This window comes from Peromyscus californicus, unplaced genomic scaffold (genome assembly GCF_007827085.1).
Source record: "Peromyscus californicus insignis strain IS unplaced genomic scaffold, ASM782708v3 Scaffold_10__1_contigs__length_136768540, whole genome shotgun sequence".
NCBI classification, from domain to species: Eukaryota; Metazoa; Chordata; class Mammalia; order Rodentia; family Cricetidae; genus Peromyscus; species Peromyscus californicus.
In genome coordinates this window covers 46,304,948-46,449,126 of record NW_026294391.1, presented here as the reverse complement: position 1 = coordinate 46,449,126, position 144,179 = coordinate 46,304,948, and the positions used below count along the sequence as shown (strand labels likewise).

Below are 144,179 nucleotides of genomic sequence, written 5' to 3'. Positions count from 1 at the left end.
CTCCTTCTATGAGGCTACAATTACCCTGATTCCTAAACCAAACAAGGATACAACAAAGAAAGAGAACTACAGACCGATCTCCCTCATGAACATTGATGCAAAAATACTCAATAAAATACTGGCAAACAGACTCCAAAAACACATCAAAACAATTATCCACCATGATCAAGTAGGATTCATTCCAGGGATGCAAGGGTGGTTCAACATACGAAAGTCCATCAATGTAATACACCATATAAACAAACTCAAAGAAAAAAACCACATGATCATCTCACTGGATGCAGAAAAGGCATTTGACAAAATCCAACACCCCTTCATGATAAAGGTCTTGGAGCGATCAGGAATACCGGGAACATACCTAAATATAAAAAAGGCAATTTACAGCAAGCCAACAGCCAACATCAAATTAAATGGAGAGAAACTCAAAGCAATTCCACTAAAATCAGGAACGAGGCAAGGCTGTCCGCTCTCCCCATACTTATTCAATATAGTACTTGAAGTTCTAGCCAGAGCAATAAGACAACATAAGGAGATTAAGGGGATACAAATTGGAAAGGAAGAAGTCAAGCTTTCCCTATTTGCAGATGACATGATAGTATACTTGAGTGACCCCAAAGATTCCACCGAGGAACTGATACACCTTATAAACACCTTCAGCAACATAGCAGGATACAAGATCAACTCAAAAAAATCAGTAGCCCTCCTATATACAATGGACAAAGAAGCGAAGAAGGAAATCAGAGATACATCACCCTTTACTATAGCCACAAATGACATAAAATACCTTGGGGTAACACTAACCAAGCAAGTGAAGGACCTATATGACAAGAACTTTAAGTCCCTGAAAAAAGAAATTGAAGAAGATGTCAGAAAATGGAAAGATCTCCCATGCTCATGGATAGGCAGGACTAACATAGTAAAAATGGCAATCTTACCAAAAGCAATCTACAGATTCAATGCAATCCCCATCAAAATACCAACACAATTCTTCACAGACCTGGAAAGAATAATACTCAACTTCATATGGAAAAAAAAAAAACCCAGGATAGCCAAAGGAATCCTGTACAATAACACAACCTCTGGAGGCATCACGATCCCTGATTTCAAGCTCTACTATAGAGCTACAGTAATAAAAACAGCTTGGTACTGGCATAAAAACTGACATGTGGACCAATGGAATGGAATTGAAGACCCTGACATTAATCCGCACACCTATGAACATATAATTTTTGACAAAGAAGCCAAAAGTGCACAATGGAAAAAAGAAAGCATCTTCAACAAATGGTGCTGGCATAACTGGATATCAACATGTAGAAGGTTGCAAATAGATCCATATCTATCACTGTGCACAAAACTTAAGTCCAAGTTGATCAAGGACCTCAACATAAATCCAGCTACTCTGAACCTGCTAGAAGAGAAAGTAGGAAGTAGTCTTGAATGCATTGGCATAGGAGATCACTTCCTAAATATAACACCAGTAGCACGGACTCTGAGAGAAACAATCAATCAATGGGACCTCTTAAAACTGAGACGCTTTTGTAGAGCAAAGGATACAGTCAACAAGGCAAAGCGACAGCCTACAGAATGGGAAATATCTTCACCAACCCCACATCTGACAGAGGACTGATATCCAGAATATATAAGGAACTCAAGAAATTAGACATCAAAATGCCCAACAGTCCAATTAAGAAATGGGCTATAGAACTAAACAGAGAATTCTCAACAGAGGAAACTCAAATGGCTGAAAGACATTTAAGGAATTGCTCAATCCCTAATCATCAGGGAAATGCAAATCAAAACAACTCTGAGATACCACCTTACGCCTGTCAGAGTAGCTAAGATCAAAAACACTGAAGACACCTTATGCTGGAGAGGATGTGGAGCTAGGGGAACTCTCCTCCACTGCTGGTGGGAATGCAAGCTTGTACAACCACTTTGGAAATCAATATGGCGCTTGCTTAGAAAATTGGGAATCAATCTCCCCCAAGATCCAGCTATAACACTCTTGGGCATATACCCAAGGAATGCTCAACCACACCGTAAGAGCACTTGTTCATCTATGTTCATATCAGCATTGTTTGTAATAGCCAGAACATGGAAACAACCTAGATGCCCTTCAACTGAAGAATGGATAAACAAAATGTGGTACATATACACAATGGAATACTACTCAGCAGAGAAAAACAATGACATCATGAGGTTTGTAGACAAATGGATGGATCTAGAAAAAATCATCCTGAGTGAGGTAACCCAGACTCAGAAAGACAAACATGGTATGTACTCACTCATAGCAGGATATTAGACATGAAACAAGGATGACTTGTCTGCTACTCACATCACCAGGGAGGCTACCTGGAAAACGGGACCCCAAGAAAGACATGGGGATCGCCCAATGACAGAGAAGTGGAATGAGATCTACGTGAACAGCCTGGACATGAGTGGGGGTAGTGAAAGGCGAGGGTCAAGGGAAAGAGAGCTTGGGGGAGCAGGAGATCCCAGCTGGATCAACAACAGAGAGGGAGAACAAGGAATAGGAGACCATGGTAAATGAAGACCACATGAGAATAGGAAGAAGCAAAGTGCTAGAGGGGCCCACAGAAATCCACAAAGATACCCACACAACAGACTGCTGGCAATGGTCGAGAGACAGCCCGAACTGACCTACTCTGGTGATGGGATGGCCAAACACCCTAATTGTCGTGCTAGAAACCTCATCCAACTACTGAGGGATCTGGATGCAGAGATCCATGACTAGGCCCTGGGTGGATCTCTGGGAGTCCAATTAGCGAGAATGAGGAGGGTTTATATGAGCGAGAATTGTTGAGACCAAGGTTGGATAAAGCACAGGGACAAATAGCCAAATGAATGGAAACACATGAACTATGAACCAATGGCTGAGGGGTCCCCACTGGATCATGCCCTCTGAATGGGTGAGACAGTTGATTGGCTTGATCTGTTTGGGAGGCATCCAGGCAGTGGGACCGGGTCCTGTGCTCATTGCATGAATTGGCTGTTTGAAACCTGGGGCCTATGCAGGATTGCTTGGCTCGGCCTTGGAGGAGGGGACTGGACCTACCTGGACTGAGTCTACCAGGTTGATCTCAGTCTGTGGGGAAGGCTTTGCCCTGGAGGAGATGGGAATGGGGGGAGCCTGGGGGGAAGGTGAGGGGGACGGGAGGGGGGAGAACAAGGGAATCCGTGGCTGATACGTAGAACTGAATTGTATTGCAAAATAAAAAAAAACAAAAACAAAAACAAATTCACGGTTTTGGCAGTATGCCAAGAAGAGACATTTGTAAATGTCATTTGACTAAATTCATTTTTCCAATTGAATATTTTTCTTTTCTGCATATACAAACTATTTCCTCCACAGAGTTAGAAGCTATAATCTTTACAGAGTGACAAATTACATATGAAGAAATAATTATCTTTTTCCTTTCAATTACAGTCAATAATCTGTTTTATACTCCAGATGGATATGGTCTAGTCTTTAGGAGTAAATTAATGTTTTGAGTTATTTTCTTGGTGGTTTCCTGAAAGATTAATATTATCACCATAATTTGAAACAATCTAATTGAGATTAATACACATTTAATTGCAACAATCAGGGGAAATTTTGCTCTGATATAGTTCTCTCTCTTTGTGCTTTTGCTGTCGTGCAATTATATCTTTGTCCTTTATTTTCTTTATCATATTTATATTATCCATTACAGGTTTTACAGATTATAAACCCATCAGCACCATTTAATAAGGACTTTACACAATTATTATTTTTAATAGTAATGAGAAAGATTGCAAAGAAAAATTTATTCCCTAAATATGACATTCTTTCCTTGTGCCTTTTATTTCTTTGTGTGGGTTCAAGCTACTGTCCAGCTTTTTCTTTTTTTCATTCAACTCTGAAGACTGCCTCTAGTATTTACTGAAATGTAGTTAAATCAGTGATGAGTTCTCAGTTTGTGTTTGTTTTGGAAATTTTCATCATTTTTTTTTTATTATTTTTCAAACCCCTTTGTCAATTATAGGAACCTTTATTGACAGATATTCATTTTTCCCCTCAGTCAGTACTTTAATATCACTGCCTTCTGTTCTTTATGGCTTCTAAGATTTTTGGCAAGGTATGATACAATTTAAAAGGAATGGCATATGAGGAAACCATTGCTCTAGGTGGGAAACAGTCCTAAATGCTAATGGATTCACAGTGATGTGACTATCTTCAAAAGTAATTCTTAGAAACGGAAGTCTAAGGTGAAATAAAAGGGTATTTCTATTGGTATTCAACTCTAGCTAAATAACATGGAGACTATTTCCAGAAGATGAAATATTTTTAAGATTTTATTTTTACTTTTGAAAATGTGTGTGTGTGTGTGTGTGTGTGTGTGTGTGTGTGTGTGTGTGTGTGTATGTGTGTGTGTGTGTGTGTGTGTGTGTTGAGTTCATGTGACAATGGAATTTAAAAGAATGTGTCAAATCCCCTGGAGCTGCAGTTAGAGGAAGTTGTGAGTTATCTGATATCTAGTTAGGAAGGCTAGGAGTTTTAGGCCAGTCTCTGCTACATAGAAAATTCAAGGATAGCCTGAGTTACATGAGTCTATTTCTTAAAATGAAAGGAAAGAAAAAAATCATTTTCAAAACATCTTCTTTTCTTATTAACATTTTACAAATTACTTGACCTTTGGAAAGGAAACTGATATAAAATATTAAATGGAGATGAGAAAACAAAAGATTTGAGGTCAGTGGTTACTAAGGGAGACTAAAGGAATGTTTCCTAATGAGTTCAAATAAAACGATTTTATATTTTATAAGCAGGTTTGCTATCTTCGCTTTTCTATGAGTTCCCTCAATGTTATAAGGCTGATACTATTTTTAAATTGTATGTATCACTTATTGCTGTGCTTGACATTGCAGACATTCAATATTATTCTTTGATCATAAAGTGTCTCACAGGAATAAGGGATGAAACAATGTTTTTACTCAAACAAACAGATTATTTTTACTCTGGCAATTATTTTGAGACCCTAGGAGGCACTCAGCGCTTGATGATGAATGCAAATTCCTGCAGGACTTAACATTGGTGAGTCACCACACAATTAAATTCAGATCATGGTGGGAAAGGAAATCAAAGGGATACATAATACTCAGCTTTACAAATGAAATTTTGACAAAACAAAATAGGCAAAATTTTGAAGAGAAGATGTAGAAGTCAATAGCCCACAGGAAACCACTAGACTATTACAAAACCATCTTATTGAAAAGCAGATATAAATATAATTTGAAAGCATCACAGCCAGCCACTCAAGAGCATTTCCTGGATCTTTTATCTCCTCCTCTAGTTCTGGTTACTCTGGATTTAGCTGTTAGTACTTTTCTTGGATGAAGTATAAAATGATAAACAAATATTTTTTACTATATTCAGGTGTTAGCTTGGACAGTTAACGTACCACACTGGTGTGTTTTTTCTGACTTTCTAGTTAAATATTTATTCATCCACTTGGCTCTGTGTTCAGTGTTAGAAATTTGGTAAAAACAAGCAAATACTTATCTCTATAATTTTCTGTTTTCAAGAAATACTTTGCTGAAAGATACAGCACAATAATAAATTTTCAAAGCAATTGCTAAAATAAGTATTTCAAGGCATTGAGTGAATAAATTATCATATAGTAATCTGAATTATTATATATCCATATATATTTATAAATTAAAGATCAGGGAATAAAGCTATATATAGTATTTAATGTTATATTATAATTATATCAATATAATAGTTATTTTATTTATGAATTATAAAAATATTTTAGATGACCATTTCATAGGTATACACGTACATGAAACATCATGAATAATATTCATTACTATGCTAACAGGATTCTTCAGAATTGGTACAGTTTTTGCTAACTTCTTACCTCTTATGCAGATGGACTTTTTAAACAATAAGCATGCATTATTATGTGTAGTAAAATTTCTGTCATAAAAGTTATGCAGATAGCATCAACTTGTGCTTGTCTTTAGAGAAATGGTGGCACCACTTCTTTCTAGATGTGATTTTATCTCTGTCTCATTTCCTCATGTTAACTCTAATATGTGATAAAATATTCCATCTAATACATATTCAATGGTACCTGAAAATGACTAGGTGCTGGGGCCTGTGAGATGGTGCAGTAGCTAAAGATGCTTCTGCATCTTTAGAAGTGATAGCCTGAGTTTTATCCTTGGCACCAACATGGTAGAAGAAGAAAACTGGCTCATGTGAATCATCCTTTGACCTTCAAAGACAAGCTTGATGTATGTGAATGTGCGCACACACACACACACACACACACACACACACACACACACACACAGTGTACTTTTGTAAATAAGATAGGATATTTAATATAATCTGTTGACAAAGAAGATGGGAGAGTGATAAAGATGAATCAATTTAAAGTTCCTCTTGACCACAGAGTCTCACAGTCATTGAAGCAATGCAGGAGACAAAAAGGAACTGCATCTTCAGTCTATTGATACAGTTTCAACATTTACTCTGCTCAGACTTCTCACTGAGTTTACAAATCAGTTTTCTTTAGATATAATTCCACCAAAAGCTCTTTCATATAGCCGAGGCCTGACAGTGTACTTGTTTTGTTGGCTTTGTTTTCTTTTTTGTGGCCTTTCAGTTTCACCTCTTTGTATTTATACGTTTGCTCTCTTTTCATGTTGCATTCTAAACTATTATGTCATTCATCTATTTCTTTTTTTTTCCATTTAAATCCAGCTACCCTTTCTATTTCTCTAGAGCCCAAATTACAAGTGCCTTATTTGCCTAATTTTCTTAAATTCAAATGTTTGGTAAAAGAAAATAGATGTCTTAAATAAGAAAGCCTCAAAGTTAATGTCCTAGGGAAATCATTTATTTAGAGGTGATTGTATCTGAGAGGGATTTTGATAGTGAAAGTAAACAAAAGGGAAAGCTGGGATTGAGACTTTGAATTGAAGACCAGGAAAGGCATAAGTAGTTCAGTGTAGTTGGAAGTTGACCTGAAATAAATTGGAAAGTTATATGAAGTGAAGCATGGGAAATCAATAAGTTCAGATTTGTATGTGAAATTATTAGAGCTCTATTAATATGGCTTAGGCAGGAATCAGGGCCTGTTGATATATGCACTGGGGATAAAAAGCAGTAAGATCATGATTCTGAGGTTTGTAATACCATACCTAGTCTTTTGTAAATTATTAAAGTTTTCTTTTATCTAGCCCCAAATAATATGATCAGTCAAGTATATTTTATCTCAGCATAACACTTATCTGTCCCATAATGAGTAAATGAAAACTATATTTTCACCAAAACAATTCAGCAATTCAGAATTAGAGTTTTGATCCAATACTAGAAGCTAGAATTAAGAAACATAATACAGTCTATATAATCCAATGTTTGTATTTTCTTTAAATCAAAAAACAATGTGAATAATGAACTAATTTCTTGTAGGACAATCTATCTTCTGACTCAATGTCAAGTGTTCTAAAGCACACAATAGGAATTTGTAAAATGAGTTTTATCAAATGGCAGGATTCACTACCTCACCTGCACTTAGCTCACTTTTGCTAGTTATACCTGGCACACAATCCATCCTATAACATTTAACAGACTCTGATTTTAAGAGCAATTTATAGTATTAAGTCAGTGGTTTCCAACATTCCTAATGCTGTGACCCATTAATATAGTTCTTCATGTTGTGGTGACCACCAACCATGAAATTATTTTTGTTGTTATTTCATAACTGTAATTTTGCCACTGTTATGAATCATAATTTAAACATAGTTGGAGATAAAGGTTTTTCCAAGGGGTCACAAGCCACAGGTTGAGAAATTGTGTATTGTTTTCCGAAGGCAAGTCTTAATCTCTAAACCTGTTTTCCAGGATCTGGGTATCCAGGGAACCCCACCTGGATCAACAAACCTTTATCATGAAGATGCGGTTAATCCTGAACATGGTGCCTCTCACTTAAAAACAAGGATGTTTCCAGATGTAAGCAGGTCAAAATTAGCATTAGGAACAAACAAGAACCAATTGAACTTCTTTTTAAAAAAGAAAACAAAAAAAAAACCTTTGGGAAAGTGAAAAATAAGCAAATTTCAATCTATTAGAAAATGGGGTACAGATCTAAAGAGAAAATTCTCAAAATGCAAAACTCAAATGTCTGAGAAGCACATAAAGCAATATGCAACATCTTTAGTCATCAGGTGTAGAAGTAAGTGTCTTATTAAATAAGAAACACAGAGCCAATGTAAAGATAAAAGCCCAAGAGGTCAGAGCTAAGAGCCTTACCCTTCCTGCTTCAGTGATCCTCTTCAGCCAAGAGAGAGCTACGTCCTGTGTGTTTGTCTTTATATAGACTTTCTGTTCTGCCTTCTCATTGGTTGTAAACCCAACCACATGACCTCGTCACTGCTTGTCTGTACAGACCTCCAGGTCTTCTATGGTTGGTATTGAGATTAAAGGCATGTGTCTCCAATGCTGGCTCTATCCTTGACCACACAGAGATCTACCTAGCTCTGCCTACCAAGTACTGGGATTAAAGGCTTGCACCATGAACGCCCAGCTCTGCTATGGCTTGCTATTAGCTCTGACCCCCAGGCAACTTTATTTATTAACATACAAATAAAATTACATTTCAGTACAAATAAAATATCACCATAATCAGGGAAATGAAAAGTAAAACTACTTTGAGATTTCATCTTACACCCCTCAGAATACCTAAGAGCAATGAAAAAATTGACAGCTCATGCTGGCAAGAACATGGAGTAAGAGGAGCACTTATCCATTCCTGGTGGGAGTGCAAATTCATACAAGCATTATGGAAATCAGTATCGCAGCTCCCCGGGAATCTGGAAATAGATCTACCTCAAGATCCAGCTCTATCATTCTTGAACATATACCCAAAGTTCCAACTACAGGAACATTTGCTCAACTATCTTTATTGGTGCTCTACTAGTAATAGCCAGAATTTGAAAACAAACTAGCTGTCCCTAAAAAGAAGTATGCATAAAGAAAATGTGGTACATATATACAATGGAATATTACTCAAATGTTTAAAAATGAAATCATGAAATTCACAGGAATTTAAAAAAATCATTTCAAAGCGGGGTAACCCCGTAGTAATCTTTCTTGTCAGACTGTCTTTGGACCACCAGTCCACAAATAATGACCCAGAGACTTACTAATTATGAAATCTTGGTCTGTCCCCAACTAGCTTTTATAACAGATTAACCTGCTTCTATTAATCTACATTCTGCCACAAGGTATGGTGATATTTTATTTGTACTGAAATGTGATTTTATTTGTATGTTAAGAACTAAAGTTGCCTGGGGGTCAGAGCTAATGACAAACCATAGCAGAAGCTGGGCAGTGGTGGCGCATGCCTTTAATCCCAGCACTTGAGAGGCAGAGCTAGGAGGATCTCTGTGTGTTCAAGGATACAGCCAGCATGGAGACACAGACCTTTAATCTCAATACCAACCATAGAAGATCTGGAGGTCTGCACAGACAAGCAGTGTCGAGGAGGTCATGTGGTTGGGTTTACAACCAATGAGAAGGCAGAACAGAAAGTCAATAAATGGACAAACACACAGGAAGTAGGTCTCTTGCTGAGAGGAAAGACAGCAGCGGCAGTAGGGTAAGAAAGGGTTTTTAGCTCTTAGCTACTGTTCTGACCTCTTGGGCTTTTAACTCTGCAATTGGCTCTGTGTTTCTTATTTAATAAGACGGTTACATCTACAACAAGGCTCAGTTACCTCCTTTTACTATGGCAAATCTGACTGGCTCAAAGTCTGCCGGTGAAATCACACACCTAGATTCCTTTTCCCAGTTTCTCTTTCTGCGTCCACAAGTCCCACCTATTTTCCCCTGTCTAGCTATTGGCCATTTAGCTCTTTATTAAACCAATCAGAAAGCACCTTAGGCAGAGACACATCTTTACAGTGTGAGCAAATATTCTGCAACAAAACCCAGACCTCAAAATACAAAAATGGTATGTATTCTTTTATGTGTGGATTTAGCTGTTAAATCATTGCAAGCTAAAGTCTTTATAACCACAGAGGTTAGGTAGAGAGTGAGGGACAGTGGTTGGGAATAGATCACTCTAGGAAGGGAAAATAGAATGGATGGTTATTGATAAAGGGGGTGGTATGGTACTAAAACTAAAGGATCAAATGGAATGGGAGGGAAGATGGGGTAAGAGAGGAAATACAGGAGGGGAATGCTAAAACTGAAGGCAAGTTTAGGAGTCATAAGGAAACATAATACAGTAGAAGTTTTCTAAAATGAACACACATATGAAGGTAATCTAAATGAAACCACCAAATAGCAGGAAGGACAGAGTCCTGAATATCTCTCATCATCAGATGAAACTTCCAGTACTAGGAATGAATTACATCTAACAGAGTTGTTTGCCCAAAGCTCCAATACAAACCCCTAAATAACCAAGGCTATTGCCAAAGCTATTGGTTGCTCTCTGAAATCTGATGGTAAGGTCATATTGCTGAAGATAACACTTACACAAGACAATACCTAAATGCAGACAAGTCAAGATGGTACATAGCTACAGCTTGCACCCCTACAGACTAGTGCTCATAGTACTGGAAGGTACTCTGCATTCTACCAAGCTATGCAGAAGAGGGGACAGAAAAAGTGTAAGAACCAGATTGGACGGAGGGCACTAAGGAAACAAAACCTTCTAAACACAGAAAGTCCTAAGGAGAAAGATAAATACTAACCAAAATACAACCCTTCACTCCACAATGGTGACCCACCTGCAAGATATGCTGGTGCAATAGTGGAACAAAACTTGTGGAAGTTACCAATCAATACCTGATTTGATTTAAAGTCCACTCCATGGGATGCAACGCATACCAACACTGATTGTGTGACCAAGAACCTGAAACTTGATAGCCCAGGGACCAATGGGGGAACCAAATACTACAATTCTGCTAAGGAATATGAAAATAAAATGAATCCTAATGACATGTTATACTTATAAATCAGTGTCTTGCTCAGTCATCTTCAGAGATTTAAAGCTTCCTCATGTAGCAGATAAGAACAAATAAAGAGATACACAGACAGAAAATACAGAGAGTGAGAGATGTTGGGACACATCCTAAATGGAAAATTTCATCAAATCCCTCCCCTCATGGGTCAGGAGGCTCTTCAGAAGAGGATGCAGAAAAAATAGAAGCCAAATGGAAAAGAGTAAACCAAGGGAACAAAGCCTTTTAAACACAGAAAGTCCTACACATGTATGAACTCACAGATACTACAGCTCGGCCTACATGGGTCTGCACCAGATGGGGACCTAGAACAGAAAGGAGAAGAGGACACACGTCCTCATCCTTAACCCAGAAGCAATCTCCAATTGAAAACCACTTGCAAACTACCCAGCAGTAGATGGCCAACAGAAAACCAACTCAATGGCATCTTTGGAGGTTCTTTGACTCATAATGTTGAGCCAGGGTATTCTTTCTTTCCTGCTTTTCCCTACTTTATAGATTCTTTGCATGTATGTTATGACTTTTTTAAAAATGGGAGTCCTGTGTATACAAACATATGTATCTCTCTGTCTATATGTGTTTTTTGTACTTTTTTGGTTTTTTTTCTGGCTTTTTTGGGTCATATTCTGATTGAATTGTTTTAGTTTCATCTTAACTTATTTTACTTTTATTCCTTATATGCCTATTTGATTACTAAGAGACAGAAAGGGAGTTTATCTGTATGGAATGGGAAGTGGGGAGGAAGTGAAAGGAGTATAGGGAAGAAAACCATAATCAGTATATATTATATGAAAAAATATATTTTCCATAAAAGAAAAGAGAAAAATAGATCAATATTTTAGGGGTAATTTTTAATATTTTTCTTTAGAATTTCTTTTTTTCTAAATTATTTATTTATTTATTGAAAATAGATTCTTCACTCATACAATACATCCTGACCACAGTGTCTGCTCCCTCTACTCTTCCTTTACTCACCTTCCCTCTCCCCCAGATCCACACCCCTCTATTTCCTCTTCAGAAAAGAGCAGGCCTCCAAGAGATGACAGCCTTGTACAGACCCATGCAGGCCCCGTGCCAGTGCCTTCAGTCTCTGTGAGTTCTGCTTAGTTGATTCAGTGGGCCGTATTTTCCTGATGTCACCCACCCCAAGAGGGGATGTTTAGAATTTCCATGCATTTAAACAAGCTGCCTAGTATCCATGAGTACAAAGTAGAATAATGTTGGATAATTTTGTTTATTAGGATCAAATTAAATACAATGTAAAGTGGACAAAATTGTATTTCTTGAGTAATACTTTCTGTTAAATTATATATTTTGTTTTTCTTGGTGATTACTTATATTTTAAATAAATTTGAACTTAAGATAAAACAAAAACAAGCACTTCAGAATTAGACAAAGCAAACAAAGAGCCCAAGAAAAATCACAAGATATAGATATAGACAATAGACACAGAAAGCCACTTGTTTACATACTCAGGAATCCCATAAAAATAAAAACACTAAACTGGAAGCCATAATATATGCTTAAACAGCCTGGTACAGACCATGCAGGCACTATGCTTGCTTTCTCAGTCTCTCTGAGTTCATATGAGCTTTGATCATGTTGATTTAGAAGGCTTTATTTTCTTGGTGTCTTCCATCCCCTCTACTGACAAATACACTCTTCCTGCCTTCTCTTCTGAGAAGAGAGTACCCTCAAGGGAGTGCTTTGATGGAGACATTCCATTTAGGGATGAATAATCCAAGGTCTCTCATTCACTGGATAATATCTGCTGTGTGTCTCTGTATGTGTTTCCATCTCTTGTAGGAGGAAACTTCTCTGATGAAGGCCAATCATAGCATTAATCTATAAGTTTAGCAGAATGTCTTTAGGAGTCATTTTATTACTACATTGTTTTTTTTTTTCTTTGTTTGTCTTAGAATAGTAGTATTTCATTTTAAACTAGGTCCCAGGGATATCTAGTTTCCGGTTCTTGGTCATCCTAGCAGTGTTGGATGTGGGTTCTATCTTGTGGAGTTGGCCTTAAGTCAAATTAGATATTAGTTGGTTACTCCCACAAGAATTTCTTGTAGGTAGGACATATTGTGATCAAAAGCTTTGTGGCTGGGTTGGTGTTTACATTTTTCTTTGGTATCTCAGAGTCCCTTCCTGTACCAAAGACACTAGAGCAAAATGTTGACGGCTGTGTAGACACCAGCTTGGCTTCTCTATGTTCAGTGAGTTGTGTAGATGTTGTCTTCAGCAATGGGACTTTTTGTCAGTTTGTGGAGAGCAAACCATAGTCTTGACAATAGCCTGGGATGTTCTGGGATTCCCATGGGACATCATTGGCCAACAACTCAATTAGATATAAATTAATCCCAATACTGGAAGTTTAATTTGGTTACAAGAGATATCCAGTTGAGGCTCTATCTCCTCCATTTGGTGATTTCATTTAGTTCACTATATATATTTACTTTAAGAAGTTTCTACTGTATTATATTTCTATACTACCACTTAAATGATCCTTAATTTTTGTTTTCTTTCCCCATATTCCATCCCTTGCCCCACTTTTCACTCTACTACCACACTTGATCTTCCCATTCTAGAACCCCATCAGTTAATAATTATCCATTCTATTTATCTTTCCTAATCTGATCTATCCCACCGAAATATTTACTCTATACAAAATCTCTCTGCTTCTATGGATTGTAGTTTAGCTATCGTTCACTTAACAGCTAATATCAACCTATAATTGAGTATATATCATATTTGTCTTTCAGGGTCTGGGATGCATGATGTTGAATGATATTTTCTAGCTCCATCAATTTACCTCCAAATTTCATGATTTCATTTGTCTAACACCTAAATAATACCCCATTGTGTAAATATACCACATTTTCTTTATCCATTCTTCTATTGAGAGACGTCTAGGTTGTTTCCAGTTTCTTGCTATTATTAATTGAACAGCAATGATCAAATGTTGAACAAGTGTCTATGTGATAGGATGAAGTGTCCTTTGTGTATATGCCCTGTAGCTTGAGTTTTCCTGCCTGGCCCAGGGTCAGGGCAAATCTCTCTCACCTGCCAGTCCCACAGCCACTCAGACCCAACCAAGTAAACACAGAGACTTATATTGATTACAAACTGTATGGCCATGGCAGGCTTCTTGCTAACTGTTCTTACAGCTTAAATTAATCCATTTCCATTAATCTATACCTTGCCATGTGGCTCGTGGCTTACCGGCATCTTCACATGCTGTTTGTCATCATGGCAGCTGGCAGTGTCTCTCTGACTCAGCCTTCCACTTCCCAGCTTTATTCTCCTCCTTGTCCCTCCTACACTTCCTGCCTAGCCAATGGCCAATCAGTGTTTTATTTATTGACTAATTAGCAACACATTTGCCATACAGAACATCCCACAGCACTTCCCCCCCCCTTTTTTTTTCAAAAAGGAAGGTTTTAACCTTAACAAAGTAAAATTACATATAATTTGGGAATTTGGGCGTAGCTTCTCTTACTACTTCCTGCTGGAGGGGGGCGCTGTATCTTATGGGGAAACAAAGAAAATTTTAGGATTATGGAATAGTCCATGAGGCTGTATCGTCTGAGCCAGATGCCTTCAAACAGTTCTGGATGTTGGATCATCTGGGCCATGGTGTCATCGGAGACCTTTCAGGGGGTCTTGGCTGGTCAAACCTGATGTGTCTTAATCTGGAACAAATCCATAGCCTCTAGCTTTCTGTGGGACCAAAAGCAGAGTCTCCTTTCCAAAGCAACATATCCTTATATTCAAATTTTGAAGTCAAGGTACCTTTAAAATATACATTTTGGCATAACTCAACAGCTTTTACAATCAAATGTTTTTCTGCAGTTAAAAGTCCCAAAGACAACACAATGCAGATTCTCTGTGTAATATCCATTTTTACGTGGCTTATTTTTTATACTACCTTTATTGTCTCTTTAAAGACTTTATTTTTTAAAACTATGTATTTGTTTCTATAACTCTATATATCATCTTTTTTTGTCTCTTTCAAGCCTACGTATCTTTTACACACATTGTAAACTATTACATCTGAATCTGTCTTATTGTGAATCTATTGCCTTAAACTGCAGCAGCTGTGGCTGCTGGCTCCACCCACCTCAGCTTCCCAACATGGCCGTGGTACTTTACCACCAGCTCTGGGAGCTATCGTAGGTCTATGCTTTTATCCAAGCAGCGTGTAGCCCAGAAACCTCTTTTTTTTGTTTTGTACTAGCAAAGTCTAAATCCACCATGCAGCTTAATGTTCCACTTGCAGAGGCCTCATTCCCGCCATACTGCAGGTCGAGCGCTCACGCTAGGAACCCACATGTAGCTCAAACTGGCAGCTGCCGCTCATTTGAGAGAGACAATTAGGAACTGTTTTTAGCTCCGTTTTAGAATCTTTTTTCTCAGGTTTTAGGTGGAAACTCTTGCCACCACGTTGGACGCCATTTGTAGCTTGAGTTTTCCTGCCTGGCCCAGGGTCAGGGCAAATCTCTCTCACCTGCCAATCCCACAGTCGCTCAGACCCAACCAAGTAAACACAGAGACTAATATTGATTACAAACTGTATGGCCATGGCAGGCTTCTTGCTAACTGTTCTTACAGCTTAAATTAATCCATTTCCATTAATCTATACCTTGCCATGTGGCTCGTGGCTTACCGGCATCTTCACATGCTGTTTGTCATCATGGTGGCTGGCAGTGTCTCTCTGACTCAGCCTTCCACTTCTCAGCTTTATTCTCCCCCTTGTCCCACCTACACTTCCTGCCTAACCAATGGCCAATCAGTGTTTTATTTATTGACTAATTAGCAACACATTTGCCATACAGAACATCCCACAGCAATGCCCAGTAGTGGTATAGCTACATTATGAGGTAGATTTATTCCCATCTTCCTGAGGAACTGCCACACTGATTTCCATAGTGGCATATATGAGTTTGCACTCCCACTATCAATGGATTAGTGGTCCCTCTACTCCACATGCTCTCAAGCATGAATTATCACTTGCTTTACTGGGTTTAGCCATTCTGAAATGTGTAAGATGAAATCCCAAAGTAGTTTTGATTTTTCTTTCCCTGAGGACTAAGGAAATAAAACAGTTCTTTAAGTGCTTCTCAGCCATTAGAGCTTCTTCTTTTTCTATTAAGATTTTTTTTATTCACTTTACATACCAATCACAGATCTTCCTCTTCCCTCCTCCTGCCCTTCCAGCATTCCCCACAACACACCCCCATTCCCTCTTACAAGAAAGTAAACCTTCCCATGGGGAGTCAGCAGAGCCTGGTACATTGAGTAGAGGTAGGTCCAAGGCCCTCCCCCTGCCTCAAGTCTGTTCTAGGTGTCCCACCATTGGTAGTGGACTTCAAAAAGCCAGCTCATGCACCAGGAATGGATCCTGATCCTACTGCCAAGGGGCCCCTTAAGCAGATGAAGCTACGCAATTGTCAATTGTCTCACTTATGCAGAGGGCCTAGTCCAGTCCCATGGAGGCTCCACAGGTGTTGGTCTAACTTGCATGAGTTCCCACTAGTTTGGTTTGGTTGTCTCTGTAGGTTTCCCTATCATGATCTTCATGCCCCTTGCTCAGAGAATCCCTCTTCTCTCTCTTCGAATGGACTCTTGGAACTCTGCCTGGTGTTTGGCTGTGGATCTCTGCATCTGCTTCCATCAGTTACTAGAGAAAAAAAGCTTCTTCTTTTGAGAATTCTGTTTCTATCTGTACCACATTTAAAGAGTGCATGGTTTTGTGATATATAGGTTCTTGGAGTTCTTTATATATTTTGAATATTAGGCCTCTGGATGTGTAGTATGTGAAAATATGTTAGGTCTTTATGTTGTTTAGGTTTCAGGGTAACTGTAGCCTGATAAAATGAGTTGGGCAAGGCTCCTTCTGTTTCTTTTTTGTAGAATGATTTGAGGAGTATTGGTGTTAACTCTTCTTTGACAGTCTAGTAGAATTCTATGCTAAAACCATCTGGTCATGGGTTTTTTTGTTTGTTTGGGAGGCTTCTAATTACTATTTCTATTTCATTAGGGATTATAGGCCTGACTAAATTGCTTATTTTATCATGATTTACCTTTGGTAAGTCAATTGTATTGAGAAAATCATCCATTTCTTTTGGGTTCTCTAATTTGGTAGAGTACAAGTTTGTAAACTATCTCTTTATGATTTCCTGGATTTCCTCAATGTCTGTTATGTCTTCTTTTGTCATTTCTGGTTCTGTTAACTTGGATCTTCTCTCTCTGCCTTTTAGTTAGTGTTGATAAGGATTTGTGAAGCTTACTGATTTTCCCATAGAACCAACTCTTGATTCATTGATTCTTTGTAATATTTTTTTGGTTTGAATTTAATTGATTTCTTCACTGAGTTTGATTATTTCTTGGCATTCTACTCCATTTGAGTGTCTTATTCAAGTGTGCTGTTAAATTGCTAGTATGGGATCTTTCCAATATTTTGTGGAGGCAAGTAGTACTACAACTTGCCTCTTAAAGCAGCCTTCTTAAAGCAGCTTTCATTGTGTCCCTTATGTTTAAGTATATTGTATCTTCTGTGAGTTCAAGGCCAGCCTGGACTACAGCGTGAGTTCCAGGAAAGGTGCAAAGCAACACAGAGAAACCCTGTCTCGAAAAAACAAACAAACAAAAAAGTATATTGTATCTTCATTTCCATTTGATTCTAGGAAGTTTTTAACTTCTTTCTTAATCTCTATATTGACCATTTTTTCTTTCGGTAGAGAGTTGTTCAGTTTTCATGAGTTTGTAAGCTTTCTGTTGTTGCTGTTGTTTTTGATATACAGTTCTACTCTGTAGTGGTCTTAAAGGATACAGGATATTATTTCATTTTTCTTATACCTATTGAGTCTTTCTTTTTGTTTTAGTATGTCGTTAGTTTTGGAGAAAGTTCCATGAGGTGCTGAGAAGAAATTATATTCATTTCTGTTTGTGTGAAATGTTCTGTAAATGTCTGTTAAGTCATTTGGTTTATAAAGTCTGTTAGCTCCTGGATTTCTCTGTTTAGATTTTTTCTGGATGACATGTCTATTGGTAAGAGTCAGGTACTTTGCATGAGAGTCAATATATGATTTTAGCTGTAGTAGTGTTTCTTTTGTGAACTTGGGCGCTCTTTGGTGTTTAGATGTTAATAATTGCAATGTCCTGCTGAATATAGCAGTTACAGCTGGTGTCTGTTTTTTCTTAGAGTCCATAGAACATCCATATAGGCCCTTCTGGATTTCAGAGTCTCTGATGAGAAGTCAGGTTTTTTTTTTTTTAAATAGGTCTGATTCTCTATATTACTTGGTATTTTTCCCTTGCAATTTGTATTAATATTTGTATGTTCTGTACTTTTAGAGTTTTGATTATTATGTGTCGAACAGACTTTCTTTCTGGTCCAGTCTGTTTGTAGTTCTGTATGCTTCTTATACCTTGACAGGCATCTCCTTCTTTATATTAGGGAAATTATTTTTCTGTGACATTGGTGAAAATATTTCCTCTGCCTTTCACCAAGATTTCTTCTCCTTCCTCTATTCCTATTATTATTATATTTGGTATTTTCATAGTGTCCAAGACTTCCTGGATGTTTTCTTGTATTCTATTGGTGAGGATAGACTCTGAGATTCCTACTCGAATTCCTAAATTTTTCATTTGGAGATTTCTCTCAGTTCAGCTCTTAAACTGTTTTAATTCACTTACTTCCACTGTTTACTTGTGTTTTCTTAGATTTCTTTATAAGATTTGATCATTACCTTTTAAAGACCTCTATCATATTCATAAATGCTATTTAATGTCTTTAACTTGTACTTCTGCTATGTTGCAGTATTCAGGTGGTAGGGCTGCTGGGCTCTAGTGGCAACATATTATCCCAATTGTTACTGATTGTCTTTTTAAGTTATTTTCTAGGCACCTGGGTTTGGGAAGATTGTAATTCTACATATTAATATCTGGCCTTATTGTTGTTGGGTGGGTATTTTGCTTTTTAGTTTCTGTTGCCTCTCCAGTTCATAGGAGAATGTGGCTGTTGTGAGTTGGCTTGTAGGAAATTCTTCTGGGATCCAGATAGCAGTGGCCATTTAGGATTCCAGGTAAAATGTAGTTTTAGGTATTGGGAGCTGATACGTTGGAATGAGGATGGGGAGCTGATTTAGTCCAAGGAGGGAGGAGAGCCAGGTATTCCACTAAGATCTGCTTATGGGGACAGAGAGTAAGGAAAATCCACAGGAAGTCTGCTCCAGAGCAGGAGATGGGGCTTGAGTGTTGGCTATGGAGGAGTTGTGTGAGACGTGAAGATCAGCAGTTATCCTCTCTGTTTCTCTGGTTGTAGTGGCCTGCCTAAATTATGTATTTTGACAAAACTGTCAAGCAACAATTGTAACTTCCTTTAGGAGAGTAGTTACATAATTTTCCATAGGCTTACAAGTCAAATACATTGTTCAGAAGGTTTTAATGTACTTTAAATTCATTTGAAAAATGATATTTGTCTGTCAAGCAAAACAAAAATGAGAAAAAAATAAACAAATTTTAGCTGTTAAGAGCACTTCCTGCTCTTGCACAGGAACTAATTCCAGAATCTCACCTTAGTCTACAATTCCAGCTCCAGGGCATCCACCACCCTCTTTTGACCTCCGTGTGACATATAAACTCTTACACAAACATATGCATATACACAAGCATGACCCCCTACATGCACACATAAATTAAAAAAAAAAAAACAAAGAAAAACTGGCATGGTGAACCATGCCTTTAATCTCAACACTCTGCACTTTGGAAGCAGGCCTCATCTGCATAAAAAGTTTTAGTTCAGACAGCTTTATATATTGAGACCCTATATAAAAAACAGAAAAACCACATTTATTCCATAGAATGTACCTATTGAGGAACAAAACTCAAAATAATTGATATTAAAGTCCAATGCAATGTAGTTTGAAAAAATAAAAGAACAGAAGACAAAGACAGAAAAAATTCTGCAGCTTTAGCTTTTTATTACAGTGGATAATTGAGTCCATACATAAATTATTTTCCTTTACTTAATGCAAGCTTATTCTGGACATGGACTCAAAAGACTGTGATCAATTATCATTATACATTCAAGGTTAATAAAATAGAACTATAAAATCACTAATTTATTAAGGTCCATGGAAAAAATTAGATTTCTTCATATATTCACCCTTCACAAAAATACAGTGAGCTATTGTTCCTTAGAAAGTCTTATAAAAATGGTCTAGAATTATTTTAATTGATTTCAGACTGTAGAAATCTGAATGTGTACCATGAAAGAATGAATATATATTGTAAGCAGATGAGATAATTAGGCCCTTTTTCTTCTGCTTAGGAATTATCATTTCATTAATTTCAGTAGTGGCTGTTTCTCAAATGATTATTTCTTTGAAAATCAGTCACTTTGAAAGGTACATTTTCCTTTCTACAAGTGGTTTTCAGCCTATGAACTAATAATCAAAACATATGCCCTCGATAGTTAATGATGTTTAAAGCATGACACAAAATTATTTTGGTTTCTTGGGCATTTGACATTTAATTCTAGTCCACAAACCTCACAGATATCCACTGTGGCTAAATTTATATAACTGACACAGCAAAAAGTATGATTTCCAAAAGACAATATAGAATTAAGGTACAGAAAGTCTAATTGAAACCTGTAAACATGCCTCCTTTACACTGTACTTTTTATTTTGTCTGTAGGTGTCAATGTCTTTTGGACTGAGTCTCCTTCAACAAGTTTTGTCTTGGTTTACATCAGTTCAGCAGCTATTTACAACAACCTATACATGTCAAATACTATGTCAAGACATACATTGCTCATTATATATCCTAGATACTTTTATCAAATGATTGCCTTTTTGTAGAAAACATTCTGCAGAACTTTTAGTATTTATTAAATTTTTGAACATAAATGTCAGTTTAAATAATTATACACAGTGAGATAAAAATATTCTCCACTACTTTAAAAATACCATTCCCTCGTTTTTTGATTCTAAAGATACTGTGATGTCTATCTGATTATCCATCCTTTAAGAACAACCTTCCTAGAATTTAAGTACATTTTAACTGTTATGTGTTGACATGTATTTTTCTTATTTCTATTCTTTGGCATTGAGAGTTTTTTAAATCTATGGTATTTTTATCACTCCCCCCCCCCAAATTACCCACCTTCACCTTCAAAAGTCTCATATCTCTTCCCTGCCTCCTATCTTGTCCATTTTTAGTTCTTTTTTGTTTTCCTTAACTTCTACATTTAAGTCTCAATACATGTTAACTTTTCTTTCACATATGCACTCTATATCCTTTCTTGATGCTTGTAAACCAGATCATTCTGTCCAATGTGCTATCACATAAGAATTATTGTGTTTTTATTTCAGAAATCATGAATTCCATACTTTAATAATTCCATTCCTTTTTACAACTGCCTCATGACTTGATCTTATTAATCTTTACTAACTTCTGTGTGTTCTCTTTTTACAAACTTTTAAGTTTGCTCTTTCTTTCATAATTCTGATTCCTCCCAATCATTTGACATGCTGTGAGGTCTGTTTTCATTTTCTAGTATCTTGATGAAACACTTTAACCTAGAGATTTATAATATATACTTGGATATTTTGTTCTTCTATAATTTACTTTCATCTCTTTTCTCTGTTTCTTTTAATTTCTGATACTTTAACTAATTGGCTTTGTTCATTAAACTAGTTGCTTGGTTTAGCAAATTTTGTTATTTTTACTCTTTTAAAATATTTTGTCATGTTCTCCTCCCATGAGATTTTTTTCCAATTTTATCTTTAGCAGTTTTATTAAATTTTTTTTAGCTTTTATTACAAGAAATGTTTCATGTTCTTTATTTTCTGTTTTAATAGAATTCTGTCTTACATCTTGGATGGACTGTCCTCTCTTGTTTCTCTATGAGTGTTAATCTTTTTCCAAACTCATTACATATGTATACTCTAATTTCAACTTTTCAGGTGTGAATCTCATCAAATACCTACTAATTCATTGTTGCATGTTTGTATGTGAGACACTTGAAAAGTTCTAGTTGTCATAACTCTGGGATTATTGCATGTCAAATCCAGCTTTTATTAAGGGATCTACCAGATGCCATTATTAGGACACTTTTGTTACTCTGGGGAAATTAAATAATCTTCTACTTTTATGCATGGTGAAAATATACCTAGCTGCCTATGTTTCATGAATACCAGAGTGATGGAGAGTTCCCCAAAGTTATGTCAGCAGACTTATACTTAATTTCATCCATTTTAAAGCCTGCTTATGAACCACAAACCACAATTTTCATTGGAATTACTGTTCCCAACACTATGTCTCTGTGGTTTACTTTCTTCAAAAATTTATCCCTCCCAAAACCAATCAAAGTTTACAAAGGGGAGCAATCACTGTTAACTGTGATATATAGTGAAGGGATACTAGAAGGTATTAACAATTCCTAGAAAAGACTTCTGAATAGCCTCATAAATCCAGCCATGTCCCACAGATCCTCCTTGCAAGGTATGTGGTAATTTCTGTGGCCCCTGATTGTCATGCTTACATCAGCTATCCCACCTGCTTGTTTCTTCTGCCTTTGGGCACCTTTGAAATGGTTAGTGTTCTCTCAAGGCATATTGTCTTTTACCTTGTTTGGTAGCTATGTCATTTTAAAACTTCATTTCTAGCTGAATGACACTTTAGGAGGAAGGACACGTGCACACATAGTGACAGAATCATAATTTGGTGTTTGTGATGCTATTCCATTCTCTGTGAGTCAAATTATTTTGTATTTATTTGTTTTCTTTTTCCTCAACTATTTTAAGATATATGTTGACCGAAGATGTCTCTTGCTATGAAATTGTTGCTGTGTAACAATTTCTTCTCAGATAAAATTCTTCTATCTTGGAAGGGTGTTCTGAAAGAAGGTGAGAATTTTTTTCCTTTAGGGAAGCTTGTTAAACTAAAGAAGTGAACAATCCAATAGCTTCAGGAATTCTCTGAAACTGACCATTTATAGGAAGCTCCTCCTTGCCCATGCATAAACAGCAAGAACTTCTGAAAGACATACTGCCTGGGAGTGGCTCAAATCATCTGAACTGTTTGAAAGAGATACTCATCAACATGTCAAGCTCCCTGCAAGTTTGTGCAGTAAGCTCTGGATTTCTAGGTTTTGTGAGTTGTCATGGGTAATGGGATGGGCTTTATGTGATGCCATTCTCTTTGAGTAACTTCTACTACTGTAAGTAACTCCTTACAAATAGGCTTGTAAGTACCTCCCCCTCCAAAAAAAAGTTTCTTGGCATGCCAAGTTGGAATTTGGTTGTATACTTACTTTGGTCTGTCCTCAGTTCCGTATATGAGGTGAGTAGAGATTTGTTCATACCTCCTCAGCAATAGTGTCACACAAGAGTTGTGTAAATGATAGTTATTTTTATTACTGTTATTTGAATGTCTATTTTTATTCACCTCTGCTGTGTACACCACCCCATAGTAGGATTTAGTGAAATGTGATTTTACTATATACCACCACTTTGCATGGTTAATGTTGCTGCAGTCCTGCCAGAGCCTGGGTTCAAGTCCCGAGGCAGGGAAGGGGTGTCAGTGTGAAGAAATGATTTGTCTAACCACCATATGGGTCTTACACAAGTGGCTGGACCAAATAACTCCAGCCATCTTTATTTATACATCAAAAGAAGCATGTTTTTCCCTACTAGCAAACAAGTTTTTTTTTCCCCATCCTCCCATGTTAACCTTCAGCAAATAAAATATGTTAAATATTTTTTCTCTCAACTTTTACATCAAAGCCTCTTTAAACCAAAAACAACATTTATCATTTTGCTAGCTTGGTCAAATATCAAACCCGGCACACCCTGTCTTTATGAAACTAAAAGGTGATTGACATAGGCACACATTTTCAGCAACATTATTGTTCAAAATTTCACAAAGCATATTTACAGAAATAGGGGTGATTTGCCTCTGATCTTGTCCACTGAATCAGAACAGCTCCAAGGGTCTGAAGTGAGAGCTGGCTTCCCCAGACAAGTAATCTGAGAAGCATTAGCTCTCAAAGAATTTTAAGGAAAAATATTTTAGAAAAAAGTGGGGTTTCTGGGAATGATCACATCTATTCCATGCATGACTGACAAAATGACACTAAAAGCTCCAAGAGAATCATCAATACTACAAGAGAGAAGAAAGCATAGGTTCCCAGCAGTATTCTGTGCTGTCCCAAAGTCCATTGGTTCTTGCCGAGTGAGACAGTCCCCATGGGCTTTGTCTCATCTGGAGACCAGTTCAACAAGCACTCATATACTGGTCTGAAACTAGGTAGAACGGCTACCAACATAATGTAACCTTTTTTTTAAAGAATTGTTTTCATTTACTTAATTCGTTCCTTACAAAAGGCATTTGAATTCATTTCTGAAAGTTAAGGACTCATTTAGATACTCAATTTCTTTTAGTTTTCTATATTCCTTGTGCTTGAGATGTTTTGCTGCTACATTTTCTCAGTGAGGTATTCCTATGGTTTGATTTTTTGTATGCAACACACACAGATTGGGTCTTAATTTCTGATTTTGTTGTTTCATTCTCTTATTTATAAACATATTGTTCTCTAGCATATCTGTGAGATTTTATTTTCCTGTTAACTTTGACAAATGCGTGAAACATTTCAATCTCATGATTTTATCCTTGTGTAAACTCTGGGAACGTTTTTGTTGTTATTTCTCTATTTAGTTAATTTTTTTCTACCTTCTTAACTTCTTCATCTGAGAATTTTTCAATTCACATTAGAGATATCTTCCTCAACTGTTGTCCTTCTCATAAGTTCTTCTGTGATCAGATGTAATCACTTTCACTTTTACCTCAAGAAACACAAAGCAGTGCAGCTGTTAAGGGAATTTTCCATTACAGCTAAATATTTGTTTCCTTCTTCTCATTTTTCTTTGTTCATGGGAAAAGAGGAATTAACTGAAATCATGTTGTAATGGATATTCTTGTTAGTCAACTTAACTACATCTGAAATTAACCAAATCCCAAAAAGTGGGCACTCCCACATTTGTGAGGGATTTTCTTTTTTTTAATCATTTGAAGTTGGAAACCCACTTCTAATACAAAACTTTGAGTTAGGAAGATCCATCTTTAGTCTGGATCACACCTTCTGCTGGAAGCCTATATAACGGACATGAAAGAAGGAAGCTCAATCTCTCTCTCTGTGTGTCTCTCTGTGTCTCTGTCTCTGTCTCTGTCTCTGTCTCTGTCTCTGTCTCTCTCTCTCTCTCTCTCTTTCTCTCTCTCTCTCTCTCTCTCTCTGCTTTCTTGCTCTTGCTCTCCTCATCACGTATATTCCTTTACTGCCATTTACTTGTTTAGGATTCTGGCGTGAAGGACAAGTTGAGACACCTAACCTTGTAGACTGAACAACTATTGGATTCTTGAACTTTTTGTTCATAGGCATCCATTGTTAAATTATCTGGACCACAGTCCATAAGCCATTCCAATAAATCCTCTTTCTATATGGAGAGAATATGGAGAAAGAGAGAGAGAGATTCATTATATAAATTCTGTTACTTTAGAGAACTCTGACTAATACACATGTATACTTCATGTCATAATTTCACACTTAGACATTGTATTATTACTAATGTCTAATTTTTCTAGAAAGTTAAATATCCTAAGGCTAATGCTATGGTATCAACATCAAAAACCATCATAGTTCATACTAAACTGTAGAAGTAACCAACCATCTTACTAAATAAGAAACACAGAGCCAATACAGAGATAAAAGCCAAGAGGTCAGAGCAATAGCTAAGAGCTAAAAACCTTACCCTTCACTATTGTGGTGGTCCTACCTCTCCGAAAGAGAGCTACTTCCTGTGTGTCTGTCTTTATAAAGACTTTCTGTTCTGCCTTCTCATTGGTTGTAAACCCAACCACATGACTGCCTCGTCACTGCCTGTCTGTACAGACCTCCAGGTCTTCTATGGTTGGTATTGAGATTAAAGGTATGTGTCTCCAATGCTGCCTGTATCCTTGAACACGATCTACTTAGCTCTGCCTACCAAGTGCTGGGATTAAAGGTGTGTGCCACCACGGCCCAGCTTTTGCTATGGCTCTCTGACCTCCAGGCAACTTTATTTATTAACATACAAATAAAATCACATTTCAGTACAAATAAAATATCACCATACTAAACTCTTGTTCCCAGCTTTGGTTGGGAGGTATTTTGGGGATATTCTGAAAACTTTCTATGTTAGGGCCTAATTGGAGAAAGCAGCTCACTTGGGGGACTTAGAAAGTCATACCTGACACCATGTTCTTTGCTTGCTTTCTGCTTCTTGTCAATAATGTGTTTCAAAGCCTTCCAGTCTTACTCTTATGGAAGCATAGGCTAGTCTGTCTTCCCATAGTTCCTCATACTCAGGAATTAGGAAATTCCCCATGACTTTGTTGGTACACACATGTTAGAACCTTACCAGTGCCATCCTATTATTCTTCACACACTCAGATTTTATTCGACTATTTCTAATTTTTGAAAGGTTCCTGTTTCACATTTTACATTATTATGAATTTTCTATATTGGATACTGAGTTTTTTTCTATTGAGCATAGATAGGAAGGCTTAGAAAATTCATAACTTAGACTAAATCCTTATCTTACTGAAGCAGCTGTCCCCTCTTATAACGGGACTGACCCTAACAGCACCACTTGTTTTGTTGCTGTTGTTTGTTTGTTTGTTTGTTTTCCAGGGACTAGCATTCTAAGACTTCTGCCCCCTATTACACCATTATTCTACGTTGACTCATGTCTGCCTTCAATCAGACCCCAAGGAAAAAAACAAGGCCTTTTAGACATTACAGCATGCCTACTTACTTTCCAAGTAAGCCTTCTGTTTTATCTGAGCATGCCTTTGCACGGTATCTCAGACAGCATTGCCACAATAACTTAGGTAGACTTCTTTTTTATTTGTCCTAGTAGATTTTTGTTTTTAATTTTCATTCCCATCTGTGCAAATAAAAATTGCTACTTTACTGTCAGACTCAGTGTTTTAAGTCTCTCTCATTTGCTTGACATTCCTAGCCTTGGTGCACTACGGGGGCTCAAATTGGAACAGAGAGAACTTTATTAATATTCAAAGTTATTGGTAAATTTCAAGAATATAAATAATTCTACCAATAGCCCAGCATTATTTAGGTAATACAAGCTCTAGAGTGATGAGATTTAGTAGCATAAACTGACACAATTATTATGATCTATACAATAATATGGATATAAGAAGCATAAAATAAAACCCACTAGCACTTATGTAAGGAATCATCCCAGATGTTATATAAATTTATTTTAAACTGATTTACCTTAAAGCAGGGAAGTAAAAATACAACAACAAAACATAGTGTCTTACAGTCATATGTGAAATGCTAGTAGGGAACTAATAATTTATCATTCCTTACCTCTAGAAAAATTGCAAATTAATCTGAGCAAGTTCTCCTTGCTGCTTGTTGATAAACACAATGAATGATAAATGAAAAACAAACCTACATATGAAGTATTTGTTCTTGAATTTATAGTGCTACCATGTTCTAAGAAATTTACTTTTCTAAATAAATATGATAGAAATTATATTTCTTGAAAGAAAATTCTTCCATTCTAAGAATTTTAATGTTATGAAATCAACTATCTTTTACAAGAAGTAAATATCACATGCCCCACTTGTCATCTAGGAGCATTACTTCTGTCAGATCCATTGTGTTAGATAACATCATGCATCCCTTATTGAGTGTCCTTTAATTTTCTGATAAAATATATAAGATTAAATTTATTTGGTCCAAATGTCCTGCAAAAGTATTTTTTAAAATGCTATCTGTGCTGCTGTGAATTGCTTTGATCTGAACTAAGAGAAATTGAAGTTTAAGTTTTGTGTGAGATAATATCAAAAATCTGCTAAATGTTTTAGTATTTCTTTTCATGGATATGTCTGCAAATGTAGTTAAGCAGTCAAGGGGAAAAATATAAGATTATTGTTTATCTATAGCCTGACAGTCCTCATTAAATGCAAAGCATTTGCAGTCATCTAAAGTGTGTCTAATGTCAAACAAGAGCTACCCATGACAATTGTGTTTACTAGTGGAAGAAAGATAGAATTTGAATATAAATCACAAAAGTAAAAACTTGGAAAAAGTGTTACATGGTAAGATATAATGTTTGAAATGTTTTTCATAATCTTGTTTTAATTAGCTTTATGGAAAGACAGAGTGTAGCTTTACTTTGAGTATGTATATGAATACATGATATTAGAGCATGGTTTTATAAATTAAGACAAATGATACAAGGCATATATAAGTTACAATTCTTTATGAAGTAATGAAATAATTTTTAAAGAAAAAATTACAGCAAACATGTGCTGTGGGATGGTCTGTATGTCAAGTGCGTTGCTGATTGGTCAATAAATAAATCACTGATTGGCCAGTGGCCAGGCAAGAAGTATAGGCGGGACAAGGAGGAGAATAAAGCTGAGAAGTGGAAGGCTGAGTCAGAGAGACACTGCCAGCCGCCATGATGAGAAACAGCATGTGAAGATGCCGGTAAGCCACAAGCCACGTGGCAAGGTGTAGATTTATAGAAATGGATTAATTTAAGATATAAGAACAGTTAGCAAGAAGCCTGCCATGGCCATACAGTTTGTAAGCAATATAAGTCTCTGTGTTTACTTGGTTGGATCTGAGCGGCTGTGGGACTGGCAGGTGAGAGAGATTTGTCCTGACTGTGGGCCAGGCAGGAAAACTCAAGCTACAAACATGCACATGTTTAGTGACAAAATAAAATATGCTACTCCATAATTATTATAAACCAATATCGTAAAAGATTATTACTTATATTAAGAATTGGAGAACTGCCGGGCGGTGGTGGCACACACCTTTTATTAATCCCAGCACTCGGGAGGCAGAGCCAGGTGGATCTCTGTGAGTTCGAGGCCAGCCTGGACTACCAAGTGAGTTCCAGGAAAGGCGCAAAGCTACACAGAGAAACCTTGTCTTGAAAAACCAAAAAAAAAAAAAAAAATTGGAGAACTGATAAAGTATCAACTCATAATGAAAGCACCTATAGTTCTAGTGTGAATTCAAATGTAACATTTAAGGAATTGAAATACAAATTGTATTTGCCCTTTTAAGTAGATACCTTCTCAGTATATTTAAGAGAAGATAGGATTTATAAATTCCATAAATATCAGTAACCTTAACTTTAATTGTATTTTATAGCTTCTAAGATGAGCTTCTCTGTTTATAGTCTTCGTTTTAACCTTGGGTATCAATCTTATGGCTTCTTGTTCATCTTCACTCTTCACTGAGTATTTTGTTATTACAAATTTGTATTGTAATTTCTACTTTACTTGCTGTTCTGGAGATTTTCTTCTATTGTATTATATTTTATTTAAAAACAGAAAACAATGGCAAAAATAAACTTCAGGTCTTCTTGTGCAACTCATACTGAATAAAATGAAATTATAAATATTACATATTTATGAGCAAACTAGAAATCTCATCACACATAGATGAAGAAATATTCTTATAACAGAAATACAAATATCTAAGGCTTTAGCCAAATTGGCCTTTAACATTTCCTTTTTACTTTGATTAAACCCCAAATGAGCTTCTCCTGGAATTTAAGCTGGGACCTTCTTTCATGTACAATGTTTACTTTAGAAAATGTGGTATTTTAAATTCTTTTTTGTCTCTATTGAGATGTGAATTTATTTAAAAGAACATTAAATTCATAGCTGAGGAATATCTTTATTTTAATTTTTAAAAAGTTTTATTTAAGGACATCATTTATGAGTTTACATGATTTTCATCTTCCTCCCTCTCCATGGAATTCTTTCCATGTCATTTGAACTTTTGAATTAATAATAACAACATTTTCTATATTTAATTTTTATATATTTATATATAACAGAACAGATATGTGATATATAACTTGTGTGTATAAATATAGAACCTACTGAGTCCAATTAATATTACCTTTATTTGTTTGTATTTAGGACTGACCACTTAGGATTAAGGTCTCCTCCAAATCCAAAAACAAAAATGAAACAAGAAAAAGGACTGATTCTCCCTCTGTCAGAAACCATTGACTGCTGTAGTTTCTCATTTGGGGTTTGGACCCTTGTGTGATTCTCCCTGGAAAAAATATTTTCTCTCCCTATATATATGTATGTTACATATATATACAAAATATATATTTATATATACAGATATATACAAATATAAATTTAAGAGATATAGATAGTGTGTGTGTGTGTGTGTGTGTGTGTGTGTGTGTGTTTGTATGTATGTGTGTGTGTGTGTGTGTGTGTGAATGAAAACCAGGATACTTACTATTGGAATTTTTCTTCGATATCTTCTTTTTTTGCCAATGTAAATGGAGCACTTTTATTTGATTGTATTTGTAATTAGTTACTATCTTATCTAAGTAATACATTATATGTTTTAATGTCAATATTGAAACCAACTACTTTCTTCAAACCATGCTTTATATCTAAATTTTGTCAGTTAACATTTCAATAATAGTGTTAGCTGATAGCTAGCATGGATAGAAAACTCAATACAGCATTTAATAATGCTGGTAGCAGAGCTAAACATAATACTGGGTATTTGTCATATCAGGAAGATATGTGGTCATCTTTTTTCAGCAAACAAGTTAAAATATGATTGATTGCTTAAGGAAACACTTTTCAGTGTTGCTTGTCTGGAATGAATTACTGAATTGTACACCTTTCCTCAGTTGAATCCTATAAACTTATGACATTATAAAGTTTTGTTGTATTTGACAGCATTATCAAATTGTGTTATTATTTAACACATTTTATTGATAGCCATATGAGAAATATTTTATAGAGTTTTTTATTTAATATATATGGTTATTAATATATTATGTGTATGTTATATTATTCTTATTAAATTTTTATTATTATAAATACATATGTGTATATGTATATATATGTAATTATGCTGAATGCTTTTCCTTCTTTAAGTTCATTCAAGAATTTTTTACAGAAATTTAAACCATGTGACATATGGTAACTTTACAATTTTGTTCTTGTCTTGCTTGCATATCAATCCTAAGAATTTATGTTGTAGGTAACAATTATTTTGTAGATAACAGTATTGATTTGCCATTGTCTTAAAGAAAAGGGATTTGAAAATTCCTTTCTATCAATGGGCCTCTTTTTAGTTTCAATTTTAGATTTCTATTGTTTAGTCTGTATCTAAGATGACAGCATAATTTATCACTGAAATCAAAATTTCATTAAGAGAAAAAAAGAAAAAGGTCTCATTACTATGTGAGGTAAACATGCATAAATTGAGATTTAGAGACATGTCATCTACAGCTTGGTTTGTTTCCTTGTAGATATTTGTTATACAGGGTGTTCAAACTTAAGATATGCACATTTTAGAGTGTTTTTGGTCTTACAAATATATCCTTGAGAAATTTATATAATGGACTTGAACTACTTGTTGATACATAAAATTTAGGTATCATTGTTTTTAGAAAGAAGAAATCTTTTCTTTCAGTCCAGAAAAGGCTACTTTTTAATGCAAGTAACTGCAAATAGGAAATCAGAGGGGATCCCTAGGCTAGGACAAATAATGGCCACCTTTTCTCCATAGAACAAGGTGAGAAGGTAGTCCCTACACCTTTCCATATCAAAGTGCCTCCCTCTTCACTCTGCTCCATCACTAAAGGGGCAGGACCCCATTTTTCTTGGAGTGTGGTATTTTTAGCTGGCAAACCCACCTGCTGTGCCCTAGTCCCTTCCCCTGAGTGTCTTGGTGAGGAAAAGGCAGGCAATATGGGAGGATGAACATTTGGCATTAGTAGCAGTAGCAATGGTGAGTATATAAGAATGAACACTGAACAAAACTAACACAACTATTCAGAAGTAGTTTGTAAACAAAGGAAAAGATGGAACCAGAACTTTAGTGGCAGGAAGGAGTAAGAGGAGAGAAGACCAAGGCTAGCACCTATTTGTGCCCCACTAGAGGAAGGGAAACAGCCTAGAGAAGAAGCAGGGGAGTCAAGTTAGCGCACTGTCTGCTTTAGGTGGAAGGCAGAGGAACAGAATCTCACCCTGAAGATAAGTGGTGACTCCCGTCTGCCACTGTATTAGGTCCCAGGTGAGGACACGGTAGGTGGGGCAGACATCTATCTGTCTTAATTTCTGTAGTCCAAGGGCCTTACCAAGCTATTGTAGGATCTAGGTAAGTAAGGCAGAGCAGAATTAGTTGAGAAACCTACCTGTTGACAGTTTGGTGGGGGACATGCTGGGATTTAAGCATCCTATGAATTGATTATAAATGCTGCTGTCAAGCCAGTCAATGGGGCTTGTCCAGGGAATGCTTCCAGGACCCTCTTCAGGGAAGCCAGGAACAGCAGAGCAGAAGAAAGCCACAAAACAAAGATCCCAGTGATCAATGTGTCTAAGGGAGGTACACAGCAGGACAGTTTGTAGCTAAGCAGGAAGTTAGCCTTGTCAGGACAGGGCAGGTGTGTGGTCAAGAGGAGGTCACAGGGACTCACCCCAAACCTGCTCCAGTGGGTGCTGCAGAGTCTGTAACTGGTGCGGTAGTGTACAGTGTGGGTGAGGAGGAGCTCAGGAGCAGGGTGTCTTGGCCTAGAGGAAAGCTGCTCCTTCAAGGGGGGCTGAACAGGAGGATCAAGTCAGGAGCAGGAGGAGAAAGTGGAGCAAGGAAGGGAACATTGAGAAAGACAGCTGAAATTATGGGGCATTTGAGGGGTAGTATGAAAACTTAATACCACAGAAGCTTCCTAAAATATGTTCATATATGAAGTAAATCAAAACAGAATAACCACGTGGGGGAGACAGAGCCCCAACTGGCCATCTCTTGTCACCAAATAAAGCTTCCAGTACCAAGACTGGGTTACAATTAATTGAGTTGTTGGTCAAAACAGGTCCATGGGAAACCCCAAAGGGGTGCCATTGACATCTCGAAATAACCCAGGCCATTGCCAAGACTGTGGCTGTTCCACACAAATTGACAGCAAGGCCCCATTGCTGAAGACAACACCTACATAACTCAATGAACATGGAGAAATGAAGCTGGTGCCTACATAGAATCTTCACCCCAAAGTCCCAGCCTCTTAGATACAAGAAGGTACTCTGCAGACTGATAAAGGAGAAACATAAACACTGTCTTAGTGTTTTATTGATGTGAAGACACACCATGACCATGGCAACTCTCATAAAGGGAAGCATTTATTTGAGGCTTACTTACAGTTTTGGAGGTTTAGTCCATTATCAGTGTAGCAGAAAGCACAGGGTGAAACACAGCAGCACACAAGCAGGCATGGTGCTGGAAAAGGAGCTGAAAGTTCTAAATCTGAATACTTAGGCGGCAGGAAGAGAGAAAGACACAGGTCCTGGCTTGGGCCTTTGAAACCTCAAAGCCTACCCCCAGTGACACACTTCTTCCAACAAGGCCACACCTATTCGAGCAAGTCCACCGCTCCTAATAAAGTCATTCCCTGGTGAGCAAGCATTCAAATCTATGAGCCCATGGGGACCAGTTTTATTCAAACCACCATACCAACCTATTCCCCAAATCCTTTGATCTACAATGGTGTCCTGCCTGCAAGATACGCTAAAGCAATGATGGCACAAGGCTTGTGGGAGTAACCAACAAACATCTTATTTGACTTAAGTCTCACTGTACAAGATGGAACCCATATACACCACTGCTTAGATGACCAAGAACCTGAGACTAGATAGTCCAGGGCTAGGGCAAAGCCAAATAATTCAAAACTAAATACATTAAGATCACAAAGTCCATTTGGCAAATATGGACAAGATATAAAGATGCATTTTGCCAAGAATAGTATGATATGAAGTTACTGAAAAATATCATTCAATACAAAGAAATTATAAGTATAGAGAGATGGATTATATTATGTTCTTAATTATATTTTCAATCTCCGTTGGCTTCATTTGAGGACAGTATCAAGTAATATGTTCATCTATGTCAATTTAAGAAGGTAGAAAATGTGATATATATGGCTATAGGTAATGAGATTTCTTGATCTGCTAAAGTATTTTATAGAAATGTCTCCCAGTGCTTTTTTCTGTGAAAAGTTCACTTGCTTTATTGAATTTTATAACTAATATGGTAGTTTACAACTATACTAGAAGAAATATTACATAAGACAAAACAAGTTTGTATGTAACATAATGTAATAAAGTTTTCTCATCAGAAGAAAAAAAGTAATTTTCTTAAAGTGTCTTCTTGTTTCATAATGTCAAACATATTTTAGTCAAAATCCTAAAGTATAAAGTTTAAAAATATTTTCATTTGCATTGGTTTATAATATTATTAATGATTTTCTTTTTAATTGTGCATATATATGTTTGTGTCCTAGTTTGCTTTCCATTACTATGATAAATACTATGACTAAAACAAAAAGGGTTATTTTGCTTACATTTCCACATCATTGATAGAAGTCAGGGAAGGAACTCAAGCAGGAACTTGGAGGTAGGAACTGAAATAAAGACCATGGAATAGTGATGTCTATTGCTTTACTCCTCATGACTTGCTCAGATTATTTTCTTAAACACTTGAAAACTACTTGTCCAGGCTTGGAACCACCAACAGTGCACTGAGCCTTTTTACATCAAACATCAATTTTAAAAAATGCCCCAATGTCTCCATATCATTCTAATGGGACATTTTGTCAATTAATCTTCTCCAATGATTTCATCTTATATCAAGGTGCCAAAAAACAAACTAGAACAATTTGTATCTTTATGTGGGTATGTGCATGAGAGAGAGGTGCCCATGAACCTAAGAACAGGCCATCAAATACCTTGGAGCTGGAGTAACAAGTAACTGTGGGCCACCCAATGCAAGAGCTGGGTACACAACTTGGGTTCCCTATAAGAACAATAAGCACTGTTGATGACCGAGTCATCTCTCCACATCTGTTTCATAATATTTAAGCATAAAAAGACAAATATAAATTTAAGTTTTACAAAGGGGTTCATTTGGATGTGTTTATATAAAATAAAAATTATTTAAAGCATTTTCTTTCAAATGCTATAGAAATTTATGGCAGGAACATAAATTTCCACCCATCAAAGTGATTAAAATATCTCAAGTCTCATATCAGGAAGAAATAACATTTATTACTTATTTTTGTATGTAGTTTGCTATTTCCCTAAAATGGCTGCCCCTTTTCTGTTTAGATCATTTAAGGTAACAGAATCAGAAAATACAGTTTCTTTATTGTCTAGAAAGAGAAGAGCTTATCAATTTTGGTACTATCTTACAGATATTATTTCTAAAATATTTTATTATCTCTTTGATTAAATATGTGATCAAGACATTGATTTACAGTTATCCATAATTATATTTGCATGTATTCACCAGACATTTGAAAGTATTTGATTTTATTTTCCTAAACTAGAATTTAATGCATGAAAAATTTGAGGCTACCATTTTTATTTAGAGACATGTTTTGGATTTTATAATAGGTCTGGGGAATGAGAAAACTTTATAAACCAGTTGAAAAACAAAGCAAATAGAAACCTGTTTATTGATAGGTATATATTTATTCATCATAGATTATTGTCTGTGTGGCATGGTGTGTGCTGTGACACTGGAGGACAGAGGACATTTTGGACTCTGTTCTCTTCTCCCACTTTCATGTGGGTTTTAGGTATTGGACTCAGGTTGCCAGGATTCTGTGGCAAACACTGTACACAGAAGTTTCTCCAATCCTGCCTTGCCCAGCAGTCTGGATGAATCTCTCTCACCCACGGGTCCCACATCTGCTTATAAAATAATTCCTCAGAGGCTTATATTAATTACAAACTGTATGGCCTATGGTTTCAGCTTTTTGCTAGCTAGCACTTTTGTCTTAAATTAACCCATTCTTATTTATCTATATGTTGCCTCGTGGCTGTAGCAGTACCGGTCTGCTGGCATCTTGTTGCTCCTTGGACGGTGGGCTGGCTTTTCCTCTCACTCTCCTTTCTTCTCCCATCTCTTCAGTTCTAATGTTCCACCTAACCTTATTCTGCCTCACGATTGGCCAAACAGCTTTATTTATCAACCAATCAGAATAACACATATTGACATCATACAGAAGGACATCCCACAGCACTTCCCCTTTTCTGTCTAATCAAAATGGAAGATTTTAACTATAACATATTAAAATTACATAAACAGTTATCAAGAAAGAATTACAGTTACAGTATTCAGTTTATTTGTACTTGGAAAAATTAAAGAAAACATTCTATCATCTATCCTATATTTTGTGAGTCCAAAGTTTTATATCTAATCTATCCTTTATCACAACTAAGGAAAATTATAAGTATCTAGTCTTCACCTACATCAAAGAACCCAGAAGGATATAATATTACAAAAGTAAACAGGAAGTGCATTGCAAGCAACTTCCATAATTCTAGAAATGACAGAGACATCTGGCTGCCTGGACAGACATCCAAAATTCCTCTGTAACACTGGGACATCTATCATCAGCCTACAGGCCTAGAATCTCTGGCATAACTTTCAGTGAAGCAGGAAATTTTAAGGGCTGTTCTGCCCATTCCGGCAAAGTTTATCAGTCATTTTACCCCATGTCCTGCAGAATGTCTGGCAGTCTTATCTGTGAGGCAGGAACCTGAAGGACCATCTCACCCTATTTAGGCAAAGTTTAGTGGTCACTTTGCCATGGGTCCTGCATGTCCAGTCTATGCAACATATTGTCAAGTAGTCCAGGCAAGAGCAGTTCCTTGCCCAAATGACCAGTTTTGTCAAGAAGAAGATAAACTCCATATGGAGTGACTTCGATGCCCATCTTCCTCTTTGAAGTAAATTGGTGCTGCTAGGAGAAGACATGTCTCACTGTCCAGAACAATCTAAGTTTTTAAAACATTTTAAATGCCATATTCCCTAAGTCTTTGAAGTGTTTGCAGCTTATCTAACTAACTGAAATATTTCTATGTATATCTAGAAAGCTAACATGACTACGAGTTTGATTATCATAGACAAATAATTGTTAATCTGTATTTCACAACTATACACTATAATTTCAAATGAGCTTACAAACGTAACATCCCAAACAGGAGCAGAAATATATACAGTATAACAAAAGTAGCTTAATTTGCATCAATAAACCAAATTCCATAGCAATGTAAAGCATTTTAAACAAGTTGTTGCTCTTTAAAAGTAGATTCGATAATCTACCTAATCTACCCTTTCATCCTATCATATTTATAATATCCTCTTTTCTTTTTTAGAAAGAGATTGTATTTATAATCAATATCCTTGGGATAAAAATAAACATTTATAAACAATATTTTGGGAATTTGTGCTTCCCATACTACTACTTACTGCTGATTGGGGCCAGTGGCAATCTTATGGGGATCCTGAAAAAAACTAAGAATTATAGTTATACCTTGACTATAGTAATCTCTGAGGCTGTATTGACCTTTCAGGGGGTCATGGTTGATCAAACCATTTTAGCCTGGAAGCAATCCATAGCTTCTCATCTTCTGTGGAAACAAAAGCAGAACCTCTTTTCCAAAGAAACATATTCTTAGACATAAATTTTGAAGTCAAGATACCTTTAAAATATACATATTGGTTTAACTGAGTAGCGCCTACAATCCAACGTCTCTTTGCAGTTAAAAATCCCAGTGCCAATCTAATCCAGACTCTCTGTATAATTTCCATCTTTACATGGCTTATTTTTTATATTACTTTTACTTTCTCTATAAAGACTTTAATTTTTAAGACATCTGTTTCTTTATATAACTGCCTATACTCCTTTCCCTCTCTCTTCCAAGCCTATGTACACTTTTACACACATTGTAAAACATTTTGAGGTTTATTCCATCTGAATCTGTCTTATTGTGCATCTATAATCCTTTTCTGATCATTGCTTTAGACTGCAACATGGCTAGGACTGAAGCAGAAGCCTTGGCTTCTGGCTCCACCTTGCTTGACTTTTCAACATTGCAGAGGTACTTTTACTAGGAGCTCTGGGAGCCATGCTCACTGCCAACTCTGGGAAGCAGTGGGTCTATGCCTCCATTAAGCAGCGTGTAGCCCAGAAACCGTTTTTTTTTTTTTTTTTTTTTTTTTTGTCTGTATTGGTGAAAGCTAAATCTGTCAAGCAGTGTGCTGCAAGGCTTAGAGACACCTCCGTGAACCATGGTGGGAATCCACCATGCTGCAGCTGAAGCCTGCCACAACCAGGGAATGTGTCTCTGTACTGTGGCTGGTAATGAGAGACATGAACTACGAAGCTGTTTTTAGCACCATTGTAGAAACTCTTTTTAAGTTCTCTCAGGTTTTAGGTGGAAACTCTTGCTGTCACATATGGGCACCATTCGTAGACAGAAGTTTCTCCAGTCCTGCCTTGCCCAGCAGTCTGGATGAATCTCTCCCACCCACGGGTCCCACATCTGCTTATAAAGTAATTCCTCAGAGGCTTATATTAATTACAAACTGTATGGCTTATGGTTTCAGCTTCTTGCTAGCTAGCTCTTTCATCTTAAATTAACCCATTCTTATTAATCTATACATTGCCACTTGGCCATGACAGTACTGGTCTGCTGGTATCTTGTTGCTCCTTGGGCAGCAGGCTGGTGTCTTCTCTCACTCTCCTTTCTTCTCCCATCTCTTCAGTTTAAATGCTCTGCCTAACCTTATTCTGCCTCGCCATTGACCAAACAGCTTTATTTATCAACCAATCAGAGCAACACATGTTCACATCCCACAGCAAAATACCTTTACCCACTGAACAATCTTGCCAACCCAATAGATTTCCTAATTATCAATGTAAAAAAATACATGCAAAAAAAATCATCTAATTGGAAGAGATGTTCAGTTCTCCTAGTGTCACTTTTTTGTTTGTTCGTTTTTTGTTTTTCGAGACAGGATTTCTCTGTGTAGCTTTGCACCTTTCCTGGAACTTGCTTTGTAGACCAGACTGGCCTCAAACTCACAGAGATCCACCTGCCTCTGCCTCCCGAGTGATGGGATTAAAGGTGTATGTCACCACCATTCGCCTCTAGTGTCACATATTTTGTTTTATTAATAGAAATATTTTAAATATTAGATATTTTATAGGAAGGCATTAGAAATTTCTTAGTGCTCATACTACTATAAGACAGTTTTTTTTTTCTTTCTATTAAAAATATAGTGAAGCTCTAACAATAAGGTTATTGACTGCAGTACAATAGGTAATTCTTATATTAGCACAACAGTAACTTCGTGGTCTCATTACCAAGTGAGTTTTTACTTTCTGATATTTTCCTGTAGATTTTAGTGTAATAGAAAAGCTGAAATCTATGTCTTCAACGAAGGAAAATAGTCTCAGAGCTTCTTGGAAGGAAGTGCAATAGGTTTTCTGGGCAATTTATATTTTAAAGAATAGATTCAATTACAAGCTTCCAAGCTAAGAAGACATTAACAACTCATGGTCCCAAGCATGGACTGAGTCAGGAAGTTTATGACCCTTTGTCAGTCTAGAGGCAGACAGCAGAATCAGATTGCTACCTTAAAGCCCAGTGTTTGAGTCCACATATGTGCAAAGAAGAAAGTCTCATTGTAGCTATTTGGCAGAAACATCATTATTCGATTTGTGATGGAATTAAGGGATGTCTATTTTTACAGCACTGGGGATTGAACCTAGGGCTTGGTGCATGCTACACAATCCCTCTGCTACTATTCTATATCCCTAGAGTAGAATATCTTTTCTTTGTTAGTCTATTTCTATTGCTCAGTTTGTTGACTAAGCTTCTATAAATAAAAATTAAACATTTTATCAGTATCTGCAACCCTGTAGCCTCCCAGAATTCAGAAACCAGTACATTGGTCTAACAGTTTTACTTTGTAATATTATTCATTTGTATAGATTCAATATATTAATAACTTCTTTTACTCAGATGTAACTGACCATATTGTGGTCATTCCTACCATATCATAGTTGTAAATTATTCTGATCAAATCAAGTAGGTCAACTGTACAAAGAAAAAACATCACCTTTATATGTGTATAAAGTATCTATCAAGTTCTCCCAAGAATACTGGCTTAGTTTCTACTTTATAAGATCTGAGCATTACAATTGTTTTGTTGCTGTTGTTTTAAAATAAAAAGCAAAACAAAAACAAAGAAACAACAACAAAAACAAAAACCCCAAAACCACTCTCTGACAGGTTAATGACTTTAAAAAAGTTTGTGGACCACTTTCCACTTTCAGGAAAATTATATTTCTCTCTATTATTCCATAAGTAATTATTCTGCTTATATGCACATATTGTCAACATACAATGTGTTAAATGATTATGACATTTTTGAACATAGTGCATTTTGAGGACTCTTGGACTCTTTTTTTCTTAGTGATAGATACATTTAATCCTCAGAATTTAGGTTGCTGCTTGATAGTCGCTGTAAATGGGGAATCAACAGTGTTCCTGAGCTCCTAATACTTGATTTGGATGAGCATCATCTGTTGCTAGTTGAGCCCATCAGAGGTCCAGAAGAAATGTCCTGATGTGAGCCAGGTATTTTTGCTGCGGATTGTCTCCCAGCTTTTCCTTACTGGTCCACAGAAATGGACCTTCTTCCCAGCCAGCTGGAAGTCTCTGGTAAACAGTAGAGTTTTAAAAAAGACTTTGACTCAAGGTCATTCTCTCTAGACTGCTTGGGTTAAATGGCCCATTGTCCCTGAGGTATCTTTCCTTTACTAATCCTTCTTTCTTAGCGCTACCCTCTGACCACCATCAATCTTCCTGTTATTGCAAACAAATCCTGTCATATCACTTCCAGACTGCTAAGTTCAGTGAGTACTGAGCCTCTCTGTATTGTCCGAATACTTTTTGATAGTCCAGGTCCTCCATGGCCTTTTCACTTTTCCCACCTCAATTCCTATCTACCACCAGTCTCAGCCTCTTGGCTTCTCACTATTTTGTCAACAGGCCATGTGCATCAGCCTTCTCCAATTGTATATGGTAATTACATTTTTGATGGGGGAAAGATATTCTTGTAAGTTCTTACTGATATTTTTCAGAACTCACTCTCCAGTGTCTCCTTTCAAGACGACCGAGTGGGTGAACTCTTGCTGTGCTCCTGACACAAACTCCTGAGCAGGTGAGACAGTCACAGCAGTTTGTTGGCAGTAAGTAGTATGTGGAGAACAACACCTTCTTGTGGCGATTTTTTAGCCCGTAGGCAACTTCACTAAGGTTGCTTTGTTGGAACCAAAGAAAATGAAAGTGATTCCAATGACTGTTTCTTCCACTCCACCTGCCACTGCACTTCAGTGCACCAGTTTAGTAGTATAGGAGGGGAGGGAAGGTGGCCTATGTAACCCCAGGCCGTCTGTTGCTCAAATGCTAGTTGTCTTATAATAAAAAACCCAGAGCCAAATATTGGAGTAAATGCTGAAAGATCAGAGAGCTAAAGGAACAAGCCACTAGAGAAATTTCTCACCACTACCAAATCCTTAGACCGAATAGAAGGCGAGATCCTATCTTTTGGTTGTGAGCCTAGCTTTTAACAGCTGAGCCATCTCTCCAGCCCTATCTTGACAAATCCTCTGACTGAAAGCCTCTGAGTCCTCAGCCAAAAGGCCTCCAGCCAAAAAGGCTTCTATTTCCTGTCTCCTCATGCCTTATATACCTTTGTTCTCCCAGCCGTATCACTTCCCCCCTAGTGCTGGAATGAATGCTGTCTACGCTTCCCAAATACTGGTAGCAAAAGCATGGGATGTCAAGTGCTGGGACTAAAGGTGTGTGACTCCCAAGTACTGGGATTAAAGGTGTGTACCACCACTGCCTGGCCTCTATGTTTAATCTAGTGGCTGGCACTGTCCTCTTATCCTCAGGCAAGCTTTATTTGATACACAATATATCACTAGAGCTGCCCAGAAGCTAAACTTCCTTTTCTTATGAAGCACAGATTAGAAACACTGCTGCTGAACATTTTTCACTAAAGATTTATTTATTTTTAATTTATATGTGTGAGTTTTGTCTGTACATATGTATGTAGAACATATATATGTCTGGTGCCCACAGAGGTCAGAAGAAGATATTGGGCCCCCCTGCAATTGGAGTTACAGATGGTTGTGAGCTGCTGCATGAACTCATGAACCTAAATTGGGTTTTCTGAAAGAACAGCCAGTCCTCTTATTTGCTAAGGTATCTCTTTAAGCCCCCGTACTGGCACTTCGGGTTCTAGTCATCTAATGAAATTGACCCTCTAAATCTTGTGGTACCATGAGTACCTAGTGTTCTAGCTATAAATTAATTGTCTTTGTGTACAGCATAGTTAGACATCATGTGTGTCTCTTTCAAATAAATCTCTTTCTGATATAACAGCGTGTGAGAATACATATTTATTGCCATGTATATTTGTTGACTGACCCTTGAAATGCCTTTATTTTTTCCCCTGACCACATCAGTCACCACAACCATTAATCATTCTTTTGATTTGTTCTTTAATTTTTTTAGGTTTTTGAGGTAGGTCTCTCTATGTACCACTGCCTACCTTGGAACTCTCTACGTTGAACAGGATGGCCTCAAACTCATTAAGATCCATCTGCCTTTTCCTCCTGAGTGTTTTGAGGATTCTTAGAGATATTTTCAATATTTTATTATTTCTTTAAAGTAAAACCACATGGATGTATACAGTAATGGTCTCCTAAAATAACACCATACAATTACTATCTTATGGCATGGTATTTTTTAAATTACAGAACAATATATTATTTTACAAAATGATTCAGTCTTCCTATAACTGGTATACCATTTTTGTAGACCTGAGAATTAATTGCTGACATTTTACTGACTACTATTAATTTATTTTTCTTTTTTGTTTTATAATGATGGTTGAACTTTACCATTGTATTTTTTAAACAGGTACTGTTAAACACACTTAAAAAACTAGCTTACTTTGTAAATGTTTTATATATGATTAGAAGCATATTTTGCAAAGTACAAAAATTGGCAATTAATATGGTTTTGATTTGCAGAGAATATGGATATTTGGATAGAGAAGAAACCATCCAGAGGCAAAATATTTTAATTTTATAAATGTGATGTATTCACTAATCTAATAATATAATTAATTATATATTAGAGTACTAATTATTATCATCAGAAAATTATAATTTTGGAAAATTTTTTTATAAATTATTTATGTAGTATTTCATTTTATGCTAGTACAAATTTGTTCCAATGAAATGCATTATTCAGTAAATATTGTTATAAAAAGAGAAGCAAAGACACATGTGCTTGCACCTACAGGGGTCCCATAAAAGCACAATACCAGAAGCCACTGAATCTGTTTTCTGTTCGCCATCTCCTGCTGGACATGGGGCCTACCCTTATGAGTAGTTTGGAGAAAACTGTTTCCTTGTTTGTTTGTTTGTTTCATTTTCAAGTGGTTATCATTTAGATATAGCTTCTGGGTTAGGGCTGGAAGCAAATATACACTTCTCTTTCCCGATCTAGGAGCCCATCTGGTGAGGACCTGTGCTGGCCCTGTGCATGCTGCCTCAATCTCTATGAGGTCAAATGTGGGTCAGCAGTGCTGTGTTTGAAAGGCCTTGTTTCCTTGGTGTTTTCGATCCCCTATGGCTCTTACACTCTTTCTGCCTCCTCTTCTGATCTCTGAGGGGAGGGATTTGATGGAGACATCCCATTTAGGACTGTGTGTTCCAAGAACTCTCTCACTTTCTATGTATCAATGGGCTGTGGGTCTCTATATTTGTTCCCACTTCCTACAGGACAAAGTTTCTCTGATGATGGCTGCACAAGAATGTTTAGATGTATTTCTTGTGCTTTATTTTTGGCTCTTTCCTTTGCTTCATTTTTGCTCTACTTTGTTTTGTTTTGTTTTATCTTACTATATTTTGTTTTAGTATTATTCCTTAGATGCCTGTTTGCTTTCTAACAAGAGACAGAATGTGGGCAGGTCTGGGTGCAAAGAGAGGTGGAGAGCACTGAGAGGAATTGGAGGATGGGAAACTGTAGTTAAAATATATGATATGGAATCCAAGAACACATCAAAAATCATCAACCACGATCAAGTAGGCTTCATTCCAGTGATGCAGGGGTGGTTCAACATATGAAAATCTGTCAACATAATCCATCATATAAACAAACTGAAAGAAAAAAAACACATGATCATCTCATTAGATGCTGAAAAAGCCTTTGACAAAATACAACACCCCTTCATGACGAAGGTATTGGAGAGATCAGGGATAAAAGGAACATGCCTAAACATAATAAAGGCAATATACAGCAAGCCAACAGCTAACATCAAACTAAATGAAAAGGAATTCAAAGTGATTCCAGCAAAATCAAGAATAAGAAAAGGCTGTCAGCTCTCTCCATATCTGTTCAGTATAGTATTGGAAGTTCTAGCTAGAACAATAAGACAACAAAAGGAGATCAAGGGGATACAAATTGAAAAGGAAGAAGTCAAACTTCAGCTATTTGCAGATGATATGTTAGTATACGCAAGTGACCCTAGAAATTCTACCAGGGAACTCCTATTGCTGATAAACACCTTCAGTAATATGGCAGGATACAAGGTTAACTAAAAACAAACAAACAAACAAAAAAAGTAGCCCTCCTATCCACAAATGATAAATGGGCTGAGAAAGAAATCAGAGAAACATCACCCTTTATAATAGCCACAAATAACATAAAATATCTTGGGGAAACTCTAACAAAATAGGTGAAAGACCTGTATAACAAGACCTTTAAGTTTCTGAAGAAAGAAATTGAAGATATCAGAAAATGGAAAAATCTCCTATGCTCTTGGATAGGTAGGATCAACATAGTAAAAATTGCAATCTTACCAAAAGCAATCTACAGATTCAATGCAATCTCCATTAAAATCCTAACACATTTCTTCACAGATCTCAAAAGAAAAACACTCAACTTCATATGGAAAAACAAAAACCCCGAGGATAGTCAAAACAATCTTGTACAATATAAGAACTCCAGTGGTATCTTCATCCCTGACTTCAAGCTCTACTATAGAACTATAGTAATAAAAACAGCTTAGTACTAGCATAAAAACAGAATGCGGATCAATGGAATCAAACTGAGGACCCTGACATTAATCCACACACCTATGAATACCTAATTGTTGAAAAAAGAAAAAAGAAGCCAAAATTGTATAATGGAAAAAGAAAGTATCTTCAACAAATGGTGCTGGGATAACTGAATGTCAACATGTAGAAGAATGAAAATAAATACATATCTATTGCCATGCACAAAACTCAAGTCCAAATGAATCAAAGACCTCAACATAAATCCAGTTATACTAAACCTGATAGAAGAGAAAGTGGGAAGTAGCTTTTAATGCATTGACACAGGATACCATTTCCTGAATATAATACCAGTAGCACAGACATTGTGAGCAAAAATTAATAAATGGGATCTTCTGAAACTGAGAGGCCTCTGTAAGTCAAAGGACATGTTAAATAAGGCAAAATAGCAGCTGACAGAATGGGAAAATATCTTCATTAACCCTACATCTGACACTTCTGATCTTCAAAATACATGAAGAACTCAAGAAACTAGACATCAAAATACCAAATAATACAATTAAAAAATGGGGTACAGAGCTAAACAGAGAATTCTTAACAGAAGAATCTCAAATGGCTGAAAGACATTTAAGGAATTGTTCAACATCCTTAGTCATCAGAGAAATGCAAATCAAAATAACACTGAGATACCATCTTATGCTTGTTAGAATGGCTAAGTTCAAAGACACTGATGACACCTTATGTTGGAGAGGATGTGGAGTAAGGGGAACACTCCTCCACTGCTGGTGGAAGTGCAAACTTGTACAGCTACTCTGGAAATCAGTATGGAAGTTTATCAGAAAATTGGGAGTCAATCTACCTCAAAACCCACCAATACCACTACTATTGGGCATATACCCAAAAATGCTCAGTCACACCAGAAGGACACTTGCTCAACTTCATTCATAGCAGCATTATTCATAATAGCCAGAACATGGAAACAACCTAGATGCCCCTCTACTAAATAATGGATAAAGCAAATATGGTGCATGTACACAATGGAGTATTACTCAGCTGTAAAAAACAATGATATCATGAAATTTGTAGGCAAATGGATGGAACTAGAAAAAATCCTGAGTGAGGTAACCCAGACCCAGAAAGACAAACACAGCATGTACTCACTCATAAGTGGATATTAGATGCATAGCAAAGGATAACCAGGCTACAATCCACACCAGAGAAGCTAGGTAAATAGAAGGACCCTAAGAGGGACAGGAGTGGAGGGCCCCAGGAAGGGCAAATAGTTTGCCTCCTGGGCAAACTGAGATAGGGGTAGAAGGGAGGGGAGGGGGAAGGGGAACAGGAGGGATCAAGATGGCTGATTTGGGGGAGGGGTGGAGAGGGAGAACAATGAAAGAAATATTGTGATAATCAAGAGGGAGCCATTATGCGGTTAGGGAGAAACCTGGTGCTAGGGGAATTCCCAGGAATTCACAAGGACAAACCGAGATAAGAGACCTAGCAATAGTGGTGAAAGTGCCTGAGCTGGCCTTCCCTTGTAATCAGATTAGTGACTACTATAATTGTCATCCTAGAACCTACATCCAGTAACTGAGGGAAGCAGATGAAGGGATCCATAGGGAACAACTGGATTGAGTTCCTGGAGTTCAGTTAAAGAGAGAGACTAGGGATCATACAAGCAAGGGGGGTCAAGAGTATGATAGGGAAAACCACAGAGACAGTTGACCAGAGCTAGTGGGAGCCCATGTACTCTGGACTGACAGCTGGGGATCCTGCATTGGACCAATCTATGCCCTCTGAATGTGAGTGACAGTGCTGTGGCTTGATCTGTTTCTGGGGCCCCGGTAGTTAAAGTGATAAATCCATAGGAGTCTGTTTAAGAAGTATTAGGTAAATTTATTAAGGTAAATTGAAGAAATACACTCATGAATACAGAATGGAGTAGACAGTCGAATTTGCCCTCTGATCTGACTGAGAGCAAATCTACCTCACAGACAGGAGCAGGGAGAAGGGGCTTGTGACCCTTCTCCCTTTCCTTTTAAGAAGTCACATAGAAAGGCAAGAAGCATTGTCTCCTTCTGGCCCTATAGCCCAAGGTCATGGACAGAGCAAATACCATTATAGGTAGTGGAATCAGAACTTATCCCCGGTGCATGAACTGGCTTTTTGGAGCACATTCCCTATGGTGGGATACCTTGATCAGCCTTGATGCAGGGGGAAGGGGTTTTGTCCTGCCTCAACTTGGTATGCCATACTTTGTTGGCTCCCCAAGGGAGGCCTTACTCCTTCTGAGGAATAGATAGGGGATGGGATGGGAGGAGGTAGGGGGCAAGAGGAGGGGAAGGATGGAGAACTGGGGTACATATGTAAAATGAAAATATTTTAAATAAATAAAAGAAAACAACAACAAAAAAGTATATGGTACGAAAAAAATCTATCTTTCAATAAAATAAAAAAATAAAAATGAAAAAGAGAAGCATGCTTGGGGTATTAGAAATTTTATTAAATCTGGTGATTTCAATATTCAAATATTCACATTATAGAAATTGAAAAGCATAGGCAACATATTGCACATTTTATACTTTCTTCAAAGTAACTAGCTATCCTAAATTTCTCTTGTGAAATGTTTCAGTAAATTTGGTTAATTTGGATTCAAATACATTTCCAAAAATTGTTGCTCATTAATTTTATTACAATGCCTGCATTTTGACTAAAGAGTTGTAAAGACCAAAGAGGTTCTTTTTTCCTAAGAGCAGTTTCATTATTTCAATTGCCAGTGACTTACGTATTTTGTTACTAAGGGATTTAATTACCCAAGCCAAAATTTCTCCTAATTTATTACCACAACTACAAGCAACTAAATGATTATTTCTCTACAATTTGTCTTTGTGAATAAAATCATATTCATTTCCTAAGGTAGCATATATTTCCTTATATTTTATAAGTTTATAAATCTTTAAGGATATGAACTTTTTTTCCTTTGTAAAATGTAATATAATTTATGTATGTGACATTTCTGGGTTGGTCATATAATATAACAAGGTATGTTCCAATCAAATAATATAAGCCTTATATATCTTGAGATTTCAGCCTAAATGTATTTCAACGTTCTGTTGTAAAATATAATTGTTTGTTGTGCCAGCATGAGAAAGCACAGTACATTTTTCAATGAAAACTACAGAGTAATTTTCCCTGATACATTATCATACTTTGTGAAGAGAATTTTTAATATGTGATCTAAAAAGTATTGATTTCTATAAACTTGCAGAAACAATAAACAATGATATGAACATTGGGTAATAGGTACAATTATTTAACATGAAGCTATCATAGTACGTGCTAATTTATTTTCATGCATGAGTTAGAAGTAATTTAATGAGAGAGATATGTTTTGAGAGATGCCATCTTAAGACACATTGTCTTATGAGTATCATAGGGAGTAGTTAAAACAGCAGTTTTATGGGACTATCAACTTATATACACTCTGTGACTGATGAAACATCCTATATGCTACAGAACTATACTACATGGTCTAAAGGACAGATTACCACTATTCAGTCCCTAACTGGGGATACCATTATCATCACTAACACCAAGTGGTTTGGACTCTTATGCAATGGATTAAAATCATTTTCTTGTTTTAAAGAATGCATATTAATACATAGGATATAAATTCATTGAGGGTATTAAATTGATATAGGTAAAGCAACAGATATGGTGTGAGGATTAAGTCAGTACAAATGTATTTGTTCTTATTGCTATGTGCTCTTCATTAAATAAATTATTCAGAGAAAGATATTCCTGAATTTTATCAATTATATATATATATATATATATATATATATATATATATATGTGTGTGTGTGTGTGTGTGTGTGTGTGTGTGTGTGTGTGTGTGTGTGTGTGTGTGTTTCTTCATACATTATATGAGGGGTTAAGTATGTGGATCATATATTTTTACCTTTGTTTTACCACTACTTGCACATTTATATCTGTTCTATTGCATTCATGATACCATTCAACTTGTCATCAAGAAGTTATTCCAGAGCCTTTTCAAAAACTATTTCTTCTCTTGGAGTTGGCCTTAAGTCAAATCAGACATTGATTGGTTGCTCTCAAAAGTTCTGTGCCATCACTGTGGCAGCGTATCTTGTAGGCAGGACAGATTGTAGGCCAAAGATTTTGTGGCTGGGTTGGTATTTACATTTATTTTTTGGCAGACTGGACAGTGCTTTCCCAGCACCAAAGACACTACAATGTAGGGGTGAAGGCGCATGGATTTGCCCATGTTCAGTGAGTTGTGTGGGTGTTATCCTCAGCAATCCAGCCTTTCTGTCAGTTTCCAGAGAACAACCCATTACCTTAGCTACAGGCTGGGTTGTTTGTGGGATTTTAGTGTGACTCCTTTAGCCAAGAAATCAATTGAATGCAGCCCAGTCACACTACTGGAATCCTCATTTGGTAACAAGATATGGCTAGTTGGGACGTATATCCCCAATTTTTAGGAGATCTCATTACCTGACACTGTTTGGGTGACCAAGAATAAAAGGCTAGACAGCCCGAAGACCTAGGGTATGGTGATATTTTGTTTGTGCTGAAATATGATTTTGTTTGTATGTTGATGAATAAAGTTGCCTGGGGGTCAGAGCTAAAAGCAAGCCATTTAGCAGAAGTCTGGCAGTGGTGGTACACGCCCTTAACCTGATCACATGGCAGGCAGTGTCTCTGTGTGTTCAAGGACATAGCCAAGGGGTGACCCGAACCTTTAATCTCAGCTCGAACCATAGAGACCTGGAGGTCTGTATAGACAGGCAGTGACAAGGAAATCATGTGGTTGAGTTTAAAGCCAATGAGAAGGTAGAACAGAAAGGCAATAAAAAGATGGGTCACACAGGAGAAGACCACTCTCTCTCAGGGGAAGGATGGTAGTGACTGGTAAGCTAAAGGCTTCACTAGTGCTCTGATATTTTGGGCTTTTAACTCTGCATTTGCTCTGTGTTTCTTATTTAATAAGACCATTTAGAATTTCATCTACACTAGGGTAAAACTAAATACTACTGGTCTTCTAAAATAAGTATCAATAAAATGACTCCTCATGATTTCTGCTATACTCATAGATCTGTGCTTTGCTCAGTCATCATCAGAGGAACTTTCTCCAGCAGCAGATGGGCACAGATGCAGAGACCCACAGCCAGAAATACAGAGAGAGAATCTAAACAGGACGACTCAATCAAATCTCTCCCCTCCAAGCTCAGGGAATCCCTCAGAAGAGGAGGCAGAAAAATTGTCAGATCCAGAGGGGATGGGGGATACCAGGAGAATGAGGCCTTCTGAATCAACTAAGCAAGGTGCATATAAGTACACAGAAACCAAAGCAGCAAGCACGGGGCTTACATGGGTCTCCACCAGGTCCTCTGTGAATAACTTTTAGCTTAGTATTTTTGTGGGACTCCCGAGTGTGAGAAGGAGTAGGTCTTTGATTCTTATTTGTGCTCTTAGGACTCATTTCCTTCTGTTGAGTTGCCTTGTTCAACTTCAATAAGATGTTTTCTGCTTTATCTTATCATATTGTATTTTTTCATGTTTGGTAGCTGTGTCTTAGAAACCTGTTCTTTTCCAATGAAAGACAGAAAGGGAATGGATCAGAGGAGATAGGAGGTAAGAAGGAATTGGGAGAAGTAGAGGGATGAGAAACTATAATCAGGATATATTGTATGAGAAAAAATCTATTTTCAATAAAAGGAAAAATATGAAAAAATATTAAACTACCTCTTCCTTCAAATAACTGTGCAATAACAGTTGATTATAAAATTCAGTCTACTGAAGTAATATGTAGATATTCTAATGTAAAACAACTTTTGATTCCTGATTTATAAGAATGGATAATACATTATTCATTCATATTCAAAGGCTATTGATGGAGCCACATCAATATTAAGTTATTCTTCCCTATCTAGTAGCAATATTAGTGAGCTAAGTGTTAAAGAAATACAATCATGATACAGTATACATTTTGGAAAACTGATACAGTAGATTCCAAATGAAATTTTTCTAAAAAGTTTTGAACTATTATAAAAACAGTCTTTCCAGAAAGAAAGAATATATAAAGGAAAGGAGAAATGGTTGGTAATAGTTACATTTGATTTTGCTGCACAAAGTATCATGAAAATGTTGATGTTATTTGTCAAGAGACACTGAAAAACTGAAAGACTTACAGAGGAAAGTGATATGGATATTAGATTCTTGAATTTTTGTCATTAGTTGCTTTAGAACTGTTCCTTGAATTAATTTTAATAGTATAGCTCAGAAGACATACTCCTGTGAGTGCTAAAATCTAAAAGATTATTTTATAGTTATACCTACCTCAAGTCATATGTATTAAGAAAAATAAGTTCATAGAATTTTGCTCATTATCTAGCTTTTTGTTTCATTTAGTTTCATTTAATTGATCAACTTTCTGTTGGTAATTAATTACAAAAATTCTATAGATTCAGTTTTCCCTAAGATGTACTATGTATTGTATGGTAAAATTGATTCTATTTTTTCTAATATTTTTGTGACTTTGGACTAAGTAAGCATACATCTGGCTCATCACTGGCCTTTAGTAGTGATGATCTCTCATAAAGAGGTAGTTTGCCACATTTTCTACACATATCTGATAATGAAAACCCTGTACTGTGGAGCATTTATGGCCATTTTGAAGATTACTTTTCTAGGCTAGTCTAAATATTGTTTCACAATAAATTGTTTCACAATAAATTGATAATCTTTTGATAATGTTAGCACCTTTCTTCATACTTTGCCAATATTTTTCATTCCTAGGCAATATTTTTTTAGCATGAGGATTTTAATTTCCCTGAACTTGGAACATCTAAGTCCACTAATTTTCTTGTAGAGGCCCTTTTATGATTTTACTCTGACTGTAAAATACAACCTTATCCATAATTTTGCTCATCATAACCACTGTGTGCTGGATAAATAGTCAACAGCCAGTTTGATGATGATTATGGGTAAAAGTTTTAGTCAAAGTCAACAGACTTAAGAGGCAAAAAACTTGGTTCCTTGCCATGTGGTCTGAATCTATGATCTAACACTATTTTCTTATTGTTTTTGGTCTTTTGAAACAAAGACTCATCTGTCCTAGGCTGGCTTCAAACTTGCTATGTAAACAAAGATAATTTTGAACTTATTCTCCTGCTTTCACTGACCAAATGTTGGGATTATAGACATGTCTGGTCTTTTGGTTTCATTATTACAGAATGAATGTAAGGTCTCACACATGATAAGCTAAACAGGTACTCTATTGATGAGCTATATATGAAACCTCCAATATTGCCTTCTTAAATTCTGTCACCAACCATCTTGGTGCAACTATATGAACATGATTATACAAATATTCTTTGTATTAAAATATATGTCTGTGGGTAATAGAAACCATACTTATTGGATCAGATTTCTTGCTGACTTCATCTCCAAAATGAACAGGGACAAATCTTAATGGAATATTACATTTGCCCTGGACTACTCCTGATTACTCCTAAGATGTAAAGGAGGGCCTTGAGCCAGAGAATTCTCTTCTACTTCAGAGGGAGGGTCTCAGCAGGAAGCTGATCAACTCACATACCTGAAAGCCTTTATCATCTCATTAGTTTCCAATTGTCTGCTCCTAGGAGTTCTCACACATCATTTAACTAGAGCCTCAGCTGGTCTTTGTCAGCTCTCATCAGGAGATCTGCATCCCAGTGATATCAAATCAATTTTATATCACAATATAAGTCAAGTTGTAAGTTTGCTTGGCCAGCATCTAGGAACTACTTTATTCTAACTGAAATTCAGCATTTCCAAACCTGTTTTTTAGAACCACTGCCAGGTGAAGGACCATAATGGACTTAGGAAGACCAATTAATTAGGATACTGTTTCACCTGTCAGAGTTGTTTAGCAATATCCAAGTTAACAGCCGTGTGCTGCTTCCAGGTGCGTTGCTCAATTTCTGAACTTTCTTGTTGGCATTTTTAGAAGAGTTTAAAGCACCTGCCATCAGCCTTGGCATCACATTAAATTATCTATGGATGTTTAAAAAATATGGATGTCCATGTTCTATCTTCAGAGATAGTGATCTAATTCATCTGGGGTAAGCCCTGGGCATAGATACTATTTGAAGAAATTGCCCTCCTGATTCTAGTGTGAAGCCAGGGTTGAAAACCTCTGCTTTATAACTGCACCAGTTACTTGAGATTTTTCTATGCTTTACATAATCTTCTTTAAGGTCAATTAACAAGGTGTTCCATCGAGGAAGAAAGATATTTAATTGAGGGCTTCATTTTTAAGCTAATATGCATTCCATACCGCCTCTAGAAAAATCTACATTTTAATAAAATGTGCTTTTTTGCACTTAATATAGAAGAAAGATTTTTTGTGATAATATCACAAGTAGCAAGCACATTAAACAACGAGCAGTTATTTATTGAATATCTATCAAGTTAAAGTCTATGGGAAATTCAAGATGTCTAAAAAATATCCTTGATTTTAAGGTACAACTTTTTTTGTGGAGGCATATTTATCTGAAATAAAAACCCAGATTATAAAATAAAATAATACATCACAAATTAGAAATAAATATCCATATTTATAAATCTTTTAGCCCCAAACTGATAAAATTCTCTTGGTCCTTAGGACAGAGGAAGCCATCAAAGTCCAGAAATAAGAGGGGGTACATTTGAACTACTAGATGGTGTAGGTAGGGATGTGAAGTTATGAAAATTGGCCTTATGACACAAAGGTTAATGTATGGTGATATTTTATTTGTACTGAAATGTGGTTTTATTTGTATGTTAATAAATAAAGTTGCCCGGGGGTCAGAGCTATTAGCAAGGCATAGCGAAAGCCCAGCGGTGGTGGTGCACGCCTTTAATCCCAGCACTTGGTAGGCAGAGTTAGGTAGATCTCTGTGTGTTCAAGGATACAGCCAGCATTGGAGACACACGCCTTTAATCTCAATATCAACCATAGAAGACCTGGAGGTCTGTACAGACAGGCAGTAACTAGGAGGTCATGTGGTTGGGTTTAAAACCAATGAGAAGGCAGAACAGAAACTCTATAAAGAAAGACAGATACAGGAAGTAGGTATCTTTCAGAGAGGTACAGCGACAGTGAAGGGTAAGGTTTTTAGTTCCTAGCTATTGCTCTGACCTCTTGGCTTTCATCTCTGTGTTGACTCTGTGTTTCCTATTTAATAAGATGGTTGGTTACATCTACACTAATGTTTGGGGAATAATGGCTGTAGCTGGAGTTTTCTCTCCAGGCCCTGCCAAGCCCCGGCAGTCCCTTAGCCCACTTATAAAATAAACATACAGATGCTTATATTATTTAAACTGCTTGACCATTAGCTCAGGCCTATCATTGTCTAGCCCTTACTCTTATATTTAGCCCATTTCTATTAATCTATACTTTGCCACGTGGCTCGTGGCTTACTGGTACCTTACATCTTCCTTGTCCTGGCGGCGGCTCCAGCAGTCTCCCCCTCTGTCATCCTGTTCCCTCAATTCTCCTCTTTATTAGTCCCGCCTATACTTCCTGTCTGACTACTGGCCAATCAGTGTTTATACAGAGCAATATCCACAGCACTTCCCCTTTTCTTCTTTTTCAAAAAGGAAGGTTTTAACTTAAACATAATAAAATTACATATAACAAAACAATTATCAAGCAAGAATTACAGTTGCAATACTAAAGAAGATATCCTATCTATCTTATATTTGTGAGTTTAAGGTTTTATATCTAACTTATCTTTTATCATAACTAAGGAAAATTGTAAGTATCTAGTCTTCAACTTCATCAAAGACCTCAGAAGGATATAATATTACTTGAGAAACAGGAGGATGCAAGCAACTTTCAGGAGTCTTGCAGGGTAGACAGAGACAGCTGACAGCCTGGACAGTCACCTTATATTCCTTTGTAAAGTTGGGGCATCTGTCTTTAGCCCACAGGCCTAGAGTCTCTCGGTCATTATTCTCAGTGTCCTTTAGAATGTCTGGCAGTTTTCTCTGCGCGTCAGGAACCTGAAGGACCATTTTGTCAAGCAAAGTTCAGTGGTCATCTTTCTATGGGTCCTGTATGTCCAGTCAATCAAGCAGTCCAGGCAAGAAGAGTTTCTTGCCCAAAAGGCTATTTTTGCCAAGGTGAAGATAAACTCCATATGGAGTGTCTTTGAAGCTCATCCTCCTCTCTGAAGTAAATCCAGTGCTGTCAGGAACAGACATGTCTCACTGTCCAGAAAGTCTAAATTTTTAAAAATATTTTAAATGCCATATTCTGTAGGTCTTTGAAGTATTTGAAGATTACTTATCTATCTGAAATATATCTATGTATATCTAGAAGACTTAACTAACATGGCTATGAATATGATTATCATAGATGACTAAATATTAATCTATTTAATTATCCATTCTATTCTAAATGAGTTACATAAACATAATACCTCAAACAAGAATAGAAATATATATACAGTATAACAAAATTAAGTTTAAACTTGTATCAGTAAACTAAAATCTACACCAATGTAAAACATTTTAAACATAAACTAAAATCTATACCAAATGTAAAACATTTTAGACAAGTTGTTGTTCTTTAATAGTAGGTTCATTAATCTACCCTTTTATCCTATCATATCTATATCCTTTATATCTATATCATATCCCCTTTTCTTTTTTACAAAGAGATTGCATTTATAATCAGCCTGTTTTAAATAAAAATATTGGTTTTTCTCTGTCCCACACCAGAGGGCTCTTTTGATATGGGACAAAAGAATCTTTTAACCTTTTATTTTAGGAATATGTTTGTGTTTAAAGAAGGAATGAGCCAATTCCATCTCCAAAGCCAGCATGGTATACTTGGGAATTTGGGTGTAGCTTCTTTTACTACCTCCTGATGGAGGGGGGTGCTGTATCTTATGGGGACACAAAGAAAATTTTAGGATTATGGAGTAGTCCATGAGCTATATTGTCTGAGCCAGTTGCCTTGAAACAGTTTTGGATGTTGGATCATCTTGGCCATGGTGTCATCGGAGACATTTCAGGTGGTCTTGGCTGGTCAAACCTAATGTATCTTAATCTGGAACAAATCCATAGCCTCTGGCTTTCTGTGGGAACAAAAGCAGAGCCTCCTTTCCAAAGCAACATATCCTTATATCCAAATTTTGAAGACAAGGTACCTTTAAAGTATACATTTTGGCATAACTCAACAGCTTTTACAATCAAATGTTTTTCTTTAGTTACTAATATCAAAGACAACATAATCCAGATTCTCTGTGTGATAGCCATCTTTACGTGGCTTATTACCTTTACTGTTTCTTTAAAGACTTTACTTTTAAAAACTATTTGTTTATATAACTGTATATATTCCTTTTTCTCTCTCTTTCCAGCCTGCGTACATTTTTACATACATTGTAAACTATTCCATCCGAATCAGTCTTATTGTGAACCTATTGCTTTAAACTGCAGCATTCTAAGACTGAAACGGAGCTGTGGCTGCTGGCTCTTCTCACTTTCGCTTCCCAACATGGTGATGGTACGTTTTTCACCAGATCTGGGAGCCATCAACTCTCAGAAATAGTGTGTCTATGTTTCTATCAAAGCAGCGTGTAGCCCAGAAACCTCTTTTATTTTATACTAGGAAAGGCTAAATCCACCACACAGCAGCAGCATAATGTACCGCTGGTAGATGCCTCATTACTGCCAAGCAGGAACCTGCCAGTAGCTCAAACCTGCATTTTGCGGCATCTAGCTGCCCATATGAGACATGAAGCAGGAACCTGGTTTTGGCTCTGTTTAGAATTGGTGATTAAATATTCTCAGGTTTAAGGTGGAAACTCGAGCCATTGGGCACCATTTGTAGCTGGAGTTTTTTCTCCGGGTCCTGCCAATCCCCGGCAGTCCCTTAGCCCACTTATAAAATAAACATACAGATGCTTATATTATTTAAACTGCTTGACTATTAGCTCAGGCCTATCATTGTCTAGCTCTTACTCTTATATTTAGCCCATTTCTATTAATCTATACTTTGTCACGTGGCTCGTGGCTCATTGGTACCTTATATCTTCCTTGTCCTGAAGGCGGCTCGAGCAGTTTCCTCTTCTGACTTCCTGTTCCCTCAATTCTCCTCTCTGTTAGTTCTGCCTATACTTCTTGTCTGGTTACTGGCCAATCAGTGTTTATTTATACAGAGCGATATCCACAGCAAATGACAGATCAAAGTTTCTTTGGTAGATTAGTAAATCAGTCTCAGCTGTTTCCTCTTCCTTGCTGCACAAATTGTAATAGTTTCATTCTTTAGTGTTAGGTTTGGGCTTGAGACTTACCAGCAATAGGTTTGATGACAATGACTTTAAGTCTTCCATATTTCTGTTTGCCTTTTGTGATGACTATGGAAAAAATTATGGCTAGCCTGCTGGAGAATGTGAGATATAGAGTCAGAGTATTGGACCAAGTGTACAGGGTTCCCATGTGTGAATAAGCTTAACCAAGGTCAGTATAGCTATCCAACCAGACTCCAGTTCAATATATATATATATATATATATATATATATATATATATATATATATAGGAACAATACACTCAACAATAGGTAATATTCCCATAAGTAGAGTGAAGGAGTGCTACAATTAAAAGTGTGTATCTGTTAATTGCTTCATTTCTCCAAGTTTGAAAATATGAAAATTATCCAGAATAGGATTCTATTTTCAACTGCTATTTGCTCTGATACTTATTTCATAAGTAGTTTTAGGATTGTGTCTGGATATTTAGGAGTTGGTAGACACATCCTCCTTTGTATGCAATCATCCAGAGAACTACCTAAACCCTAGAAGCCAAAGCTTTATTTTTAGAAACAATTTAAATTGGCCTCATCACACAGGAAAATCAGAGAGAATAGAAAGAATTTGACTTTCTTACTTTAGGAGTTGTATTTGAAGGGAAAAATGTAATAATCTCTTCTAAACTTAATTTGTTCTTTCCCAGTGCAGGCATTTCCAAACCATACCCAATTGCTCTTAACAACAGCTCAAAACACCAGTTTTATTGGAGTGTTGATACTCTCAAGAATAGAATCACCCACACAAACAGGACATTTTTGCTAAAATTCAAAGGCAGAATGATATTGAGTGAACCTTGTGAAATTAACAAGGAGCAAAGTATTAATAAAGAATTTCAGGAGGTGTGAAGAAAACCACAAATATACTTAATTCTCTCCTCATGTTGTTCTTCCAGCGTTTTCATTGACTTGCTTCGACCTAATAGCAATAAAAAAGGGCTGCATATTGCATAGGCTTATCATACTGCCTGAAAATGGAGACATGAGATTAAAGACTAACTTTGACTATAAGTATGCATTCATTGTTAGCCTAAGAATGACCTGTTTTAGCATTCATTTTGTTAGACATAGTTCTTTGATAGATTTAAGTGTCAATTTGAGCAAACCTAGAGTAACCTGAGAAGGAAGTCTCAATTGAGGGACTGCCAAGTTCATATTGGATGGTGGGTTTGTCTATGGGGGGTTTATTTTAATGGTTAATTGATGTAGGAAAGGCAGTTCACTGTAAGCAGCACCATTCTCAGGCAGGTGGCTCTGGACTATATAAGAATCTACATCACTTTGAAAGGGCACATAGTCATTGTGAAGGGTCCCAGAGGAACCCTCCAGAGGGTACAGTTTCCTTGAAAGAACAAGAAGAGGCTAAATTTGAAAAATGATGGGATAACAGAATGGAACTTGCTACTGTCTAATCCATCTGTAGTCATGTTCAGAACATGATCAAGGGTGTTACACTGGGATTCCATTACAAGGTGAGGTCTATATGTGCTCACTTCCATACCAATGCCACTATTTGGGAGAATGGATACTTGGTTGAAATCGGAAATATATCCACAGACTCTGGGCGAGGACAGGTGTTGCTTGTTCTGTTTCTCAAGCCCAGAAGGATAAATTATTCTTTGACGGAAATGAACTTGTTTCAAATTCAGCAGCTTTGGTTCAGCAAGCCATAACAGTTCAAATCAAGGGTATCAGCAATTTTTTGGATGACACCTCTGTGTCTGAAACAGGAACAGTGAGTGCAGCAGGTTGATGAGTAAGACCCAAGTCACCTAGCTCCAGAAAAAAGATCCTGGGTTAGAAGTACAATTTATTGTGTCTTTTGGAACAATAAAAGACTTGTATTGAAAAATAAAATAAAATAAAATAAAGAAAGAAAGAACAAAAGCTAACTAAGAATGACCTGTTGAATGAGCCAGAAAGCAGCATTTCTCCAGGACTTCTGTCTCAAGTTCCTGCTTAAGGTTGTGGCCTGACTTCCCTTAATGATGGATTGTGACCTACAAAATGAAATCAAAACTCTTTCCTCTTCTAAGTTATTTTTGGCCAGAGTGTTTTATCACAGCAATGGTACTAGAGCATGTCTATGAAAGAAACACAATAAAACCAGAACATGTCTTCTCTTTTGTCTTATCAATGTTAAAGAAATCCATAAATCTATTTGTTTCTTTGAGAGCTAACTTCATTTAAAAACAATGCCTTGTTTCTCTTCTACTATTTCATTTAATAAGCTATTATGATCAGCTGATTCCTTCTGCTATCTAAGATATTTCAGTGTTTCCTTTTCTGACTCCAAAGGTAGGTACTTCCATTGAATTTTGAGTCTTGTTATAGGGACAGTTTCATGATATAACTTATGCTTAACATGTGTGAGACTAGGTTTATTTTCTAGCACACATATAAATTTGAGCCTATATGCTTTCACAGTATATATATTGATATTTTACGTGCTTTTATTTTGCCACTTTTTACAATCTTCTGTGGTTTTGATGTGCAATGTTTTCTTTACTTTTCATTCCTGTTATCTGTAAAATTTTTGTTATGAATTTCCATTGTGTTTCTCAGTTTCTAATATAGAGGAATTTATATCATTTTATTATGAACTTCTAAATTATATTGGTATTAGAGTAAAAGAATATGGAACCTATTTTTTAAATTATATAAAGTTTGCTCTTATAATAAATCACTGATTTAGAATCTTCCCTTGTTTTCATAGAATAATGCATTTCTCTTAATATCAGATGGAATCCTGTATTTTCCCAGTTAGTCAAGCTGTTTGAGAACTTTTCCACAGATATTTCATATAATAAAGTTTCTTCTTTATTTGCAATTTCACATATCAAAAATAGGTTTCTTGAAAGATTTTAGGACAATAGCAAATTAATTCATCGCTCATGAGTTGTAGTACACTTTTGTAAATATATTTTAGGTATATACTGACTTGGAAATTTTGAATTTCTGCTGAGTTATCACTTTACTTTTAATACTGATTTTTATTTTGAATTATATCTATGCATGCAGACTCTGTGAGGGTATATGTAAGTGAGTGCAGGTACAAGAGAGGCATTGAATCTCTTTCAGCAGGAATTTAAGAACTTGTTATCAATGATGGGTGCTAGGAACAGAACTCAGGTTCTCCTCAAGAGCAGTAAGTGCTTTTAACCAGTGAGCCATCTTTCCAGTCCCTAGTTATCACTTTGATCCTCGTGTAATTACCTATTTCTTTCTGTAACAACACTGTTTGTTTTAAATTTTTTCTTATTTTATATTAATATATGTGTATTTGCTTTGGGAACTAGGTTGCCTAATATTAGCTTTGGGGTTACAGTATACCTACTATTGGCTTTGGAGATAGAATATGCCTAATATGATTTTTCTACCCTTTTAATTATTTGCTTTTCTTATGTTTTATCGTATGTTAGAATCACACATATGGATTTTTAAAAGCAGTCTGACATGTATTCTGATTTTTATTGCTCATTTACAATTTATTGTATATTGTCTTTCTATCATCTTATTTTTCTATATTTTAAATTGTTTTGCTCTACTTCATTGTCACCAAATTTTATGCTATTTCCCACTTACCATCAGCAAGAGATGTTGATATGTACATAGGGAAATACTGAGCTTCAATGTGTTCAATATTGGCCTTAGAAATTCCTACTACAGCCAAGGTTATGATTTTTTGAAGTAAATTTTGGTAACCATTAAAATAACTGCATAAAATCAATGGAATACTGTACCTTTATACTGTAAGATACATTCCAAGAAAGTAGGGAGGATATCTGTTAATACTTCTTGGGAATAGAGTCATTTGCCCTAGGCAGAAGCATTTCATACAATAGAATTGATTCAGGACATTAGTGATTTATGCACTGTTGTGGGATTGAGGTTCTAGTATTATTTGCCTTGTTGGTTTCTTTAGACTTAATTTTTCTAGATTTGGCTTATTGAATTGTAACCTCCTCTTGATTATCACTCTATTGCTCACCAAACACACACACACATACACACACACACACACACACACACACACACACACACACACACACACACACGCCTGCACGTGGTGGTGGAGGGAAGGCTTCAGGTGTTTTTCGCTACTTCAAAAGTATATGTTCATTTACACTTTAAAAAGAAATGACATTTCTAGTAATTTGTTAGAATTAATGTTTATCTTAGAATTCTAAAATGTATAAGGATCCTACAATGCTATGTCGTGTGCCTCCATTTCTTACACTCTATGCACATTACAAATAGAAGCTGATGTGAGAGTATTAGCTCCAATTTTCAAGATAAATAATGGATTAAAGAAAGAAATATATACATCTAAAAATAATTCTGTTAATTGGCTATGAACTGGAAAATGTTTAAACTTTAATTTACAAAAGAAAGATGTGCAGCACAAATGACAATTTCAGTTATTAATTGATCAGTTGAAGTGCGTAGACCCTGGGTTCCAGAATCCCAAAGCAATAGGAGAACACAGTTTATTATCATTATTAACTTGTTCCCAGGAAAGGCAGAAAAACAACAAAATATTACAGGAGGAACAATGGAGTGGAGCAAAGATTCTAAATGACCCTAGTTTTTGTCAAGAAAAATAATATAAGAAAATGAATGTCAGTAGTTTCTGCTCAGTTTGTTGAAAATGTTCATATAATTTCCAGGCCTTCATCTGTGGTGTTTTATTTTATTTTGATTTTTCTAGAAAGGGTAATAGAGTGTATGGAACCTGGATATAAAGTATAGAGAAACTGAGATCATTCATCTTGTCCAGCAATTATCCCTAAAGCAAGAGCTCCACCAGGGTATTCCCTTTGCAGCAGAAGGGTAATTTTATCTTAAGGTCATGCCTACCTAAATTTCCCCATTCCCCGATGTTAGCATCAATAACCCATGCTGGGATTAATACAGCGTACCTTCCTAAAATAACCTTCTATTACAAGGTTGGATAGTTTTCAAAACCACCTTCAATATCAATCTTACGTAATGATGAAAACACAAGGTTAGAAAGTTTGGATTTAATATGAATCTACGAGATTCTTTTTCATAATAACATGGGATGGTAATGATTCAAGGTAATGGGAGGATCTATAGCATACTATTGACTGCAAACCACAGATGAAAGATAAGACTTTCAAATTAAGAAAAGTCTTCATGAACAAATAAGACAGAACTACATTTAATTGCTGGGGGCATGAGATCATGTGAGATTCTGCATTGATTCACAAGTTTGACACAGTTTTAGAAATGATTTACTTTACTAGCCTCATATAATTAGTTTATGGCTATTCTGGGAAAAGTATATTGCCAATTATTCTTCATACAAAAATATATGTCACATAAATTTTGCTAGCATAGTGATACAGTACATGACTAACATTAGCGGTAAATATACTTGGTTTCAAATCCTGGCAAGATTTTGGAAGAGATAATTATCCAGGTAATTATAATCCATTTGTAAAGGATTATAATGGCATGCTTCTTACAGGATTTATGTGAAGTCTAGTGAGATTGCCTACATAAATCACTCAGCAGGCAATCAGTATTCACATGGCTTGTTTTCTTTGAATCTCCTCAGAAATGTTTTTTGAAATATTTGAAAGAGTGAATATACATATAACTAAGATTTATAAAATTCAGGTCTTAAGAGTTTTTTGAAATTTAGAAGTAATTTGTGGTTTGAATTTTTACTATATTGTCAAAGTGAGAAAATGTGAGAAAAATATCATCATTTTTAAATACTGTTAATAAATAAAACATATATAACCAGAGTAGTGAGAAATGAAAAAGAATATATAAAATGTGTTAAATTTTACATGTCACATTCTGTATATAACAAAGGCATTACATATCATATATTATATACTGTGTATTATAATTTTATTTTGTCGAATGCACTGGATATGTACTTATATATAACAACTTATATGACATTCATCAAGGTATTCTATAATGTTATGTACTGTATAAAATTCCGTTACAATTTAATGTCTTATCTGTTTTAAGCACACATGAGTTAATATGTTACTATTTGTTTATTACATATTATACACTACTGTCTTAATGTAAATTATGCACTACTTTTATGTTTATATCTAAATAAGTGTATTTAGATATTTGTGTGTACATATTTAAAATAATCCTTTATTATAATTATTGTCTTGTTTTCCCTAACTAATGAAGCATCCTTTATTAAGTAAGACTTTTGTTATATTAGTAGCTTGTATGTTTGAGGAAAAATAATTTGAGTATTTTGGGGGTATTAAATGAAAAAGTACCAGGGTACAGTTTATATATATATATGTGTGTGTGTGTGTGTGTGTGTGTGTGTGTGTGTGTGTGTGTATGTGTCTGTGTGTGTGTGTATCTTATAACATACTATGTACAAGCTGTGTTATTACTTTGCTATTTGAAAACAAAAAATTCCTTTATATATTTGTGGTTTTTCCCTACTACTTTAAATTTGTCTGTTATTCTAATATTATACTTGACTATAATCAATGAAATTTCTTCTGTCCATTAATCACAAATTTTCTCTCAAAGTCTTGTGAAGTTTTCCTTAGTTTGTATATTAGAAGTGATAATGCAGAACATCCTGTCTATTTGAATTATTTTAATAATATCAAGTACTTTGTGATTACAGAACATCTAGATAAATTTAGTAAGATGAACACAGACTTTGTGTTCCTAAAACAATTTGTAGTGATAAAATACTCAGATTTTGCCTTTTTCTTGACTTACTAAGCCATTAAAACCACACTTTTTATATAATTTAAAACTTTTTTTATTTTAACTTTAATACAATAGAAATCTTCTCTCACTGCTTCAGCATTGTTTCAGACATTCAGAATGTCGAAAAAGGATCAAATGTACGAGCAAAAGATATTACTGTACATCCTAAAAATGAGTATATTCAAGGAAATATAAATCCAGAATAATTAATTACATATGTGTGGAATGGGTCAGGGTATGCGCTCTTGAGTGCAGGTGCCCATGGAGGTCAGAAGAAGGTGTAAGATCCACTGGAACTGGAGTTACAAGTACTTTGGAGCTGCCCGGGATGGGTGCAGAGAACTGAATTCTGGTTCTCTGCGAGCATAGTTGGTACTCTAAACCAGTGAACCATTTCTGTCTCCCCAACCACATGCTTTCTAATCTTAATACCATGTGTTATTCATCAGTAAATTATAAGTATCCAGGCCTGTGGGGCGTTTACCCAACCACCCCCACAGTTCCCCAGAGTTTTCTTGAGTGCGAGCAGCAGGAAATATTAGATAGAAGGATTTATTGCAGAGAATCTCACAGAGATAAACAGATAGAAAATAAAGGATAGCCTCGAGAGGGCCTGGAACATATTCCAACGGGCCCGGACTGTCTCTGGCCCAGGGTTTTTATAGAGACGCCAAGGGGTGGAGCAAAAGACCTCCTCCCCCAGCACAGCCAAGTGTAGACCATCCCAGACACCTGCACTCGGCCCGTGGTCTAATCATCCTCTATGCGGACCTGCTGGGTAAAGCCACGAGGAACCCGAGAACGGGCTCCCACACAGGCCCAGTGATTTTCTAATAATTAAAGCAGGAAATAATGATCCAGGCAGTTTACATATTTCAAAAAGGAATTTATGAAAGTGAGTTTTATGCACCTCTTTACTATGTGAGAATCTGAGACATGAGAAGATGCATGCAAATACTGTTTTGTGGAAAATACAGCATTCTTTATTACAATCTATATTAACTTTTCATTTAAACACTTTAAATTGGATTGTTTTGAAGAAGAAATTAAATTTAGCTGAATATTTTCCAAATGTTGGTATTATTATTAATATAGTAGTCTGGGTTTCAGTTTGATCAATCTTAACAACATGAAAAATCAAAAACTCTGAAAGGTTTAACTGTTTAGTATTAAAGCCAAAAATGCACGCAGTTTAACATTGTTTTGTAACAACAACAAAAACCCTGTAATTCAATAGCATCAATGAGCTTTCATCACATGGTAACATAAACAATATGAGTACAAAATCATATGTATTTATAAAGTTACTACTAAGTGAAATTAAGACTTGTCTTGTTGAAACAATTTATTCTGTATAGATGAAAAAGCAAGCAAGCAAACAAACACCCCATAAAATTTGGTACAAGAGCTAGGACGAGTTTAGAGGTAGAGCATTTATTTCACATAGTGTGAAAGCCCTGGGTTTAATCTTCACTGATTTACAACACCAATAAACAAATAAGAAAGAAAAATACAATGATATTCAGTGTTAATATTCTCCATATGGGGATTCTTTAGAACATTGGAAAGTTGTAAAGAGAGATGATATTAGTAGGTTGTATTTTCTTATGTTTTTTCCAAGTATGTTCCTTTGTGTGAAAACAGGTGTATGCCATTCATGATAGAATGAAAAAGATAGCAAAAGTACTCAGAATTCTTTAATTTGTATAATATTCATACTAGAAATAAATATTCAATAATATAATATTTTATTAATTCCTTGAGAATTTTGTATTTATAACCCATTTTTATACCCCATTCCTCCCACTAACCCCTGCAGATATACCCTCAGTTTCCCCCTCCTTCCCAATGTTGTGGCCTCATTTTTTTTAGTACCCCAAGTCCAATTTATGTGTCCATATACCCATGAGTGTGGATCACAAGCAACCTACGAGGGCCAAATTCTTAAAGAAAACTGACTTTTCCTCCCTGAAAAGTGAGTCTATAATACCTTGCTTAGGAGTGGGGACTCATGAGCCCTGTCTCTCCACTATTCTGGAAATTTGACTGGCTTGTGTAGACACTACAGCTTTTGTGTCATTGTCCAGAAGGCATTATTTTTGTTCCTTTGACTTTTACAGTGTTTCGACCCTTTCTTTTGTGATGGCACCTGAGCCTTTGGTACAGGGATGTGTTGTTATAGATGTCCCATTTTGTGGCTAAGCAGTCAGATGACATGTGATTTTTGCATTTTGATCAGTTGTGAATTTCTGTGTTAGCCACTGTACACTACAAAAAGAAATTCTCTGGTGAGTTCTGGGAGCTGCACTAATCTACATGGATAGAAATACAAACTTAGAGAGCAGTTTGATACTATGTCCATTTATCAGTAGTAGATTCAGCCCTAGTGCCTGGGAGCTCCCTAACCATGTTCTTGGCCAGATTTTCAGTAACAGGAATGTGTTTCCTCCTGTGGAGTTGGCCATAAATTCACTCAGAAGGCAGTTGGTTACCCCCATAATATTCATGCCATCATTACACCATTAGGCATATTTTACCACTCTGATGATTACTGTGATTCACAGCTAGGTGAGACTGCTGATGACTCTCCCCTCCAAACAGCCTACATAGTATTTTTAGGTACTAGCCATCAAAGAGTGTACTTCTTAGTCACTACTAACTTGATTTTTCAGTCCTGTGGCCAAAGTACGTGGTGTCTTCAGCAAAAAAATCCTTGAAGAAACACACGAGCAACACCAATAGTGTTTATTTTGCAGGGGTCTCCAGGAAACCTATAGCAAACAAGTTTAGAGGAGATATCCTACACCTATCATTGAGATTTTTATTTGGTAACCTATGGCTTCTAGAAGAGCATTATCCTTTCTATAGGCCACCTACTATTTAACTTTTTCATATGAATATATGTGTAAATGCTGGAAAAGATGTGCAGAACAGGGAACCTTCTTGCACTGTTGGTGGGAATGCAAATTGGTGCACCCACTATGCAATCAGTGTGGCAGCTGCTAATGATCTGCCAACCACCCCAGCCGTACCTCTCCTGGATATATACCTAAAAACTCTGTTTCCTATTGGAGACATGCTTATCTGTGGGCATAGCGGCTCTATTTTCAATAACTAAGACATGGAAAGACACCAGATACCCATTAATAGGTGAGTAGATAATGAAAATGAGGTACATAAAACAGAATATTATTTAATTAGAAAATTAACATTATTAAATTTGCAAGTTGAAGAATGGTACTGGAAAAAAAATATGTTGAGTGAAGTAACCCAGACTCAGAAAGACAAGTGAGGCATGTTCTCATTTATGTGTGGATTATAGCATCAAATCTTTAAATTATTTTTTAATTTGTTTTACCCGTAGAATCCAGGAAAATAGAAAGGAACCATTGGTGGGGAGGGGGAAGAAAATATTAAAGCAGAGAGATAGTAGAACAGAGGTGCCATGAAGAGAAAAAAAAGGGAATAATGGGGAGAGAGATTTAGGTAGGAAGAGGTGTGGGAAATAATGGCAGAAGAGGTATGGAAATAGGGATAATTAACACTAAGGATGTTTGCCAATAAGTGCTTTAAAAGGCCAAATTCATTAATTGTAATACAGAAAAGCATAAGTGAGAGGCTGGAAATTGGATTCCTATACTCTTGCCAAAACTATTGTAAAAGGTGTCCAGATAGTTCCAAATTATCAAGAACAAATTTTGGGTCTTTTTAATTACATTGCTTTCCCATATGCTAAGGCTGCATTCTTAGCAGTCCAACAAAAGCAGGAAAAGAAATCGAAATCTGGTACAAAGTTGCTGTTCAAGAGCATTCCATATTCTGCTCATTTCCTTGCCTTTCCATGCTCTTTTCCAAATAAAAGACAGCATGCCTTCCTTTGACAGTAGGATTATTGCCTAATTATTTGTTCTCTCCTCATCCACATAAGGACTTTATAGTACTTTGAGCATTCCCAAATGTAGCATTAGCTTTTACTTGTGGTCTGACAAACTCCACTAAATAAAAAATTAGACTAAAGTATACATAATTCTGACCGTCTCTCAAACAATTTTGTATACTACAAGGATTATCAAGTCAAATCTTTCTGATGAAGATTAAAAGTCAAAAGGATTATGTGAAAAAAAATGAAAAGAGGTCATATGAGCTCGGGTAGTCTAACCACCTACCCAGGCAGTAACTCTATTTACAGGTCACAGGAAGTTGAAAACCATGCTATTTCTTGTACCTGTTCCACTACAAGTAATTTCATGTAATTCCTGGGTTGATTTGATTACAAAAAAAACTATATACTGAGCACAAAGTGGCCTTCCTTTGTCTTCTAACATGTGATACCTTGTGGTATATCAAAGAGTTCTTAGCCGGGCGGTGGTGGCACATGCCATTCATCCCAGCACTCAGGAGGCAGAGCCAGGCAGATCTCTGTGAGTTCGAGGCCAGGCTGGTCTACATAGCAAGATCTAGGATAGGCACCAAAACTACACAGAGAAACCTTGTCTTGAAAAAAAAAATTCTTTTCTTCCTCTACATAGTAAAATGTACTGAACAGAATATATTTACACAAACATTTATGCTAATTAACATTTCTAATATGTAATAGTGTCATACAGTCATTTGATATCAAAATGCGTATTTTTATTTTAAGGAAAATATTTTTAATCAAATATTGACAGCATAATAAATTTAATATTCTAATAATGATTTGTATTTTATTCCATGGCTTCAGCTTATTGCTACTATTATGCTATAATAGTGTGCTCTGCTCTTACGTCGTGAGGTCTTTGGAGTTTGTGAGTCAGTAGAAAATTATCATCCTATGTGTTGTTAGGATGTTTATCTTGAGTGCTTTGTATATTTTAGTATAAATTATTTCCTTTAATTTTAATCATATTATACAATCTTGTCCTTGACATTGCATCTGCCTTTGCCTGAGGCTCTGTGGTTCTTGTTCAGTTTTGAAACATATTCCTCCTGTGTAGCTCAAGATGATCTTGAACTCATAATTCTCCAGCCTATACTTCATTCATGATAGGATCACCACAGTGTGCCACTATGCCTTTCTCTATGCTTTGTTAATTTATTGTGTTCATTATTTTGGTTATTTTTGTTTATATTTTGAATTAATAGGCAAATAATAAAATACCTTTTATAGGCAAAAATATAATTTGATATAAATATATATATATTTCAGAATTATTACATCGTGTTTAATCATATACATCATCATATATACTTATCATATGGCAAAGAATATGGCAAAGGTGATGGGATGTCAATAACTTGATTGTCTATATTATTTGACATAGTAAGGGACTTTTGTTGATGTGTTTATGAATCATAAACCAAATCAAGATTGTCTTGGATGAGCCTAACTGAGTAAGATGAAATGCCTTATAAGAAGAATTGGCTGAGGTAGAGGGTAACTTCGTAGTAGATCGCTTGCCTAGCATGTGCAATGCCCTGGGTTGATATTACTAGAAGAAAAGCAGGAGAGAGGGGGAGAGTGAAAGGGGATAAGGAAGGAAGAAAGAAAGGAAAGGAAAACTGAAATTTTTATTAAGTTACAAATATTTACCTTAAGCCTGACTTGTGGCAAAGAATTTGGAGAATTTTGTTGTATATGAAGTCAGACCATTTCAAAAAAAATTTCTAAGACACTTGGTACTGCAGCTGGATAAATGGGAATTATCTTAACAGTCCAATGTTTCAAGTTTGTGATAAACCACAGTAAGAACTGACATCTTCGCTACAGCCTTGTGAGAGCTTAAACAACATACCCAACAAAAAGGGACATCCAACCTACTATGAAATCTACCATTTTTTAAAATGACCATAAGTTATGTATGGCTAATATGTGTGAGAAGGTTTAAATTATCTCATAGAGATTATGGAGTATCCCAAGTCTTTCCCCTGTTTTCACCCACTTCAAAGGCACGCCACGCTATGCCCAATGTGCTTATTATGTTGTATATATTATCTAAACACACATAAGCCATAGTTAGCTGTAATGTCTACTTCTGGTCCTAAAATCATTCAATATTATATATAATGCATGTTGTGCAACATAACACGGTGCTCCCCATTGATAGTGCAGGCTTTAGAATTCAACATCTTGTCCATGACAATTTTCTAAATCTGTGACCCCAGAGAATGTTCACACTACTTGGAAAATGTTTAGAAATGCAGTTCAGTCTACTCTCAGTCACTACAGAATCAGAGCACATATTTTAAAAGAGAATATAGACATATCAAAAGTTTGGGAGAAATAGGCAAAAGGATTAGTAGAATAGACTAATATACAAACACCTTCTATTTCTCAGAAATAGATAAGCTACTGCTGCAATATGTTCTCCCCTGCCGCTGTAGAATATCCATTTAGTTTTCAGGACATTGTAAAAAACCCTCTTGGAACAAAAGTTACATTTCAATTATTTTCCTTTTATTGAAAATAGATTCTTTTCCGATAAATATATCTTGATTACAGTGTCTATTCTCTCTCTTCCAGTCTTTTCAACCCATCCTCTCCTATCATCCAAATCCAGTCCTTTTCTGTCTTTCACTGGAAAAGAACAGGGTTCTAAGATAATAACAAAACATAAGAACGTAAAATATAGTAAGATAAAACCAAAAACATTACATCAAAGTTGGACAAGGCAAACAAATGGAAGGATTAAAAAAACCCAAGAGAAGACACAAGAATCAGAGACCAACTCATTCACATACTCTGGAGTCCCATATTAAAACACTAAACTGAAAGCTATAATATGTGTGGAGGCTATGGTGCAGACCCATGTAGACTATGTGCTACTTAAATCTCAGTGAGTTTATATGAACTTAGTTCATGTTGATTTAGAGGGACTTGTTTTCTTGGTGTCCTCCTTCCCTTCTGGCTCTTACAATCATTCTGCCTCCTTTTCAGGAAGGTTCCCAGAACTCCAAGTGGAGAGAGTTAATGGAAACTTCTCTTCTTGATTCTCTTTCTGCATAATGTTTGGCTGTGGATCTCTGCATCTGTTCTCATCTGATGCCAGAGGAAGCTTCTCTGATGATGACTGATTAAGGTTCTGCTCTAAGAGTATAACAGAATATCATTAGACGTCATTTTCATTACTATTTTCTTTTTGCTTTGTTTTTAAGACCAGTAGTATTTGGTTTACCCTAGGTCTCTGGGCTCTGGTTCTTGGTCACCCAAGCAGTGTCAGGCATGGGTTCCATTTTGTAGAATGGGCCTTAAGTCATATCAGACACTGGTTGGTTACTCTCACAAGCATTGTGCCACCACTGCTCTGGCATATTTTGCAAGCAGTACACCATTGTAGATCAAAGGGTTTGTGGCTGGATTGGTATTGATGTTTCTCATTTGGTAGCCTACAGAGTACCTTCTGTACCAAAGACACTAGAATAAAGGGTGAGGGTTCTATGTATGCACCAGCACAACCTCTCCATATTCATTGCGTTATTTGAGTGTTGTCTTCAGCAACTGGGACTTTGCTGTCAGTTTCTGGAGAGCAACCTATTGCCTAGGTTGTTTGGAGATTTCCATGGGACCACGTGGCCAACAACTCAATTGGATATAACCCAGTCCTGGTATTTGGTGACAAGAGATAGCCAGTTGGGGATTCTATACCCCTCATTATTTGGACACTTTTTATGATCACCTTTATATATTTTAGAAGGAGTTCATTGGACTATGTTTCCATACCACACTTCAAGTGCCCATCAATTCTAGCTGTCTCTCCTCACATTCCCTCCCTCAAACCCATCTTTTTCCTTCAAAACCTGATCTTCCTGTTCTACTCTTGGCCCCATTCTGCCCATAAAAGCTATTCTATTTTTCCATCCCAAGGAGATTCATGTGTATCCCCTAGTCTTTCCTCTATACCTAACCTCTCTGGGCCTATGGATTGTAGTTTGGTTATCATTTATTTAATGGCTAATATATACACATACGTCAATATATATCATATTTGTGTCTCTGGGTCTGAGTTACCTGACTGAGAATGATTTTTCTACATATATCCATTTGCCTACAAATTTCATAATGTCATTTTTAACACTTGAGTAATACTCTATCATGCAAATGTGCTACATTTTCTTTATCCATTCTTCTGTTAACAGACACCTAGATTGCTTCCAATTTCTGGCTATTCTGAACAGAGCAGCAATGAACATCCTTGAGCAAGTGCACTTGTAGGATGAAGATTCCATTGGTATATGCCCAAGAGTTATATAGCTAGGCCATAAGGTAGATTAATTCCAAACATTCTAAGGAACTGCCAGGTGGGTTTCTATAGTGTCTGTATAAGTCTGGACTCCTATTTACAATGGATGAATGTTTCCCTAACTCCACATCCTCACCAGAATGAGTTGTCATTTGTTTTATTGGACTTAGCCATTGTGATGAGTGTAAAACAAAACCTTAAAATAGTTTTGATTTTCATTTCCCTGATGATAAATTCTCTTTCCCTGTTGAGTCTTTATGTGGTTTGGGTATCAGGGTGACTTTGGCCTCATAAAATATATTTAGCAATGTTTTATTCTGTTTCTATTTTGTGTAATAATTTGAGGAGAACTGGTGTTAACTGTAGTTTGAATGTCTGGTAGAATTCTGCTAAAACCTTTTGGCCTTGGACTTTTTTGGTCAGGAGACTTTTAATTACTGCTTCTATTTAACTAGCAGTTATAGGTCTATTGAAATTGCTTAACTTTACTTGGTTTAACTTTGGTTAGCAATCCCTATCGAGAAAATAATGCTTTTTTTATTTTCCAATTTGGTGGAATACAGGGTTTTAAAGTATATCATTGTGATTCTCTGGATTTCCTCAGGGTCTGTTGTTATATCCTTTTTTGTTACTGATTTTGTTAGTTTGATTATTTTCTCTCTGTCTTTTAGTTAGTTTGAATAAAGATGTCTATCTTGTTGATTTTCTCAAATAACCAACTCTTTGTTTCATTGATTTTTTGTATTGTTTTCTTTATTTCTATTTTATTGATTCCAGCCCTCAATTTCTTAACTTTTTACAGTCCACTTCTCCCAGGTGTGCTTACTTATTTTTCTTCTGTGTAGTTGGAAGTTGTCCTGTGTCCCACCTGGTCCACAGCTGCTCAGACTCAAATATACAGAGGCTTATATTAAGTATGAACTGTATGGCCATTAGCTCAGGCTTATTACTGACTAGCTCTTACACTTAAATTAACCCATAATTCTTATCTATGTTTAGCCATGTGGCTTGGTACCTTTTCTCAGTTCTACCTTGTCATCTTGCTTCCTCTGTGTCTTCCTGATGACTCCTGACTTAGCCTTCCTCTTCCCAGAATTCTCCTTGTCTGCTTATTCTGCCTATACTTCCTGCCTGGCTACTGGCTAATCAGTGTTTTATTTAACAACCAATCAGAGCAACACACATTCACAGCATACAAAATGACATTCCACAGCACTTCTAGAGATTTCAGCTGTTCTGTTAGTTTGCTAGTATGAGATCTATTCAATTTTTTTTAAGTAAGTACTTGATTTAAGCTGTAGTGGTATTTCTTTAAAAAATGTGGGTGCCCTCTTGTTTGGGGCACAAGAATTGCAATGTCATCTTGGTGGCTTTTTCCTGTCATGAATATGCAGTGTCATTCACCACCTCTTTTGCTTAATTTTAGTTTGAAGTCTATTTTGTTAGATATTAAAATGTCTGCCCAGTACTCTTCATAGACCAATTTGCTTGAAATATTTTTTCCAACCTTTCACCCTGATATAACGTCTATCCATGTTTCTTTGGTGTGTTTCTTGTATGCAGCAAAACCATCCATTCTGTTGATCTTTGTCTTTCTACTGGGGAATAGAGGCTATTGATATTGAGAGATATCAATTAACAATTATCATTAATTCCTTTTATTTTGTTATTGGTAGTGGTGATAGCTTGTGTGTGTGTGTGTGTGTGTGTGTGTGTGTGTGTGTGTGTGTGTATGTGTGTGTGTGTGTATGATAGAGAGAGAACAGAAAAGAGAGAGAGAGAGAAACATACATAGATATATGAGAGAGAGAGAGAGAGAGAGAGAGAGAGAGACAGAGAGAGAGAGAGAGAGACAGAGAGAGAGACCTAGACAGAGAGAGAGATTGACTCCCTTATTTTGATTTTAATGATGCGAGGTTATTTCCTGTGTTTTCATGTGTGTAATTAACCTTCTTGTTTGGGATTTTTTCATTCTAGCAACTTCTGTAGGACTGGAAATTTGTATAGATATTGTCCAAATTTGACTTAATTACGGAATGCCTTATTTTCTCTATTTATATTGATTGAAAGGTTTTCTGGGCGTGGTAATCTCGGCTGGCATCTCTGTTCTCTTAGCGTCTTCAGCACAGCTGTCCAAGCTCCTCTGGTTTTAGAATCTCCATTGAGAAGTCAGATATAATTCTAATAATTCTGCCTTCATACATTACTTGGTCTTCTTCCCTTGCAGCTTTTAATATTCATCTTTTCTTCTATGTGTTGACTGTTTTGATAATTATGTGCCTAGGGGCTTTCTTTTCTGGTTCAATCTTTTTGGTGTTCTGTGTGCTTCTTGTACCTTCATGAGCATCTCCTTCTTTAGGTTTGAAATTTTTCTTCAATGATTTGTTGAAAATATTTTCAGTGTTTTTGACCTGTGTTTCTTTTCTTCTGCCTTTCCTGTTAATCTTAGATTTGGTCTTTTCATAGTTTTCTTGGATTTTTTTTTTTTGGCCAGGATTTTTTTTATTAGACTTAACATGTTCCTTAACTAAGGTATCTGTTTCTTCTATCATATCTTTAATGTGTTATTTTTTTCTTCCATTTCTTGTTCTCTATTGGGGAAGCTTGCCTTAGCAGCTCTTGTTCAAATTCCTAAATTTTTCTTTTCCAAATTTCCCTCAGTTTGGGTTACTTTATTGATTCTATTTCCATTTTCAGGCCTTAAAAAACTTTTATTCATTTCCTCCTACTCTTCTTTTCTTTTTTCCTGAATTTCTTTAAGGGATTTATTCATTTACTCCTAGTCTTCCTTTGTGTTTTCCCAGATATCCTTAGGGGGTTTACTCACTTCTACTTTAAGCACCTCTATCATATTCATACTGGCTGTTTTAAGCTCCTTTTTTTTTCGTGTGTTTCATCTATGATAGAATATTCAGGACCTGCTGTGGTAGAGTAATTGGGCTCAGTGGAGACACATTGTTCTGGCATTTTGGTTGTGTTTTAAAACTGGCATCTATGCATCTGGGTTTGGGAAGATTATACTTCTGGGTGTGGATATCTGTTTTTGTCTTTTTTTTTTGACGGGCATATTTTCCCTTGGTTTAAGTTTCTACTCTGGATTTTAGAAGAGTGAAGTGGCTATGTGTTGCCTAATAGGGAATTTTATGTGGGCCTGATAGGTGGGGCCATTTGGGGCTCCAGGTAAAATGTACTGCTGGGTATTGGGGGCTGGCCCTTAGGAATCCCCATTCCTAAGGCTAGGGTTCTGATAGGATTCACAAGAAAAAGGAAATGAGAGTGTTCCACCAAGATCTACTTACTTAGTATCTTGGAATGGGGGTAAAAAGTGAAGAGAGGTTATTCCAGAAGGTCTGCCATAGAGCTGGGGATGGGACTGGGCTATTAGACTTGGAGAAATGGAAGGAGAAGGGAATATCTACTGTTTGCCTACCGGTTTCCTAGGCAGCAATGGCCTGTGGTTTAGCAGGCAGTGCCTCCTGGAGTTGGAGCCTAGGATAAAGTAAAAAAGTGGGGGAAGGGTGATTAGGAGGGAAAGATCCGAGGGACCAGAAAGAGAGGTGAAGCTCTGCAGTCAACCTACCCTCTTTTAAGGCACGAGTGGCTTGGAGTTAGCAGGGAGTGCCTGTTGCATCTGGGGGCTGGGATAAAACAATGAGTAGAGGGAGGGAAGTTGGGGGGGGAGATCTGTGGGAACAACAGGAGATTGGGGTAGATGCACAAGGAAGTCTAGAGCTGGTGTTCTATTCCAGAAGTTGGGTGAGATTAGCAGACTGGGTGTGGAGGAATAGAGAAAGAGGTGAATATATGAAGTCAGTTTACCTGCTTCACCGGCCTACATTTATTTTTTAACAATAGATGTTTATACTAAAAACTATAGAGTTTTCCCATTGGAAACTGGAAACAGTCTTTTATATTTAGTATAAAATTTGACATTACAAGTATAAAACTAATTTTATCTTTTTAAAACCACATTAAAAGTTTTAAATGTCCATCTCTTTTCATACAGCAATTACAATTCAAGTAATTTATCCTGAAGATAGAATCATACAAGTACAAAAGGGTATTTGCTACAGGATGTTCACTGTACTATATTTTAATTTAGAACTAACACCTAAGTATTAAAATGTTCATCAATTGAGAAATGGGCTAAATAATTATATGAATGTATCATATGCCTCTTTCTGTTGTGGAACTGTGAACATGTATTGCTCTCAGTGGTTTAACAAAGACCTAAATGGTTAATAGCTAGCCAGGAAGAGGTTAGGCAGGAATTGGGAACAGAGAAAAATCTCTGGATGAAGAAGGGTGGAATTGCTAGGAGAAGCAGAGAGAAGCAAGACAAACTTGTTGAAAAAAGGTACTGAGTGGGTGTGGGGGTGTGGGGGTTGGCACGCACCTTTAATCCAAGCACTCGTGAGGCAGAGGCAGGTGGATCTCTGTGAGTTCAAGGCCAGCCTGGGCCACAGAGTGAGCTCCAGGAAAGGTAACAAAGCTACACAGAGAAACCCTGTCTTGAAAAACAAAAAGGAAAGACAGAAAGAAAGAAAGAAAGAAAGAAAGAAAGAAAGAAAGAAAGAAAGAAAGAAAGAAAGAAAGAAAGAAAGAAGAAAGAAAGGAAGGAAGGAAAGAGGTACCAAGCTATGTGGTAGTGCATAGATTAAAAAAAATATGGGTTAATTTAAGTTTTAAGAGCTAATTAGAACAAGGCAAAACTATTGGCTGAGCATTTATAATTAATAATAAGTCTCTGTGTGGTTATTTGAGAGCTGACTGGTAGGACAGAAAAGTCCTCCTACATCTTACAAAATATGAATAAAATCTACATATATCCCCAAAGAAAAGGTATTTAATAAAAGTATGTGCAATTTTCCCATAAAATAACTTCATATTTATATATTTTATTTTGAGGTGTTCAAGATAAGGTCTCACTGTATAGAATGCATATCTTAATAGATGCCGTATAAATAAAAATAGATTGTATGCGTTTTTGTGAATTGTTGACCTTTCTAGCAATTCTACTTTGTTTTCTATTTATATAATAGATGTACAATACGCTATAATAGAAGACTAGTATTTATAAAAATTTTTCACATGTATCTTATATATTTAGCAATATTAAATTTGCATAAATATATTACTAATATATAAAATTGTGTGGCTATTAAGTATATATTATCTTGGCTTAGTAAATTTATTTATTTCATATGTATTTTGTTTACGTGACTATCTGTATGCAGTCCAGAAAGTTTAGCAGTTTGGTAAAGCATTTTCCAAAGTAAAAATTATATTTGTACTTAGAAACTAGAAATACTGAAATATATGATCCCTTAAACTATTAAAATTCCTAGAAATTACATCATATTATTTGTTGTAAACTGTGGAGGAATAATTTTCCAACACGTTCTCACAGGCTGGATAGAACTTGGCAAAGATATAGAATGGACTATACGTGGAAGTTAAAACATTTTAAAAGCCGTGTTGTATAGTTCCTTCACGTGGTGCGCTTCAATTCTGACACCAAAAGAGTACTTATGTGTTTCTTTCTCATAGCAAGAAATTCTCTTGATTTAGTTCCGACATTACCTGGAGTTAGCATGGAACAAAAAAGTTAAAGATCAAGTCCTATTAAGATTCCTCTGAAATTTTGGATACCACTTGCCTGTGATTCACAACTTCTCAACTTGACTATGAATTGAAACTTTTAACTAGACTTCTTTGCGTATACAAATGTGGGATTATTAGCTCAATGTTCAGTTTTCTCCTAGCCTCAGAGAATAGGGGATGATGCTGAAAGTTAAAATTTTCTATTAACAGCCTTGTCTTTTTTGTGGCCAACCCCAGGAATGATTAATTACTCTTCATACAGACCATAATATTATCGGCAGGCTACTTAATATTGATTAATATTCAAAGAATGTCCATAGTATTATATTTGTGAAGATATTTCTCATTTTTTACATTCTTATTTCAAAATTTTTCTTTTCTTTTTTATTTCAAGAATTCTTATCTGCCTTGCTACTATGTCTGTTACCAGGGTTAGGTAAAAAGTTGGGCTTTAGCCGGGCGGTGGTGGCGCATGCCTTTAATCCCAGCACTCGGGAGGCAGAGCCAGGCGGATCTCTGTGAGTTCGAGGCCAGCCTGGGCTACCAAGTGAGTTCCAGGAAAAGGCGCAAAGCTACACAGAGAAACCCTGTCTCAAAAAACCAAAAAAAAAAAAAAGTTGGGCTTTACACAAAATATTTTAAATATTCATTGATAATGAAAAGACATGTGTTACTGGTATAAGTTAGTTTAAATTGGATGTTCATGTTGGTTGATGAACTATCACCTCCTCTAATTAAGAGGTTTCTCTTGTTCAAATCGAACCTTTATCAATTTTTATTTCTTACTTCCCTTTCCTTCCTGTGGTGTTTTTCATATAATGGAAGGTCCTATCTACTACTTCCACTTAATGATGGCTTTCTCATTCTCATCTCTTCCTTATGTCCAAAGTTGGAACAATCTTTATTAATGTGATTCACTTTCACTAATTTACCCTCCTGCAGGTTAGCAGAGAAAGCAAAACCATACTATACTTGCACTTATTCATTGACAAAACATGACAGTAAGAGAAGAGCTGGAATAAAAGACATAAGCGACTTGTACTAAAACTCCTGAAATCAACTATATTGACAAGCAATGGTCAGAATTCGCTAGTTAATTGAAGCAACTTGATTTTCTTTGACTGGTCTAAGAGGTATGCAGATTTTAGACTCAGAAACTAGCAGATAAGCCTAAATCAATGCTCAGAGGACTTACATATAATATGATACACTCCAAGATATCTCAGACTGCTGGATTATGACTATCAGAAAATAACATTGGTCCTTACTTGCAGTCTGCATATCCTATAAACAGATATAACACCTTCCACTGGGAGTCAACTCACCAGAAAATTAAAGACTACATGAAACAGTATCTTGGAAATATATTTTTGGCGGCTGCCAATATCTTCTTCTTTTCTACCCTTATTGTAATATCATTTTCATTGCGTTCTCCATGGTCATCACACCACCTATATTAACCCTCCACTTGCCAAGCAAGATGACCTGAGTTCTTTCTCCAGGTCTCACATGGTATGGAGAGAATGGACTCATGAAAGTTGTATTCTTGCCTCTGCATATGCGTGTTGTGACCACATGTGCAGTTGTATACACACACACACACACACACACACACACACACAATAAACAAATAAATACAATATAAAAATGAATCCAAAAGTGACAAAATACAATTATTTGTGATTATCTCTATATTTTTAAGATATTTTATTGTGTGTAATTATGTGTGAATGTATGTGTGTGTGTGTGTGTGTGTGTGTGTGTGTGTGTGTGTGTGTGTGTGTGTGTGTGTTTGCCAGTATGTGCACATAAGTGCAGGTGCCCCACGGGTCCATATTTTTAGATTTCCTGGAGCTGGAGTTGCAGTCATCTGTGCTGGGAACCAAACTGAAGTCCTCTGGAAAAGCAGTAAGTGCTCTTGACCACTGAACCATCTTTCCCCATTATATAGATTTTTTTACTCTGTTTTCAAATTGATTTTATTTATTTATTTTTTTAATTTTATTTTACAATACAATTCGGTTCTACATATTTTTAAGATGGCTATTTACTATCAACTCTATGGTGATTCATATGATGATTCAACACACATTTTAGAGAATAAATTTTGCCAATAGTTACAATCATACATATTAGATCTATACATATAATTTTTATGAACAAAAACTATTCTGTGTCACATATGAATACATATTTAGGTGTGTGTGAATATATATATATATATATATATATATATATATATATATATATGTACACACATTTATACCTATGTATGTATATATATGAATTATAAGTACAATGTCTCTCACCCCCTTTTACTAAGTATGTATATACATGTGTATGTATTTCTATGTATTTATCTTTCTACCTATGACAACTGTAAATGTACTTCTAATATTTGAAAAACAGTGTTAGCCAGATGTGGTGAGGCAAATGTTTAATCTCAGCACTTGGGAAGAAGAGACAGGTAGATCTCTGTGAGTTCAAAGCCCACCTTATCTACACAGAAAGTTCTAGGCCAGACTGGGTGGCAGAATGTGACACTGCCAAAAATTACTTAGTATTATAGAAAAATCATCTATGTCCAGACTTGTCACTAGTGCATAGTATTGAATTTTATGTTGAAAGTTCTTCTTTTAATCCATGCTTTCTATTAGATATGATGCTAAATTGCTTTGATAAATTTGTTGACAAGATATATAAACATTGCTATTTGGTGCTTTGTTCCTATCCTTGGTGAGTTTTAGTACTAGTATAAATATTGGGCTCAATATTTATATATGGTTTCTAAAAGTTTTCTCATGGTTCAAAATCTCATTTCTCAAAAAGAAATCCAATTCTCTATACTTTCCAGTAGTGTTAGAAATTTTTTACATATATATCTTTAATCTACAAAGAATTTTTTAAAAGTAAACAATATCAAATATCTACCTAGTGTTTTTGCAAAGGAAAACACAAGTCTTCTATAACTATGTATGTTCCACCTCGCAATGTTGCTAATTACTTTATCTATGTGCTAATAAACCCCTATCTAAAATAAACTTCAGATGTTGAATGCATACATAGTTTCTCTCACTAATTCATATAGGATAAAAATTCCATATAATATTGTGTAATATATGGATCATGTATCAATAAAGTTGCTATGACACACAAACTACCATAACAAGAAACTCAGAAATGCAATATACATTAAAAAGTGTTTTTCTATTTCACACAATATAGTCATATGCTACTTCCTTTTGTAAATCTTAATTTAGGATATTTGTATAGATATCATTGGTCTATATTGTGTGTGTTGGGGGTGTTTGTCAAGTAATCGCAGAAGATCACTGATGACTCTATACAAAATTCGTAATTTTTTATTCTCTAGTATAGCATTAATAGTCTATGAATTATATTTTCTTTACATCATTTTAATGTTTATACACCAACCTGAATTCTATTCTTTTCTACTTCCTTCCAATGCCTTCTAATACTATTGGAGCTCATTAACAGTTTCAATCATAGCCTCAATCATTAAAATATTTTTTTTCAAAATAGTTTGAAGTATTTTTAATATTTTTATCTGGTGTTCAACTATGTACAATATATTTTTATGAATCATTCTCTGTTAAATATTTAATTTGTTATGTATGAGTGCTTTGCCTGCATGTCTGTATTTCTGTGCACCACAGTGCCTGGTGCTCTTGCCAGACCAGAAGAGAATATTGGACCCCCTGGAAGTGGAGTTACATATGTTTTGGACCTGCTCTGTGGGTACTGGAAATAGATTTTAGGTTCTGGTGGAAGACCAACAAGTACTCTTAATTGCTAATCTACCTCCCCTTTCCCAACTAATCTCTTTAAAATGATCTGAAATTTTAGGATCCAAAATAAGAATGTTTGTGTGTTTTTGTGCTACAGCAACAATTTTGTTTGTTTTAGCCATTGGTCTTTTGTTGTTAGTAAATATATTGACATAAATGTGTATATTTATATGGTATAGTGCACTAAATCAACATTTGTATATATTTATATCTTGAGCATCCTGTGTCTTTCTAACTTCTGATATTTTGCCATTATTCTGTTGTTTTTAAAGATATGCTAAGTATTTTTATGAAATTAATAAATTTTCTGATTATTCTAGGCATCATATAAAATTTGATCAATTTTTTGGTAATCTAGAATTTGTTTAAATTTTATTGAATAAATTTCATGAATTTTTAAGTAATAAACTGTTTCTTGTGTTTGAGCACCCACACTGTAATTTCGTTTTACTCCTACTACTCTTAGTTTTAATGGATGTTTTAAAGTTAAATTTCACTTGTCCTTAACTCATAAATACATTGCTCTAGATTCACCAGCTATTCTCTTCTATGTGGAATAATACACATTACACCTTTTTATGAGGAATTTCCCTTGGCCGATAGATGCCTAATATTCCTTTCAACAATTTGTTCCTAAATACACTTCAGTGTCTTCATTCCCAACTGATTTAAACAAATTTTATAATTTATATTCTGAATAAAGTAATCTAATAAATTTGTCAAATTTGGTGCTAGTCCTGTGTAACATTTTGTAATTATTTTAATTTACCCATCAAAGTTCATATACTTTCTTTCAGGTAGATATAGTGATGACTCAGGAAGTACTTTCTTTTTTAATATTATTTTTGATTAAAATATTATATGATTTCCTCCCTTTTTTCTTCTCCCATGTTCTTCTTTAATTGATTGACTCTTTTAAAAAAATATTATTGCAGCACAAACAGACACAGACACACACACACATACACACACACACACACACACACACACAAACACACACTGGTAGAAATACATATTGGGACTTCTTTGGGTTTGATTTTGAAATATTACTAGTAGGCTCATATTCTTAAAATCTTGATCTTCAACTGGCTGTACTCTTTTGGAATGTGATGGAATTTTTAAAAGGTACAGCCTCACTGGAGCAAGTAGGTCACTGGAAGTGGACCATGAAATTTTATAACCAAAGCCTACTTCCTGCTCACTTTCTGTCTCTTCCTGCCACACCTTTAGTTCCATTATGGAATGTATTCCCTCAAATTGTAAGCTAAATTATCGTTCTTCCTCCCTCGTCTTGATTCTTGTCAAGTATTTTGTAACAGTGATGCAATAAATAAGTGATACAGGATTCTTCTGCAACTAAATGCATAATTGTAAAATACCCATGACTACCTTCCAGAAGAAAGGATTTCATTGTAGAATAACAAGATACAAAGCCCTTTGGATTTGTTACCATCATGTGCAATATTTGATTATTTGTGAGGAGGATATTATTCACCAATGAAGAGTGAGATGTCAAGCTACAAAGAGCCATGGAGTTACTTTAAATGAACATGATGTGGCAGAAGCCAGTCATTTAGTCAGTTACTAAATGTTTACAGAAGAAGAAAGAGTGATAAATAAATAAAGCACTGAAGAGAGGATTTTGAGAGCACAAATTTGCCTCTGTCAAGTATTTTATGACAGCAAAAGGAAAGGACAAACAGGGAAGTGATAGGTCTCTCCTCATGTACATTCAGACTGTGTTGTGGGAAGATCTTTGGAGTCTCAAAGGGAAGGTATGATAAAATGAACAAGGGCAATATTTCAAGTTATTGGGAAATTTTTTCCCAAAGTGCCTTATGATAACATACTTCAAATTACAAGATATTTATGAAACCAAGGGAAGGAAATGCAAGTTACAACACAAACACATTACAGTAGACCTTAAATGATAACACTGAAAGCAACTGCTTTTAGAAGAGCATTAATAAGACTGACAGCTTTCTTTCTGAGAGAAACAGAAAAATTGTGGAAAGAAAAAAAAACTGTTTAAAATTCTAAACAAAGATAACAAGTATATTTAAATTATATACTCTGAAAACATAATTTAAAAAACATGTAAACAAAATAATTTTTCAGAGACAATTTAAGATGCTTTATGGGATGAAGATTCCAGAGACCAGAATTAAAGGAAATATTAAGCGGTATTCTTCAGGAAAAAGAAACAATATTCCAAATGGAAATGCAACAATAAGAAAGAATGAAGTACTTTGGTGAGCAACAACAACAAATATTTAGACTAATTCTCAATGTTATTGTATTAAAAACAAACACAAAATAAAAATTCTAATACTTAGGTAGCTCTGTATAACAGGATGCCTGTGTCTTTCTGTCTCATGGTAATCAACATTCCATAAGCACTTACAAAAATAGTCTATGCATCACCACAAGAATCCTTATCCAAACAGGAGATTATCATTTTCCAAATCATTTGCATATGTCACTCAACAAAAAATTTGGTTACATAGACATACTAGAGTTCAAAGACAAACAAACAAAATAAAAGTAAAAACATTGAATTCCACTGGTGCAATAGTGGTATGAACATTAGGGGAGCAACCAACTACATTTTTATTTGATATAAGGCCCACTCCATGAGATAGAACCCATGCCTGATACTGTTTACAATGATGCCAAGAACATTTGACTAGACACATATGCTTCTTAGGAGGAAACCTCTATTATTCTACTAAATGAATGTAGTTGGAAGGTTTCTCCAGTCCTACCCAGGTCCCACAGTTCCATGGTCCCACATTCCTCTGGTCCTGTCTGGCCCCCACGGTCCCATGGCTGCTTATAAAATTGTAGCTTGAGAGCTTCTCTCCAGGTCTCACCAAGCCCTGGCAGTCCGACAGCTCACTTATAAAATAAACACACAGACGCTTGTATTATTTAAACTGTTTGGCCTAATGGCTCAGGCTTCTTGCTAACTGTTCTTATATCTTAAATTAACCCATTTCTATTAATCTATAAGTAGCCACGTGGCTCGTGGCTTACCAGTACCTTATATCTCACTTGTTATGGCAGCGGCTGGCAGGTCTCTCTCAGCCTTCCACTTCCCCCAATTCTCTTCTCTTTGTGCTGTCTACACTTCCTGCCTGGCTACTGGCCAACCAGTGTTTTATTTATTACCCAATCAGAGCAACATACATAACATACAGAATATCCCACAGCATTTCCTCTTTTCTTTTTTTCTAAAAGGAAGTTTTTAACTTTCGTATAGTAAAATTACAGATAACAAAACAGTTATCAAGTAAGAATTATAGCTATAATATCTAGTCTATTTATAATAACTAGTTTATTTGACATAATTAAAGAAGATATCTTTATGGTGATATTTTATTTGTATTAAAATGTTATTTGTATGTTAATAAATAAAGTTGCCCGGGGGTCAGAGCTATTAGCAAGCCATAGGAAAGCTGGGTGGTGGTGGCGTACACTTGTAATCCCAGCATTTGGTAGGCAGAGCTAGGTAAGTCTCTGTGTGTTCAGGGATACATTCAGCATTGGATACACACTCCTTTAATCTCATTACCAACCATAGCAGACCTGGAGGTCTATACAAACAGGCAGTGACCAGGCAGTCATGTGGTTGGGTTTACAACCAATGAGAAGCAGAACAGAAAGTCTATATAAAGACTTTAACAAGGAAGTAGCTCTCTTTCAGAGAGGTAGGACCATTGCAGGAGGAAGGGTAAAGTTTTAGCTCTTAGCTCTGACCTCGTGGCTTTCTTCTTTGCATTGGTTCTGTGTTTCTTATTTAATATGATGGTTGGTTACATCTACATATCCTATCTATCTTATATTTGTGTGTCTAAGGTTTTATATCTAAATTATCTTTCAGAGGCTTAATATTAATTACTAATTACATGACCTAAGGCAGGCTTCTAGTTAGCTAGCTCTTATGTTTTAAATTAACCCATTTTATTAATCTATGTTTTGCTATGTGTTCTGTGGCTTTACAGGTCTGCTGGCATGGTGTTTTTTGGGTGGCAGCCTGGCGTCTTCCTGCCTCTCCTTTCTCTTCCTGTCTATCTGTTTGGCTTTCTGCCTACCTCTAAGTTGCCTTGTCATAGGCCAATGTAGCTTTATTTATCAACCAATCAGAGCAATACATATTCACTGCATACAGAAAGACATTCCCCAGCAAACAAACAAAACAAAACAAAAAAACATTGAATTCCACTGGTGCAATAGTGGTATGAACATTAGGGGAGTAACCAATTATGTTTTTTTTATTTGATATAAGGCCCACTGCATGAGATAGAACCCATACCTAATACTGTTAACAATGAGGCCAAGAACCTTTGACTAGATACATATGCTTCTTAGGAGGAAATCTCTATTATTCTACTAAATGAGCATAGTAGTGAAATGAATCTTAATAACATATTTCTATACCCATAGATCAGTTCATTGTTCAAACCTCATCAGAGAATCTTCTTCTTGCAATAGATGCTGATTAACACAGAGACTTGCAACTGGGTAACATGGTTCAGAGAAAGGGAGATTTTGAGTATGTAGCCTTTAGTGAAATATCTATATCTTTGTCAGGGATTTATGTAGAAGATTTTAAGAGACAGAGGTGGTGGACAATTTTAAGTAAATGGCATTCTCAGATATAACAGGGCAGATCCACATCGCATGTGTACTCACAGAGATTGTGAGAGCATGAACAAGCTCAAGATAGACAAAATCAAAGCATAGATGAGAGAAAGTGTACATAAAGTCCCACTCTTAACAAGAAGCTACTGTGGGATGATCCTTTTGTGTACTGTGAAGATGTATTACTCTCATTGTTTAATAATGAAGCTGTTTGGCCTATAACAAGGCAGAAAAAATACAGGTGGAACAATCAAACTGAGGACCAGAGTGAAGAAGGGTGGAGTTGAGAGAGACATGAGTCAGCTGCCCAAGAAGCAAGATGCGAGAGGAGCTGGAAAGCCATGAGGCACATGGCAATACATAGATTAATAGAAATGGGTTAATTTAAATGTAAGAGCTAGTTAGCAATAAGTCTGACCTATTGGCTGAGGATTTTGTAATTAATATAATTTTTTGTGTTTTTAGTTGGGACCAGCAGACGGGACAGAAAAACTCCACTTCTCTTTACACGTGGTGGCCCAATGTGGGGCATGTACATCCACATAAAGCCTGAGAAAGCTTTACAAAGGATCCTAGACACACAAAATAGAGCCAAGGGCAGCTTCATAGTTCATTTCTCTCATGTTGGCCTGGTACAGAGTGTCCCCTAGGCTTGTGGGCTTGAGCAGAACCATGGTGGAGTTCTGCAGTCTCACACAGAGCCACAGTACTGAAAGGCATCTCTGCATGGCTAATTTAGGGTTTTTGCTTATACAGACAGAGAAGGTTACAGATGCACCGTAAGGACAGATTCAGGTGGAAAAAAAAAAACTTCTAACCAGGATACAATGTGCTTAAGAATATACATAGGCTTGGAAGAGAGAAGAAAAAGAATAGAGATAGTCATAGATTTAAAAAGTAATTTAAAAATAATAAAGTCCTTAAAAAGAAATAGAGTAATAAAATAAACTATAATAAGCCATGTAAAATGGAAAATACAAAGAGTCTGCATTCTATATTTTATTGTGTTATCTTTAGATTTTTTTTACTTTTAATGAGCTAACTGCTAAGAGACATTTGATTATGAAAGCTACTAAATTAAACCTATATATATATAGGTTTATATATATATTATTTTTATATGTATATATAAAATCCTGTCTCTAAAATTTAAGTCAAAAGATATGTTACTTTTGGGGAGAAGTTATGTTTTTATTTCTACAAGAAATGAAAGGCTATGGATTCATACCAGGTTAAGGAAAAACATGTTTGATCAAGGAAGAGCCCCTGAAATCCTGACTATAGACATGAGAAAATAAACTTAAAGTAACTACAAGACATGCCATGTATATTTTACCTGCTCAAACATAAAACAAAAAAATTATCTTTGGCTGGCTTGTGTACAATGCACAGTTGATATTTGTATATATATAAATATATAAAACCTTTAAAAGTTTATATATTTTCAGAACAAGGGGACCAGATACCAATAAAAGTGGCCCAGATGATCCAACATTCATAAACACTTCAAGGCCACTGACTGAGATGATCCAACCTCACAAAATACTCCAGCCAAGATTTAATAATTATCTGATTTTCTCAGAGTCTCTCAAAGATTAGCAGTATGCACCAATCAACAGGAAGTAGTCTAGAAAACTATGCCTATATTCCCAAAATATTGGCTATAAATGTTTGTTTTCATTTAAGGGCATTGGTTAAAATTTGTTATTGGTCATAATCAATCTTTCTAAAAGAAGAAGGAGGGATATGGCATAGAAATGATGGGAAAAAAGGGGTAGATTATTGTGATTGAAAAATGATAGATTATTGAATCCACTTTAATCCAAAAAACAACTGTTAATCTCAAACTATTTTACATTGGTATGGATTTTAGTTTATTGATACAAATATAAAGTTAATTTTGTTATACTGTATGTATATTTCTACTCTTGTTTAAGATATTATGTTTATGTAGCTCAATTAAAAATGTAGTATATAATTAATGAATACAGATTAATAGTTATCTATAATAGTCAAACTTATAGTCATGTTAATTAGGTTTTCTAGGTAGACAAAGGTATATTTCAGATAGATAGGTAATCTTCAAACACTTCAAAGACATACAGAATATGACATTTAAAATGTTTTAATAACTTAGACATCTCTGCTCCTGGCAAAACGAATCTACTTCAGAGAAGATGATAGGTATCAAAATATGGCAAAATCTATCCACAGGAGCAAGGAAACTGCATTTGCCTCAATTGCTGACAGTTACTGTCCAAATTGGACCAGCAGAAGCAAGAAAAGTAACTGCCAAACTTTGCCAAGACAAAGTAGAGCAGTGCTTCAGAATTTCCTGCTTCACAGGAAAGTCTGTCAGATATGCTAGGGCTGTAGGCCAGAGTTGGATGCCCCAACATTACAGAGGAATGTTGGGTAACTGTCCAGGCAGCTAGCTGTTTCTGTTATTTCTCACATTTTTTTTGGAGGTCACTAGCCTGCACTTCCTGCTTACTCAGGTATTATTATTTCCTTCTCAAGACTTTGGTGGAGTTGAAGACTGGATAATTATAATTATAGTTTTCTTTTTTTTTTTTTTTTTTTTTTTTTTTTTTTTGGTTTTTCGAGACAGGGTTTCTCTGTGTAGCTTTGCGCCTCTCCTGGAACTCACTTGGTAGCCCAGGCTGGCCTTGAACTCACAGAGATCCGCCTGGCTCTGCCTCCCGAGTGCTGGGATTAAAGGCGTGCGCCACCACCGCCCGGCTTAGTTTTCTTTATTTATGGTAAAAGGTAAATTAGATTTGAAACTTTAGACTCATCAAGATAATGAATAATTTAATGTATTCTATGATTTTTTCAAATACAAATAGACTATGGTAACTATAATTCTTGCTTGAAAACTGTTTTTTTTATGTGATTTTACTATTTTAAAGTTAAAACCTTTCTGTTTGATTAGACAGAAAAGGGAAGATGCTATGGGATGATCTTTCTCTATGCTATGAATATGTATTACTCTCATTGGTTAATAATAAAGCTTTTTGGCCTATAGCAAGGCAGGATAAGGTTAGGCAGGACAATTAAACTAGAGGACTGCGATGAAGAAGTGTGGAGTCAAGAGAGACATGAGCCACCCATGCCAGAGGAACTGTAAACCCATGAGCCACATGGCAATACACAGATTAATAGAAATGGGTTAATTTAAATGTAAGAACTAGTTAGCAATAATTCTGAGCTATTGGCTGAACATTTTGTAATTAATATAAGCTTTCATGTGTTTATTTGGGACCTTTTGGGACAGAAAAATTCCACCTCCATTTACAAGAAGCTAGGAAAGGGAAACTCAGTTTTCTTCTGTGGAGTGACGCTGTGTGTATCAACCACTTTTCATAGCAAGACACATGCTCAAAAGTAATTGGCCAACACAAGATGGACTCTATGTTTTTGTGAGCTTTTTTCTTTTTTAAGAGACAGTAAGAAAATGGTGGGAGAAGATCTGGGAGTAGTTGTGGGCTGTGAAATATTATGATACAAATATACTGTATTAAATTTGTACAGAATATCTTTTTAAAAAACAAGAAAAGTGCTGGTGTTGCTCATCCCAGGTGGGTAGAAGGCACACACTGGCCCACCTTGCACCTCATAGCCAGGGCTGGCTAAAGAAACCCACAAGCCTGCCAGGCACTGCTAGGCCTAGGCAGGTGGAAGACACCCACAGGCCTACCCAGAGCCTTGAGTTACCAGGCAGGTGGGCCCCATTATTGAAAGCAATTATATGGTGGAGAAATGGGAGGGAAAGTGAAACAGAACAGTTCATATGCTGTGGAGACAGGTGAAATGGAAGAAGTAAAATCAATGAGGAACAGGTTGATGTGGGTATCCTGCACTGCCACCTGAGGCCATGTCTGGGTCTGTGTCCCTACCACAACCAGGTCCTGCATTGATGTCCACGGATCCTGTTACCACCAAAGGCCATATGGATGCCTGGGCCTCTACCTGGGGCCTAGTTGATTCCCAAAGGCCACCCTGCTTCCCAGGTCATGCTAATCTGAGTGATCTTCATTGCCACCCAGAACCATGGTGACAACTGAGCTACTGACTATGGCCATGTCTGGGTCCAAAGTCTGGCTGCAGCTGGGGTCTATGTTGATGTCTGTGGCCAGTATTACCACCAGGGGCTGTGAGAATCATGTATATTAAAATCTGAGGGTTGTGCTGAGCCAGCCCCAAACTTTGCTGGCCTTGGAAGATCTGGCCCCACCCCTCAACAGTCCTGGGAGAGCTGGCCCTGTCCCACACTGAAGAGCTGGCCCCATGATACTAGCCCTGAGAGAGCTGTCCCCTTTCTTGGGAGAGCTGTTTCTACCCCTAGCTTGAGAGGGGCAGTCCTAGCAGAGGCCTGTACTGAACAATTCAGCTACCACCTAGACTCACATCCAATGTTTTGAATTGGCCCATTCCAACATCTACCCCATCTATGCCCTGATGAAGTACTTGAAAGGACTGGTAGGATAACACTAGAATCTCCATGACTCAAGACAACAGTAGGATATCTGAGAGAAGTTTTGGTGAGGGTCCAGTATTGATGGTATACCAGAAGCCTTGAACCAAACCAATAACTCATTACAGTGAACATTTGCAAGTAAGTTGTTTGGCCAAAAGAGTGTACAGTGTGACATACCACAGCTGGCAATGCCACTAAGAAGATTGAAGAGGTGATGGAGATGAAGAAAAGACAGAGGAATGAAGTCGTGGGATTTTGCTTTGTTTTTATATTTAATATATTTTTTAAATTTTCTTCTTGGGGGTTGGACATTGTAACAGTGAAAGGCAGATATTGATGTACTAGGAAATGAGTGGCATTGTGGTGCATGATGTGGAATTCCCAAAGAATCAGTAAAAAATCTAGAAGAAGAAAAGGTATAAAGTAGTTTAGAAAAAAATAGAAAAAAATAAAGTAGTTTAGAGTATGGCTATTCCACTGTGAGATTTAGGAGAGAGCCTGGTTATTTCAAACTCTTTCTCAGAACTTTGCTCATAATTTATGTTTTAAATGAATTAAAGCAATTCATATTTTAAAAGGATTCAATTTGTAGTTTGTGATCAGTTATTTGCTCTATTAAATGTAAAAGTTTCTATAATTGTATTAGGAATTGGACATGGACAGATATGAGGAACAATCCAACTACACATCAAAATAGAATTATATATCAATGTACTATAGTTTCTATGTGTTAAAAATCTAAGCATCATGCATTACTGGTCATCTTTTCCCTCAGAATCAAACATGACATTTGTTTTTCAAGGATGCTATTTGACTTCTCTTTATTTGATATTAAATAATGGGATATAAATAGAACAACCAAAATGAAGGGTTCATTTAAAAGGGGAAAAGAGTGAATACAGATGGCAGTTACTGATTCCTAGCCATTTTCAAGCCTTATAAGGCAAAGACTGCAAAAATGTCATAGGATCTCAATGCTGTAAGCTGAGTGCATGACCCAACAGATGTGTTTTCTCAGAGGAATTTCTTTTCTCTTTCTTTCTATAGTGGCAACTATCTCTGCTCTCTAGAAGGCTCTTTGGTGCTTGTTATCTTCTATGCCACATTTGAAGCATAGCAACAAAGCTTTTTCACCTATCTTTCTGCTGTTGTAACTTCAGAAGCCTGGAGTTGCTTTATAGGTTACACATTCATAAAATTTTACAGTCCTGGCTTATAGTTGGTCTATGTTTTTGTAAGGGGGTTTTATGACAAATTTCCCAGCTTATATTGCACAATGACAGGGTTATGTTTTGAGAAACACAACTTCAGATTATTTTGGTTTTGTCATTATGCAAACATCTTAGTGTCTTTATTCAAACTAGATGGCTGTGCTGTCATTTACCAGTGCAATCTTATTATAGCTCTGTAGTACATGTAGTTGATTGTTAAATGAATGTGTTTATACAGTATAGGACTATGCTTCAAAAACTGAGTTCATTTCTGATTCATTTGTTTCACGCTTATGCCATAGGCACAGAAATACTTATGCTTTAAGATTCTGGTCATTTATTTATAGGTCTTTATCCTCTAAACTAGCTATACCTCACAGTTCGTTAGCAATGCATTATATAGCTACCTGAAATCTTAGACTGATTGAGAAAAAAATCATTAATTCTGACTTTGAATGCAGCTTTTCAGTTTTTGTTTTGTTTTGTTTTGTTTTTATCAGTGAAGAGCATCAGCCTTATATATTGCTAAGCTATCCTTTGGAACTAGCACTTGCATGAAATATGTAAATAAATAATTTAACCCTCCAAAATCTTTAGGTATTCTAGAACTTTCTGTCTTGTTACTCTTTTAAGTTTTATATGGGGCTTATGAATCAAGATCCATAAAAATTATTGAAAGCTTGCTATTGTGGCTTGTACCTATTATTCCCAATACCCAAGAGGCCAAGGCAGAAAGATAGCTACATGATCAAAGCTAGAATGACCTATGCCACAAGTTCCAGGCTAGTCTGAGCTATTTTTTGAGATCTTGTCTCAAAAGACCAACGTTTTCTTAAAGTCATGCCATGAATACTAAGATTGAACATTCATGTCTGCATTAATGCTTATAGATTTTTTAATAACATGATTCTTTATTGATTCTGCGGGAATTTTATATCATACACCCCTATTCCACTCATTTTGCTGGGATTGTAAACCTTATTCCAGCACTGGAAATTGTATTACAAAACGGAACAAAAACTTACAGTCAAGTGAGTAAATTAGGAGTAAAATATTTTTTCTTAAATATTCATCCACTAACTTAACTTTTGACTGTTTTATTAATAAAATATTTGTAGCAAATATTTTCATATTAAATATTTCATGCTTTCATATTTGTACCTGTCATATGTCTTCATTTTTCTTGTATACTTTCCCAAATTCATACTTACACTTGTAAGACAACAGAGAGCATTAGTCTATGCCATTATGTCACAGCAGGAAGTTAAGGGATTTTTTTAAGGTTTTTCTTTTTCGTTTTAGCTTTTTTCCACTGTCCCCAGTAAGAGAATATAGTGTCTCCTTAGTTCAGTACCATCCAATATAAATGCAATGTGAACCACACATATAATTTCAAGTTTTATATATCAGCTATTTTATAAAATGCAGAAGGATCAAGTAAATTACTTTAATAATATTTATTTCACCCTGTATGAACCAAATGTCATTATCACATGAAATAAATATAATAATATAATAATAGTCAATAATGATGTATTTCATATTTTTATTGTCTTCCAAAGCTAGTCTTTCTCTTATGTCCTAATTTGGATATTTTCACAATTACAATTATTTTATTTGGGGCCAATATGATGGCTCTACAGATAATTGCATTTGTTGCCCTGCATGAGGACTATGTTTGATACCAGAGACTCACATGATGATGATCCAAGAGAGTACTGATCCCCACATGCCTCTGACCTCCATATATGCACTGAGGCACAGATAGATGCCACTCCACCACCACACAGAGGCATAAATAAATAAATGCAACAAAATTCAAAAAGGAAAACATCGTTTCTAGTTAGCTACAATGTCATTTTCCCACAGTGTTTCAAGATTTTCTAATACTTGCATCAAGTTCTATCTTTAAATTTTTAATTAAATAAAGTAACATACATTATGAATTAATTTCCTTATTCCAATATGTGCACATATGGATAAATTGCTGCAAATTTTAATGCTAGCATTTTATGAGCCATCCGACATGGGTGGTAGCACCTAAAGGTGAGTCTGCAAGAACAGGATAAACTTGTAAGCACTGAGCCAACTTTCCAGCCCCATCTGATTTTTAATAAAAGTAAGTGTTCTAAGATTTTTACCCAGTTGCCTATGAATTAGTTCCATAAATTAACATTATTATACTATGGAGATTACTATTAAAAGTGATGTTTCTGAGAGCAAACAAGTAAATCTCCTTTTAAAATGTGAATTTTTAAACTATGCCAACCTTATTGTTCTATGGAAAATTTGAAATCATTTCTACTACCTCATTGTATTTTGATATCTGTTATCCATCACCATGTATATGTGTTATTACTATGGCAATTAAAATGAAAACAATTGGATAACAATAAAAGATTAAAACATAAATTTTCCATTAAGTTTATTTTCAATACTCTTTATTGAGTTACCATATAATATGATTTGCTTAAAATCTTGGCGTTCTGTTCACTATCTACAAAAAAAACTCTTTTATAAGTTATATTTCAGCCTAGAAACAACATGGATTTTCTCATTTGTTGCAATCTAGTATTACCAAATTATTCATTCTTTATATAAAGATATATTTAATTGTAATGTTACCTTTTCTTTTCATTATACCTCTGTTGGGTAGTTTTTATTTTCCTTGCCAATCTTTCCTGTTCATCTTCCCATTAATCTTTCAAAATTGTATCAAATATTTTACTTTCTCAGTATAAGGCTTTTTTGGGTACCTTTGGCAGTAATAAGCAGCATTTCTGTAATAACTTCCACATTATTTTAATGGTGTATTACTCAGAATTTTCTTCAGTCAATGTAGTTTCTCTTTACCAAAATTCATAATGTGATTAAATTCCTGTTGTAGATACATGTTGAGGAAATGGAAAAAATAAGTAATTTCATGATGGTAGCTCTTCTCTCTTGAAGGGCTTAATGTGATTTTTACAAGCCGAGATGTTGTAAAGTGGGATTATCATTATATATATATATATTATATATATATATATATATATATATATATATATGTGTGTGTGTGTGTGTGTGTGTGTGTATGCTATATATATGTATATACATATATATGTTAATAAATGACCTATTTCCCCTATTTGGTTATAGCAACAGAATCAACATAAATCAGTACTGTAAGTTTGTCTGATTCTTTTAAAATACTAAACACAAAGTTTTCTTTTAATTATTGCTATTTAAAAAGCACACACACACACATATATATACAAACACACACAGTATATATATATATATATACACACACAATATACATGTACATACAGTATACTATGCTTTAGAGTATATATATGTTATACAGTACATAAGTCAGTACATAAGTGTATATAGTATACCATATATACTATATATACCTATATATAGTTTATATGTATATAGATATGGATATACTGTGTGTGTATATATGCATAGTGTGGATGTGCTTGTAATCCAGCATTTATTGTGTATGTCATTTCACCTATGTGTAGTTCAGAGGACAGTTTCAGAGTCAGTTCTTTATTTCCATTATGTGGGCTTCAGGGATTGAACTCAGGTCCCTGGGTTTGGCAGCAAGCATCTTTTCTTGCTGAGTCATCTTGTGGGCCAAATTTTTTTTCTTAATTAATGTTTGTATATTCAGGGTATATGTCAATCATAAACATATGTTAAGGTTATAATAAGTATATAATTAACCCATAAATTGTTCTGTATGGTACTTTAATCATTCTGTATATTAATTTCATTCTTAATAGCCATACCAGTGAATTTGGCGTAAGTTTAGCTGAATCTTTATTTCTAGAACCATTTGAGAAACTGATAACAGATTACGTTGGAATTGTTTCATGTCTGTTGGAGAGCTAGTATTCTTCAGTGCTACCCAAGGTACTATTTGGTGAGGAGAAGGCAAAAAGTGCTTCCATTATTTATCAATGATATATATTATTACAATGAAGATCTTTCCTGTCAATTTGCCATTAAAAATCTTGTTTTCTCAAATTTGGGATATCAGTTTCTTTTGTGTTAAATCTTCGTCATACAATTCAAATGCAATGGACATTAGAGGAAGAAATTTGTCATCATATAGGGTTTAATTAAATTTTGCTAATAGGCAAATTATGACTATGTTGTAAAACTAGTCTCTGAATAGCTCAAAATCCAGTCAAATCATGGTATTTTTCTTCTATGATTAATCTCTTTAGCTTTAAAATTGTCTATTACTTGCTCAGAAGTGATGGTTTCTAGAAAGAAATACTTCGTTATATATTCTTATTTTGGGAATATCCAAGGGAGAAAAGAAAACCAAGTAGAAATTGACATGAAGAGAAAGAAACATGACATGCCCTTAGATCAGTAATATTTTATTGTCATTTAAATGCTGGAAGGAGTGAATGAATTATTTATAATCCCCAAACAATCCCTTATCTGTGGGTTTTTAGTTTATACTCCTTTGATTCACTGTCTGAAGGGAGTGTGATAGCAAGTGAGATCCTTGGATCAACAGCCACACATACTTGTCATAGATAACCTGTGAACTTCTTATGAGTAATGCAGACTTACAGCCACATCTCAAAAGAATACATTTTGCAAGCACATTTTCATTACCATCCACTTTCTCAGAAATCTATGTTGACAACAAAGTGTTACCCTTTTCAGAATTTTTAGGATGTATCCTTACATATAGCATTAACTTTTCTTTCTGACTTTTAATGCACAGCTATACAAAATGGAGAAAAAATTTAAGAACAACATCTCTAGTTGTGAAAAAGATTAATAGTTTAGTTGATAATATTCATAAATGTTATGTTAAGCATTAAAATAACATGCCCTTTGTGTAGGGATATATTTGTAAAGGAAAGATTAAATTAGGCTTCTCTTTCATTTCCCCGAGTATAATCTCCGGTTTAAAATCCACCTAAAACTCAGTCAATCATGTGCTTCACAACCACCTATTAAACACACATATTGTTTATGGTGCCATTGAATAGAGATCATGGACACTGAGATAGAGCAGTAATGTAACCATCAGGTATGCTTGTAATCAATGTTCACATAAAGATCCACTATATACCCAAAATGCTGGTAGAAATTTACAACCTGATAACTATTTTGTTCTCTTGAATTTAAGATCCCCGCTTACACTGAGATTTTCTAGGCACTATTTTCATTGCAACCTGGTTTGACTCTCTCATTAATGAATTTGTTATTTTAAACTTGTATTAGTAGTTTAAGATTTTTTTTGTACATGTTTGTACATATTCACTGTCTTCCTCTTAATTCTTCCCACTTTTAAACTATTTACCTACACACACAATGTTATATCTTGCTATTTTTACTCATGAAGGCCAACTTGTGCTGCTTAAATATTCTTTGATATGTGCCCTCCAATGGGAGCATGGTTAACTTCTCAGGATCTATACTCGTTTTTGTTTGTTTGTTTGTTTTTGTTTATATTGAAAATAGTTTTCCTTTTTATTAAGAAATTTTTTTATTTATTTTAAATACCAATCACAGATTCCCCCTCTTCCCTCCTGCCGCCTCTCCAGCCTCCCTGCACAGCCCACTCCCCATTCCCTCCTACAAGAAGGTAAGTCCTCCCATGGGGAGTCAGCAGAGCCTGGTATATTTAGTTGAGGCAGGTTCAAGCCCCTCCCCCTTTCTCAAGGCTGTGCAAGGTATCCTGCCATAGGTAGTAGGCTCCAAAAAGCCTGCTTATGCACCAGGGATGGATTCTGGTCCTACTGCCAGGGGCCCCTTAAGTCGATCAAGCTACATAACTATCTCACCATGCAGAAGGCCTAGTCCAGTCCCATGCAGGCTCTACAACTGTTGATCCAAATTTATGAGTCCCACTAGTTTGGTTTAGTTGTCTCTGTAGGTTTTCCCATCATGATCTTGAAGCCCTTGCTCATAGAATCCCTCTTCTCTCTCTTCGACTGGATTCTTGGATGTCAGCCTGGTGTTTGGCTGTGGATCTCTGCATCTGCTTCCATCAGTTACTGGAGAAAGGTTCTAAGATGACAATCAGGGTATTCACCAATCTGGTAACTGGGGTAAACCAATATGTATTATTAGAGAACACTGACCCTCCCTCTTCCAATAGCTAAGAATTGACAATAGCTACCCAGTTAGAGATGGGGTTGTATGCCCAATGCCCTCCACTCTCCACTTTGGGATTTGGTCTGCCTTGGACTTACATGGTTCTTGTGTGTTCTGTCTCAACAACTGCAAGTTCATATATGTTATTGCTGTGGTGTGTCCAGAAGACACTGACACTCTTTCTCTGTAGTGGTTCACCATCTCTGGCTCTTACATTCTTTCAGCTCCATCTTCTGTAATGATCCCTGAGCCTTTGAGGGAGAATCACACACACACACACACACACACACACACACACACACACACACACACACACACACGCCTGCACATTTAAGGTTGAACATTCTGCAGTTTCTTATTATTTATACATTGGCCAGTTAAGGGCTCTGTGTTGGTCACTATCTACTGCAAATAGACACTTCTCTGATATGAATTGAGAGACACCTTTATCTATGGATATAGTGATAAGTCAAATTTATTATTTTAATAAAATAAAATTATATTATTTCATTAAATTTAAACAATCCTCAGAATTAAGGATATAGGACTGTGGTGGATGGCTTACCCAGCATGTGGATTTCATGCCCTAAATCATAAGAGAAAACCAATATTTTCAAATGGAATATAGCATATGGTTAGTTATAATTCTTGCTCTCTATTTGCATATTAACCTAATTTCATGTTTATTTTGCTGGGATACTTAGTTGTGAACTTATATACAAATATTTTTTGCCAGTAAGATAAAAGAAGCAGCAGAAATGTCTTATGTCTTTGGAAAGTAATCCAACTAGAGTATGTACCTGGGTAGTTTATTGCATGATCCTGCTCCAAAAATTAATTCACTGTGTACTACTAAAGATAATTTTATATACTTAGAAATATTGCATGTTTGTATACCTCTGCTAAGTTCTTTCATAAGTATTTTCGAGGTTAAAAGTTGAAAATTAAGTACACACTTCATTTAACACTGGGGGGAAATAATTACCCAAATGTCTCTTTATTAACGCCAGAGAAAGTCTTCTAAACATTTCTCTTATCTACACAAAATCTGATTATTTTGAAGTTGTCGCAGTTATCACTTAACAAATATAATCTGTAAAGGAATACTTAAGGAAAAGATATGAAAAATGCCTAGTCTGAGTTAATGTTTCTTCAAATAAGTATTTCAGTGACATACAATATAACATGGGCATATTATTTAAAATATTTTTCATCTATTACAAAGTAACCAACCATTATTCATGAACTGCTTAATTTGAATCAGACACAGTGCTAAATTTTAGAAAATTATGCTTATTAAAATCAGACTTTGCTTCTTTCATCATTAGATTCATAAGTTAGAAGGAATTTAAGCATCCACCTACTTATTATATTTTAATGTAACAAAACAACTCAGGTTTGCAGTATTTAACTTCAGAAAATATATGCAGCAGCCCCTTCTAGTTATAAAACATTTCATATTACATCTAAGATTATAAGAACTACATATTAGCAGTTTTGTAATTGTAAAAGTTTTAATTTTATAAAAACAAAGACATGAATTATTGCACATATTTTTAATCAGAAGACCAAATACATGCCTACAAACAATTCACATTTTAACAAATTAACATCTAAAAGAAGCTCATGTACTTAATAGCTGATTCACTTCATTCAATATCAATTTATGTATAATTGTAGAAAAATGTCATTCATTAATATAAACAATATTCAGTAACTGTCAAGAGATTATTATTACAACCTATGAAATGATTGAAGCAATGAAGAGTTAGTTAAACTCAACTTATCATTTAACTAAAAGTGCTTTGCTCATCAAATGGAATTGCCTAGGGCAAGGGCACTGAGGTATAAACTATGGGAACATGTAGCTCACAAACCTCTCACAACTGGACAATTATAGTGCTTGCTTGCACTTGGTATTTGCTTTTAGAAATATGGCACGTACTAACAACAAATCTTTAATATAGTGAACACAGCATCAACCACAAAGTTGAAAGTGAGGTCAGAAATCATAAAGTTTAAGTTATTGCCTCTGGAATCTTAACAAACTAAGTAATCTGAACACTTCCAGTGAAAACAAATAAAAATGATGGAAAATATTTTTAAATATTCAGACTGCATTCAAGACTAGAAAAAAATGGTATCAAATAATTCAAAAGCCAAGGAAAAGTATGTGTGAACTGGAACCAAGAGAAAAAAATTAATAAATTGATGTCTGGGTTTCAAGTTAATAACACCAGACAAACATGAACTTGAACTGTGGTTTTCAGATCGTCTCAAGACCCTCGAGAAAATAGACAAAGCCAAAATATCTAATAGGAAACACCCTCAAATTGAGTTGGAATCCAAAAGATCTGTACCTTGAAAGTAAGAAAATACTAGAAGCACATCTTCCCTCCCTGTTTTCAGAAGAATGTATAGAAACCTATTGAACTGGACATGTATCGAGAACTAGGACAGAACAATAAATTATTCTTAAAACAGAATAGCACAAAAATTTTCTTTTAAAAATGTATCCTACACAAATGTCTCCCACATCCAGAGGGCCTAGTTCGGTCTTCTGTAGGCTCCCCAGCTGTCGGTCCAGAGTCCATGAGCTCCCACTAGCTCAGGTCAGCTGTCTGTGGTTTTGCCCATCATTATCTTGACCCTTTTTGCTCCTATAATCCCTCCTCCCTCTCTTCAACTGAACTCCAGAATCTTGGCTGAGTGCTTGGCTGTGGGTCTCTGCTTCTGGTTCCAAAAGTCACTGGATGTAGGTTCTATGATGAAAATTAGGGTAGTCACCAATCTAGGGGAAGCTAGTTCAGGCACCCTCTCCACTATTGCTATGAGTCTTAGCTGGGGACATCCTTGTGGGTTCCTGGGGATTTCCCTAGCACCAGGTTTCTCCCTAACCCCATATTGGCTCACTCTGTCAAGATATCTCTTTCATTGCTCTCCCTCTCTGTTGTGAGGCTTGAACTGTTTGTGGGGCCCCTGGCAATTGGACCAGGAGTTACTCTGGGTACATGAACTGGCTTTTTAGAGCCCGTTGTCTATGGTGCTATGCCTTACTCAGACATGATGCAGGGGAGAGGAGCTTAGTCCTGCCCCATCTTGGTATGCCAGCCTATGTTGACTACTCAAGGGAGGCCTCACCCCCTATGAGGAGTGAATGGGGCAAGGGATGGGAGGAGGTGGGGTGGACTGAAGAAGGGGAGGGAGGAGGAACAGTGGTTGGTATGTAAAATGAAAAAAATAATTAAAAAAGATTTAAAAAAATGAAATGTATCCCAAATTGCTTTTATATTAATAACGATCTGTAGCTAGAGTTTTCCTGCCTGGCCCACAGTCAGGACAAATCTCTCTCACCTGCCAGTCCCACAGCCGTCAGACCCGACCAAGTAAACACAGAGACTTGTATTGGTTACAAACTCTATGGCCATGGCAGGCTTCTTGCTAACTGTTCTTACAGCTTAAATTAATCCATTTCCATTAATCTATACCTTGCCACATGGCTCGTGGCTTACCGGCATCTTCACATGCTGTTTGTCATCATGGCGGCTGGCAGTGTCTCTCTGACTCAGCCTTCCACTTCCCAGCTTTATTCTCCTCCTTGTCCCGCCTATACTTCCTACCTAGCCAATGGCCAATCAGTGTTTTTGTTTTGTTTTTTTTTTTTTTTTTGGTTTTTTCGAGACAGGGTTTCTCTGTGTAGCTTTGCGCCTTTTTCCTGGAACTCACTTGGTAGCCCAGGCTGGCCTCGAACTCACAGAGATCCGCCTGGCCGGGCGGTGGTGGCGCACGCCTTTAATGCCAATCAGTGTTTTATTTATTGACTAATCAGCAACACATTTGACATACAGAACATCCCACAGCAACGATCTAAATCACAACTCAAGAGGTAATTCTAAAAACATCTATCCAATAATTTAAGGTGACCAGAGCTAATAGAACATTCTTTTAGATCCCAAAGCAAAATGAAAATACACTCTGAAGAATCTGACCTAGATAATTGTCTTTGAAGGATTTTCAGAGAAGTAGTTTTCAGATGTTGAACTCAAACTGACTCAAACTCAAAAGTAGCAAAATGCCCAATGAAGTGTAACAACAAATGAATGCCACAAAGGTAGGATGGAGAGGGAGAATCAAAGACTCTCCATTTATTTTGCTTGTTACAGAACAGATGCAATTATATGTATACTGATACATTTGAACAATATAATAAGTGACTGAGTAGAGAACTATAAGGAAAGAGAGATCACAGAAATAAATATGAGAAACTCTATACTAAATTTATGATTTAAAAAATGTAGTATCAGCTATTTAGATTTCAGGGGTCTAGAACACATTTAATACAATTTAGCATTGCTTTATAATCAAATTAATGATTTCAAAAAATGTAGCAGTAGGTAATTTCTTTCTTTTTTCTTTTTGTTTTTGTTTTTTGTTTTTCGAGACAGGGTTTCTCTGTGTAGCTTTGCGCCTTTCCTGGAACTCGCTTTGTAGACCAGGCTGGCCTCGAACTCACAGAGATCTGCCTGCCTCTGCCTCCCGAGTGCTGGGATTAAAGGTGTACGCCACCACCGCCCACCCTCAGTAGTAATTTCTTTATGTTGATTAAGGATGCATCCCCAAATCCTACAATAAAGGTTACAAACATTAGGGGAATATATTTTAAAAAGTTCCCTTTAATTTCAGGAATATACTACTCATATTTGACATTATATTGAGTTTAAAATGCAGTACAGTTCCAGAAGAAAAAAATCTTACAGTTCAAAAGAGAAAAAAAGATTAATGTTTTTATTAGGCAATATTGAACTTGATGAATCACAACCTACAGATTACTTATTATTTAGTAAGAATTTTAATCACATGTTGAAAAGACTGTATACAAAGTCAATACATATAATCAATCACAGTAAGTATATGGTAAGTGTAACTTTTTACAACATTCAATTTAGAAGTAGAATATAAACTTATGTTCATTTGAAAATATTAATGTAATGGAGAACCACATACACAATATTTTATTGGTAAACTGTAAACATTCTGTCATTCATATTTTATTTGTACATATTAATTATATATATATATATTATGTTTCATTTAAGATATATTCAAATACATATACAATGTATTATATATTCACACTCATGATTCTCTGTTATCCTTCTCCACCTCTGATGATCCCCATCTTCTTTCTTATCAGTCATCTTAATTCTTTATTTTCTTTTTTTTTAAGATCCAGTGAGTTATAGTTGGGTTGCTAAGAGAAGTGCATGGGTAGTTTTTTAAAAGCTACAATTTTAATAAAAGCATTGGAGTATCTCCTCACATGTTCTTCCCTGATCATGAGAATTTCCTTTCCCCTAATGTAAACCTAATCATTATCCTGGATTGGAGGGTAATGTGTATCTAATATTTAATAACATATATACATACATATGTGTGTTTATGTGTGTGTACATGCATCCATAAAATATGTGAATTAGTGTTGCTTGGTTATTATTTTTTATAAATAAACACAATGACCTAGTGTTTATCTCACTGATCTATCACTATGAAAAAAAAATCAACTCATTAGACAGACGTGCAATGTATTTGAACAAGGACTTTAAAGAAGAAACCCAATGAACAAAAATGCAGATAATCAAAGCTCAGTCTCATTTCTGATCAAAACAATACAAATTTTGTTGGAGGGAGAGATGGATCAGTGATTGAGATTGCTCACTATTCTTCCAGATTACCAGAGTTTGTTTGCCAGCCCACATATTATGTGGCTCACAAACACTTGTAAATTCAGCTCCAGGGATATCTCACCCTCTTATGGGTTCCTTAGGCATCTGCATATATGCAGCATACACACACACACACACACACACACACACACACACACACACACACACACAAATAAAATCTAATTAAGATCACAATTGAAATGCTATTTCCTTCCCAAAATATTGGGAAAATTTACATATTGAGCATATAATGAAGATGTGGAATAACTAGAAACATTATGTACTGTAGTGGGAATATAATTTGATTCAATGTCTTTGGAAAATAAACTGGCTTTACAAAATGCAATAGAAAATACATATTTTGGTGTCTTATAAATTTGGCTCTCAATTATAAAACCCAGAAAAACTCATGCTTAAATAATGATACATGAATAGAAAAGGTCTTAGCAGTATTGTTTCCAGAGGAAAAATTAAAACCACTTAAATGTCCTTCAGTATCATAATAGATAAGGTAACATGAATAAAAATATAGTGAAATACTATGCAATAGAATAAGAACATAAAATTGACAAGTATAAAATGTCAGAGTGAACAGAAATTACATGCTTTTTGATCTTAGGTCATTTGTCAAATAAATTTTTTGTTTTTTTTCCCAGATGAGGAATTGCTGTCATCTGTTGCAAACAAGTGAATACTGATAAACACTATATATATATATATATATATATATATATATATATATATATATATATATATATATATATATATAAATTAAGATAAAATGAAATAATATTCAACAATGAAGAAGTTAGAATGTTTTATATGTAACTTAGGTTTTATAATTTTTCATTTAATTATTTGTTTCATATAGTATTTTGACTTAAAAGTGAGGAGGAACCTCCTTCAAGGTTATACTAATGCTTTTTAAAGTAAGTTTCAAATGTGACCCGTCTAATAATTTACCAAGAAATAGATGTGATCAAGAAAATAAGTTGCAAAGTGCTCTGCTAAAATGAAAACTGCAAGTCCAAAGCTGCACAGAACAGGAATGCTGAAAGTGAAGAGAGAGGCAGTTGAAGAACAAGAAACATCTGAAGACTTACTGCATCAGACAGTACATATCCAAGCATATTGGAAAGGAGGGTTCAAATTATTAGTCGGACAGTCCTGTTATTACTGGTAGGATTGTTTCATTATATTTTCAGAACAATGCTAGTTATTTTGAATGGGCTTATAATAATAAAATTAACTAAGTACATTTGAGATGTTGGGGCAAGGAGAGTTGGGTAGACTTTGATCAGTTTACAAAATAGAAAATAATTTCTCATCATACTCTACTCTTTGGAAAATTAACTATATAATCAGCATAGAAGGAAGGCACTAAAATTGCACAGTAGTAGGTTTTGCAACTAGATCTGAAACTGTACCACTGCAGTAAAATAGCTTCTCCAACATTCATAGTGTATTTTAGTTTTACTTATTTATTTTTAAACTTCATATTGATTCTTTGTCCTAATTATCTCCCCATCCCATTGCTTCTGCCCTCTGCCCTTGCAACCTCCCTACCAAAACAAATTTTAAATTAAAACCAAAAATAAACAAAACAGCAAAAAACAAACAAAAAACAGAACAAAAAATCTCAGTATGTAAGCCATAGTGTGGCCCAGTGAGTCATACAGTATACCCTACAGTCCATACATCTTTACTTGTAATTGATCATTACAATGAGTTATTGGTCTGGTTTGATGCCTCTGGCTTCTGCTTGATAGTGGGCCCTCACTGGGACTCTTGGATATTCTGTTGTTGCCCTGTGTCATGAAGATCCTGTAACTATGGATTTTCAGGGCTGCCTCCTTCACATGCTACAAGTGTAGCTCTGACCCTGGTCTCTAGACTTGAACTGCTGGGTTATGGTGCTTTCTAAATGAGAAACTAACAATTGGAAATTCAAATCAATTTGATTCTTTCTACCAGAAGACATAGATTACAGAGAATCCTAAATTGTTTCTCCATATAAGTATTTGAATTTCCCCTCCAAAACTCATGTTTAAATTTAGTTAGCATCCTCAAAGTATTCAGAGTTGGGCTCTTTAAGTGGTGATTACATTTTGAGAGATTTGTCTTCATGAACATATTAAGGTCATTGTCTTTGGATTTAATGAGTCAGGAAGGAGTTAACTCTCACATTATCTACTAGCACATTATCTCTCCATACGACACTTTCCATCATGTCATGATGTACCAAGAAGGCCCTTCCCAAGTACAATGCCATGATCTTGGATATCATAACTTCCAGAGCCATGAACCCAATTTACATTGTTCACAATTTGCCCCATCTATTTGTAACAGTATAACAGCAGAAGAAATACTGAGACAATCAAGTATTGGCTGTTAGAGTATGAAGATGTACTTCTATTCATGCTTTGCAGCCACAACTAGAGTTAACTTTCATCACTGTATGACAGATGACATTATTCTATATCACCTCAATTTGCATCACATTCTTGAATCCAAATGAAAAGAGTGATGTTATTGTAATAAGCTTTAAATCATTTTATTAGTTGCATCAAATGGTACAAGACATTTGGGCATAATTCATTATCTTTATTTTATGTAAAAAGTAGATGTATAATGTCAATATCTTCATCTTTTTGACAAAATATTAAAAAATACAAGATAAAGTTCACAATTTGTTACTAATTTCAAGAGTGTTGAGTTAATATACCTATAGGCAAATACAGAGAAAGGAAATAATAGAAGCAGCTATAACAGGTGAAGGCAGTTTTTTTAAAATAATGGAGTCTAAACTTGTGTCTAAATGAAGACTGTCCCTACAATATATTCTGAAGTTTGAATTGTTCAGAAACTAAGTAAATGATTGAAGGCAAGGGGTAGCCTTTGAATGTCTGTTCTACTCAGTCATTTACCAATGCTTCCCACTGGGAATGGGAAGGAGAGAGAAGGAGAGAGAGGATGGAGAGGTGGGAATAACAGTATCTCTCAGGTAAGATATGATGATGGTGACATCTCATCATTTGCTTTTATTTCTTTTTTTTTTTTTTTTTTGGTTTTTCGAGACAGGGTTTCTCTGTGTAGCTTTGCGCCTTTCCTGGAACTCGCTTTGGAGACCAGGCTGGCCTCGAACTCACAGAGATCCGCCTGGCTCTGCCTCCCAAGTGCTGGGATTAAAGGCGTGCGCCACCACCGCCCGGCTGCTTTTATTTCTTAACTTGTAAAATTACATTTAGAATGTGTGTGTGCTACAGAGAGGGAGGGAGAGAGAGAGACAGAGAGACAGAGAGAGACAGAGAGACAGGGACAGAGAGAGACAGAGACAGAGACAGAGAGACAGAGAGACAGAGACAGAGACAGAGAGACAGAGACAGAGACAGAGAGAAAGAGAGAGTGAGCCATGAAGCCTTGTCATGTCTGTGGAGGACTAAGGAAAACTTGAAAACAAAATCAGTTATAAAGTTTTCACCTTGTGGGCATTATTGAAATCAAGTAAGTAGGTTTAGTAACAGATCCCTTTATACCATGAGCTATCTTACTAGCTGGCCCCCTTCTCTTAAAATGTTACTAGCATAAATAATTCCTAGTGATGTGTTTCACAGCAGCATTTTCATTCAATTATGTCAGGTACTTTGGCCACATTAATTCTCCAGTTACCCTCTACCATCCTCCTTCTCTATCACTTTGATCATTGCTTTATTTATAAAGACAAATATGCTCTAATGTTAGTAGACAATACTTAAAGAAATTTGAGAGGTGAAAGCTAAGACATTTATGGTGGGCCACCAAATAGGTCTGTTGGAAAGTTAGAGAAACATCCTGAAAACACTTTTAACATTTTGCTAATATGGACCAGGTATAATAAAATTGTCCTGATTTTAAATGTATGCAATCATACTGAATACTTCATACACATATGTGAACTTCCTATAACAAAAGAGGCCTATTTTACAGAATAATTTAAATTTAAATCCATATGCCTACACTTTGATGGCTCAACTACTACTAATACGTTATCAAGAAAAACTATAACAACTGGTGACTGTCCATTGGCAGAATCCACATGGCTACATGTGGCAATGTGTTGAAATATTTGATGTGACAATAAGTATAGAGCATATTTCAAGATGTTTATGGAACCTATGAATTGTTACATGTACAAAATAAAAGTAAATTACATTTATCTGACCCCAAACCAGGAAAAATTCATAGAGACATTTCCCCTGAGGACTGTGAGCAACAAAATGCAGATTTTCCCCTAGAAAGCAATCCCTGCATTTATCAACTTCCCTAAATCAGAAACAATTTTACAAAACCTAGTGCTAATGGGTTTTATTATCATATAGGGGAAGAAGAGAACACTAATTACCATAATTGGTTCCAATTAGTCTAAAACCAATCAAGATCTTAAGCAGGAGCTGACTCCAACTGCCTAGACTTTCTAATACAGCAACTTTAACTCTTAGCAGTTTTCTCTTCCCCCTGTCTCACACGGTTTCTTTCAATATTGCCTAATGTAGGATCTAGATTCTTCATACATCTACCATTCTTAAGTCTTTAATGGTACTCCCAGCACACAAAATGTTGCCCTATTCCACTGTTCTCACTTGGATTCATAATTCCATTGCATTCAACAAAGTAGTAATTTCAGGGTAAAATTGGAAGATGTTGATATCTGTTGAGTATCTTCTAGAAAACAGCACATTTACATATGCTTAATGAAGTATAAAGTTTATAGCCATGATATTTTATAGCCTCATAAAATATTTCTTCTCAATATGCCTATTTCTGTGTAATCTTAAGTCAAAAGAAGCTAAATAACTCACCACAATTTACACAAGTAATAAAATGATTAAACGAATATTTTAGCACAAAGATTTATACTGAAAACATTAGCATTTTTCTATAATAAAAGTTGCTATAAGGATGTGGTTCCTAGATCAGTAGCATCAACACAACTTTGAAACTTCTTGGAAACACAAATTTATGTACCTTAGAATAAACCTACTTACTGAGATAGTGCCAGAGACAAACCTGAAAATCTGCCTTAATAAGCCCTTCAGAGTATTCCTGTGCATGCTGAAGTTTGAGGTTTTATTTATATTCTATGCTTGTATATTTTAATGTTTCTCATTTTAATTAAAATACAATGAAATCATTTCCCTCATTCCCTTTCCTCCATCCAGCATCTCCCATGTCTCCTCCTCAAAAATACCTCCCATGTTCCCTAACTCCTTCTCAAATTCATGGCCATTTTCTTTTGTTATTTTTTCTTACATATGTATGTATATATGTAGATATAAATACATAAATAATAAAAATTGCTAAGTCCTTCTTATTATTGCATCTGTATATATGATTTCATGGCTGACCACTTGATATGGGATAAACAATTAGGGGATTCATTACAGGAAGACGAATTATCCCAGGCTCAGCAGTCATTAGTTGCCTGCAGTCTTTGTCTAGGTGTGGGCCTTCATAAGATCTCACCCTTCCATATTAGCATGTTTATTGGTGTTTGTCATTGTTCATGTCTTGCTTAGGCAGCAATATTGTTGAATTACCATGGATGTAGTTTCTCTTTCTCTGTTATTTCTAGGAAACACAATCTGATAGCAGATTCCCTGATCCTCTGGCTCCTACAATAATTCTGATCATTGTTCCAAAATGTTCCCTGAGGCTTAAGTGCAGGAGTTGTGCTGTAAGTAGGCCTGTTGGGGATGGAAACCCAAAAGATTAGTTGACAACTGGATTTTGACCAGTTGTGGTTTTCTGTAATGGTCTCCATCAGCAGCAAAGAGAAGCTTTGATGAGAGGCACATGATATGCTTATCTGTGGGTATAATGGTAATTATTTAGAGTTTGATTAGAAAGAACGTTGATCTGCAAAAATAAAAGCAATAGGTTCTTCTCTAAAATCAATGACCTCACTTGTCTGGGGTAGTTGGTTAAGTTTCCACTACCAGGCATAATATCACTGCTGTTGAGTGGGCCTCATGTCCAATTGAGAGCTGTTGGTTACCACCAAGATATGAATGCCAATATTATACCTTTGGAGATATCTTGTCATGCTGTTAATTGTTGTGGTTCATAGGTGTCACAGCAGGATGGGACTATTCATTGATTCTATCTCTTAGTAGCTGGTATAGCTACTTAAGTTGCTATGAATGCTAGACCTCGAAAACAAGGCTTTTAGTTCAGAACCAGCTTGAATCTTCTGAGTGTTGTGTCTCACCTGTATGGTGTTTTCAGCAGTAGGTATTCTGAGAGGCACCCAAGGGCAATAGCAATAGCCTCTATTGATTTGAGAATCTCTTGAATTACTTTGATCAACAACTGGAAAGGAGGTATATCTTGCTTAGTACTGGGGGTTTGGTTAGATAGTCTCTGGTTCTTGTCTGAAGCATTGTCAGCCCAAGTGACATAACTTCATTTAAGATATATAAGCAATTGTAGGTAAATATAAAGCAATATGATTCTGTAAGGGTGTTCAAACATTCTTAGTGGCATTTGGCCCTCCTCCTTCCTTCTCCTTCTGTATCAGCCTTCGAATTAGGGTTTCTTTTTTTTTAATAAAAAAAATTGTATTTACTTAGAAGCATTCAGAATGTCAACAAAACAGCTGCAATTTTTTTTTTGCAATTACAGAGTGGTATTCAGTTAACAGAACAACAATTATCTTCGTATAAGCTGCATCAGAGACAACTGAAGATGAAAAAAAAACAAAAAAAAAACAAAAACAAAAAAACCTACCGTCCACATATATAACTAATTTGTGCTGTGCACCAACAAGGACCTGCTTTAAATTTCCATGCCAATTTACAACCCCCAGACTGTACCAGGCAAGGTTAGTGGCTATTGAGAATACCACCAGGACAGGGCTATCTAAAGACACATTCGGTAGTGTGTTTCTATTGTTGTGATAAAACAACATGACCAAAAGAAACTTGTGGAGGAATGCATTTTTGTTTAGCTTTCACCTCCACATTACAGCACATCATTGAAGGAAGTCAGAGCAGGAAATAAAGGCAGGAACTTAGAAGATGGAACTGAAACCAAAGCCATGGAAGAACACTGCTTGCTGATTTGTTCCATATAGGTTGTTCAGTGTGCGTTCTTCTATACCCCAGGAAAAACCTGTCCAGGAGTAGCATCAATCAAAATGGGCTGGTCATGCCCACATCAATCACTAAGATAATGGCCCACAAACTTACCTACAAGTCAATTGTATGGAGGCATTTTCTCAATTGTGGTTCCTTTCCCAAATAATTCTAACTTGTGTCAAGTTGACAAAATGTCAGCCCAGACAGTTGACCACTTTTCAACTTGACACACAAACACATCAGTATTCAATTCTATCCTTTTCTTTCTTTTACATCCTCAAGATATCATATTAACAGCACAACATAAATATAGTATAACTTCAAAAGTCTTACAGTCTTTAAATCTTCAATACTTTAAAAGTCCTTTCTGTTTAAACATGCCCAATGTCTCTTTCAAGTTTCAGGTCCTCTCTAAATATTCAAAGTCTTGATAAAATTCCACAGTCTCTCTAAAATTCTAGAATCTCCTAACTGTCAGCTCCTGCAAATTGTTTTTTTAAAGTTACACACTACTTATCTGAAAAGGTAAGGGCCAGGTCAAAGTTACAATCAGATAAAAACAAACAAACAAATACAAAGTCCAATAGTGTAAAAAGGCTTGGTGTCAGACATCTGGGATTTATTCATGATTTTCTGGGCTATCTTCCACTTATCTTGTTCTGTTTTCCTCAGTACATGCAGCTTGTCTAGTAGAAGCAAACTGGCTCCAATCTACACCTGCTGCTGTCCTTGGTGATTACTCCACAGTACTGCTATATCTAAAATACTGACTCCTCTGCTGTAACTGGGCTACATCATCAACAGCCTCTCCCTGACTCTCTTCAGGTACTCTGACCCTGCCACAGAGTGCCAAGCCTAGGCTTTTTCAATGATCCCTTCAGCACTGAGGGTTCTACTGTAAGGAAGGTGGCATCTTCACCAATGTCTTCTCTTGGCTTAGCACAATTCCAAGTCTCAGTTTGCTTTCCAGGACTGATTCATGCCTTCAAAACTAGTGTCACATGGAAGACTCTTAGACATTACCAAGTTCAGAAGCAAGCACAAGGTAACAGCCCATGGCCATATCTTAACCACCACTTTCATATACTGAATCTAAGGAAACACTTCCCAGAAGATGTTGACTCAATTATGCTGATCTCTTATTAATCACAGCTGATTCTTTAACCCCAGCTGACCAGTATTGATTGCTCCTGCAAGTAAAGGTTTCACTTTAGTTATTCAGATGTCTTGTTAATCACAGTCAATTATTCTTCAGCTCCTGCTGATAAGAACCACAGACTCTTAATTCAAAATACTGAGTGGCACCCAATAGCATCTTTACAGACTCCCAAATATCCTTTTGAAATTTCACCAGTCAGGTCTCCACAATCTGCACTGCTCTGAGTATTATCTTCTAAGTTCCCACAACAACTTTTTTTTAAATTTTATTTTATAATTTAATTTTACATATCAGCCTTGGATTCCCTTGTTCTCCCACCTCCAGCTCCCTCTCCTCCCGCCTTCCCGCCAGCCCACCCCCCATTCCCATCTCCTCCTCCATGGCAAAGACTCCACTGAGCATTGAGTTCACCTTGATAGATTCAGTCCAGGCAGGTCCAGTTCCCTCCTCCCAGGCTGAGCCAAGTGTCCCTGTATAAGCCCCAGGTTCCAAACAGCCAGCACATGAACCAAGGACAGGTCCCGGTCCCACTGCCTGGATGCCTCCCAAACAGATCAAGCTAATTGACTGTCTCACTTATCCAGAGGGCCTGATCCAGTTGGGGGCTCCTCAGTTATTGGTTCATAGTTCATTTGTTTCCATTCGTTTAGCTATTTGTCCCTGTGACTTTTCCAATCTTGGTCTCAACAATTCTTGCTCATACAAACCCTCCTTTTTCTCGCCAATTGGACTCCTGGAGCTCCACCTGGGGCCTGGCAGTGGATCTCTGCATCCAGTTCCCTCAGTCATTGGATGAGGTTTCTAGCATGACAATTAGGGTGTTTGGCCATCCTATCACCACAGTAGGTCATTTTTGGCTGTCTCTTGACCATTGCCAGTAGTCTATTGTGGAGGTATCTTTGTGGATTTCTGTGGACCTCTCTAGCACTTTGCTTCTTCCTATACTCATGTGGTCTTCATTTATCATGATCTCTTATTCCTTGTTCTCCCTCTCTGTTCTTGGTCCAGCTGGGATCTCCCACTCCCCCAAGCTCTCTTTCCCTTGACCCTTGCCTTTCATTACCCCCACTCACATCCAGGTTGTCCGTGTAGATTTCATCCATTTCTCTGTCATTGGGTGATCCCTGTGTCTTTCCCGGGTTCCTGCTCTCTAGGTAGCCTCCCCGGAGTTGTGAGTAGCAGTCCAGTCATCCCTGCTTCACATCGAGTATCCTCCTATGAATGAGTACATACCATGTTTGTCTTTCTGAGTCTGGGTTACCTCACTCAGGATGATTTTTTTTAGATCCATCCATTTGCCTGCAAACCTCATGATGTCATTGTTTTTCTCTGCTAAGTAGTATTCCATTGTGTATATGTACCACATTTTATTTATCCATTCTTCAGTGGAAGGACATCTAGGTGGTTTCCAGGTTCTGGCTATTACAAGCAATGTTGATATGAACACAGCTGAGCAAGTGCCCTTGTGGTATGATTAAGCATTCCTTGGGTGTATGCCCAAGAGTGGTATAGCTGGATCTTGGGGGAGATTGAATCCCAATTTTCTAAGAAAGCGCCATATTGATTTCCAAAGTGGTTGTACAAGCTTGCATTCCCACCAGCAGTGGAGGAGAGTTCCCCTAGCTCCACATCCTCTCCAGCATAAACTGTCTTCAGTGTTTTTGATCTTAGCCATTCTGACAGGTGTAAGGTGGTATCTCAGAGTCATTTTGATTTGCATTTCCCTGATGATTAGGGATTGAGCAATTCCTTAAATGTCTTTCAGCCATTTGAGTTTCCTCTGTTGAGAATTCTCTGTTTAGTTCTATAGCCCATTTCTTAATTGGACTGTTGGGCATTTTGATGTCTAATTTCTTGAGTTCCTTATATATTCTGGATATCAGTCCTCTGTCAGATGTGGGGTTGGTGAAGAACTTTTCCCATTCTGTAGGCTGTCGATTTGCCTTGTTGACCATATCCTTTGTAGCACAGACACTCACAACAACTTTTAAAACTCTGAGCATTTCATGAAATTCATAATGCAAAGTCCCAAAATCCTTCTACAATGCTACCAAAATAACAGGGTAAGGCCTCTCACAGCAATATGCTGTGAAATCTGGTACCAATTTCTATCTTAGTCAAATTTCTACTGCTGTAATATAACAATGTGAACAAAAGCAACTTGAGGAAGAAGGGGTTTATTTCAGCTTACAATTATAGGCAGCAGTCCATACTAAAGTAATATAAAGCAGGAACTCAAGCCAGGATTCTGGAAGCAGGAAGTGAAACCAAAGCCATGAGGGTGTGCTACTTACTGGCTTGCTTTCCATGGCTTATTCAACCTGCTTTCTTATACAATTTGGAACCATCTGCCCATTGGGGGCACTGCCCACAATGGGATGGGCACAGCAAAGTCAATCAAGAAAATGTCCAACAGACTTCCCTATGTGCCAGTTTTATGGAAAGATTTTCCCCATTGAAACCCCTTTATCCAAAATTACTCTAGCTGTGTCAAGTAGACAAAAAAAAAATCCAGGACAACCCACTCCCAGCTCCCCAATAAAAGCCCCTTCCATACTTTAAGTGAATAAAATCTGTTTTTATTTGGAAACATTTTTCATACAATATATTTTGATTATATTCTTTCCTTTTCTGCAACTCCTCCCAGAGTCTGCCTATGACGTCACCCAATAAACTCATGCTCTTTCTTTCTCTCTCAAAAAATGGATAAAATCAAAGATCTATACATGATTATATGTAAGTTCAACCATTCAGTATTTGATGAAGATTCCAAAAGCACATGGTATAGAAAAGAAAGCATCTTCAGCAATGGGTGCTGGGAACCTGGATGCTTACATGAAAAACAAAATTAGAGCTTTACCTATCACCTTGCACAAAATTAACTCAAACTCGATTGAAGACCTGAAAATAAAATACAAAGCACTGAAACTACTAGAAGAAAATATACACAGTATCCTATGTTATATAGGTTTAAGAAAGGACTATGTGAATTAGAATCCATTTTCCAGGCACTGGAACATGATAAAACTGCACAGTTAAAGAAGCAATCAATTCAGTGAAGAGAAAGCCACAAAACTGGAAAGAGTCTCTACAAGATACACACTTAACAGAGAATTAATATACAAAACATATAAAGAACACAGAAAATGAAAAGTCAAGGAAATTAACAACCCATTCAAAAATGGGCATGTGACTAGAACAATGAGTTCTCACAAGAAGAAAATAAAATGGTGAAGAAACATTTTAAGAAATGTTTATTGTCCCTAACCATTAGAAAAATGCTAATCGCTGGGCAGTGGTGGTGCACGCCTTTAATCCCAGCACTCGGGAGGCAGAGCCAGGCGGATCTCTGTGAGTTCGAGACCAGCCTGGTCTCCAAAGCGAGTTCCAGGAAAGGCGCAAAGCTACACAGAAAAACCCTGTCTCGAAAACCCCCCCCCCCAAAAAAAAAAAAAAGAAAAATGCTAATCAAAAAACTTTGAGATTTCATCTTATCCCAGTCAAAATGGGAAAGATCAACAAAACAACCAACAACAAATGCTTTGGGTGCAGTGAGGAACATGGAATATTCATTTACTGTTGTTGAAACTGCAAAATGGTCCAGACACTCTGGAAATCAGTGTGAAAATTCTAAAAAAGCTAAAAATGAATTTCTACAATATGACTCAGCTATACCATTCCTTGGCACATGCTCAAAGGATTTCATATCATCCTCCAAAGATTCTTTCACAACCATGTTAATTACCAATTGATTCACAATAACCAGGAAATGGAAACAATCTAAATTTCCTTCAATAGATGAAAGCAATATAAACAGACACTGTGGAATACTATTATTAGTGCAAAGAAAAATGAAATAATGATCTTTGCAGGAAAACTGATGAAACTAGAAAAGATTGTATGGAACAAGGTAACCAAGACAGAAAAAGATAAACTTCACATGTCCTTTCTAATTTCCAGATGTAAATACATATCATGAAGTATCTGCAGAAACCAAAAAAGTAAAACTGGATCATATCCAGTGTGGGAAGTGGGATTGGGAAGCAATAGGAAAGAGCATATAGGAATATAAGTGATTTGATGTGTGAAATAGGAAAACCAGGGGCTCTAATTAGAAAGGGAGGGAGATAAATACAGAAGGAAGTAGGAAAGTAAGGCAATAGTAAAGATGTCTGAAAAAGTCATTCTATTAACTATAATATTAAATTTAGATATACACACATACAGAGACTTACATGTATTATAGGTATTTTAGATAGATAATTTGTGTATTTTTCAATACAATTTTACTATCAGGGTAAACAATGTTCCCTAAAAGGGCCAAAGACCACTAATAGAAACTCAAACAGGAGGGATGGGAAGCCCTCTCTTGAGTTGTTGGTAATAGTTTTCCAGGAGACTCCCAAAATGTTACAGGCTATTACTATTACACTTGGTTGTCCCCAGATGTGGAAGATAAGGACCTATTGCTGAAGATACCATGCATTTCAGATGCCCTGATTGGAAAATTACATGAAGGCCTCCTCTTCAAAGACTAGCTTTCACAGTACCAGAATGTGTCATACATTCTTCAAAATGAGGGAAGCAACCAACAGTCCTACTGTGATGTGATGCCCATGAACTACAATAATGATCAATATGGAACAATCCTTAAGGTACAATAATGGATCACATACCTTGGTGGTAGCCATCAGCTCTCTAATTGGACTTGAGACCAGATCAACCGGAGGGAAATCATGCCGGGTAATGGAAACTGAGCTGCCAGTGGCCATGTCAGAAAGCAGCAGGTAACAACTGAAGTTCAAGGCATCAGCTGACCAGAAGGCAACTCCCTGATGAGTGAATCTCAGATAGGAAAGGCCCTGAAACCACAGACCCTTGAATGTCTTTTGCTTCTGTTGTGTCTTTACATGCTCGTGGAGTTATTTTATTTGTGCTGAAATGGGGTGATATTTTATTTGTGTTTTAATAAATAAAAATTGCCTGGAGATCAGAGGAAATAGCAAGCCATTTTAAGTAAACAAAGAAGTCAGGCAGTGGTAGCACACATACTTAATCATATCACTTAGCAGGCAGGGATCTCTGCATGTTCAAGGCCACACAAGGGAACAGAGCCAAGCCTGGTGACACACGCCTTTAATCCTAGTACTAATCATAGAGTCCTGGAGGCCTGTACAGACAGGAAGTAACATAACTGGCCAGGAAGAAGAAAAGATATACCTAGACAGAGAGCAAATCAGATGGCATATAATCCTGGTTAGACAGGAAGTAGCTCTCTTTGGAAGCTGTGGAGTTGGTGAGGTGAGGTTAGCTCATGGTTTATCCTATTCCTCTGATCTTTCTCTCAGGCTTTAACCCAAATTTCTGGCTCCATGTATTTTATTTATTAAGACCAATTATAAATTTGTCTACACATGTTTGCTGCTGCTCTCTTTCTCTTGTATCTGGCATGATGTGAATAAGTGTTGGGAGATCCCCACTGCCTGTAATGTAGTGTGTTTATCTCATGGAAACACCATGTTCTCCTGGGCATTTTTTTTACTTGTGCATTATTAGGAACACAATTCCTTCCTAAGCTGTACTGTCTGATTGATAATAATGTTAGTTTATACAGGGTTTTGATGAATAAAAATAAAGAAAGGAAGTGTCACATAGCTAGAACAAATGAGTTTTGTTTGAGGAGCTATATACATTCTGGTTTGGGCTAATGATTAAGAACAACAATTGAGTCCCAGTAGCCTAATTACCTTAAATTCTTTTAATATTAATGTTGGAAGATGTGTTCTCAGGTTTCTGGGTGCATAGCTGAAAAGGGGCTTTAAAAATAACTTAAGGCTACTCTAAGATGTTTTTGTTAAACACCATTGAGGAGAAAAACCCAAGAAGATAATCTAAAGTTTTAGAAAGGCACATAGTTGAGTAAAGAACACTTTAAGGTCAGGGAACATGAACAAAGCAGCCCAATTATTAGCTGATGTACTTTTTTTGCTAGGATTGGTTGATGTCCAAAGGTGATAATTAATTCCTTATATCCATTTCTGCCCGCCATCTCCTGATTAAAAAAAAAAAAAACTATTGATGAGTGAGTATGTACCCTAAGGATTTAAAGTAGAGCTGACTGATTCTTTTTCATGTATAAAAGTTTAGGTGTGTGATTCCTTTAAGATTTCTTATAAGATTACCTTTTAAGATAAGTAATAAAGTAATTGGCTTTTTCTTTGTAACTGCAAAACTGCAGCCTGCCAGTAAAAGACTTGACTGAGAAAAATGTCTTGCTTGCCTACATGGTTAGTCTATAACAAGTTGCTTGGGTATGAATGTCTGTGGGTTCTTGGAATAATTTGTTTTTCATCCATAATATGCAAAATGTTTAATTATGTAAGGGAAATGAAAAACACATTTCTACCTGTATTTATTATAATCATTCACTTGAAAAATAGAATGTAACCACATTGTCATTCCTGTTTTACCTGAAAAACTTTGTTGGGGTATATAAGCTGTAGAAAAAAAAGTATGCAGTAGAAAGTACACAGAAAGAATATAGGAGAACAAGAAAGAATAAGAATAAAGAGGAAAACCATCAAGAAAGAGTGTGAGTGTCTTTTTCCCTAATCCCCTCAGCTAGAAAAGTCTAGTACCCTGTGTTGCTGAGGCTGCCCCCCCAGGCAGTGATACCTAGCCAACCAACCAGGGCTTATAAAGTCATGAATCTTGAGAACTTACAAGCACCAATTTACTAAAACAACATAATCCCTAACTACATTTTAAATATGTGTCCTTATACTCACAGATAAGTGTAGTCCTCATTCAGCATGAAGGAAACTTCATTTTTCAGCTGACAGAGACCACTATAGAAATATATAATGAATAAAAATGCAGTTATGGAACTCAGTCCCAGTGGATACATTTACAACAGGACTCCTACATCCAAGACTAAGAGAACAGTATAGAAAAGGGGCAGAAAAATTGTAAGAGTTGGAGGAATAGAAAGTTTTCTGTGAGACTCCTAGGAACTCCTGAAGCTACAACCCTGAAGTCCACCACCATGACTACCTGAAAATGAACTGAACAAGAATAACAACAATAGATGCAGTAATGTGGACAGGGGAAATCCAGGCATTCCCACTCTACACAGAGAACTACAGGCAACAATGGAATGGTGACAATGAGAGAAATAGTCTTTCCTAGGAAAAAGCACACCAATTGCTTATCCAACGTCAAATGAATGGTCAGTCTTAAAAAAGCCAAACAAGGAAAATTATACAAACTAATCAGGTTGTACTTATATATTTAGAAATATATACACATATATATGCAACAACACAATTAATGAAAAATAGGTCATGAATTTGAAAGAGAGCAAGGAGGGATATATTGGAGGGTTTGGAGTGGGGAAAGAGAAGATTAAAATGTGTAATCATGTTATAATCTCAAAAAGCAATAGAAAAACTTAACATTATAACCACAAGTTCTTGTTTCTTGGTACCATTTGTTTGGAATACTCTTGTTCATCTTTTTATCCTAAGGAAGTATCTGACCTTGGTGGTAAGGTGTATTTCTTTGATGCAATGGAAAGATTGATACTGTTTTTTGTTAATTCAATCTGTTAATTTCTTTTTATTGGGAAATTGAGATCATTAATATTGAGAGTTATTATTGGGATGTTTATCAATTTCTGATATTTTGATATTGTGTTGTTTCCCTCCCATTTCCATTAACTGTTCTGAGATTATTCATTTCATGTGTCCTTTTGGATGCAGTTAACTTTCTCTTCAAACTCAAAGTTTTCTTCTAGTTCCTTCTGTAGCCCTGCATTGATAGAAATTGCATAAATTTGCTTTTATTATGAAATGTTTTTCATTTTCTATCAATTGTGATTACTAGTTTTGCTGGGCATACTAGTTTGGGCAAGCATCTATGGTCTTTCAGAGCTCAAAGATTGTCTTTTGCTTCTGAGAGTCTACACTGAAAAAAAAGTCAGGTGTTATTATAATGGGTCTGCTGTTATATGTTATCTGGTTCATTTCCCTTAAAGTTTTTATTATCCTTTCTTTGTTCTGCACATTTAATGTTTTGATTATTATATGTCATGGTATATTTAATATCTGGTGATGTCTATTTGGTGTTCTGTATGCCTCCTGTACCATAATAGGCACCTCCTTCTTTAGATGAGTGGTAGTTTCTTCTATGACTTTGTTAAAGAATATTTCCTGTGCCTGACATGGGTTTCTTCTCTTTCCTCTACATCTACTATTCATAGGTTTGTTTTTCTTCAAAGTGTCTCAGAGTTCCTGGATATTTTGTGTCTGAAAATTTAACATTTTCTTTGACTAGGATATCCTTTTCTTCCACCTTGTCTTCAAGACCTGAACTTCTCTATTTTCTTCTAGTCTATTCGTGAGGTTTAGCTCTGAGGTTTTTATTTGGATTCCTGAGATATATTTCAGTTTGGCTTTTCTTTAGTGGTACTATTTCTTTGCTAAATTCTGTTTTCATGTCATAAATTGTTTTCATTATTTTATTAAACTGTTTATGCTTTCATAGTCTTCATGAAGGCCTTTATTAACATCCTTTTAAAGGTCCACAAGAATATTTACAATGGCTATTTTGAAGTCTTTGTCAAGTATTTCAGCTAAAATGCTTTTCTCAGGGCCTATTGCAATAGGGCTGCTTTCTTCTGAATAGGGCATGTTGTCTGTTTCTTCATGTTTGTGAGGATTTTCCCCATGCAGGGATATAAGCATCTGGACTTTTTATGTTTGGGGTGCTTCTTCGTGTAAATATCTGGTCTCACATTTGTTGGGTGGGTTTTCCATCCTTAGATTGATATTGCTCCATTTGGAATCTTAACTAAATCTGGTGGCTATAGGGTCCCTGATAGACTGTCATTCTGGGAGTCAATGGAGAGTCACAGAAGAATAGTGATGGGCTAGAAGGAAAGGTTGAAGGAAGTGCTGTAAGCCCCAATGTGATGGAGATGGAATGTGCCCCTCATCCCAGCCCATCTCTATTTATTTGTGACTGCCAAATGACTTGAAAAACAGCTCTTTAACAGGGACCTCACAGCCACCACACTTGTCTGGTACCCAGAAGAGCTACCTATGACCACCTTCCTCTCCTCAGTTCTGTTTTGTCCAGATTCCTCTTAGAACAGCTGCCTTTCTGGGTACCAGACAAGTGTGGTGGCTATGGGGTCCCTGTTAGAGAGATGTTCTTCAAGTCATTTGGCAGTCACAAGTGAATGGAGATGGGATAGAAGAAAAAGCAGAAATCTGTGACACTGGGTACACACATGAACACACAGAAAGTGCATACAAATTAAACAAAATAAAATCATACAAGATAACAGACATGGAGATCTCATCTGTTTACTCTTCCCAAGGCAATACATACATTCCTCTTAGGATCCTCCTTGTTTCCTAGCTTTTCTGGTGCTGTAGGTTGTAGTCTGATTCTCTTTTGCTTTACATCTAGTATCCATTTATGAGTAAGTACATACTATGTTTGTCTTTCTGAGTCTGGGTTATCTCACTCATGATGATATTTTCTAATTCCATCCATTTGCCTGCAAATTTCATGATGTCATTGCTTTTTCTGCTGAGTAGTATTCCATTGTGTATATGTACCACATTTTTTTTATCCATTCTTCAGTTGAGGGGCATCTAGGTTGTTTCCAGGTTCTGTCTTTATGAATAATGCTGCTGTGAACAAGAACATGTGTCCTTGTGATATGATTGAGCATCCCTTGGGTGTATGTCCAAGAGTGGTATCACTGGGTCTTGAGGTAGATGGATTCCCAATTTTCTAAGAAACGACCATCCTGATTTTCAAAGTGGCTGTACAACCTTGTATTCCCACCAACAGTGGAGGATTATTGCCCTTACTCCATATCCTCTCCAACATAAGCTGTCATCAATATTTTTGATCTTAACCATTCTGACAGGTGTAAGATTACATCTCAAAGTCATTTTGATTTGCATTTTCCTGATGACTAAGGATGTTGAGCAAGTCTTTAAATGCCTTTCAGCCATTTGCAATTCTTCTGTTGATAATTCTCTGTTTAGCTCTATAGCTCATTTTTTAATTGGATTGTTTGGTATTTTGATGTCTAACTGGGGGTGGGGGGCAAAAGAGGGAAGGGGATGGGAGATGAGAGCATGAGAACTTGAGGGAATGGGATGGTCAAGCTGGGAGAGGGAAGGAGTGGGAGAGCAAAGAAAAAGATATCTTGATAGGAGATATTATGTGACAAGGGGTGCTAGGGAAATTCCCGGGAATCAACAAGAATAACACCAGATTAAACTAATAGCAATAGTGGAAAGGATGTGTGAACTGGCCTATACTGGTAGTCAGATTGGTGAATACTGTGACTGTCATCACGGGGCCTTCAGCCAGTAAGAGATAGAAAAAGATGCAGAAATCCGCAACCAAGGACGAGGCCAAGCTCCAGGAATCTAGTGGAAGAGAGGGAAGAGGGATTATATGAGCAAGGGGGATCAAGATCATGATGGGGAAATCTACAGAGACAACTGAACCAAGCTTGTAGGAACTCACTAACTTTAGATTGACAACTGTGAAGCCTCCATGGGACTGGACTAGGCCCTCTGCATAAGTGAGACAGTTATATAGTTTGGTGTGTTTGAGGGCCTCCTGGCAGTGGGATCAGGATCTATCCCTGGTACATGAGCTGGCTTTTTGGAGCCAATTACCTATGGTGGGACTCCTTGCTCAGCTTTGATGCAGAGGGGAGGGTCTTGTTCCTTCCTCAACTGAATCTACCAGGCTTTACTGACTCTCATGTGAGGCCTTTCCCTTTTAGAGAAGGGGATGGGTGGTGGGTCTGTGGAGGGGGAGCATAGGGGGATTGAGAGGAGGGATAAGAGAGAGATCTATGGTTGGTGTGTAGAATGAATAAAAGATATTTTAAATAAAAACTTAATAAAATATAATGCATAAGCAGAAGATCTATAACTTTAAAAAAGAAACTGCCCATATAACACTTTGTGAGGAAAAAAAAACCCTCAAAAAAACCCCACTGATTTCATTTTGTGTGACCCATCTACTACAGTGCATGGGGCCTGCCCTAAATTGTGGTTTGTATAACCAGGAAGATATTGATGGAGAAAACTAACTTTTTGCTTTGTGAGTGATTATGTGATTATGTGCCTGTGTGCTTTTATTATGCTTTTTCTTAGCTCTTTTTGTTTGTTTGTTTTGTACTGTTGGGGTTTATTTGTTTTTATTTTATCCTATATTATTATCCCATCACCTCTAGGGCGGCGACACAGTATGAAGTCCATCTGTAGCAACTCTAATTTATGAAAATACTACTCCATGGGAGGCCTTACCTTCTTGTAGGAGGGAATGGGGGTTGGGAGGGGAAGGCTAGAGGAGCATGAGGAGGGAAGAGGGGGATCTTTGGTATGTAAAATGAGTAAAAAATTTTTCTTAATAAAAAAGAAAAAGACTATAGATAATAAAATAATAAATTACAACACTAAAAATACTGCTGTGTTCCAGACAATTATATAAATGCCAGAAAATATGAGTCAATATAATGAACCTGAGAGTATCATATTTCTCAAACTTAGAACTTTGAGAGAACATTGACTTCTTTCAGAGGAAACACTGAAGCAATGACTAAGTATTTTGCTGAATTGAAAAATAAATCAGAAAACAATACAGTTTGACACAACTTAGTTCTGAGAGTCAGCAAGAAGCCAATAGCTTGCTAACTCCTCTAACATAATGCTCCCTTCTGCCTTTCTCTTCTTTTCTTTTATTCGAATAATTCAACTGTGTGGCAACATATTTTCCCATTAAAAATAAGTAGAAAGTTTTTCTGTTTTCGTTATCCAGTAAAATTATAACAAAATACCACATATTGGGTGGCTTCAAGATGAGAAATGTATTTTATCACTGATTTGGAAGACTGATATCAAGGTGTCATGCAGGGTTAGTTTTATACCAAATCTTCTCTTCTGAACACCCTGAAAACTGCCTCTTTGACTTATTAAACTACTGAAACTTTTCTCACAGGGTTGTACAAGAAGCAAACTAAAGAAAAGGTCTGCCATTTCTTTTTTTTCACTAAAAGTAAAAGTTGTGCTTAAAGATCAATTTTAAGTTACTTAAAACCAATTTCTTACTTAGCATTTCTTTTGCAATTGTGAATATGTGGGAAGAGGAGACTTTTTACTAAAATGAATCTAAATGATATTTTTTCAGATACATATTTTGAAAAGCATTTAAAGACAGTTTCATAGTGTACTCTCCTAGATGACATCTTCCCTTTGATCAAGAAGAGTAATTTTTTAGAAGTCATTTTTAAACACTTGTTTCCTCAATGCAAAGGTATCTCTGTCTAATCTATTTTCTGTTTCCTGTCGCCTTCACCTTCCTTTTCCTTTTTAGAATTGTCATCACTTCTGATACAATATTTGTGAGATGTTATCAAATGCAATTATTTCTTTTTTATTGCAAACTATTTATGATTCACAATATTATACACTGTACCTTGCAGAACTCAACTTCTATGTAAGTTCCATTATATATTTTTATTACTTCAGTCATTTTTTTCTGTCTTCATTTTAAATAAAAGGAATACAGTAAACTTAAATCTATAAGATAGGAAATATACACATGAAAGGTTTGTTTGGGGTGTTCAATAACTAAATATTAAGCAAAAGACTCACAAATAAAACAAGCAAAAACAAAAAAAAATAGGAGCCCAGCATGGTGGCTCCTGCCTAAAATACCAATACTCAAGATGTTGAGTCAAAAGGATTGCCATGAGTTCATGGACAGCTTGAGCTACATAGTCATTTACAGGCCAATGTAGGATATAAAATTGAAAATCTCTCAAAACTCATATATATATATATATACATATATATATATATATGTATATATATATATATATATTCACCTCCCCTCCTAGAGTTTGACTGCAGCCATCACAGTAATAGTAGAAAACTTTCATACTTACTTTGACATTTTATCATTTTATAATGTAACTGGAACTTTCTAGGTGTGGTTAATAATGTTGAAACCTCTTCTTTATATAAAAACTTCCTTTAGTGAGTTCAACTCTTCATCAAAATATTTCCTCTAATGAAATTCTACTCAGAAGGCTTAGTTATTTATTTGCTTCCCAGAGCTACAAATGAGGAAATGAGGCATAAATACTCAGGGCATTTGACATGCATCCATAACTCTGAGAAGTAGTAGAGTCAAAACAGTGATGAATCCCTTAAGTTCCAAACTAATTATCAATTCAGCTTTTACAAATATATATTTATACTTTAGGGAAAGAATCTTCCTTTACTGTCGGGGTCTGATGTGCTTTTTCTGTCTAAAAAAACTAAAAAAGATAAATAGTACTGCAAATGATTTACAGACACTGGGTATCAAGCTGAGTAAAATATGAATTCTTAAAAGAAGGGGAAAAAGTGATATAAGCTTCAGTTTACTATACATTAAGAGTTTCTGAACTTCTGCACAGTTGTGGTAAGACTAGGAAGAACTAGGCAGTCACTCTTGAGTGGAAGAATTGAATCTAGGAGTCTAGAAAGTGCATGCATGTAAGTTCAAGGTTGTTTTCATTACAGTAAAATTTTATGTCATCCATTATATATTCTTGAATATGTTGTCGGAGGCAGCATATGCTGGAATTGCTTGGTGTGACAAGATTTGCATGTGTTGTTTGTTCAGAGCTAAAGCTTCAGTGATGTGGAATGCAACTAAGAGTGCGCTATGAGAAACACTTCTGGTTCCGTTAGCCTTTTCCTAATTGACTCCTGCTTACTGCATTTTCAGAAAACTTTTCCCAGTGGCCAAATATTTTGCAACCTCTGCATCCAGTTACATGACCTAGAGTTTAAGAAACTGAGTTCTGAAAGCCTTATTTCTAGATATAGTCACCTCAAAGAAGAGGATTTCACATATAATTTTGAAAGGATATAGTTTAGTCCAAGAAGATACGTCTTTGGCACACCTTCCAAACAGAATCAATAACTACATTTGATCTGATATGTTTTGTTAGGGGATATTAGTATAAAATCAAATTAGTAGAAAGATAAAGTGGCTCCCTTGAATGCAAAGACTAACAATATTTACTGTATAATATAAAGGCTCTGTATTCAGTAGACTCAACATTTCTTTCCTACAAAACAATCATCTATATATGTATCAGTCATGATCAAATCACATTGTATGTAATTCTCAAAAACTTACCAAACATTATTTAAAATATGTTTCATTTTTATTCTCTTTATGAAAGTTTTGAGTTATTTTTGCATAATTTGTTTTGTTGTTATAAAATGTATTCATTAAGATATTTCTACTCGGAAGTAGTCTTGAATGCATTGGCACAGGAGACTACTTCGTAAATGTAACACCAGTAGCAAAGACACTGAGAGCAACAGTTAATAAATGGGACCTCCTGAAACCAAGAAGGTTCTGTAAGGCAAAGGACATGGTAAATAAGACTGACAGGAGCCATAAGCCTAAGCGACCCTTGACACACATGCCGCCATATTTGGACTTCTCTTGTTTTTCTTAGATCTAGGCCTTTCTTAAGTCTCCATAGCATCAGAACCTCTTCTCACAGATCCCAGAACCTCTTCTCAGATATCAGGTGAATGAGGTGCAGTTAGGCAATTAGGCAGTTAGGCAAGAGTAGATAGATAACCCCCAGAGCAACATTTCCTGCTGGCCCAACAGCCCATAATTAAGTCCTTTCCTGCTTGCAACCCCCATAATTAAGTCCCTTCCTGCTTGCAACCCCCTTTGCCTACCGATATATGCCTTGAGAGAAAAATAAAATTTTGGAGCTTGATCAGACATCCTGTCTTGCTCTCATTCTTTGTGTCTCTTGTCCCTCTCATTCGCCGGCCCTCCCTTTAGGTCCCTGTTGAAAACCCCACTGGCTGGGGCATAAGACAAAATGACAGACTACAGAATGGGAAAAGATCTTCACTAATCCCACATCTGACAGAGGGTTGATCTCTAAAATATATAAAGAATTCAAGAAACTAGACATCAAAATACCGAACAATCTGATTAAAAACTGGGGTGCAGAGCTAAACAGAGAATTCTCCACAGAAGAATCTCAAATGTCCAAAAGAGAGATGCATGGATCACACTGGGAAGGAGAAATAGAAGAAATCTCCATGACTAAACTGGGGATGAGGAGTGGGCAATGGAGGTTAGGGAATGGGAGATGAGAACATAAGGGAATGGGATGGTTGAGCTGAAACAGGATGGAGTGGGAAAGCAATGAAAGAGATACCATGATAGAGTGAGAAATCATGGAGACAGGGAGAAACCAGGTGCTAAGGAAGTTCACAGGAATCCACAAGGATGACGCCAATTTAGATGTCATATTGTCACTGCTCTTGGTTACCCTACTAGCAATAGAGGTGAGGGTGCCTGAACTGGCATACCCTGGTAATCAGATTGGTGAATACCCTGACTGTCATTAATAGAGTCTCCATCCAGTACCTGATGGAAGCAGATGCAGAGATCCACAGCCCAACACCAGGCCAAGCTCCAGGAATCCAGTCAAAGAGAGAAAAGAGGGATTCTATGAGCAAGGGGTATCATGATCATGATGGGGAAACCGACAGAGACAACCAAACGAAACTAGAAGGAACTCATGAACTTTAGACGAACAGCTGTGGAGCCTCCACTGGACTGGACTAGGCCCTCTGCATAGGGAGACAGTTTTGTAGCTTCATCTGCTTAAGGGGCACCCTGGCAATAAGATCAGGATCTATCCCTGGTGCATGAGCTGGCTTTTTGGAGCCCATTACCTATGGTGGGATACCTTGCACAGCCTTGAGACAGGGGAGGGGCTTGGACCTGCCTCAACTGAATGTAAATATACCAGGCACTGCTGACTCCCCATGGAAAGCCTTACCTTCTTGTAGGAGGGAATGAGGGGTGGGTTGTGGGGGGAGCCTGAAGGGGTCGGAGGAGGGAAGAGGAGGATCTGTGATTGGTATGTAAAATGAATAAAATAATTTTCTTAATAAAAAATAAAAATCTACTTTTAATTACTCTTAATAACCAAAGGTTATAAAAGGAACCAGAGTCAAAAAGATACATTGTATGAAAAGAATCAAACAGTAGACTTCTCATTGGGATAAATGCAATCAAGATGCCATTAGAACAGCATCTTGAAAATAGTAAATGTAACAAGAACTTTGAACATTGACTTGTATATAAAATAAAATACACCTGAAGTAGGGAGAGAATATGCCCACTCCAAGTGTTATAATTCATAAAGGTGGCATCACCTCCCAAAATAATGCCACCAAATGTAGACCAGATGTTCAAATACCTGAGATTATGGGAGACATTCTCATTCACACCACCACAGGGCTAAATGTCAAGGATAGGGTAGAATATATATGTTATGAAGGAAGAAAGGTGAATTACTAGAATAGGAAGGGTTAAGTTTTACAGGTGAGAATCAGTGTAGAAGTGGGCGTTTGGGAGAGATAACTAACACTGAAGACCTTTGCAAAAAGTACAGGCAAACATAATGTGTAAGCTTCCTAAAACAAAGAGTTTAAATGTAGTTACCCTACAATATTTGGATAATTACTCTCTCATATACTGTACATTATTCAAAAACAAACCCCAGTGGTATGTCATACCTCTGTTCCAGTAGTTAGTCAACGATGTCACAAATACTCCAAATATTATGAACTGTTGTCATATTGTCACTGCTCTTAGTTACCCTCTAAAACTTCATGCTATGATCCTATTGCTTATGACAGCACATCACTGAATTACAGGAAATTGAAAAATCAAGCTGCTACCAACCTGGAAGTTTCAGCCCTATGAGCTATATTCTAAAGTGCTTGCAATTTCAATGAATATTATCAGGGGAGTAAACTATTTGACAGTCTTATGCAGCCATGAAACCTGTGAGATATAAGACCCGGTAGGGGAAGATATGCCAAATGGTACGTGAGTGTCATGAATGTTATAAGAGTAAGCCAAATTTTCCTGATTTGATTTAAGACATGCTTTCTTAGGTAAAATGCATGTCTTATATCATTAACCAAGGCAAGAAACCATGGTTGGGTAGATCATAGGTCCTAAGGGAAAACTTACTCTGATTTGCTAAATTAATATAATATTAAACTGCCCTACTGGGTACTTATCTTTATACACACAGATTAGTATATCTCTCAAATGTCATTAGAGAAGTTTCATTTTGCAGTTGATGACTATTAAATGCAGAGATCTACAACCAACTAGTCAGTGTGCAGAGAATAAGAGACTTATGAGATCTCAGCCCTAAATGGGATATATATATATATATATATATATATATATATATATATATATATATATATATATATATATATATATATATATATCATACTACTTCCTCCTGGGGATCAGGGATTATCACAGAAGTGTGGGAGCGAAAATTGGAAGAGCCAGAGTTAGTGGGTGACTGCAGCAAAATAATGTTTTCTTGACATGAGAGATCTATTGCACAAACTCACAGGAGCTGTAACAGCTTTGCACAAGATCTGCATGGGTCAAGCCAGGCAACATTTAAGCATAGATAGGGAAGGAATTTATGATGTTTCGTCCCTAGCTGAGGAGGTACTAATGATAATTGGATGCTGCTGGTGGAGGAAGAAACAGCTTTCAAGAAAGCAGCACCTGAGAATATGTGCCTGTTCCAGTAGATAGCCCTATATTCCTTCACATACTGGCCAGATAAAATGAACTCAATGTGTTTAAAATAAAAGAATAAGTACATGAATTTGGGAAAGTACAGTGATAGGAGTATGTGGGGAAAATTGGAGCAGAGGGGATGGGGGGTGGAGATGGATATGACAATTCATTTTTAAAACATAAAAAAAACTAAAATTTTATTCAAATGACAAACCTTACTTCGGAATATAATCATATGTTTAAAACTAAGATAATAATGATGCACTGCGTTTTTCAAACCCTGTGTTGCAGTAAAATACATTACAAGCAAAACATAAGGGCTGGGAGAGCAGGGTTTAAAGATGCTGATACTGTAGCTGAGGTAGGACATTTTTATCTTAAGAATAGTGATATGTTAAAGACATGTACTGTCATCCCCAAACAACCATTTAAATCTAAGAACTATAATTATAAAGCCAAGAAAGAGAGTAAAATGAAAATTAAAAAGAGCTTAACCTCAAAAGAGGAACAAATAATTGATGGTTTTGTTTAATTTACTGTCTTACTGTTCTACTGCTGTGAAGAGACACCATGACCAAGGCAACTTATAAAAGAAAGTATTTAATTGGTGGCTTGCTTATAGTTCGGGATGATTAGTCCATGACACTCATGGCAGGGATCATGGCAGCATGTAAGCAGGCATGGCTCTGGACCAGTAGTTGAGAACTTCCATATGATCCATAGCAGCAGACAAAGAGATGGAGATTGAACCAGGCTTGAGCTTTGAAACCTTAAAAACAACCCCAGTGACACATCCTCTCCAACAAAGCTACACCCTCTAATCCTTCTCAAACAGTTCCACCAACTGTGAACCAATAATTCAAATATATGAGCCTATCAGCAGCCATTCTCATTTGAACCACCACGTTTACATAGCTAAATAGGAGATGTAAACTCAACCATAGTAGTTAATAATAATATAATGTATATTTCAAAACAAAAAACTGGTTTTAATTTGTGCTTTAATTTCCATTCCTAAAAAACTCCTAGTATTTCATATAAATAATTGTTTCATATTCTAAGTATCAGAACTATTCTGAAAATAGAAATGATCGGTGTTTCAGGAAAGTATTTTTCTGATTATTTTTTAGAATCTGTTACAACGTAGAGAAACAGAAGATGAAAATAATACCAAGAAACAAATTCATATTGGGATGATCAATGGGATGAACATTGACAGCTGTGCACCTGCTTAGATAAAATATATTGGTAAAAAAAAAATCATAAGATGCCAGGCTGTGGTGGTACTCGCCTTTAGTCCCAGCACTCAGGAAGCAGAGACAGGCAGATCTCTCTGAGTCTGAGGCCAGCCTGGGCTACAGAGTGAGTTGCAGGACAGGCTCTGAAGCTACAAAGAGAAATCCTGTCTCAAAAAAAAATCATAAGATAATTCTGTATTTTATCTACTTATTATCTATGGTGATATTTTATTTGTATTAAAATGTTATTTGTATGTTAATAAATAAAGTTGCCCGGGGGTCAGAGCTATCAGCAAGCCATAGGAAAGCAGGGCAGTGGTGGCGTACACTTGTAATCCCAGCACTTGGTAGGCAGAGCTGGGTAAGTCTCTGTGTGTTCAGGGATACAGCCATTATTGGATACACATGCCTTTAATCTCAATACCAATCATGGAAAACCTGGAGGCCTATACAGACAGGCCGTGAGGAGGCGGTCATGTGGTTGGGTTTATAACCAATGAGAAGGCAGGACAGGAACTCTATATAAAGACTTTAACACAGGGGTAGCTCTAGTTCGGAGAGGTAGGACCACCGCAGGAGGAAGGGTAAGGTTTTAGCTCTTAGCTCTGACCTCTTGGCTTTCTTCTTTGCATTGGTTCTGTGTTTCCTATTTAATAAGAAGGTTGGTTACATCTATAATTATCTACTAAATACATATCAAAATTTAAATTTCCTGATGATTTGCATTGGAGCTAGAGTAGACAGTCAACACATAAGAAAATAGGATGAAAATTTTAAGTTGTTTGAATATGTGGACCATTAGCTTAGAACAAAGACAATGAAATACAATAATGAAATATTTGAGGTCACAACTTTGAGGCAAAATCCTTTAAATATATGCTTACTGTGAATCTCATGACATACACATCATTCATGTATCTAAATATTTATATGCATGTTAGTATGATGTGATCAAAAAAGTGATTATGAACTGAACAAGAATTTCTGTAATAGAATTATAGATCTCTGGAAGTGAGGAAGCAATAATGGCTTTGTGCCAGAGAGTCCATTTGAGGTTTCTCATTTAAATTTGGTGGCACACTTTGATAGGTACTTATGTAGACAAATGAGAATATGTCCATTGGTGGGAAACTGAGAATGGAGTATATTCAGAGCCAAGCTTTTAAATTAGAATTGAATGACCCGAGTGTATTTATTATATAGGATAAAACTCATAGAGTAGGATATAAAAATTCCCTCAAATGTGTGAAGTACTCTGTTTCATGATACTTAAGTAATATTAACTATATTAAGTTAAAAGGTTTAAGCATGAAATTTCCAAATGTGTCTACATAGTGCTTTAATTGGTATTAATTTCACTTTTGGTCTCACCCACCATTGCCCTGTCCAGTATTGGAGCACAGGAAAGCTAGCAGAGATACCTTCCTTGGGCCTGGTGATCAGCCAGGTATTCTTGGTCATCCTGTTCTGTGGCTTGTGACTGGTCATCAAGATGTAACTTGTTGACTGTCATTGCAGGCTACACTAGGCTGTTGAAGATGGCTTTTGCCAACCCCAAGGATGCTCTGCAATATGTAGGCTTCCAGGACTACAGGAGTGTTCCATACATGGATGGAGCACTGTCTCAGAGCCCACCACAGTAACATGGAAAATATCTACCCATTTCCTTTTCTGGGCTTTGTCCACTAATTCCTTGGACTCAACTGTTTGATTGTCTGGTTATATTTCCTTTTCATCCTTATCATGCAGTATACACAGTGACCTACCTTGGCAAGCTGAACTCATGCATCTCCTCCAGGGCCTACATTCTGGCCCACTTTGCCTGTGTCTCCATGGCCCTTCAGATTCTCTGGGAAGTGGCCTGCCATCTGAGACTAGAAGCTAAAGCCTCTTCATCCACAACATTGTGGGCTGAGATCTGTGAAGACTGAACCAGGGAACTTGGTGTGCTATCTAGAATGAGGATAAGCTAAGGCCTTGGGTTCCTGGCCACCTAGGTAGTTGATTTGTGGTGTGCGTGCGTGTGTGTGTGTGTGTGTGTGTGTGTGTGTGTGTGTGTGTGTGTACTTTAGCTTCTTGGGATCTTGGATGAAGTGTCTGATTAAAACTACTTACAGATGAGTTGTCAAAATTAATAGGACATCCTTCCCCTTACTAAAGAGTCTTAAGCTTACCAAATTCCCCATTGCCCCCTAAAAAAGAAAGGATAGAGAAATCTCTAACCCAGCCATCATCCCATTTAAGGATAAAAATGAAAGTTTCTCAGACCTACTCAAGATTTTCTCCAAGCCTGAGGAGAGACACCTGTGTTGACCAGCTCCCTCCTGAGCCCCATCTAGAGTGCTTGGGTTTTCATGAAGAGAGTCCACTAAGGTAAGATGGTCTGAACTCCCCTGTTCCCTGTTGACACCTTCCTGTCCTTTGCTCTGAATGCTTTAGTGCATGGTCAGGAGTGGTGAGAATGTTGAAAGTAAGCCCATCCTGTTTGTTCCAAGGCCTTAGTTCGTTTAAAGGGCTAACAGATAAGGATGGACTTTGATTGATGAACTGCAGAAAGGGAAGTTTGGGGTCCCCCAGCATCGGTGAAACTTGAAGATGTCAAATGTCCACCACTGTGGGAAAACTCACATATGTGCGCAAGGTGTTCCTCCGGAATCCTTCTGAGACCTAGTTAGGTTTAGACACCAATATGTGCCCTGTGAAAAAATGGTAATTAATTTTTAGGTTGTTATTACTACATACTAACTGTAAAAATTAATGAGTTAATAATTTTCAGACATTAATTTAAAGTATTCAGATTTTATACATCCTCCCTATTATTAACATTTGTCTTCTCTTGCTCTTCTCACTAGTCTTAATCTATTACCTAATTGTCCCAAATCTGCTTTCTACTTCTTTGTAATTTCTAATATAGTTTATACTAATTTAAATTTTTAATTTAAAATATAATCAATTAAATCATGTTATTGCAGATACAAATGGAATAGAATTGCAGATTATTATGTTAAGTGAAAAAATAAACTCAGAAAGATATGTATTACATTTTTTCTGTCATGAGCAGTATATATATATATATATATATATATATATATATATATATATATATATGATCATGTATACCCTCCCAAATAGCCATTATTTTTTCTCCCTCCCATCCTTCTGTATCCCCTCTTACTTCCATAATAGGCCAAAAGAGAAGATTTTAAATGTTTTTTCTCAAAGTAATGATACATTTTGGAAATACTATATATAAAAATTAAGTTGATTTTATCATTCCATAATGTGTTTATATGTATATATAAAAGAATCACATTATATCTCAGAAATATATACAATTACTATTTGCCAGATTAAATCTCAGCAAAAAAAAATGGAACATAGCTATGCAATAATAACATTAAATTTAAGGGATTTACACACTGCCACCAGAAAGGTTGAGGTTGTCATGTTAATAAAAAGAAAAAGTTATAAGACTATTTAAGATACCAATTTTGAACACAAAAAATGTCACTGTTACTAGAGTGAATCAGAAGCTATTTTTAATAACTTAACTCCTGAAGAATAACAATATATTGTTATTGTGGATTAGTTACTCAAACCTGAGTCATAGAGTAGATCCTTATTTTCTTTTCTGATTTTCATTTCTCCCAGATATACATTTTAGAACTGGAATACTTTTAATTCTTCAACCTTATTGGGAACTTATATTTCAGTAACTTTTGCTCTTTTATTTTTAATTTTGTTATTATTTTTTAGAAAATGTATTTTGAGCATGTTCCTTCTTCTCTTCCAACTCTTCCGAGATGCTCTCCACATTTCTAACTGTCTCTAGAAAAAGGAAAAGCTCCATCCATTTGTCTGCAAACCTCATGATGTCATTGTTTTTCTCTGCTGAATAGTATTCCATTGTGTATATGTACCACATTTTGTTTATCCATTCTTCAGTTGAAGGGCATCTAAGTTGTTTCCATGTTCTGACTATTACAAACAATGCTGATGTGAACATAGCTGCACAAGTGCTCTTGTGGTGTGGTTGAGCATTCCTTGGGTATATGCCCAAGAGTGGTATAGCTGGATCTTGGGGGAGATGGATTCCCAATTTTCTAAGAAAGCGCCATATTGATTTCCAAAGTGGTTGTACAAGCTTGCATTCCCACCAGCAGTGGAGGAGAGTTCCCCTAGCTCCACATCCTCTCCAGCATAAGGTGTCTTCAGTGTTTTGGACCTTAGCCATTCTGACAGGTGTAAGGTGGTATCTCAGAGTTGTTTTGATTTGCATTTCCCTGATGATTAGGGATTGAGCAATTCCTTAAATGTCTTTTAGCCATTTGAGTTTCCTCTGTTGAGAATTCTCTGTTTAGTTCTATAGCCCATTTCTTAATTGAACTGTTGGGCATTTTGATATCTAATTTCTTGAGTTCCTTATATATTCTAGATATCAGTCCTCTGTCAGATATGGGGTTGGTGAAGAACTTTTCCCATTCTGTAGGCTGTCGCTTTGCCTTTTTGACTGTATCCTTTGCTCTACAAAAGCTTCTCAGTTTCAAGAGGTCCCATTGATTGATTGTTTCTCTCAGTGTCTGTGCTACTGGTGTTATATTTAGGAAGTGAGGTTTGCAGACAAATGGATGGATCTAGAAAAATCATCCTGAGTGAGGTAACCCAGACTCAGAAAGACAAACATGGTATGTACTCACTCATAGGAGGATACTAGATGTGGAACAAGGATGGCTGGACTGCTACTCACATCACCAGGGAGGCTACCTGGAAAACAGAACCCCAAGAAAGACACGGGATCGCCCAATGACGGAGAAATGGAAGAGATCTACATGAACAGCCTGGACATGAGTGGGGGTAATGAAGGGCGAGGGTCGAGGGAAAGAGAGCTTGGGGGAGCAGGAGATCCCAGCTGGATCAACAACAGAAAGGAAGAACAAGGAATAGGAGACCATGGTAAATGAACACCACATGAGAATAGGAAGAACCAAAGTGCTAGAGAGGCCCACAGAAATCCACAAAGATACCCCCACAACAGACTGCTGGCAATGGTCGAGATACAGCCCGAACTGACCTACTCTGGTGATGGGGTGGCCAAACACACTAATTGTCGTCCTAGAAACCCCATCCAATGACTGAGGGATCTGGATGCAGAGATCCATGGCTAGGCCCGGGGGATCTCTGGGAGTCCAATTAGGGAGAATGAGGAGGGTTTATATGAGCGAGAATTGTTGAGACCAAGGTTGGATAAAGCACAGGGACAAATAGCCAAACGAATGGAAACACATGAACTATTAACCAATGGCTGAGGGGTCACCAACTGGATCAGGCCCTCTGAATGGGTGAGACAGTTGATTGGCTTGATCTGTTTGGGAGGCATCCAGGCAGTGGGACTGGGTCCTGTGCTCATTGCATGAGTTGGCTGTTTGAAACCTGGGGCCTATGCAGGATCGCTTGGCTTGGCCTGGGAGGAGGGGACTGGACCTACCTGGACTGATTCTATCAGGTTGATCTCAGTCCTCAAGGGAGGCTTTGCCCTGAAGGATGTGGGACTGGGGGGTGGGCTGGGGGGAAAGTGAGGGGGGACAGAGGGGGGAGAACAAGGGAATCCATAGCTGATATGTAGAACTGAATTGTATTGCAAAATAAAAATAAAATAAAATAAAATAAGTCTTTTAAAAGAAAAAGGAAAAGCAAAAAAGGGCAATAAATGAAAATCAAAATAAATAAGCAAACTTAAAAAATAGTAAGACAAAAAAATAACAAAACAAAACAACACAAAAATTGCATATACCAAAAATTGAAAAACAACAACACATGGAGTCCATTTTGTGTTGGTCAACTACTCCTCGGCATTCAGCCTACCATGGTATGTAGTTAATAGATCAAGTCACCCTCCATTAAGAACAACTGATACTTCTCTTTCCCATTAGGTATCAGTAGCAAATAACTTCTTTGTTAGTAGGAGGACTTCGTGTCCATTTCCCTTTCTCTATGCTGATATTTTGTCAGGTTTGTCACCTGTGCAGATCTTGTGCACACTGCCAGTCTCTGCGAGTTTGTATTTATTAGATGCTGTTTCCTTGGATACATTAATCCAGAACCAAAAGGATAAAATATTGCATATTTTATGTGTGGATATTAGCTTTTAAGCTTCAGATAAGTGCATTTCAGTTCAAAAGTTTCACATTCTGAAAACTTTTCAAAACTATCTCACAATCCATATGTAACAGTTTTGATCATATCTGAGAATAGGGTAAAATACAGATTCTATAATCAAGTCTCTTAAAAAACTAGAACACTAGTTTTATTTGTTTGTTTTTGTCAATATCAGCAATGAAATATTTTATAAATGCTCATAAATTACTGAATAAAATGAGTATCTCACAGGTCTTCCATTGAAGCTCTTTTGGACCCCCAAAAGTTAATTTGTTGTACCAGGATGGCCCTATTGAAGACTCCTAGTAAAGAGGGATATAGACCTCAACCAGCCATCTTCTGTAGCCAAGCAAGGCCTCCAGTGGTGGGACTGGGAGATCAGTCTGGCCTCAAAACCTTTGACCTACAATCTATCCTGTCTGCAACATATGCTGGGGGTAATGGTGACACAGAACTTGTAAGAATGGCTAACAAATAACTGAGCCAACTTGAAGCCCACATCATGAGAGGGAGCCCATGCCCATCACTAGCTGGATGGCCCGAAACCGGAGGTTGGATATCCCGATAGTACCAAACACAACTGGCAAAAAAAAGTCAGTGAAATGATTCTTGATGATAGTCTCTGCTGTATTGATAGATTGATGCCTAGCCCAATCCAGCAACTGATGGAAGCAGATACAGAGACCAAGCCAAACATCAGGCAGAATTTGAGGAATGAATCCCTCTAAAGAGGGAGAGGAAGAATGGTAGGAACCAGAGTGGTTGAGGACACCAGGAGAACATGGTCTACAGAAACACATAGGGGCTGACAGAGACGGAAGGGGCAATCATGGAGCCTGCATGGGTATGTACTAGGTCCTCTGAATATATGCTACGGTTCATAGCTTGGGGTTTTTGTGGGATGCCTAACAGTTAGAGTTGGGGGATATCTCTGATTCTTTTTCCTGATTTTGGAACCCCTTTCTTTCTACTGGGTTGCCTAATCTAGCTTTGATATAAAGTTATGTGCCTAGTCTTATCACAATTTGATATGCCGTGTTTGCTTGATATCCTTGGGAGGCCTGCCCTTATTTGAAGGGAAATGGAGGAGGATGGAAGGGGAGGGCATGTGGGAGGGGATCTGGGAGAGATGAAGGGAGGGGAAACTCTGGTCAGAATATAATGTATGGAGGGAAGAGTAAATAAATAAAATTTAATTCTTTGAAACTTTAATTAAACATTTTTTTAAAAAAATGCCTGGTTTTAATATTTGCATTTGTGTGTAGGTATAGAGGGTGGTGTGGAAACCTGTTTTAGGACAAAGTTACAGATGTTAGATAGATAGTATTGTTGTATGCCTTCAAATACACAGGATAAATTGTTGAAATGTATTTTGGAAGGTGCTAAAGCAAACAGAGACACATAAAGACACATAAAAAACAAACGTGTTTCAAATGATCCTATGGAACATTAGCATTTATTTATTTATTTTTGAAAGGGATGGTGCCATGGCACAAATGTGGAGGCCATAGGACATCATTCTCTCCTTCCTCCATGTGAGTTCCAGGTATCGAACTCAGGTCTTTAAGCTTGTCGACAAGAACATTTACCTGTTCAGTCATCTTGCCCACCAAAATTGTGCAGGCCAATGATATATATTATCATACAAGCTGTAACCTTCTCTTAATTCTTAATTGTTTCCTTTAAACTTTTGAACTCATCTAAGAACAATTGTCCTACATTCTGGTGCTCTGCTTACTTTCAGTAACCACCTCAAGGTCCACTCTTTCATAGGGGAAAGTGAAGTTAAAGCTGACTGCTACCAACTCAACACAGAAAGACATGTCCTAATTGACTTGTGGAATTGATTTGGCAGATTATACATTTGGAGTCACACTGAACAACAGGGTGGTGTGCTGAAAACACTGGCTCCGGAGTCACAAGACAGGTCATGCTTCTGACAGGAGCTCTGATAAGTCACTTGCTAATTCATGGTGGAATCTACTTAGCCTCACAAAAAGAAAAACCATTCCTGCCATGCCTGTTTCACAGGTCTTTTACAGGTTAGACTGTGTTAGTCTCATCTATTTGCTACTATTGAATGGAGAAGAAAATTGACAATAACTAGGAAACAATGGATTTTTATTTATTATTTTAAAGGAACATGTGTCTTCTGTGATTAATAATTTATAAACTTGGCATATATTTTTATAATTATAATTTTCTGTTTTTTATTTTCATCATTTTTATTTGTACATGTGTTATGTGTATATGTAATTTGGTATGTCCACATGGGTGGGCAGGTATGCATGCTCCAGCATATCCATGTGTGGGGGACAGAGGTTGGTACTGAGTATCTTTATCACTCTTCATCTTATGTTTGAGACATAATCTCTTACTGATCCAAGAGCTCACAGAATGGCTTGGCTACCTGGCTAGTAAGTTCTAGAAATCCATCTTGCTGCACCCAACTTTTTACATGGATGCCAAGGAGCTCAAATCAGGTCTTCATGATTTTGTGGTATGCACTCTATGAACTTAATCCACTCAGCCCCAAAATTTAATAATTTTTCTTTTTATTATTTAATTTTACTTTCATGTCACATAGAGACAATGTCTATAGTCTTCCAAAAGAAATTATAATGTAGTCATCAGCCTATGCTGTAACTAAAAAATAACTTTCCCAACAATTTGAGCTTCTTTTCTTAGAAAGTGGAATCTTCTGTCTTCAGGGGTAATGAATTGCACTTCTGCAGGCATTAGAGGAAGTATTGCATTAAAAGGAAGGGAACAAGTCAATATTAGATGAATCCTTGTTGCTGGTGGCTGTGTGTCACACACATAGAAAATGCCAAAGAATAATAATTTCTAGTGATTTTCTATCTTAGCCTTGATGTGAACACAAAGACAACATTTAAAGGAACATGCGGGTGTGTACACACACACACACACACACACACACACACACACACACACAGAGAGAGAGAGAGAGAGAGAGAGAGAGAGAGAGAGAGAGAGAGAGAGAGAGAGAGAGAGAGATGACAAAAACTGGATTTCTATATATCCCTGTTTGCTGGATGAGCTATGTGAACATTGTTTTTTTGGTTTTTTGTTTTTTTTTTCTTCGAGACAGGGTTTCTCTGTGTAGCTTTGCGCCTTTTCCTGGAACTCACTTGGTAGCCCAGGCTGGCCTCGAACTCACAGAGATCCGCCTGGCTCTGCCTCCCGAGTGCTGGGATTAAAGGCGTGCACCACCACCGCCCGGCTATGTGAACATTGTGAACATTGAACACCCCAGGTGACAATGACATTGACAGGAAATTTTGATGAATAATTTAAGCAGTTGAGGTAAGCCATTATTGATCTCAAACATTAACCAAACAAGGTGAAATTCTGATTAATCAAATCAGTACCAAATCTATTAAGGTCAACATAATGAACACACACATGCACACACACCTTTGAGCCTTATATCAAAGTATTCATTATATTGTCTAATATAAATTTAAAATATCAGCAAATATCAATATATTGTTATAACTTACAAAAATTATAACATAACTGTGGTGATATTTTATATGTGCTTTAATAAGGTTTGCCTGGAGATCAGAAGAAATATCAAGCCATTTTAAGTAAACACAAAAGTCAGGCAGTGGTAGCACATGCCCTTAATCTGATCACTTGGCAGGCAGGGTCTCTGTGTGTTCAAGGCCACACTAGGGAACAGAGCCAAGTGTGGTAACACACGCCTTTAATCCCACTACCAACCATAGAGACCTGGAGGTCTGTACAGACAGGAAGTGACAAGGAAGTCAGGTAGCTGGGCTAAGACAGCCAATGAGAGGGCATAAGAGCAAGGCAATAAAGGCATGGGTAAGACAGGAAGTAGCTCTCATTTGCAAGCTGCGGAGCTGGTGAGGTAAGGTTGGTTGGTAGCTATGGTGATATTTTATTTGTGCTGAAATGTGATTTTATTTGTGTGTTAATAAAAAAAGTTGCCTGGGGGTCAGAGCTAATAGCAAGTCATTTAGCAGAAGTCTGGCAATAGTAGCACATGCCCTTAATCCGATCACATGGCAGGCAGAGTCTGTGTGTTCAAGGACATAGCCAGCTTGGTGACACATGCCTTTAATACAAGTACCAACCATAGAGACCTTGAGGTCTGTATAGACAGGCAGTGACGAAGAAGTCATGTGGTTGGGTTTAGATCTAATGAGAAGGCAGAACAGAAAGTCAATAAAAAAATACAGACACACAGGAAGTAGGTCTCTTTTCTTTAGGGAAGGACGGCAGTGACTGGTAAGCTAAAGGCTATTTGCTAGTGCTCTGACCTCTTGGGCTTTTAACTCTTTATTTGGCTCTGTGTTTCTTATTTAATAAGACTGTTTAGAATTACATCTACAGGTAGCTTTTCCTATTTCCCTGGTCTCCAAGGCTTTCACCCCTATATTTGGCTCCATGTTTTTTATTTAATAAGACCATTTAGAAATTCATGTTACACATAACTGTAGAAAATGGTAAAAACAGATCCGAAGTTTTCTATGAAGTACAGGTATTCATACAAAATAAACGTCTTTTTTTGGCAATTACTTTCTGGATGTAAAGCGAATGTTCCTCAGCAGTATTTTTCTTAGTATTTTCTTCAAGTTTCAAATAGCACTTTAGTAACTAAATTCTTATAAAGCCTGTTTTCCTAAAAGGGGACATTAATGAGAAATATGGTAACTTATTAATAATCTTAATGAAAATAATAAGAAAGACAATAGAAATATGTTGAATGGTTACTAAGACACTTAATGACACTGTCAAGTTGCTAAAACAAATTACTAAACAGTCTTTTAAATTAAAGAAAACCTGGAGCCAGATAGTGGGGTGAATTCTGAAAGATCAGAGAAGCAGAATAAGCCACAGCCAACCTCATCTCAACATCTCCTCATCCGATCCTATTTCCATGAATCCTCAGACTGAAAGCTTCTGAGTCCTCACTTGAATGGATCACATCTGAACTGCTGCTAAAAGCCTGAAAGCTTAAAGGCCTCAGTTCCTGGTCCTCATGCGTTATATACCTTTCTGCTTCCTGCCATCACTTCTTGGGATTAAAGGCATGTGTCTTCCCCAAGTAAGACATGAGATCTCAAGTTCTGGGTTTAAAGGTGTGTTCCACCATGTCTGGCCTCTATGTCTAATCTAATGGCTGTTCTGTTCTCTCATCACAGATAAGTTTTATTAGGGTATACTGTAAATTGGGGGACACAATATATTACCACAGTCAATCAGGTATTATTATTGCTTCCTTTTCAAAATAGAGGCTAGAGATGAAGAGAAATTGAAGTACTCGATCAAGGCTACAAAAATGGATTTGAATAATGTCATTGAGAATTAGATCATATATGTAAGTGAGGACTAAATTTCTAGAGCTACAGTAAGGAATCTGGTTCTATTATTCCATTTAGTCTTCCATAATTACATCACTTAGTGATAGTATGATTTCCCTTATATAGGCAAAAATTAGGAAGATCCAGGATCTTCCAAAGATCAAAATCAAAGACTTGGGTTTCTTCTCCAGTAAATCAATGTGTTTGATTCCTCTACTCTGCTGCTTTTGTAGTCGGAAATACGTACTTAAAATGACAGTGCATAGCAATATTGTGACCAAATTAACCTTTGTCACAGTACGAAGTGTAATTTTTATATCTTTTCAAACATTATTTGTGCTGAGTCACATTCTTAGGGATATAGTACAAATTTAAAAATTAAAGACTATCCATTCACTAAAGTACTATGTTGGAATCTGTAACCTTATATTGTTTTCTCTATGTGTAATTGTGGTAATACTCATTCAAATAGGAAATTGTGCAGAAAAATTATCTAATTTAAAGGGAGAAAAATCTCAACTACTTGGAAAGCTAAAAGGCAAGAAAGCTGCCAAATTTTCTTTTTCACTATATTATTGACCCCTTTTTTTACCTTTATAAGAACAAGGAATAGCAGTCATTTAGCACCATTTTTCTTAAAACTGCAAGCATAAGTTTATATTATCATTGCTCTCTCCAAAATGTGTTCCCTAAAAGGTAGCTTCTGACAAAAAAAGTATAACCTGAAGCTAATAATCAAGAAATATCATACTACGTAAAATTGGTGAAATTTTACAAGATAACTACCTGGTGCATTTTTCAAATGTCTGAGTTATGAAAAGACAAGGGAAGACCAAGGGGAAAGTTGCAAGTAAATACAACTAGAGAACCACAAGCACAATTGCAACATGAGATCCTGGATCAACACGGACTAGAGGAAAATAAAACCCATACATTGGGGACAGTGGTAAAATTTGGATCATATCTATGGACTAGTTTAAAATATTACAGTTATATCTTGATTTTGGTAGTTGTAATTTATTGACATGAAAGAATTACCTTGCTAAAGAAATCTCTATGGGCAAGGGAGAATTATTTGAGTAATTTTCAAGGAATTCATAAAGTTAGGCATACAGGTATAGATGCATACATATGTATCCAGTCCTCTGCTTTTATAAAATCAATTTTCAAATGTTAGTGAGATATTAAATTCTACAAGAGCTTATCATATTTTTAAAAGCCTTCGTTTCTCTTTTTGATACAGGAGACATGCGTACACATTTGTAGAGTTAGAAATATCATACTGGCATTAAAGTTCTCTAATCATAATTTATGAAAAATCTTGCATTGAATGACTACTATTCTGTAAATCACATATGTAGATTGAAATTCCTTTATAGACTAGCAATTGGCTCATTTTCTTTAATCAATGACATGAGAACACTGGGCTCTGAGAATGTTCAGTC

At 36.3% G+C, this 144,179-nt stretch overlaps 1 pseudogene; it reads left to right on the top strand.

Moving 5' to 3' along the window:
- Window positions 1-56,646: 56,646 nt before the first annotated feature.
- LOC128116580 (60S ribosomal protein L9-like) lies at window positions 56,647-59,211 on the top strand (annotated as a pseudogene).
- Window positions 59,212-144,179: the final 84,968 nt, after the last annotated feature.